This window comes from Grus americana, chromosome 5, assembly GCF_028858705.1.
Source record: "Grus americana isolate bGruAme1 chromosome 5, bGruAme1.mat, whole genome shotgun sequence".
Taxonomy (NCBI): Eukaryota; Metazoa; Chordata; class Aves; order Gruiformes; family Gruidae; genus Grus; species Grus americana.
The window spans coordinates 3,513,701-3,657,879 of NC_072856.1; the positions used below are offsets into that span (position 1 = coordinate 3,513,701).

The 144,179-nt window shown below is 41.4% G+C and overlaps 1 protein-coding gene across 7 annotated transcripts; it reads right to left on the reverse strand.

Moving 5' to 3' along the window:
* Positions 1-2,426: 2,426 nt before the first annotated feature.
* Positions 2,427-86,488, reverse strand: ANO1 (anoctamin 1). 7 transcript variants are annotated; one of them, XM_054827663.1, is made up of 27 exons: positions 86,129-86,488; positions 50,438-50,613; positions 46,432-46,758; positions 44,079-44,177; positions 42,350-42,501; positions 40,996-41,050; positions 38,070-38,121; positions 35,326-35,391; positions 34,772-34,827; positions 33,192-33,233; positions 29,275-29,339; positions 28,567-28,701; positions 27,064-27,224; positions 23,183-23,265; positions 21,348-21,359; positions 20,432-20,503; positions 17,223-17,297; positions 15,702-15,903; positions 14,867-14,978; positions 14,191-14,248; positions 13,981-14,081; positions 13,392-13,537; positions 11,181-11,333; positions 8,904-8,956; positions 7,028-7,212; positions 5,171-5,276; positions 2,427-4,165 (listed from the first exon to the last, which is right to left on the reverse strand). In XM_054827663.1, the coding sequence occupies exons 1-27, from the start codon at positions 86,184-86,186 to the stop codon at positions 3,905-3,907; spliced, it is 3,063 nt and encodes a 1,020-aa protein (XP_054683638.1). In that variant the 5' UTR covers positions 86,187-86,488; the 3' UTR covers positions 2,427-3,904. The 7 variants fall into 7 exon arrangements, with proteins under 7 accessions (XP_054683638.1, XP_054683644.1, XP_054683642.1 ...); XM_054827669.1 differs by lacking the exon at positions 86,129-86,488 and adding an exon at positions 80,552-80,570; XM_054827667.1 differs by lacking the exon at positions 86,129-86,488 and adding an exon at positions 79,768-80,505.
* Positions 86,489-144,179: the final 57,691 nt, after the last annotated feature.

The following is a 144,179-nucleotide window of genomic DNA, read 5'->3' on the forward strand; positions in this document are numbered from 1 at the left end:
TGGCTTTTTTTTTTCTTCCTTTCTTTTCTTTGATCAAAGCAGGGCTGAGAAACGGGGTTTTATACTTACAATTTTCTGGCAGAAGCGTGCCAAGAACAGGTTGAATGCACGTCGTGGAGATACTGTCAAATCAATGCAGAATTCAGCTGTATTTGTACAAATACAAATATTACTATCTTCCATCCAATCTGACCCGTATGGTAGCTGTGAGTCACGTGGAGGTATTTTCTGTTATTTCTGGGTCACTTCCAGATCCCTGCTTCTCTATCTTAACTTTGTTTCCCCCCCTTTTCCAGCAAATCCTTATTAGTGGAATCCTGCCCCAGATTTGCTGTTGGTAAAACCCAAACTTGTTTCTACTTGCATCACAAATACGAAAAAAAAAAAATCTTTCGTGAGAAGTGCCACAAGCGCAGTGCAAATCTCTTTTTGGAAGACATTATCTTATATCTAATGAGCTTGTATCCGTATTTTGTCTGTAAGAACGGACAAAGCCAAACCAGTTACCAACTAGGCAGTGATTTATCTGCTTCTGGTTTTCACACCCGTTATCTCGAAACAGAATTCCCATCTTCTAACTACATTTAATTAGAGCATTAACATTTTCTGGTTAGAAAGGGAGAATTGGTATGAAGCCTCATGCTTTGCCTTCTCACAGAACAGTTAAATGGGAGCAGGAGAAAAAACGGCAAGTCAAGTTCTGAGCCGAGCTTTGCTTGTACGGGTCCCGCAAGGCAATAAAACCACGATATACGCAGCGTAGCCCTTCTGCTTCCTGAGCTACTCCCCTTCAGAGCTGCATTCAGCAAGACGCAGTCGAAGGAATCCCCGAGTTTCATTCCTTTAGTTTTACCATTTCATTTTTTTCTTAATAATGAATACATTTTTCAATTGAAATGAACAAACCAAATAGCATTCTTCCTCGTTACGAGCCCCTTTCAGATGTCTTAGTGAAAGCTCTTACACCTTGTGTTCTGCTAAACGCCTAAGACTAAAGTCAGAAGAAAATGAAAGCTCCCAGGATAAGATCCACCACTGAATAGTCAGGGTCTACGGTGCACCCGTCTCCGTCTGTGCTAGAAGCCAAACCTCCCTTTGTGCTCGCAGAGACAGATGCGTCTTAGGTGGGACCCACTTCATCTCAGAGTGGGTATCTAAAGCAGCTAGAACACAAGATTTACCTTGGACACTGTTACAAGGATGTCCATGCATGAATGGCCATAAATGAAGTAGTCCATACCTGCAAACAAATCTCAGTTCTGGCCTCCGCTGTCTGAGTACACAAGGAGCACTGGAAAGGGCATCGCGCATCCAGTTTTCGGCAAACTGTAACAGGAATTATTGTATTTCTCAACTCTAACAGTACTCGTAGTTGCACACTTGGAGCATAAGGAGGATTGGGAACAGAACCTGTCCCACAGGAGAAACTCTTGCATATTTAAGTTTATTTCAAATAAATGTTCAAGGAAAAAAAAAACCCAAACTAAAACAGATTTAGTATATATTTGCTTTTCTTAAAAAATGATTCCATGAAAGAGTTTTATAGTTATCTAAGTAGTAATACAGTTTTTTTATATACAAAATTCCATTTCAAACAATTTACTGTACAAAAGAAAGTATAAGCAACTGTTACTATTTCATGATTTCAGCAAATAATGAACAATTCTGATAAGTATGTGTTCAGGATATAGTTCTACCATTTACAGGAATGTCAGTATTAAGTTGGGAATACTTTCACATAAGTATTTACAGATGAAATTCCCTTCGAGGAAGTTCCTTAAGATTTCTCTTCAGAATAGGTAGTTCATGTTTGGCTTCCTTCTGGATCTTTTGGGCTACCCAGGAATGAGAGGAAGAATACTTACTTTTTTCAACAAAATGTATGGACAGAATTCTGCTTGATTTATTCCCACTCACAGTCCTATTGCAGTCAGTGGGCCTGACCCGGTAAACACTTACTACCAGGTGTAAATGCGTATTGTGTGAATAAATCAGGCAGGATTGAGCCTGACAGTAGTAAGCTATCATAAGTTACGAATTTTAAAAATAGTGACATTCCTGCAAGTCAAAATACAACAGAAACAAGAGTTAACAAAATATAAGCCCTTTATTAATAAAAATCTTTGGTTGGATCCATATTTTAAATAAGCTTCAAGAATATTTGGTTAATACCATTTTCTTTCTTCCACATAATTTCTTTTCTGGTACCTTCTTTGGACAGACTACAGAAAAATATCAAGTTTATCACATACTTTAAAACAAATAAATATATCAAAAGCTAAATATGGCATTTTTTTTTAAGTTCTAGCATTAATTTTTAAATTAGTTTGGCAAAGAAAAAAGAAAAGGAAAAAAGAAATAACTAACTTCTCTTGAAAACAGTCCTTTGACGTTTGGTTTTGTAACAAACCATACAGTAGTTAGACTTTAAAGAAATCTTTCATTTTTATTTTATTTTTCAGTTTTATATTTGCAATGCAAGTGCCATGGACAAGACAAAGCAATAAGAGAAACGAGGGTAATTGCACCAATATTATTTGGAAGTGCAGTTTATCATTTGACAAAGCAAAACTAAAATGTACTATGTTTAAAAAGAGTGGTACTGATGGGTTTTAGCTAGGCATCGTAAGTAAGGGGTTTAGACTTCTACTTTAAGGAAGCTCCTTGTACAAAAAGATAGAGTATTTTAAGACAAAAGAAAAGTCCAGTAACTAACTGAAGGTCTGGTCCTGTAGCCCCAGTGCAGGCAAAACTTCCATCGAAGACAGTAAAGTGGGACACATTTTGGATTTACTCCTCCAGCACAACCTCTGGGAAAGGCCATTCGACAGCAGAAAGTCTGCTGTGAAAAACGGTTGCAGACTCCTTTCTCCTGCAGAGGATAGAGGGCTACAGAGAAGAACCTGGCTACGAAAGGGATGTGCTAAAACAAGAGGAAAAAGGGAATTTCCTCAGCAACAACGGTGTCCGAGTACTAGGCAGGGCAGTGTGAGTCACTGTAGCTCTACGTGTGCTCGTTAATTCAGGGCATTTAAGAAAATGCTCTCTGATCATCTACCTGCTGGCAGGATCTCCAAAACTGTGCTGCCGCTGCTTGGCCATGAGCGAGGAGCCGCTGGGGGACCACTCAAACCGAGCTGATGGGGCACTGAGGTAGCTTCATCCACATCAGTCCTTCACTGGTGAAAAAGAACTTTTCCAGATTTATTTTTCTGATGTTTCTGAAGAAGAGCAGTGCCCCGGTGAAGGTCTCGGGTACACAGCAGAATGCCACAAGTGCCCCACGCGCCTGTGTGACTCTAAAGCTCAGCGGGAGCTCTGCTTGTTTCAGACCTGCGGGTTCGCACACAGATGTCTGCCAGCAGAGCCAAACCCTCTCTTGGGCAGCAAGTCAGTCTGGTGGGCTTTACGTGGTTTCTCTCCTGCCAAAAGGAGTACTAGGGCACACTCTAAAGCTGATTTTGCATATACTTTACGGAGTTATCTCATGGACCTTCAAGCCTGGGGTTCCAAAAATATTTTAAATTAGTAGTATTACTATTACTTAAAATTTACCTTTATTTATTTAGTTAATTTATAGGCTAAGGTCAAATTCTCAGAGAATATCTCTATCAAGACATACTAAGTATCTGCATTTATTAATGCACACCAACGTCAACAGTGTTATCTATCGATGAAATATAAAAATTCCCTGCATTACTGCTTGTGCAAAAGAAAAAACAACATTATCAGAAATAGAATGTGGTCCTCCATATTTGTAAGAAGAGCGTTTCTCACAAAGATGGGAGCAAAATGGCAGCACATCCTTCAACATGCACCAGGTTGTCCATTAATCGAGTCCTGCCCTTTACGCAATGGCTTGTGTATCAGTGGAATGCCCCGACATCTTTAACTCCCTCCTCTTCTATACGTCGAGAGGATACGAATGGCAGGAGGACAAGCTCCCACTGTGGCTCCTGGAGAGTCTGGGGCTGTGATTGTTACAGTTTTCACCTTTTTTCTTGTCCTTGTCTTTCCAGGTTTCTAGCATTTGCAGCTTGCCTTGCTCTTCTCTCATGAAGACCTCCACCATGAGAACTTTCTCTTTATGAATCTGCTGACTAATGTCCTTGGGAATGTCTGGGATAATCCAGTCAACAAAGTCACTCATAAACATGACCAAGTTCTGAAAATGAAATTGTGAGAAAATGTCAGCAGGGTCAAATGAAAAGACGACCGGAGGGGCAGGGGCCGTTTTTGGTGTACTTGGGAAGAAGGAATGAAGAAAGGACAATATTTGAGTTGGGCTCAGCTGCATGTCGCAAGTCTGATACTGAGCCAAACTTACCTCAACTTCTTCCTCATGCCAGAAATAGGGAAAAATGGCAGGCACGGATCTCTGATTTATGTACAAATACTATCACAGCCACTTGGAAATTCGAAGGAATTGATAAATGCCTTACGAGTTTTACATCAGAAAGGTCGAAGCAAATAACGAGAGGTAAAATCATGGAAGTTGGTAAAATACATTCTGATGAAATGCTTCTGATTTTAAAACCTTGATTCAATGAAAATTAGGTCTTTCACAGAAAGATATATATTTTGTAAAAAAAAAAAAAAGGAATAAAAGTTTTGAAACAAGTTGTTTAGGTAAGACAGATTTAAAACACCTGTGTCACAATAACCAGCATCACTGTTGTGAGCAAATAATGTCATTTAGTGAAAAATGACAACATTTTGCCTCCTTGTTCAGATGCGAGTTAAACTCTAACTGGGAAAATTTTGGAAATTTCATATCTTGGTTAGGTCTAGAAATGATTTTGGATGAAGTTTATGCTGCTTTAGTGAATTTGTTGATGTCCTACTGGAGAAATTGGTGGGATGTAATTCGTACGAGCCCTGTGCTTTGCTGCTCACTAAGGTCATTAAGTTGCTTCTGCATCAAACCGGTTCCGGGAATCCCTGGGGATGAATTTTTCCACTGAGGATATATCTGGGCCTGGGTGGGTGGGAAGAAGAGGGTGACTGAGAATGGGCAAATTTCTTTGCTTTTCCACAAAACAGCTGAGAAAGAAGATATTTTCTTTGGCCTAGTAACTTATTTCCAAAGGTGGCTTGCCTTATGTAGCTGAAGAAATATGGTAATTTTTTTTTTTCCCCTCACATAAAAAGTGCCTGCAGTATAACCTACCTGGAAAACTATCACAAATGCTAATCTTGCTGCTAGGACAGCCCAGAAATCCTTTGAAATGTCATACTTGTTTTCGGACCAAGGGGGTTCTCGATAATCTTTGTATCTGCAAAACACGACTCGGTAAATCATTCAGGAATTTTAGCACCATGAGGAATTAATACCCAACAGTCGAACAGTAAAACGAACCACCTAAAAGCAAGTTCACTATTACAGCATGAATTAACCTCTCAGAAACAAGACACAGTAGAAAGCCTCCCACAGCCTTCAAGTTTTACTCAAAATTAAAGGTCTTCAATCTTAATAGCCTCTGATTAGTACTAGTATCAAACTACACAGCTCAGATAATTTATTTTCTTTTAAGATTGGTAAAAAACCCCGAAACGTATATTTTTCAGACTAATTTTAAAGAGAAAAATACTGATCTCAGATCCATAGAGTGTGTTATGCTGCATGATGTTCTCTTCGTTCATGGTTAGCAAAAGATTGCAGCTAAATTTTGCCATATAGAGAGAAGGTGAGAATTCTGCCTTAGCTGTGGCTTATAGAACAATCTACAAGCTAATCAACAATAACTTGTTAGAAAAATACATTAAATTTAAACCCCAGCATCTTGTCAATACTTGGAAAGAATTAGGGCACCATATTTTCAAATGAATTTAAAATCCCTCTAACTTGGAAGAAATGATGGGATGGGAAGAAGAAAGAGGCTGGGACTAGAAAGCAAAGAAACCTGGTATTTTTGTGTTGGACCACGACAGTAACACTTCTGTAAGTTCAGTGCTAAAAACACGTATGCCGACCTCAGTTATCCTGTGCCCAGAGATCACCAGGAGGAAACCACGAGATAGTAAAAGCAAGCTAAGCTCATATATATGCAATTTTGGTTGTTTTATTTTCCTTTAATCTCAGAGTGATTTGTCTGTTTAGCAGTCACTTCAGCAGATTAACTTGCGCTACTCAAATTTATAAAGAATATAAATTTAAAAAAAAAAACAAACCAAAAAAAGTGGTTTTTTGGTTTTTTTTTTTTCCTGGTCAGTTGGTGTAATATTTTAGTATATGTATACCAAAATCATCTTTCTTTTTTTCTCCCCTGGAATGTCTCTTCCTTCCTCGTTCTCCTCTTCCCCTTCTTACCCCCACCGTCCTCCTTTCAGTTTGGTCCAAGTGCTTTCACTGTTATATTTGGCTTTGGTCCCCAATTCTAAGCGTTAAAACATTTGTTTTGAAGATAATGCGTATCTAAGGAGGCCTAGGCAAAGCATGCATTTCAGCACTGACCTAGATTGCTTCACAAACTCAAATATGCAACAATAATTTTCCGTTAAAAATGGCAAGAATATGTAGAAATTTACAGGCAGGCAGATTTCCTGTACGATGACACATTAAGTAGGTCTTAAGTTCCAGTGCAGATAAGGATGCTATTCCTCTCATCAGGAATTGCAACAGAAACTGGACAAAAGAGAGAGGTGTACTGTGAAGCCATGGTCATTATATCAATAGCATGTGATACAAGAACATGACATCAGAGTAGCATCATTTTGTTCCCTTAAAGCATCATTACTGATCTCCTTTCCTGAAAAAGGGAACATGTAATAATAAAAATCTTTGCACGGAGAAACGCTGAATTTAACAACGCCAAAATAAGCAGTACTTCATATTGAGGTTTTGTGGTTGCTTAATATGTGAGCCGCAACGTTCAAGGCAGCGGATCCATCTGATATAAAAGGCTACCGAGGTGCTAAAAAGATATGGAAAATACAAGAGACCTGCCCCAGGAATGTAAAAATTTGTCCCATTCTCAGCCAGCTGCGAAGATACTTCAATAAAATGAGTTATCATTCAAGAGAGTACCTGCATATCTGAACCTCGTAGCCAAGATCCATGGGGTCGTTTGGAGCTGTTCCTGCTTGAAAATCGCTGACATTAAAAGAGGATAGCGTATGGTTCACGAAGCCATGCATGGTGCCATTCTCACTGTACATATACAGGTACACGAGGCGTGGAATGAAGTCGGATGTGAATGAGATCACAAATGCCTACGCCATAAGAGTAGAGAGTGAGCGCAACAGTCAGGCAGCGGTTAACTTCACAACATCCTCAAGCACGTCTCGCCCAAAGAACTCGCGCAACTCGGGGGCTGCTTCAGAAAACAAAGCGGGGAGACTGCAGCCCGTGGGCCCCTACAAATGGAGTATTCGCTGCGGCAGCGAGGTAGTATTTACTGCTTACTCTTCCGAGTTGCAGGATATTAGATGGAGTAGTTCCAGGCCGACTGAGATCTCTACGTGGGTAACAATTTGAACTCCCCAGAGAATGCAGTGGCCGTACCCCCCCAGCACCAGACCAAAGCAAAACCACGGCGCTGCTTCCCCGTGCCCCGGTCACAGCTTGGCTCCGATGCATTGGATAAGGTCCAATCGATTGATTTCCGAGTACTTTTCTATTCTGCAAACAACTGACAGTGAATTGACTCTTTAAATTCTCATCACGTTGCAAAAGGCCATTGATGGTATCTGGTTTTTAACTCCACCAAGATAAAAGGATGAGCAGACTGAGCCCAGTTTTATTTTTATGGTCACAAAAATTGCATTTCGTTTGGTGATTTAAAAAGGTTTTCTAAAAACATCATACAGAAAAATGCAAGACAGCCAATTGGGCTGAGTTCTTCATAACTTTAGCCCTTCTCATTTATCATTATTACGAAACATTCTCACGGGTATAAATCTCATGTACATGCGGAACACAGTACAAAATGTTTTACTTATTTTATGATAAAGAGGGGTAGTACATAGATGAAAGAGGGAAAAATAACACTGGAAAATGACGAAGGGAGACTACATGGAAGAAAACAGAAAAAAAAAGAGAGAGAAATTATTTCCAAAGGAAAAGAGGAGAAATGGCAAAGACTAATTAAGGCAGCATACCAAATAACCAAAAGAACGGTTTGGCCATAGCACAACGGACACTTGTGGACAAACCAAAGGGATTTCCTGTCTGGATAATGGTGAAAAAACTGTGTGGGCCCATGGACACATGGCTGAAAGCCCTACACGGCCCCTATTGTGCTGCATCGCAAACATGTTTTCAGCTTGTCATTCAGCTTTTTATTTTTTTTCATCTTTCCCCAGGTAGGGTGCAATGAAGGCGGTCATTGTGGATGTCTATTCATATAGAATATTAGATAAGTACGTAAATTAATGTATTAAGGCGTGCTAAAATTTTCTAAGGGCTGGGCCGTTCACTGCTGAAGTAAATAAAAATATTTTCATGGATTTTCAGAGTTATCTGAGTGAGAGCAATGCAGTTCGAGGCCAGATTTTCAAAGAGAGGGACACTGCGCTCTGATGAACTGAACTAATTCACACCCACTTGATTACCAGACTCTAAATAGGTTTTAGCACTGAAATTAAAAAAATACATCGTCTTAGTGATAGTATTTCAGAAGAGCAAAAGTAAGCAGCTCTGGTCTTATTTGTTTGAAGGGCAAAACTATTTTATCAAAACATACTGGAAAAATGCTGCAATGACCACTTACTATTTTATATTATTCTTACTACTATCACAGCTTTAAAATAAACACTGCATCTGATTCTCTAATATTTCAGAAAATTTCTAAATCATATACTTTCACTTGATTTCCAGGGATTTATGCTGAAATAAAACAAATGGAGCAGAATGGAAAAGCCAGCCTATTGAGTTAAAATTTGATTCATGCCAAATTACTTACATTTATGATGACAGCAAGCTTTCCAATACCTCTGAGGATATTATACCAGATTCCTAAGAAAGGAGAGAAACATGTAAATGCTGTTCCAGTCATTAAAATTAGATAAATTACATTGTTAGTTACTAGTGTTAGGAGCACTTATGACTGTAGCGAATTAGAGTTATAATTTGTTCTTTTTATTTAAAATATAAGAGATTAATGTAATGACCTGTGAGCAAAGGGAGCCCACCCCTGTCTTCCAAAGCTTTGTTTAGGCACGCCTTTTTTTTTTTCAGGTTTTAAGCTAAAAGCTGCTTTGAGGAAGAGGAAGGCAAGTGTGAGACAGAGCAATGCCGGCATAGGCAGAAAAGAAAAACATCATGAAATTTCATTCAAACTTCTCAAATGTTTGAGGAGAATAAGAAGGCTACAGATAGGGAGCTGGAACTTCCACAGACGTGGTGCAGAACATACTGATCTACCAGCTTTAAGGATCTACCTGATTCTGTTTCTACACCTCCTCATCACTATTGATCCTACCTCAGTTTCGAGAAAGCAAAGCTCCAGTGGAGCCACTCGATGGGATTTTTCCATTTGCATCTGGAAACCATATAGATACGGGTTTCCTCAGCATGGGCTCTGTCCATACAGAAGGTAATACCGACCAACCCCATACCGACTCAGGTTCAACCCTTCTGGATTTAGTCTGAGGATGATGCATGAAGTCCCACAGCTCTGCCCCTTCCCCATCTCCAGATCCTGTTCCTCATGGAAGGGCTTCTCTTAGCGTACGTGGTCGTGCACCCTCATGCCTGGCCTCTCTAACAATCTCCTGGTCATTAGTGACAGCTTGAAAATTTCTCCTTAGTTGAAGCACTCAAATTGCAAGATTCAGTCTTGATGGAAAAGTCCAGGGCTGCTACCAGATCTGTGTGGTTACAGCCCTGATGAGCCACTCTCCTACTCTGGGTCTGAAGAGGAAGGAAGGTGTAGGAGGCTTTACACAGGGTGACATCCCTGGGAGACACCTCCAGCCTGGCCGAATCCTTTGCTTGGTAACTAACTTGTACTTCATATAGCTTTGGTCTTCTGGCACAGCATACACAAGCCAGCCTGGACAGAGTACAGAAGTGGACTTCAGGAAAAGATATTAGAGTATCAGCAGAAGCAGAGATAGACCTCTGCTTGCTGCCAGCAGTTACCCACTGCCCTTAGCAGGTGGGACCTTCTCCCTTTCCTCGTGCTGCTGATGCTTGCCCTAAAAACTCATCTGGTTTGTCTGTGGCTATCTCACAATCTCTGACTTTGGGATGTCTCTGCAAGAAGTGAGGTTCTTTAACCCACAAGAGTGGGATTGAATTTCAATAAATTGTAAGTAACACCCTCTCAAAAATCCCCCAAAACCTCCAAAACCCCACCACAACCAAAAAAAAACCCCAACACTCCCCCCCAACATCTCCACCTTAGCCTGCAGCATCAAAGCAGCCAGCCACGAAACACCCCAAAAGCAATCTCGTGGTAAAGGCAATAGCATGACAAAACAGGACGTGTTCTTCAACTCTAGGATGATCCTAGGGCACAAGGATGAGCCCAAGGAAAAACTCAGCTTGCACAACCCCAGAATGAACACTGAGTTTGGTAACAGATCATAAACTTCTCCACTCTTGCTGACTGGCCCTGTAATATGAGCAATTATTTTAATGAACCTTTTAGTCGTAAGTAACCAACATTTGGGAGAAACGGGTTCCTCATTGCACACGCCCATCGCTGTTAGCCCCCCGGCAGGAAGGGGAGGACTGGTCTGTTGTCACCGTACAACCGCAGAGCCCAGCTCTGAGCTTTCAAGCTTCACCCTTCCGACACTCGTGCTGAGCAGGGACGAAGGGACACATTTACCCACAGACTTTTGAGTCCCCTCTCATTCCCACGTGTTTTTCTCCAGCCCAGTCCCAAGCTATTAAACACAGAAATTTTTGCTTCTGCAAGAAAACCGCATTGCCAGGAAGGACCGTTGAGGTGCAGAACCACGCGAGATATTTTGCTATTGTATTGATCATTTTGATTTGAAAAGTGATATTGTTTACATAATAAAATATTCATCTGAATTTAAAGCTCTGGTCTTTCCATTTTAGAATTAAAACCTCGATAAGTCATTACAGTTCACGGTTAAGCCACAGTCTAATGTTTTGAATTTTCCTATAAATATCTTCCTGTTAATGAAACTAACTCAACATAACAGTATCTTGCCATCAATCCAGGAGTAAACAGACAGGGATAACAACAGCAATGTGCACTTACCTATATCCTTTGCTCTGACTGCTACCGGTCTCCTCAGCTCAGTAACAAATTTTTTTGCATCTAGACGGATTTCAATGATATTGTTCAACAAAGCAAACAAAGGCGCCAGTGGGAAGGATGCAACGAACAAAGTTACAAACCCAAACTGAATAACTGAAAAGAAAAAGAAACCATTTCAATGGCTGCGGTCAGTATTTGTCAAATGCATGCATCACCACGTCAGTGCCATCCCCCCAAATTCTAACAAGACGACACGTGCTGGGAGACTAAATCACATTTTCTGCGTCAGGCACGGCTCGCCCGACCGCCGCTCCGTTCCGGCATTGAAGGGCCAGTTGCTCCTCTTGCGAAAGGCAAGGTGTGCTGGTTTGGGCTGGGATAGAGTTAATTTTCTTCACAGCAGCTAGTGTGGGGCTATGGTTTGGGTTTGTGCTGACAACAGTGTGGAGAACACAGAGATGTTTTTGTTACTGCTCAGCAGCACTTACACAGAGCCAAGGCCTTTTCTGCTCCTCACCCCACCCCACCAGCGAGGAGGCTGGGGGTGCACAAGGGTTGGGAGGGGACACAGCCGGGACAGCTGACCCCAGTGACCAGAGGATATGCCATACCACATGAGGTCATGCTCAGCATATAAAGCTGGGGGAAGGAGGAGGAAGGGGGGGACGTTCGGAGTGATGGCATTTGTCTTCCCGAGGCACCGTTACATGTGATGGAGCCCTGCTTTCCTGGGGATGGCTGAACACCTGCCTGCCCGTGGGAAGTGGGGAATGAATTCCTTGGTTTGCTTTGCTTGTGTGTGGCTTTCCCTGTTAAACTGCCTTTACCCCAACCCACGAGTTTTCTCCCTTCTACTCTTCTGATTCTCTCCCCCATCCCAGCGGGGGAAAGTGAGCGAGCGGCTGCGTGGTGCTTAGGGGTTAAACCACAACACAAGGCAAAGTAACCAGAAGGATGGGGAAGCTCCTAAAACAGTTTCTCTGTGGGCGAGGCTGGCACAGGAGTGCTCTGAAGGAGTGGGATTATGGCGGTGACTGTGTTAGCTCCACATAAACCTGCCGTGCTCCACCTGGCAGGTTTTCAGCCCTCACTAATCCCACTGCAAGCTTTCTCTTCTGAAGCGTAGAAACTTATGGGCTTTGAGAAGGACACGACTGATTCTCCGCCTTTACTGGGAATAACTTGCTTCCTTCAACCTGGGATCATATCAGCTTTTGTTTGATGAGAACATCACATTGACGTCATACTGTTAGTACTGGTACTGTTAGTGCCCCATCTTTCTCTTCCTCCCTTACTTCCAAATGCTGATCTCGGTAACTGCATCTTTTCTTATTTTTAGGAACTGACGGCATGACCTTGTAGTTTGTACCACTCAATTTCAATCGTTCGACTACGCCGCGCATCAAGGTCATCAGATATTCTAATTTGCTTCTGCATTTACTGGGCATGCCAGTTTTTGGTATTAGCATACGTCATTATCCTTTACCACTATTTTTGCTGAGTTATTCCTTAAAATACTAAATAAAGTTGCTCTTTTAAGACGGATCCTCCAGGAATGCCTGATTCTGTAGCAAACAGCATTATGTCAAACAGTTCTCAGCCTTTCCAAGATTGAAAATAGGAAAAGAAATGTAGTTGTACAGCCACAGCAATGTAGAGCCGATACCCGGTGCTTAAACTCCTTATCACTCACTCAACATAACACATTACTTGAGAAAAAAAAAATATATGTGATCTGTCAAGTACAACCTGGTCTACAGGCACACACCACTCTCAGAAGATTTAGTGCAGATTTCAGAAAACAGAAACAATCTGGTGTGAGAATACGCAATGGAAATTGTCAAATCTGAATTAAGTAACTTACATCCAATGTGGGGTGTACCTGATGATAAAACACGCCTCACAATCCCAAGTTTATGCCACTGAATCATTTGCATTTGAAACTTGACAGTGGCATGTGCCACGGCTTCAATGAAAATATTTAAGATATAATGCGAAAGTAAGGGCTCAGGAACAGCAGAGAGCACAGTTCATCCCTGAAGCAGCCAGTGGTTGGCTGAAATATGCTCCAGCCCCAGACTATACACTTGAATAATTAAATTATGCCTCATCTCCGCTGTCCACCGAATCTACAGTTCGAAAACCTCAGCTCTCCCTCCCAGTTAGTCAGAATAATTGTGGTTTAAGATGCCTTCTTGCCACCTCACTCACTCATTTCCATGTATTCAGGGGTAAGTCCAGCGAAAGGCTCCAGGTTGTAGTCCACTTCGTAACGCTGCTTTTTTTTCATGTGCTCTTCATGGTCTAAAGAACGCCGACGCTTTAATTTCATGTATCGTATAAATTTCTTCATTTTTCTGGGGGAAATGAAAATGTTAGCGTGCCATTCTGGTCAGAGTGCCCATTTCTCAGTTATTTTACATTAACAGACCCAATAAGGTCCATACCTATTTTCATAAAAACTGCGCAAGAGTCGCAATACTCTATCAGTATCAGGGATCAGCACATATAGGTACTGAACCCTGCTTTAATTGAATCGCGCGTTCAGTGTTACGTCTCCTGCTAACTAGCAGGAAAGCAATAGATTTTCTAACACTTTTCAAAGACGTCTGCATTGCTGGATGCAGTTCCAGTGAGGATGCAGGTATTTATTTGCAATACAGCAGACACAGGTTTACTGCAAAAATCTTGTAGGTAGCCTACGAGTTACGTACACGTCGAGGGGCAGCAGGTATAGTGTTATCGCACACACCGCAAAACGTGTTAAACCCCCCGCCCCCAAACAAAAGTCGCTACTTACGGGATGCCAATCTCAAATAAATTGTTCTGAATCAGCTGCTTGCCCAACATGATAATACTGAGCTGGATACACAACTCCATTAGGCAACCGCCTGGAGCACACTAGGGTGGGCAGAGGAAAGGTCAGTCAGAAGATCTGCCGCGTCCCTGGGGCAGGGGCAGACGGTGCTCCCACCCGAGGCGCTCACAGACAGGGTGAAAATGCAATTACCTCTTCCATTCGGAAAGAATGGAAAATGTAGACGTAGTCTCCTGGACGTCCAACAAATCTAGGGCACAACGGTTAGAATTATAAACTTCATATGTATTTTATACTTTTTAAACTTGATCCCTAAAGTCATTTATATCAAACTCTACGCCTTTGTGTGGGACCACCTAATGTTTCATCCTGAAAAAGTGAATAATTATCTTGGTTTGGTTTTAAAGAGTAAGTCCCGTTGATTAAACAATGCGGTAAAACTGCCAAGTCTTGTGCCCTACAATATTATGGGCGCATCCTGTCAGAAATTCCCTAAGGTAATCCTCATTTCTGTTGCGTTAGCCAGATCGTGCCACATGGAGTATTTATCGTAGCCTTGCGCTTCCATGCTGGTTGCAAGGAGAGAGCTGGTTTCTATGACGTAAAGAGCAGTAAATAGACAACGGCAAATAGCCTGACGGGGGATTGCGTCTGAACGTACAAAGTTATCTTAACAAAACGGCTGTAACAAATTTGAAACAGCGCAGTAAGGTCCCTGCTTTATCCCACGAGGCTGCAGAGGTTTTGGGTCAATACTGAGGAGTTTTTAAATCAGATTTACTTTATCGTCCACCTATGGCCTTAGTTCAGCTACAGGTGTCTCGTAAGCAACGAGCTGAAACCCTGAACAGCCTTTTGCGTTACTCACCGGCCTTTGAAGAAAGCAACGTAGAAAATGGGTGTGTAGGCATTGACAAATTTCAGCAGGAAAGCCTTAAAAATCAGTCGCTCTTCAAAATTCTTGTCGGTTTTTGGCACCTCTGGAACCAATGTGACATGGATAAGAAACGTTAAGGAATTATCCCACCTGGAACATCTCAAGATCTTCTAAATGTGGACTTTGGAAAACATCAGCCATCTTTTAAACAAAGAGGCATATATTTATAGCAGTATAAATATATTAAAGCAATACGGCCTCACTGAGGTCAGTGGTCAATCTGCTGAGGATCCCACCATTCAGATGTGTTACAACAGTCATTCCAATTTCATTCCACATCTGGCTGACCTCCATGACAATCATTTGCAGATGGACGAGAACTTATCTGAAAAGATTGCTGGACCTTTTGTCACTGATGCTTTTTTGGAAATGAGGCAAAAATTTTTGTTCTACCGTTTTTTTGCACTCAACAATTTTGCATTTCTCAAGATGTCTTATGCCAGCTAAAAAAATGGCAGAAAATGAAAAGAGTAATTGCGTGGTATAGAAAAGTGAAGCTCAGGATTAGGTATAAGAATTTCTGCTGTAACCCCGTCACCCATAACTGGATTAATGATTAGCATTCCCACTGCTAGAAGAAAAACTTTTAAAATAAAGCCAAATCCACGTGCGCTTTGATATTTGTAAGTACCTGGTTAGAATTTTAGCCACACATTTGAATTTCCTGGGTTTGCTCACCACTTTGAAGTTAATCACGAAAGCCAGCCAATTGGGTCCTCTCGTTTAAAATTGCCCTAGCAAACATCAGTTAAGGATTTAAACCTACCGATCTGAGTTAGCCACCTTGCGATGCAGCTGTATACTTCATCCAGGATGATGATGACGACCAAATTGATAATGACTGCGGTGGCAGTGACGGTGACCCTAACGCTTGACCGGCCCGAGGGAGTGGAACTGATTGCCAGCGCCGCTGCAGTCGAGATCCTGTATATGATGACTCCGAACACTATAGCGAAGGTCAGCCCAACCTGCAAGCAGGAATAGCACAGCCTCTTATGAAAGATTTAACTATAAATACTTCGCTCGGGACTTAGAAACGACGTTAAAAATGAGATCTCTGGGCCACATCCCAAGTGCACCCAATTATGCACGAAGGCGCCCAATCGCTTTGACGAACCGTGGGAAAAGATCCTCTTTTGCTAGTAATTTGATCATCACATGAAAAAATTGATATAATGGTGCCACTATCACTTGCAAAAGGCATTTTTTAAAGGCACCCAAATGTAAACTACTGTTCAAAATATCAGTGGGCTCCCTTTCAGCCCTAACGGCAGCAGCATATATACGTGGCATTTGCTTCATTATAAAAGGAAGCCAGGGTTGAAGCGGAGAGGAGTATTTCAGCTTAAGTCTCCACACGAGCCTTCAGATATCCTACTCAGGCTCGCTATGCTGTCATAATCCCAAACTGAAATTAAATCCGATTAAATCGATGCACTTCGATGTAATGTAAATGTGCACAAAATCTTACTCAATTTTTCACGGCGTAAATAGAGGAGTAATTTTAAAACGTGATTTTTATAAGGTGCTGATTCTTCAGCTGAGATTAGATTTACTGCATTTCCATTCTCTGAAAACACAAATATTTAAAAAAAAAAAAAGCCACCCCAAACCAGAATCCCTATCCCAAAAAACCCCCAAATGAACTGAGTTAGTCTGACGTATTCTACCTTTGGAAAGGGCTTAAGCTTGTTTATCCATCTGCCAATCTGTTCCATGTCTTGAATTATTATTATTTCCTTCAAAATTTATTTTAAATGCTGATGCTTTATCAGCAAATGGAGAAAGGCTGTTCTCATCATTATTTTACCTTTTTCTTGAATTAAGTGCTCTGTTTGCAATTCTCCTGTTAGATGATATATAACCACAAGTTTGACTGATTGATTGAAAATCCTTGCAATCAGGATTGCAACTGGCCACATCATTTCTTTCAAAAAAAGTCTGGTATAAAAATGAGGCCGTTCTCTGCTTCCCTGACTCTATCTACCTTTTAAGTTTCATCCTATCAATGGTGGTGGAAATTTCCATTTCCATGCCCTCATTTTTCCCCTACCCTAGTTAGGGTATTTCTTTACTGGAAAGAGACAGCAAAGTAGAAATTCAAGCTCTTGAAAAGATTTTAGGTTGTAAAACAATACAAAGCTTGAGTTTTTCCACTGGGAAAAAGCCATTGTGAACCACACCAACCTGATCAAGCCCGTCACGGTTTCACTAACATTTTCATCACTTCTGTTCTATTACAATGTCTCGGTAACATAAATTTCAGGTTTTGCCGGGTGATGCTTACCATGAAGATAATGCCAACAAAATTGGTTAAATAGGCTGGAAAACGATCCTTCCATGTCAGCTTTTCTTTGTCTGTCTAATGTTTGGGGAGAAAAAAAAGATACATTTACTAAAGATGGAGCGTGCGATTTTGCACGTGACAAAAACAGGGAGGGGGGAAAGTCTAGCAAATACACAACCAGTTAGAAGATGCAAAGACACAGTGTTTACAGCTACAATTCCACACAGGCAAATTGTTTACTCTGTATCTAGGCTCAAATTGGTCAAGCGCCTGCACTGTGAGTATAAATAAACCCGATTTTTCTGTATACTTTTTGAAGGAAAGATGCAAATAGGTTGTCATAAAGCACGAAAGTAAGATCTCTCTTACTGTTAAATATTTTCTTTTGCTTTCCCTAGAAAAATTCTCCTTCTCCCTTCTCCCTCCCCAGTGAATATTTGCAGCTTTGCGGTTGCACCAGTGGTTCCAGTGAAATACCGAGTAAGTATGCTACTCGGTAACTCCAAGACGAACACACAGTCGACAGGGAAGATCTTGTTTTGGCATGTGATAAGACTTGAAATTCCTTCAGTATGAGTGATTTTTAGCTACCTGACTATCCACGTGGTATTCGACGGACCACGCCGATAGGAGGTAAGATACGTATGTGTAATAACTCTTTATAGGATACCCTAAATCCAGTCAACCAGCCACTGCCTGAATTTGGCTATGAAAATTTCATTTAGAACAGTACTGCTCATCTAGAGTCCTTCATCAACTTCGATGCCGGGAATTGTTTCTAAACACCAGAAAATAAACAACAAAAGGAACATGACGGATGATGACGCACACTTTATAACGAACATAAAAATATTACTCAAATTCTGTTTTTATTACATGCACGTTGTCTCAGGGAAGCGCAAGCAACTCTTTCAAGGCATGGCCCATGCTCCACTGCAAAACGCAACGTCAGTCCGGGGAGGGCAATCTCCGATTAGCCATGCAGTGCCATTCCCAACGCATAGAAACAGCGTCCCAGAGAAGAAACAAGGGTCGGAGGGGGAAGAAACCCAGAACTGAACGTGAATATTAAACAAAGGTTCAACAGCCAAAACCAAATTGATTTGTGTCTTCCATAATTACTCATAATTTGAGTTTCTTCATAAGTTTGAATAAAAAGAACCAATTTCACCCCAGCCATGACTGTCTTAACTCTTTGTCTCCATTTGTTTGCTGTCTCTTCTGGAAAATACCGATGCTTCTGATGGCGGTCAAAGGAAACAAAAAAAGGATCGGGCAATATAGCATTACAAAGCACCGCTAAATTAATCTATATGCTCTCTACCGACCTAGTGTACATAGCAGTTTAGCCACAAGTGAATGCTCTATTAGTTTGCTTAAGGCTTTGTGTCTCAGCTTCAGACTAACAAAACACAACAACAGCAAAAGACAAACCTTTGCCCCAAATCCTGGGGTAGATCAAGCAATTCTGCAAAGGATATTCCCTTTTCAGTTTAGGATTGTGCCCCTCTTTTTCCTTTACGATGTATAAAGAATGTCCAAAAAAGTTTTTCCCTTTTTTTTTTTTTTTTTTAATTGGACTTCTCTTGAAAAAATATGGGCAATTTCTGGTTTAGTTTTAGGTGTTTTTTTCTTTAAGAAGATTTCCAAGTTGTCTTACAACTGTTGAATTTGAACTTTAACACTATAGATCCCAATGAAAGATAATTACCGAGTCTTTCAGAAAAAACTCCTTTTCTCACGTTTCCCAAATTAGTAACATCCAAATTGAACACAGCCCAAAAAGTTATAAATAGTCTGGTTACAAAAAAAAAAAAAAAAAAAAAATCCTCTCTTAATTGCTCAGCTTTCATACTCCGATATTTAGAGGCCACCGTTCATTAATTGTCTGATGACCCCACAGTCTTCCACCTTTAAGATCTGAATCCCTAATATACCCACAAGTACAGCGAGTGACGGGTTTTTAGCAGAATACAACGAAGTCTGTATTCCAAGACTGTTTATCCAGCTGGTAAGACGGCAGTAACCCCAATTCTTTTTCTTCTGCGTGGGATTTTAAAGCAGTGCTGCGAGTGAGGTATTGCACGTGATGCTGAACTGCTTACGCGCTGCATCCTATAGATTAACGGGAAGGTGCCACCGTCGGCTTTGTAGCATCTTTTAAGAGGGACCCAACGGTACTCAAGTATATGCACGTGGCAAAATCGGACACATGCGGTTTAATGCCAGTCCAATCTACGTACGCTGTCTCTTGAATAATTAATGTTAACGTGGTTATTGCCGTTGTATTTTCATAGAGTTTTCATAAAATTCCAATTTAGGGCATGGTTCCACGCTACTGTGCCACTGGCAACAGATACGAAAGAGGAATTTCTGCCGACAGATTTTGTTTACGCCGGAGCATTTACTTCCCTGCTTAAAAATACGGTCGTACAAACAGCCGGATTATCGCAGTTGGGGGGAAATAACCTCTGGCAGGGTGGAAATCAGCACGCGGGGGAGAAAAGGAGCTTTTTCAAATCGGCGTGCTGCTGACAGACAGTCACGGGGAAGGAATTAGAGCCTCTGGTGAAAGGGCGGGGAGGCTGCTCGGAGGGATTGCACCGTCCGTCGGCGAGATGCACGTGCCGCGGGGATGACGGGCAGCGCCTTTTTCCCGGTGATGGAAAGAGCAAGTTAAAGCAGAAGTGAGCGCTACCTTACTCAGTGGAATAAAATGGAAGTTACGTTTTTAAAAGGCAGCAAGGTATTATCAAAGCTGGAATTTGGCAGGGAAATTGGTGTTAGTACTCTTCATTAATGCTCTGGTAATATGTCTGTGAACAAAAAAAGTCTAGCAAGACAGAGGACCTCTCCTGAGAGGCTTTGGGTACCTGTAGTAGCACAGAGTCAGAAGTTTTGTTACAGTTTTCTCAACCTTGATTCGGAAGCTTAATGGGAGCGCCCCTTCGCTCAGCCTCAATTAGCTTCCCTAAGCCACACTCCTGTACCTAATTATTAGACATTTCTAGACTTAATGAGGTCTTGTGCACTGCCATAGCCCAAGTATCCCACGTATGCTAGGACCAAAGACATCTGGAATTTAAACCCCATGTGCAGTGGCTTTATTTTTTAATCTATTTCTTAGTCTTGGGTCAGTGCCTGCTGTAACAACCTTCTTTTTAGAAGTTTTTTTTAGTAAGTGAAACAAATGGGTATTTTTACCATACCTCTTTATGTTTGTGTTCTTTTCTCAGCGATTTTTCTAAAACTTTAGCTTCATATTCTGCTCTTGGATGATCCTGTGAAATAAGTCATATTTAATAAAAAGCAAAGTTATTTATTTTCTGTATTTCCTACATATGAACTATTTGCAGGTCGATTTCCTGATAATTTCCCTGTTTTCTCACTGAATTGTAATTTACTCGGCATGTCATTCATGTCAACTGATAGTTGGCTGGAATTAAAAAAAAAAGTTAAATCCCCTATCATTCGCAGTTCTACAGCAGCGAGTGCAGAATGCTCTGCACTCGCTATCAGCCAGCCACATGCAACGCTGGGTGGATGAAATGTAATACGTAAGAGCAGCCAGCACGACCTGCAGACAGCGCGGTTCGTACCGTGTGGCATTGTGCTCGGATTTTAATTACCTATCTTTTTGATAAACATTAGATTTTGCATGTCATTAACGGTTCAATTCAGCGATCCTCAGCTCGCGAGGGAAACAGTTATCTGCTGTCAGTATGCAAAATACTTGGCTTTGGGATCCCAGAAAATTGTCAGTCGGGGTCTTCCTCTAATTCTGTCGTGGCCAGCATCCACCGATTACCCGAGTGCATTGAAGGAGAGGGTGTAGGAGACAGCCAAAAGATTCAGAAAGATTCACGGATTCAGAATTCACGGTAATGACGCACTCACGAAAGATTCAGAAATCACAGTTATGCATCGGATGGGAAACAGAACGGAGTTGAAAAAAGTCTGAACGAGTGGAGAGGGGGAGGGTGTAAAGGCAAAGCAATCAGTGGAGGATCTAAAGAAAATCTGATGCTTGAAAAAAGAAGAGGTGGAGATCAAAAGATGGCATTCATCAGTAGACACGTAATAAAAAAGGTAGGAGCAATTAAAAAAAAAAAAAGTTTTCCAAACCTTGACTGCCTCCTTCAGGAAACCAGAAAAAAAATACAAAAAACAAGAAAAAACAAAACAAAAATTTGATTACTGAACTGTTGCAGATCATATTGGATATATATTTTTTAAATTACATGAAACAAACATAGGTACAGCGGGTGGCTAGACACTACCAGAGAAAACCAGTCTACTCATGTTCTACAACACTTACTAACATGACTGTAAGTACTGTATGGACTTGGTGTCCCTAAAAACACCAGAAGATGAGACACTTTGGGGTTTAGTATATCACCTGAAACCCCGATTCTTCAACATGATACTAGCTTACGTTTCACCCGAATCAGAAATGGGAGGGGATTAAATTCCAAACCCACGACTCTATTATCTAGCACCGGCCACACAAAACAAAGAATAAAATATTCTTTATTAACAGCTGCTGTTTTAGCTGTGTAAGAGCTCTGAACTCAGACATGAAGGGGACAGACATCGGAAAGATACAGTTAATCCTTTCTACTTTCATGTATGCTAACAACAAGTTACCAAAAATAAAAGAGCAGTACAGTATCCAGGAAATAAATCCCTATATTCTCTCCCCGTAAAATAGGTACGGGCTAGCAAAGCGCACGGCGTAGGGGCTGCTGGCACAGCGCGCCTAAATATATTGTGGAGGAGATAAACGTATTAAGAGGAGGTAATTCAAGCAGAAAGATTTTGGGGGTGAGGGGAACAATAACTGTGCCGGGCTCATCAAACTGCCTAGTGTTAAACCCAGGTTTTTGTCTCACGTGAGCAATATTTGCTGCGTATCTATTTAGAACATCTAGAGATACCACAAGGGCGGTCATGCTGCTTTTAATCATAACAACAGCAAAACAAAACAAAACAAAACAAAAAAAAAGCCGGCCGGCCAGCAAACAAAGCGACGAACGCCTGTACAACCCGCGGGTCCCAGCTCGGATCCGGCAGCGGGGTTTTCGGAGCACGGCTCGTCGCCTACGATGGGAAAAGGGAAGGGACCCGCGCGCCTCTGCCGCCTCCGAACCGGTGCGGGCCAGGGCTGCCGGGGCTGGGACTGTGTTATCATCTATCCAGGAAGGTGTTCTCCCTTTTCGTAAAGCGACAAAATGAAAAACAAAAAGGTGGGATACAGCTTCTCAGCTGGCTGAGGATTTTCTCTCTTTTCCTTCTAAAACTTCATTGATTTTAAGATGTTTTTTCATAAAGATTTGGCCCTTTTCCCCCTTCATGCTATTCGGCACGTTTAGTATAAACCTGGCTAGGGATATTTGGGGTTTTTTAGCAAATGAAAAACAAAAAAAAATATACACCTCCACATTTGTGTCCCTCCCATTGCCCCAAGCCCACATGTCTGGCAATATTTTCTTAGGTATTTTCCAAGTCAGGGCTTGATCCTCCATCGTTAAATTTAACAGGATTTTTTCAGTGCTTTTTTACAGTGCTGTAACTTTATCACCTTCGCTACATTCGTTTGTGATTTACAGCAGCGGGAGATGAATGAGGTCCTCGGTTGTTAGCACCCTGCCATCAGCCCAGGAGTAAGGTCTGAGCTGTATGTTCCATGCCTACGCTGCTAGGTGTGACCCGACTACACGCTTTAAAAAACCCCTACATTTTGTGGCTATACAATTATGTTTCTATGGCAACAAGACATACTAGTCATACCCTTGCTATAAAAAACCTCAAATAGTTCATGTAAAGGATTTTTCCTTTCTTCTAAATGACTGAACCGCCCCAAGAGCGGCTCCCCGTGACGCAACGTCTACGGGCTCGGGGCAAGGGGCTATCGGCAACACCGCAGGGAAAGTCAAAGAGTCAGAACTGCAGGGACCAACCTCCTCCTCTTCAAACCCAGTCAGGTCCCACCTGTAGTTGAGACGCATCTGTTTTCTCTTCCAGTGTTCCATAAAGGTGGCAGCTGAAAAAAAAAAAAAACCAAACCAGTTTAACAATTATTTTGATATTTTACCAAAAAAAAAAAAAACCCCAAAAAACCCAACCAAAATAAAACCCCAAAGCATCAGCCTCTGGGATTTGCCTTAAGAGGCGTGCTGGCCACGCTCCGCATCGCCTGACGGATGCCGCCCGGCTCTCGCCTCCAAAAAGTCTCAGCAGGTGCAATATCACAGCGTACACCCGGCCAGGGTAACTTCATTTTTGTTACTCTCTTATTCAACAGTAACGTCTACCTGGGAAATACTGATTAACAGTGCGAGGAGCCAACCTTTTTATCTAGGCAAGCTAAAAGAAAGGGCGTTTATTACAGCCACGGCTTCATGTAGACAGATGCTACAATTTTTTTTAAGGGGTGTAAGGAAGTCAGACACCCAAATTTATTTAAATATTTGCATGTGTGACTAATGATATTGTTGGTCTTCATCTGCATATAATTCCATCCGTAAGTCCAAACAAACCTGTATTTTATCTATACCAAATATGACAGATTTAACCAGCCTTGTACTGATGGGATAGTTATTCCCTCAAAGATATCAAGATAAAGCATTTTTATATTGCTATAATTACATCCATATAGTGGTCCTAATAGTATGGGTAGCTCTAGTGATCACACTCAAACCCAAATACCCGCGCCAGCGAGAAAGCTGCAGGTGGGCAGGCTGTTACAGAAGAAGCCTTTAAGGGCTTTTCTCATTAGAAACCCTGCCGTTTTCTTTGTGACGGAGAAGACTTACAGAAAAGAAACCTCATTAAAGCAATTCTTGAGTCCCAACAAACGATCCTGGTCTATATCAGTCTATCTGTCTCTGAGACCGAGCGAGTTCTCAGAGGACATATTTAGATGCTGGGAATACACCAGTGCTGTATAATAAATAAGTGATTATGAAAGAGGCAAGTCTACCAAGAAATGGTGTTCCCAGGGGAGTTTCCCGCAGTGAGTATTAACAGATGTGCTCAGAAACATTCATTTCCAGAAAAAAACGGAGGCAGGGAGAGGGTGAGGAAGTTGAATAGAGAGGAAAGGACACCCTGCTGACTGGAACCAGGCTGCGGTCACGACATTCATTCGCCTTCCAAGTAAAACGCTCACGTGCAAAACTTACAACTAAGCCCTTTTACAAGCCACAGGCTTCCTGTAAATCGGGATGGCCACAGCTGTATCTTAAGAGGGTCTGTGTCACGCTCCTGGCATTGCTTCCCCTCTCCTCGCCGCCGGCAGTTCTCGTGCCGGGGTCTGCAGCTTCCACGTACAGCGAGAGATACGGAAAATGAACGAGATGTCGTCTCTTAGTGCTACTAGAAAAATCTCTCCGTGGCGCTGACTTACAACAACGCAAAATGGAAAGACTGCGTCTGAAACACAGCCAGCTCATTGCAAAAGCCCTCGGCGAACGTGCCAGGTAGCGATGCACCGCCGCTTTGCCAAGCGCATCTGCATTTTCATATTTCATCTGGGCCCACAAACATAAGCTGGGCTTAAAAATTAGAAAAAGCTCACTGTCCAGATGCTCTTATCTGGATTCTCTGAGGTTTTTAATGTCGTTTAATACCAAACGGCACTGGGGCGCAGTCCATGTTTAATGCTGACCTTCTGACCAGTGCTATAGTTGTTGTAACGCTCGTGCGAGTGGAGTTCCCCGGGGTGTTACAATACCACAATATTGCTCACAATAATACCCCTGAACTTGGGCTAATTTTCTTGCTATGCTCAGGATGCCCTGCGTCACCGGACAAGGTTACTTGGGTCTCCTCTGCCTCAGCTCTTCAACCGTACACAAACCTAAAAAACTTCCCATTACACGCAGAGGTGTTCACAAATGGCACTGGAGAGTGTATGCATGCCTACATTTGGAGAAAGCCAATTTTTGTTGATTTTCCTTAAATAATAAAGTGCTCGTTTAATTTTTTTTTTAAAATCGTTTAGACAAATCCTTTAGAAATGAAATTTGCAATAATGCAAATTCAAAACTATGTAGAAAAAGTTCTAATTTTCTCAATTAAAAAAGACCTTTTTGAAACAACATTTATTTTATATGCTGTTGTACCACAGTAACGTTTTATGTTGACCCCAAAGAACTTGAGGAATTTCACATCCCACTCCAAAACTCTCTCAGATATTAAGCCTGACTCAGTAGAGAACACAGAAGCTGGCTTCTGTCAACCTGCCTTACTTTGCCCAAGAATGTAGAAAATGGATGGAGGGACCCATAGCTGTTTGCTAAGGAATGGGAGGCAAACAGAGTTACTTTTTGGGCAACAGAGCATTGTGTGCCAAGATCCACGCGGGGTTCAAAATAATGGTAAATGCGGGAGACCAAAACCGATCCTTGACTCGCCACGTGAGAGCATCAGGCTATTTAAAGTCTCTGACGCCGCATCCTGCTTTGGGGTATGTGACGTTTCTCCCTATATGCTACGGGGTGAGATGATCTGCAAAACAGTGATCCCTTCCCTCTGCTGCGAAGCTGGTCGAGTTCTACCTCCCCCCCACTTCCCAGCTTTCCCTCCAAACCTGCAGTGCTCCCGACTCCCCACTGCTCCCAAAATTCCTCTGCAGGACCGTCCTTATCCTATGGTACTTGATAATGAGCTCTTCGCTTTGCCTCTAAAACATAGTCATCTCAAATGGAGACCTTGGTCAAGAAGGCACTGCTGTAAATTGAAGTACGTCAGATTGCACTGAAATCAGTTCAGATGAACGTTAATGGAAAAGCGGTTCCCCACACACTAGCACAAATGAAAACGTGGGCTATGGTTTTAGGATTAGATGTAATCCAAACCAGGTTATTTGCTAACTCGCAGCAAGGCGTACAGGAGGGGCAAACGTCATCTCGTGCAGCTCTCACTGAGGCCGGGACTACATGGCTATCAAACTTCAAAGCTGGGGGGAATAACGCACGTTCCCCTGCTCTCCGTACAGGGCTCGGTTACAAACATGGGGTTTGGAGCCCATCAGCTCCCTTTTATCTGTACAGGCCCTCTTGGCCCGCAGCGAGGAGGATGGGAGGCTCCTCTCCTTCAGCACCCATGCCTGGTGCTCGGGTGCCCGAGCAAGGAGGTCCCCATCCCTCCTCCAGCAGGGAGGAGAAAAGCCCTCGATAACCATTCCTGAAGACACTCTCACAAAGATTTCACGAGAGGGTTAATATATTTAACCAAGTTCTACACACGTGCCAAGAAAGGTTAAGTGATGTGCTCAAAGTACAGGAGCCGTCAGCATCAGAAAAAATACCTATAACCCCACCGCTCCCGCTTCATGGCCTACACGCATGATGTCTGCCTGCTGATAAACTTAATTGCATCTCGGAGCACACTCAAGAATCAATCTTGGTTTGTCCTGAGACGCTAAAGGCCATTACACTTCCCTGCAGACCCCTCCTTGCGCCCCCAGAGTACATTAATACATTTCTTCTGTAATGTTCTAAAGTGGAAGCTGGCTCTGCAAATAGATTAGTGTGGTTTTTTGGCAAGCTATGCAATCCCATTAATGAAATTTTGACATACCACACAGCAGTTTTATGACAGATGCTTAACAATTTCATTTGATATTCATCTTGAGCAACTTTTTGAATTTTAGCCTTCAGTCCAGAATATAAATTTGGGGGTGACAGTTTCATGGGAATTAAAAAAAAAAAAAGAAAAGAAAAGTTCTTTATATAATTAACTGCCTGAGTATAAATGCACTGCTTTATCTCTTCTGTTTCTTCCTGTTGTATTTTAAATAATTAAAAACTTCACATGAAGGCATATATCTTCTTACCCCAGAGAGCCATGAAGACCGAGAAGAAGACAGTTGCAGGGTTATCGAACAGATGACTTGCGCGAGCAGTCGCACAAGCGGAGCTCATCTTCCAGTAGCTGCACGTTCTGTCACATAAGGGACACATGGTGATATTGTTTCTCTGGTCACACATTTCCATACTGCAACGAAGCAACAAGATAAGGAAAAAACAGGGTCAGTACGGCTCCATCTTCCATGCACCAATGATCTTTTCTCTGGTCTGCAGGACCATCGGATACTACCCTCGCAGTGCTTCCCAGCTCTTGCCCCCGCCAGCACCTCTGACCGTACCCTACGCCATCGTAGGGGCTGAAACCCTCACGCGAGGCTGCTGTCTCCCTCCATCCCCAGCCCTACTTCTATTCCAGGGCATAAGAGATAGCATCACGAGAGGCATTAAGGCTCTATGCTTTTTACTATAGGATCTTACAGTAAAAAAAAAAAAAAAAAATTAAAAATAAAATTTAAAAATCATTCTTGTTTTGAAATGACTACAGCAATAGATAAGGTACAAGGGAAGTGCTGAGTATCAAGAGACTGGAGTTCAACCAATTTATCTTCTACGCGCTCCATCTGTGAAATAGCAACAGTGACACTCAAACTTTTGACTTTCTTCAACTTTTGGAAGCAGTACAAAGCAATCTTCACGAACAAAAAAAAGAAAAATAATCTATTTTTCGATATCCGTTATCTGCTTTGTTATTCAGTGCTCACGCTTGTACAAACTATATAATTTTCATCTATAGCTGATGATGCATGCAGGGTCAATAATGCAAAATCATAGGGCTTTAAAAATATTATAATACAAAAATTATTAAAAAATTAAAAATAGTAGGACTTCAAGATTTTGTAATCTGACCACAATTGCTTATTTTAGGCATGTATATTCTTGATTCATCTTTATGTCACACAATGCCCTCCTCAGCACTTGACGATGGGAAGCACTAAAACCTATCATTAGCAGTATTTTGTTGGTTTGTTTTAACATAATGATCTGAGTTAGGGAAAAAAAAAACAAAACCTGAGCAACCAGCCAAGAATTAATTTTAGTACTTCAATGCAAACTCCACAAGTAATATTAACAATAAATGCTAACGATTTAAAGACGTGCTGCAGTTCTGCTGCTCGCTCTCAGCCTTTGGTACCGCTCCATCACTTACTGGAAGCAAAAATCAGTGGGACTGCAAGCTCTCCCATCCGTGCGGAGGTGGCTTCATTTTAAGCACAGCTTCCAAAAGACGAAGCGTGCGGGGTGTGAGAGCGGTGGGAGCACACCGTACCCCGGCCAGCACCAGTTGGCAGATGGACCTCGGGAAGCCGCGGCCAGCAAACACGGGTTGGGGTGTCGGGCTGCGGGTGGCACAGGGCGAGCACTAGAAACAGGGAGCCACAGTTTCAGCTGTGCTCGCCCTAGGTATTAGTGAGAAAACTTGGAGTTTCTAGCGGCCTCCAATAATAATCTATTTATTTATTTGTTTTTACCTTGGTATATTCTCATCCACAGTTGCGCAGCCATAGAGGAAAACGATAATCCCTACGATTGAAGCTGGAATAAGCATTTGTGTATAAACTCCCAGCCAGGCAAAATATAGCCCAATCTTCTCTCCAAAGTATTTTCTGAAATACATTAAAAAAAAGAAATGAGAGAGAGAAATGTTTCCTATTTCTTAAAATATAACATGGCTAAAATTACAAATCTCAGCTGGATTAAGCATGGAGAAAGTAAGATCTGATGACCTGTGGGAATTTTTTTCTTCTCAGAGCACTCTCTTTCTCATGATGCTTGGAGTTAATCCAGAGATACAGGCACCATGAAAGCAAGTCAGTCCAATTAGTAATTTTTTCCCCCGTGTTTCTGCTGTATAAATTGGTATCTTTGGATCTTCTGTGAGCTAATCCTCTTAAAAAAGCACCTAGCTTTCTCCAGAGACTCTCAGCTCTCACCACGACCAAACAAAATTCATTAAAAATACGTCCCCTGCAAGCTTTCACACTAGGTGGGATACATCAGCGTGTTTCTAAACCCACCAAAAACTCCTTTCCCCCCCGCCCCAGTGAACTACCCATTCTCCAGAGTCCCCCAGGGTGGCACCGAGGGCAGCGTCCACGCAGGGACGCTGTCACAAGCATCACTGTGCACAGCTTCAGCGCTGCCCTGTGGAAACACGACATTAGGGGCTGACGTCTTACCTCACCAGGTCAATTGGCTGATATTTGTAAAAGACTCCATAGCTCGCCCACTCCTCACACAGGAGCTGTAAAACAGAAAGGCAAGGCGAAAGCTAAAGCATCGCGTACACGAGTGTTTTCTCACAGAATCACAGAATAGTTTGGGTTGGAAGGGACCCTAAAGCCCATCCAGTTCCAACCCCTGCCATGGGCAGGGACACCCTCCACTAGCCCAGGTTGCCCAAAGCCCCATCCAACCTGGCCTTGAACACTGCCAGGGAGCCAGGGGCAGCCACAGCTTCTCTGGGCAACCTGTGCCAGGGCCTCAGCACCCTCACAGGGAAGAATCTCTTCCTAACATCTAATCTAACTCTCCCCTCCTGCAGCTTAAAGCCATTACCCCTTGGCCTGTCACTACATGCCCTTGTAAAAAGCTCTCCTTTGGTCCCAGCAAACTGCAGAGCTCACGTGGTGGATCCAGTCTCACCACTTTGTGGTTTCAACCCATATTCTGCCAAAACACACAGTTTGCATTAAGTATTAAAAGCAAATTTGATGATTAGGCATGCTATAATACAGTGATGAATTCTAGTACATTAAAAGGCTCTTCAGCAACGGGACTGATGGATAACTATAGCAGGGATGGAGAGAGTAGTCCCGATTTTATGATCCGTACGAGGTACCTAGCAGAACGGATGTGAAAGATGAATATGCTTTGCGTTAGAAGACAGAAAAAACTAGAATAAACTGGTTTGTTTTCACTACACTAATATTCAGGATCCATCAGGAGCAGCTGTGCAAAGGTGCCTTGAAGGCTGCATTTAAGAGTTTTTCAGCTTTCCACTAAAAGAACACAGTGATTTCCACTCATCCTTTTGGTTAGGATATGGGCCAAGGAAAGCAATGATCACCATTAGTAATTTATAAAATTGAATCCCTCACAAAAATAGGTTCCTCTGAGACCTTCAGCTTATCCTTTACTTCATAAAATATATTAATAGCACTTCTCAGATCTGTGGTGTTTTGTTTTTTTTTTTTTTCCTTAATTCAGCTAACAGAGAGAACAAGAAATCAGTGTGTGCACAAAAAAATACCGGAGAAGATGAAGGGTGCTCACTGGTCACCCAGGCATCACCTCCTTGTGGGACAAGGGGAAGAGAAGCTTTCCATCTGCTTGTGAAGTCAGGTCTCCCTTTATTGCTTCCCTCCCTGCTTCAACCCAGTGACATCAACTTGGTAGCAGGATGTTCCTGGACCAGCTACTGATATTTCAAGGAGATGCTTTGATGATCACTTCTGTTTGCATTAATTCATCTGGTAACATCATCTTTTTCCTTTTTTCCTCTTTTACTGCTCTCTCAAATGCAATAGCATGAACCGACTACTGCTGAAGTATTTATTTTCATCAAACACTGGGTAAAAAAGAAAAAAACCCAAAAAGGCAGAAAATTTCAGAGCTTGGTTACCCAAACCCTCACCAGCGGGTGAGGGCTGCACAACCAGCGCAGCCGTGGAAGAAACCGCAACGGGCAACCGAGACCTAAACCAGTTATCATCACAGGGAGGGCAACATTATTAATCTTGTTCGTAGAAGAACAGACCAAACAGGATGTTATTGCTTAAATCTGTAGGTTATTTTATCATGGGAACCGTGACGTGTGTCAGCCTCCTCCACTTCTCCAGTGAAGCGCGGCAAAGCGAGGCAGGGCAGACTAGCAGCCCCGCTGCCGCCCGTACCCGTTGTTCCTACTGCTCGCGTTGTATCACAGGGAAGTCACACAGGGAACAGCGTTTCTAGAGCAGTTCTGCAATTCTCTCGCCAAGTCCTTAACACAAACTTTCCAAGCTGAACTGCTGTACTTCTCGTGCGAACGGTTCAAGTCATTAAAAAAAAAATACAGCTTCTTTGCTTTTACGGAAATATGACGTCAAAAATGTAAGTGGACTGTGGATTTTCCCCTCTGCAACCCAAAATCATGAATCTTTATATTAGTTTCCTTACAATAGTAAGAGCAGAAACTGAAACCTAAAGGCAGGCCTGTATTAAACAGCGACATTCTTGCAAGTTTTTTTTTTTATTCTGCTTTAGGTTTCTATCAACCACATTTCCAAAAGTTTAAGGCCAGCTGCTTATGTCTGGGAAACAATTAATGACCCGGGACACCTCAACATCCATGTGCACTAAGACCCTTCCTTTTATACTTTTTTTACTTAATTTTTACAAGCTAAGCTTGTGCTAGAAATTAGATTCCCTTTCTGTGATCTAAGCTGGTCAGGGATATCAAAATACTAAGCTAAGGAGATTTTTGCATCCGTGCCATGTTTCAGTTTTGTACAGCGCTTCAAATTTGCGGTTAAAGTACAAATGAATTATCTCATTTATCCTGGCATTTATCAGCCTGATATTCAAAGCACAGCTTCAAAGACATCATTAGAGGAGATCAGGGCACTAGCCCTAAATATTTACTTCATTTCTATGCCTCAAATCTCTAATTTTGTTATTAAAAAAGGCACAAGCCTGGCCTAGCAATGGATTAGATTAAAGAAAGCTTCAAGAAACCAGAAGAGACATGCCAAAACACACCAAAAGATTATTTGAGGGAACTGGAAGGCAAAAGCCAAGGTAAACATTTCCAAACACAGAGTGAACTTACAAAATGAGTGAATTTGCAAGGTTTGAAAAGTTAGTAATAAAGATGATAATCCAGATGCTTTGAGAAAACATGGACTTTCATCCTATTTTTGGTTGAGCAATGCGTTGCTTAATAACGACACGACAGGTTAGTGGTATTTTTAACACAAATCAATAAAGGGAGAAAGTAACAGTCGCTGTCTTTTGATGAGCCATTTGCACCTCGAGGCCCATCAGATCTTTAATTTAGGGTACCTATTTTTATGTGACTAACTTGGAGGGCTTTAGATCTGCTTTTTCTACGACATGACCTGAGCCCATGCTGGTCCACAGCATTTCTTTGGAGACGAGACCACGAAACAAACCGGAAAGGCAAAATTTCAAGGCTGAAAGCCCCACTTACACGGCACCCAAATTTAGTAGCTCCTCCTGAGAGAACTGATTGTAACCTCTCTACTTCAGTTTTTGCCTGATACATGGAAAAGAAGCCTATCTTCTGCAGAGAAGTGTGATCCGGAGTATGTACTAATTGCGCTCTGACTTTACGAAATCAACATTTCTGCAAAGGGTGAAAAATTTGCTTTTCCTTATGAAAATTATTTCCTTAGAATAATTCCTACTTGCTCTACTACAACGAACAAATGTCTTTCGGTATAGAGGCAATAAAAACATAATTTAAACCACAGACTTACATGAAAAGTGATGCAATGCATCAAGTATACATCCACAGGGCAGTTTCGGGCTGAACAGCGCACATTAAAGCTTTGCTGAGAATGCCTCGTTTGTGAGAAATATTCAATCCGTAACTTTCCCAATAACTCTCATGCTTACGTTTTCAACTGTTTCCCTCCTACCTCCCCCCAAATCTGATCCTCACGCTCCAGATAAGCAGCACGTTAATTCAGCAGAGGTTGCAGTGCTGGGACCGGAGCTCGCCGTGGAGCGAGGCAGGATTTATGTCAGATACAGATACCAGAATATGACTGAGCAAATCGTCATCAGAGCTGGCCTGAAACTACATCAGCTGAGCTTTAGGAGGAGTTATATGTAAATGCTGTCAATACTTTTACCAACGTGGCAAGAAATGTATCGTTATCGAGCTGGGGAATTTATACATATCCATACTGCATTCCACATTCAGGCAAATTTAAACACTGGAGAGTACTACTGTGCTTCTGCTGCTTGGCATTTAGCGCCTTCTTGCAGTATGTTCTGTGAAATCTTGGCAAACGTCCAGATTCCAACAGGTGACTCTTCAGGCTGGGACACTTGGGAATATATTAAACCCCCCTTTACATCAACTTACTTTTCTGTCGTTAGGTTCAATGTTTTCACCTTCATAGTCACCCTTTAAAAAAAGAAAATCTGCGTCATTCAGTGAGTCGCGCCCAGAGCTGCTATGCATCTTGCATACCCATGTATCCCGCTCACTTAATGCATCAAAACCAGAAAAAGCAATCTGTAAAATAATGCTGTATTTTAAGAGTTCATTTGTCATAGCACACTTTGTCTTCTGTCGTCAGGCACATTAAGGAAGAGTAATAATGTCTGTCACTGGGGAAAAAGGAATGAATAAGTGATAAAGGTGGCCTAAAAATGTCAAGGGAAAGGATGCGGTATTGCCACGGTATTTGGGGTTCAGCTCAGTCCACTTGAAAGAGAAGAGACCAGCTGGAAGAGCTGATCCCTATCCAGACTCTCCAAACACTCAGGGCTGATTAGATTTGAAGTTTTCATTTGGAGCTATTTTTAAATACGATAAAGGAGTAAACTAAGACAATAAATAACTTATATACAAGACTATCAGTAGCTGTCTAAAGACGTAAGACAAGAACATGCAAAGAAGTTTATTTAACCTTTCTGGATTTCTAAGCAATATTGCTGTAGTTTAAGAGTGCCTGACGTGTACGATAAACATCAGGCAGAGAAAAAGGCTGTGCTGGTCTCAGTTACACCGAGATAAAACGCTCGTGGTCCCGTGTACAACCAGTGCGAGTGAGGGGAGCAGAAAACTAGGAAGACACACTTCATCTTCACATCCCAGACCGGAAAAGCAGCACCAGGCTCGACAGCCCTTGTACGCTCACACAGCCAGCACATCATGAGCAGCAAGACCGCCACGTCCCCTTGACATCTGTCAAGCCTTCCTGTAAGGGTCTAGAGCATGTGATTGTCAGTTCTAGTCGTACCTTGAACCTCTAAGTAAAAACGTCATCAGCGTTCAACCGCTGTGCACCTCTGGCAGGACGGGGATCCCCAGCTCGGGTACGAGTGCCACCAAAATTCCCTACCCCTCTCTAATCCTCTCCACGAACACTATAGTTGAACACACTCTTGACATCTTACTGAACTGCTCAAGAGATTTCATCGTAAGAAGGTCTGCAGTCACATCCAGTCCCACGAAATCTGTCGCTTCAAATTCTTGCTTATGGTTTTTCCTCCAATGGCAACCTACCGCATGGACAGACAGCTACTGACATCTCCGTACCTGCCAGGGGGATGCCAGGGAGATGTGGATGAGGGAACTAGCCACTTGGTGCTCCAGGAATAAATAGGTTTCCTAGCACTGATGCCAGGGACCTCGGGCGCAGAAGGTCAGAAAAATAACAGAGGCATTTCGTTTGACAAGCCACCAAAACAATTCTCCTAATGTTACGTTCAAACATCCCTTCTGATCACCCAAGGTAGAACAGAGGCGGGGAATTCATTAAAAGTGAGTAGAACGATGGAAACAACCTGCAGAAGTTACTGCAGTCGTGATACAAGCAAGCACGAAGTCAATATCTGAAACGCTCGTGTTTGGGATGATGCCATTAATACGTAACACGTTAAGGATTGCTTGGTGTCAGAGAGTAGACGTGTAAAATATATTCCAAGATCACTTACATCATGCAGAGGATATGCAGCACTGTAAACTCCATTGGCAAGCAGACTGGTGATCCCTTGAAAAATAAAGACATAATAGTTATTTACAATTTTGAGGTTAGACAGTCTCACTCTATCATCCTTCCTGGAGATTTCCCTCCAAATAACAGTCATTTGGTCAGATAATGATTTTTCTGCCATCTCATTCCTTTCCATGTAGTTTCATTTTTAATCATATAGGTTATTAAACATGACTCATTTTATGAAATGGAAAACTGCAGAGAGCAAGAGGAAGTCATATATATTTGAGAATCAAGAATTAGAAGCCAATGACTTGAAATTAGTCATTAAAATAAATTACATTTTCTGAAAAGTCAGTTTGATTTAAGGGCAAGCCTGCAGATTTGAAAGTGTGTAGCAGAAGGCTCGATCACAAGAAGAATATGGCTGGAATTGATGGCATACGGGAACACGCATACGCACGCATCATCCACACAAAGTTTTGAATTCAGATTTCAGATTGATTAGAGAAATTGTAGGGAAAGCCTTTGCAAAGACCTTGGCGTAATACTTACCATATTTACCACATTTTCGTCTTTTATTTAAAAGGGTAGTTTCCTTCTTTCTTCCCTCTCCTTTCCCTGTTTACACATCCGTTTATTAGTGACATGCATGAGGCTGAAAGCAATTAATGCTTCATCTACAAAATGTATGCGGCACAATGGACTTTGAGGAGTCCTGCCTTCCCAGGTGTGGTACTGCTCCTTCACTTGGGGCGGGGCGGGAGGAGTTAACGTGTAAGTTTGGAGGAGCACAATGGCGAGGGTCTCTTGGACACTGCAGCTCGCTGCACCATTCCCAAAGGTCACTTGGCCGGACCTGGACCTTTGAGGGGTGTAGCACATTACTTCTCTAAAGTTCCTGCTGCAGCTGCTGGCATTAATATAGCTACTTCCAATTATGGAGTATTACCCACGTCTGAAAGGTGTTGTGTTATCCGTGAAGATACATTTGGGGATTCAACGAACCAGTCTTGGGTGCTGAATCAGAGCTAAGTCAAGTACTTGTCTTTGTGCAAGGCTAAGCTGATTAATGGGAGTAAAAAAAAAAAAATTAAAAATCTGGTCACTGGCATCATGGAAAATTTAAAAGGACTTAGAAAAAGAAAAGAAAAATGATGTGCTACAGTGTGCTCCGTGTTGCCCATCAGTTCATCGCTAACAAAAGAGCATGGGACTGGATTTGAAGGAACAGCGACTATGAACCAGGAAACAGATCACTGTAGGTTCACCGAGACATTTTTGATTGTTCTTGAAATGAGAATTTTTCAAGTTCATTAACATTTTTGAGATACTAATCACCTGCTGGAGAAACTGCTCCAGGAGTGCTCAGTATCCTGCAGTATCATTAATTTTCAAAGTCCTATTTAAGATTATACAGCACTACGAATTGTCTGCAAATGTTTCCACACTTCTGGCAGAAACAACTAGAGAGCAGATAAATGATTTTTCTAGGGCTGCGCGACCGACCGAAGAGCTACAATAGTACCCTTCTACATATCAGTATTTAACAATGAAGACAGATTCACATTTTCACAAATTTACAAAATAAATGACAAAGACTGTTCACTGGACAGCTGCCTTTTTCCTGCTGGGCAGGAGTGTTGCAGCGTTATCTGTGTTTGTTCAAATCTGTTTGCAACCTTTGCTGGGTTGTAACCCAGCATTCCAGCACTGGAACACAAAGGACCCGATTGAGTTATGCTGAGTATAGCCACGGACGGGCTGGTCAAATGACATTTTTATTAGGTATGCTGTGTGACCTTGTCAGTCTCTGGAAGAAGAACAATGCAGGAATCCTAACACTTTATTTTCCTTTAGCCTCTGCCCTACTCAACTAATCTCTAATGTGTTTACCATCTCTGGACCAAGGGGGAAAAAAAAAAAAAAGAAAAAAAAAAAGATATCAAGTGAGTAACCAACTCCAAGGCAAGAATTCAAACTGAGCTGTATGACCTTCCCCTTTCAAGAGTGCAAAGACGTAATTTGCAATGAAAATGATCCAGCACCAGACTCGAAAAGGGTCCTGAATGTCACAGATTAATTTGAATTTCCCATGCTAGAGGGAAACAGTACTTCTGTTAATACTGGCTGAACACCAAAGTTTAGTGTATATAAGAACTCAACAATTGTACATTGTATGTTGTTACTTCAACAGAAAAGTCAAAGCATGAAAATCAGTTCTGGCATAAATATTCTTCTATTATTTGATGTATTTCTAAGCAGCTGATGGGTCAATATTGAACAGAACTACCTGTAATTCAGGTTTCCATTGTTTTATTTAACTGCTTGTAGGCAAATAAATGCTATAACAGATTCCAACAATTACCAAACATTTTCTCCCATGTTCATGCAGTTTTCTGATACAAATTTGTTTCTGTTGGTTGTCTGTTAGGAAGCGTGAATATGATGAAATTCAGCCGTCCACTTTATATAATCTCGTTTACCATTAACTATTTGTTAACTTTGGTCCCACAGTCAAGTACATACCTATATCTCACAACACGTGTAAAATAAAGTATATAACAGCCGAACAGGAAAAGTTGCCAACAAATCTTTAAGGTGACCTGATTTGCAATTCATGTTTACAAGTATTATGAATTTAGTTCTTAGAGCACAAGCCCTAAGGCTGAAATCCTAAAAGTCCTGGCCATGGCAGTACAAGCTTCACACCCACTGACTTGCAACAACTGTTCTGAGGGCAGAGAAGGGGGCCAGCTCTCAGTCCATGCCTTAGTCCTTGGCCGTTCCACCAGGTTAATCTCAGTTCCACTTAGGACAGTGTTTTGGGCAGTCCACTGGTTAAGACCATTTCACTCAAGTCACTGAAAAGCCATCCCAAGATAAAAATGTGATTTTACTGCTTAAAAGGAATGGACCAATCCACAGACTTTCACTGCAGTTACTGAAATTCATGGTAATACCCTCGTCTGCTTCAGTGAGTGTAAAACTGAACCAACGCAGAGCACGGATTATCCACTGGGTTATATCACCATCCAGTCCTGCTGCAAAGGAGCTCACATTTGCAGGGGCTATACGCTCACTTACCATTTAATTTAGAGTCAAGTCTATAAATTCACATTTGAAAAAATTCCAAACAGCCACATTAATTAAATTAGATTTCCAAATAAAACAATTATATCCATATACATCAAATTAGAGAGCAGGGGAGAAAACTAAACTCTGCAGACAGCTACAACTTGCAATCATTTTCAATATCAAAACCAATATCGATCTTAAAGCTAAATAAAGTTCCTTACCCATGCTATATTTTGCTTTGGTACATGTCGTTCTTTTCAATATTTCATAAACCTATGGAAGCAAAATAAAAGAAAGGAAAGGGTTACTTCAGATACTGCCAGCGAAAAGCACGATCTTTTTTGTGTGCAGCTCAAATATTGGCAAAACCAAGATGTCGATGAAGTCATCACTCTCTATTAAAAGTCATGGTATTCAGGAGAGCAGGGCTTAAAGATTTCCATGCTGAGTTATCTGTACAAGACAGAAAGGCTTAACTAAATAGCCAGCTACCAAGAGAATTGACTGGGGGAAGCAGGGCTACATCTAACTACTCACATAACAGAAATGCTATTTTCGCTGATGTGTGGACATCGATCAAAGATCAGAACCCCTCTTCTACCCGGACTAGGCGGTTTTGCTAGGCCAGCTCTTCCCTCGCCGCCGCCGGCGCAAGCTGGCTTCAGCCCAAGGACTTCAGCAGAGCTTCGGGCCGTTTATCAGAAACTGGACTAACGCAGGCTGACCTTAAAGTTTCTGAGCTTGCATGACCTCAGTGGCAAACCAGACGTATTTATTTTATGATTTATGGCATTTATTGTCAAATAACCTTTGCGCACCTCGGCACGCCGCCCCAGCGGTTAAGCTTTCGGCCGCTCCCGTGCGGCGACGCTCTCAGGCAAGGCAAGCGCCCGGCCGGCACGAGGCTGTCAGGGAAGAGGGTGGCACGGGAAAACCTCAAGCAAAGGCACCTGCGGCCCGCTGCCTGGCCCGTCTGGGGACTCGCAGACCGGTTCCCTGGGGATGCTCGCTAATCCGCGTGCCAACTCGGCCGGCGCTTGCCCAGTTCACGGAGGGAAGCGAGCGAGGGCATAGGAGGCAAGCCCCACAGCTCATCTGCCTGACGTTGTTTTGTAACTCCTGTGAGATAAAGGGCTGTCACAGAGAGATTTCCAGTTATATAATGTTGTGGGTTGGTTTTTTGTTTTGTTTTGTTTTTTTAAATAAGTAAAAGGCCTTTGGCTTAGTTTCTATTCATCAAAGACTTGCAGGGAGTGACTAGATTCCTGTTCATTTTGCAGTAGGCGGAAGGGTCAATATTTGCACTATGGTTCAAAAATACATATGAGAAAGGCGGGAGACAACTTTAAGAAACAAGAATATAAAGACAAATGCACGCGGGATAAAACGATGCTGGGAAACATTCAATATGTCTTTTACTACCAGGTGATTTACAGGGATGTCAAACAAAGCAACATACAACCAGCGTTATTGTTATTTGTCCAGTGTTCCTTGAGTGCTTTAAAAAACCCCCATCCCTCCTCTTCCTCCCAGCCTCTGCTACGAGCTCCTTTTGTTTCAGTCCATTTTTCAGTTAGTCTTGCTCACCCTCTTCTCCTATGGTGCCATTTTGTCTTGCAACCTTTCTCAGACAGCTGGTTGTCATGAATTTTAACTCTAAATTTGCTCCCTTAAGTTTCTTATCACTACTTACAAGTTTTTTGACTATATATCTAGACACAGAAAAGAGAGTCTATGAGCAAAAGCTATGGGGTTGTTTTGTTGTTTGGGTTTGGTTTTTTTTTTTCCAATCAAATGAAACTTTTTTTTGCAAATAAACCAATTCAATGTTTGTCTTTTTCTTTTCTGTTTCTGTGCTGCTGCATCTGCCTTCCCTGGTCAAACTCACCCAGCCCTGATAACCTGCGCTCACACCAAATCAGTGCACTTCACGCTATGGGGGAACTACGTCGTGGGGTCCACACACTGGAATTTCAAAGCAGGAAAGGGAAGTTAGATATCTTACACCCCTTATCACCGTAGCAATAAAAGGCAGCTATAATTGTGATATAAGCTCTTTTTGAAACCACTTAGCATCCAAAAGGCTAATGTTAAATATGAGATAAAAGCAGGCTCACAGTCGCATTCCAACGCACCGATTAGCAGCAGTGGACTGGGGCAAAGAGTCCACATTATACTTTGAAAAGTGTTGCAGCAAGCGCTGCTTGGCATGGTCCCTTCAACTGCCCTGGACGTCACACGAGCTGTCCTTTCCATGCCCCCCTCAGTGGCTACAAAGGAGGCTACACCTTCTCCTCCACTCTATTTTACGTTCCGTAAGTCACAGGGAAGTACTCAAATGTAGTTTGTGATATCGTAATTCCTGCATCAGGCTTTATTTCTGTAAGGGAACTGCAGAAGTTTAATTACGAGAGGAAAAGTCCCATGCTAGCTCCGAAGGAGGAGAGAGACCCTCCAACACGAAGGCAGGAATGGCTCAGCCCAGTGCCAGGACTATGCATGCGTACATTGTACCTGCTAGTGTAACAGGGGTGGACAGATGCATGAACTATCAGATCAAGATACAATTTTCTGTCCTTGTTGCATTTGTTTCATGTAAACTTTAACGTTAAACACAAATCATACATAATATTAAATAAAACTCATAAACCTCAACACTTTTAACACCGTTCTAGAGAATTGCCCCCAAAAACCTATAAATATTATTCCCTGTAAATACCTCGCTGTTTCACTGAAATTTGTTTTGGGAGGTTTCACAGCATTTTGTAAAAAGAGCAATGTACAGTTACGAAAAGGTAAACGGGACACAGGGGTGCAGGCAAGTGGCGGCAGAACCAGCGGCAGAATCCAAATCTATTCCTTTCTCATGACAGGTCTACTAAGAAACTACGTCCCAGATTCACCGCGAACTAGAAAGAAGATCCAAGTTATTTTCCAAAAGGCAGCAATGTGTTAGCATCAAAGGCTATTCAGCTAAAGCTGGAAATGCTTTCTTCATAATTTCAATAACTGATGTTACAGGCGATCCCTGGCATTCGGTTAAAAAAGGCAAACTTGCAACAGGCTTTGTACTAGAGCTGGCAAAGGGGCTGTTAACACCATGACTAAGGCACTATCCACCGTAAATTATTTATATATAGTACTTACTATAGTGCTTCTTGTTTTACTGTCAAAGAAGGAATCTCTGTCAGACAAATCAAATCTGTTAAAAGATTAGAAGGAAGCCCATTAGGTTAAAAAAAAAAAAAAAAAAAGCCAGTAATTTCCTGCTCTTGTTGACCCCTTCAATAGTTTCGTTTCTCCTGGGGATCTCTCATAGCTCACATTGAAGAATAGCTTGTAGAAACCTCGTTAAAAAGAAAGTCCATCCCAACTCTCATGTTTTAAAGAGGATGCTTATACATTTCACTGGTTTTATATATTTATAGGTTTTTCTGCACAAGAGAGACTTGATGCTCATTTCAGTTGAATTCCTGACCACTGCTGGCCTTAAATTTCTCCTAATAATCTTCACATTTTGTCTGTACCTTAAACCCTGCGAAGCCAGTCTTGCCTCCCTTATTCAGCAAAGACACAGGTGGTCTCACTGAAAAAAGCCACCGCTGCAAACAGGCACGTCCACGCCTAAGCTAAGGAGCATCTTTTGGGCTTTCTCCGAGCCACCAGGCTCCTTTGCTGCAGGAACATCCAACACGTACATAAATATATAACCACACTTCCTGCAAGCCCAAGAACGCGTCAAACGTCACACACATCGACTGGCCCAACTAACATACACAACTCCATCGGTGTTCCGCATCCCTTGATTAAAAACTGAAAGCCCTGTATGTACGGCGAAGGAATCCTGCCCTAGGACTGTTATTTGTTCCAGCTGGCACGTACATAAACACGGCCTTCAAAGCTTCTCCTCTGGGATGCTGGCCAAGGAAGAGCAGCAGCAAAGCAATCCAGGGCAGTCAGAACCTTGGCTGGGCCCCACCTGGTGATTTTTTCCTACACCCACGTTTACAGCTATTCTACTGATCTGAAATCGATGGCAAAGCTACCACGGACTTCGCAGCATTTCCAAAGTCTGGTTGGCAGTACGTGCGTGAGCTGCCCGTACCAGATGAATGGAATTATTCTGAAATTTATTAACCCACATCTCTGGCTCCAGATTTTACCGAGCATTTTATGTAACATGGAAAAGAGACTATTGTAAACCACATTGCAAATCTTGTTTGGCAGTCTAACGGCTGATGTGTATTGTTACATAGATACGTACCAGATACCACAATAGCAGCACAGAGATTTCACAGAGGGGCTCTACAAAGCCTCATTCCTCAACAGCGAGGGGAAAAACCCCCAAAACAGTAAATTTACTGCAAAAAGGAAATATTCCTTACAGTAGTCACTAACAAAGCGTTGGCGTTTGCTTTCCCTTTCACCTTCTGCTGCCTTAGCTACTACCAGGAAGGCTGGAGCCTGTTGACATGGACGTTTACCGAAAGCTTTCACTTACAGGTGCTGCTTCTCTCTGGAGAAGGGGTAGGAGAGGCGCTTCACCGTCTGAGGTTTGTGTTCTGCTACTTTTGGCTGGATGGGCTCTGTTATTTTTTGAATTACGGAGTTAATCTTTTTCAGAAGACCATGGGTCTGATTGATCTGATACATCTGAGTGGGCAAAGAGAAAAAAAAAAAAACAGTAAAACTGTATTGCTTTTAGGTTGTCCATAAGAAAGAGTGACTGTAAGGAACAGATCATCAATTAAATAAATACATGAGAAGAAATTATCGAGGAGTATTACCTTTTTGAAAACATTTAGAAACACATAGGTGGATGGGAAAGTAAAGCAAGGCGAGCAGAGGAAGCCTACTGCTTCTCCTCTGAGCCAACGCACGGCCCGTGTTTGGTTCCAAATAATCAGGCTGGGGTGTTCAGCGGAGAGATACTCGGCGCTGGCTCCTGAGACACCCGCTCCTCTAGCACTTACTATTTTCTTGGTGCAATGGGACAAAGAAATGAAGGAGCTACGGAGTCCCTGTGCAAAACAAAAGAAGCGGTCTCCTCTCCCAAGGAGCTTTACTGGGAATATTGTACAGGTTTCAGGAGCTTCCCTTCTTCCAGATAAAGGAACCAAAATATCTTGAATCCTCTGCTGCAGTTCTGTAGCACTACCAGGAGGAATTGTGTTAGCAGGTCACAAAAGAGGATTATTAGCTTTCTTCTCTGAGCCACAAAAACTATCTGCAGATCCAGGGCTGGTCTCCCACCGCAGGAAGATGCTCGGCTGGAAATAAGGCTTTAGGGGTCTGAGGGTGTTCTCGGGCACATGGCTTCTCCTGGGCAATGCCTGCAGGCTGACCTATCCTCTTTCGCACACACACACAAAAAACCCCCACAAAATGCCAACCCTAACTTTGCTTTTGTGGCAAAGCAGCTTCAACCATGGGATCACAACAGACTTTTTTTTATCTAGTTGTGCTTCTGATTAAAATCGGTGGTAAGTGAGGCAATAATGGGGATTAATATGAAATCCAAACCAAAAGTGTGGGTTTAGTGTTGTAATAAATGATGCTGGGCTTTGAGACTGTCTCTTGCTCCATTATAGACTTCCCTCTGCAGTCTGGGACATGCACTTAGTATGTGTTTAAATATTAATCCATCTCTAAGCTATGCTCACTGAACAGGTAGCTATCTATCACAGATGATTTAGAATTGATGAAAATATGCTGTCATCTCTTTAATGATATTTCAAATATTCTGAAAGGTAATTTATTTTGTGGTAGAGTAGTTCCAACTCCTGCAAGTATGACTAATGATGTATACGAAGAGTCACTAAACCCAGCGAGACTACTGCACACGAGTTGTTACTCTTATGTTCATTTTTTAGCAGGCTGGCATTTCGAGTGAGAAAAAATCCTCCAAAACACACACAGAAATTTCACCATCGATTGCAACCTCTTCTTTTAAAACACGCTGAGAGGATGAGGCATTGTATGAAATCACTTGCATCGGGTACAGATAGCGGTAGCAGCTGGGAATTCTTGATTTCTATTCCTCCTTCCAGTTATTCTTTCTGCTGTCCTAAGCAAGCATGTTTGTGGCTCTCATTTGTTGTACGGATTAGTTAACTATTTTAAAAATGCTTGTGGGAAGAAAAGTCTACGTTTGTAAAGTGCTCAGAGCTGAGCACATGTTTAAACTATGCCTTCCAGAGGAGGAAAAAAAAAAGAAAATCAGGACTCACCTTTTTTGTGGGCATCTTGAGCTTAAGAAATTCTGCCTCTCGACACAATACATTCCACGGTGCGTGTATTTTTACAAATCCAACCCCATGGATTTTAGTCTTTAAAAAAAGGCAAGAGAAAAGGTTAATAACATGAGGAAATTAAGTATATTTCCTCTTGTGTTTCATACATATTTAAGGAACAGCCTATTGCTGCCAACACGCTAAATCTCAGTTGAGACAGCTAGTTTCCAACAACAGGACAATCACTGAACACCTCTCTGTGCTGAGCTGCTATAAAACGTGACTCAAAAATGCTATTGTCTTCCAGAACAATTACCACAAGGTTAAACAGATAAAAATTGTTTGGGAAATAAAAGCTAATGACTACGGACACAAATACAGACTAAGCCAGTTACATTTGAAGCGCAGGCATCCAGCCAAACGGTACGATTTTGCGAGTGCGTCGTAATTAATGGAGCCGAGAGAGTCCCTGCTGCCTCCTAAGAGCTGCTCAGTATCTCCAAGGACCAGAACTGCACTAAGAAAGAAGCAGCCTCAGACACAAATGTGAATATCTACATTAAAACACTACGCATTTTAATTAGGAAAACTGCTAGGAAGAATTCAACAAAACAAAAGAAAAAACCCGAAGATAAATGTTAACGATAATACTAGGGGTGTGCTTGCATCCCACCGGCTCTCTGAGCTCCGTTCTAGATGGCCGGACACGGGGGTTTGCTCCTGGCCTCCCCCATACACCCGTATTTACTCCCACCATCGGGGTAACATTACACCAACGGAGTAAGCATTTCAAATGATATCAAACTAGCAGGCATTCAGCAAACAGAAGAGAAAGAAACTTTAACGAATCTTTCTAATCTTGCTGCTGTATCAACTCGGGCAGTTATTATAATAACTAGCTTTCGCTCAGCTATATTCCACGCTGGCTTTCTAGAAACCCGTTACTCAGAGGACGTAAATAACTGCCAGCCTTCCCATGAGGCATGACTTCCAAACCACCTTTGAATTTAATTCATTGAAGAGAGTTTAAGTGACTTAGTAAACATCATCTGTTTAAGAAACCTTTGCTCTTTTTGCAATTAGCACGGTCTCCAACGCAGCTTCGTGGCACGCTTTTCAAGCCCAAGCGGTTGCAGGTTTTTCTCCCTACGCCGATGTGCTGGATATGGAAACTGATGTAAAATCCCTGCGGCTTCCTTTCATCTCTATACATTCCTGATCTGGTTTGGTATCTTGCACTGAAAGGACAGGGTTCTCTCTCTTTTACGGTGTCCTGGCTTGAACCCTGAGCCCTTCTCCATCATTTGAAATCGTGTTACATGTCATAGGTGGGGACCTCCCCTCTAGCAAAGGATTTAAATATCTACAACTTGGCAGAGGCAGGCTTCAGTTCACTACAACAACTTGCAAGTTTGACTGAAAGCAAGTATTATTTTCACATGGGGGACAGAGAAGTGAAAGGGGTTTTTCACATTATACCATGCAAAATATATATTTTTAATATATATATATATCATGCCTGTAATTTGTGAACAGTAGTGGCAGATTTATTTTTTAACACTCTGATCACAGGTCTAGACGTTTAATCTCAACTTTTAGATCCTCTAAATAAAACCATCATAAATGTTTACTGTCACAGGAGTTTCAGGCATATTGGTTGGATCGGTTAATTGTGACAGCCCTCTTTGAAATTAATATGGCTGTGGCTATTTCTACTAATCACACACTGGCAGTACTTCACACACATCATTTTTTATATAGTCTAATGGTCTTTTAATAGAATATATTGTTTTCAGGGTAGGTGAAAGGCGTTACAAGCTGTACTGTTCATATCTAAGAATGGAAAGAGCAAACTGTACTACAGACCCACGTGCTCAAACACGTACCAGAACCTCCTGAACAAACTTAATTCTCTTTAAGTCTATACTGAGGCATAAAAATGTCATTGTCTGTATAGGTATTTTTCATCAGAACTGGAATTACCAGTGGATCCCAACCACAGCACACTGTAAACCCACCAAACTGGGATTAGCGTTCAGAACAATTTAAGCCTCGCTTCTAGATACGGCAACACGTCAACAAGCTGTGTTGCAATAGTGGATGTGCCACGAGTCTTGGCCAAGACAAGTAAGAAACTTCACCTCATGGGGCATTAACAACACCGCGGCCCATTCCTAATTAATTAAATTGGTGAGTGAGGATGGCGCTGCCAGAACCGAAGTCAAATCCTGGAAGAGTTGAGCTTGTGTAACCTTGATCAGAGCCAGGTTCACAGGAACAGCTCAGCACCTCCCAGGATTCGACCACCAGCGATCGCCCTTATCTCTAACCATTTGAAACAGCTCCTTACGTCCTCATCGCGTTCCAGTTCCAGACCGGCCTCCACAAGGTTCCCTTCGTACTCCTCCCTGCGAAACCTCTTGTCGTCTTCGTGGTAATCCACGTGAGGTTCGCCTTCCCCCATCTCCAGCTGGACTCCCCTCCCGGGAAGCGGCTGATCCTGCTTGGCGCTTCGGGCACTTGAATCATTATGATGAACTCTCCTGGTGAGCGTCTTCCCTGCTGAGGACTTCTTGTAGTGATAAACTAGTATGTAGTCTACTTTTCTCTTGCCGTCTCTGAAGTAGAGTCCATATTTGCAGTCAGCATCTGGATTTTTGGATAGGGAATTTAATAACTGGAAGCAGGGAATGGGGGTGTGGAGAGAAGGGGAGAAGAGAATAATAATGAGTATACACGCCAACACGGACGCCAGACAGACCATATCCTTGTATCAAGGACTCCTTCTCGCCTGGAGCACACAATGACCCATCTTCAAACAGCATACGGGAGGAGCCCCCCCACGCTACTTACTCAAAACAATTTTGCAAGTTAACACCTGCAATTTTACTGATAGCCAGCTGGGATTTTATTGGCCAGAAATAAATAGCTAAAATGACTGGGATTGAATCTAATTACCAGCACACTAGCTCATAAGTCAGCTATTTGGTGGATTTGGTTTTCTCCTTTGGGGGTTAATCGCCACTAAGATCATCTGTCCTTTGCCACCCAAGACATCTGCGTTTCAATTCTGACAAATAGATTAATATCATGTGCAAACACTTCTCACTTCTCTTATCTATCGCTGCAAGTTTGTATCATCTGAGAAAGAGATCATCTCAGATACAGACTGAAGGGAGCCAGCTGGTCATGAAGCGCGGCCAAAAATGCAGATGGACCGTAGCCAGGGAAGTGGGTTCACTGCTTACTGAGTTCATCGCTGTTTTTCCCCACTTATAAAAGCTGTGTCGCTTCGCAATCTGATGGTGGCAAAAGCTTTATTCCCGCTTCGAATTAACACTGTGTAAGTGTTGCAAGATGCAAGAAATGTAAATCTTAAAACACAATTCCATTTCCGAGCATTTATCTGAAATACTGCACGGGGCAACTGTAGAAACATACCAAAGTACTAATAATTATTCATTTCTACTTTCGGTAGCACTTCTCATGCACAATTCACAATTCTATCCTTGGAGATGCACAGACCATTCAAAAAAAAAAGTGAAAATTCACTAATAACTTGCATTTGTTTTTACAAAAAACGCTCATCACAGGTGTGGCTTTTCAGGGACATTTCTGGCTTTTAATTTTACAGAAGAATGTTAAGCCTCCACGTAGGGAGAAGGACTTCTGTGACAAATGATAGCAACTGGCCATCAGTTGCAAATCATATAGGTCAAAATCCATTTGGGATGTGTACATCTTCTGCTTGTTTCATACACAAACCCATGAATTTAAGTTATTTTGCAAACAGTTGTCTCTGAGACAGTCCAATTTTTAAACTCCAGATGAAAAGAGCAACCTCTGAGCTTACTGTACGGTAAATATATCACAGCCAACATAGCTAAAACTTCAGCGAAACCCACCCAGTGTTAAACAAATTTGCATACTTCTCTGAACATCGCTTTGGGGAGGGGAGGTCCCAGCTACCGTAACAATAAATTAATGCCTTTAAGGGACAGTGTGTTCGTCCCTTTTTGCCTCGGGGAGATTTTTACTCAGACGACAAATTCAAGCAGCCAACCCCACCCCATCATCCTGAGTTTGGAGGGAGGAAGAAGCGCACTGAAGAGTTAATTAGACAAGTGAAATCAGATGAGCGCGTAGCATTAACACACAGCAAAGAGGACCAGCAGACAGCAAGAAGCCCGAGATGCCAGACAGTACATGGAGCACCCATCTGCCGAAGCGGGGATGCCTGAACGTGCATTGCTTTCCAAAGCCTGACTTGACCATGTCTGCCCAGGGCCAGCTTGGCTGCAGGTCCCCAGCTCCTCAGTCCCGTGCAGCTTTGCTCCATGCCTGCCTTTGCTATCTGTTCCTCTCGCCTTTTCCTTCAGGATCCCATCTCTCTTCTTCATTTAACCTAAACCCTTTGCTCCAAATACATAAATATGTAATAAAATAATATGGCATTTGCTGTAGTTCACTCTTTGTCCTGTTCCCTCTTTCCCATGCTCCATGTCTGTCTTATTTAGCCATGACAATATGTCTTATTTAGCCATGACAATAACACATTCTTCAGGGCACAGGCTGCTCATGTTTGTGCCCTATCTACATATTCCTATTTAGTTCTTAGGCATAACTCCAATATAGAAGGCCATTAATAACTATTACTTTCTGATTGCTTCGTGTTTAATGGCATGCATGTGGAAATTCAGAACACTTTCCTAAAAGAAGCTGACAGTCTGCTGGTGGCCAGCAACTCAGTGATGCACACTTCTATAGAAACAAAGTATTAAGAAATAGTAACTAACTGGATTTTCAGGATATAATGCCTCTTCAAAGTAAACAGTTGTTGTAAACAAGATACAGGAATACTGGGATTTCTTTTAAGATAACTAATTGTATTTAATTATTAAAGATGTGTTGATCTTATTGATTAAACATCAATTTCTGAAAAGCTGGGCAGAACTGAGAGATGTTCAGGTAAGTGCAGGGAGATTAAAGAGGCAAAAGACTCAGAGGCCAACCACTTCCTAGCCTCACTGGGCTGACTTTATGAGGGACAGCAATTAGCTGGTCTGTTCTGGAGACTAATAAAGAAAGGAAACGGGCAGGACCGAAGAGGGCACATGAAGATGACAGCAGTGAGCGCGCCAGATGTTTCTAACTGCTTGGGGAGCTCAGGAGAGATCCATACATCCTGGCCACAGCTCCTCTTCTCCCGGAGCACGCCGTGGGTAGAGAAAAGCGGCACTGAAAATCCCTGGTTTCTCTGTCTCTTTGAGCTACTGCCACGGGGAAGGGAATAGGTCACACTGCAGAAACTGAATGAGAGCTTCTTCCCATTTCTTCAAACTTTCCTGTTGAAAAGCTCACTCTCTGATAATTTAGGAGAAGGTGCTGCACTGTGGATACTACAGCCTCAATAAATTTATTTAATATATGAGAATATATCCCACTGTGAAAGGGATGCAGCCAAAAGACTCAAAGAAGCCCGTTGGTCCCGTTTTAAAGAAAGAAACGGTTAGATTCTTTTAAGGATGTAGTATCAATGCTGGACGGTACTCAGGCCACATCCTTTCTTGCAGTGCTCCTACGCTGAAATCGAGCTCAAGCTGTGTTGACTTAGACCATGTAAGGTTCACGTCCCTTCGGTTGAAAATGAGACATAGGAAAGACATTTCAGTTTTACCACAGCAGGAGGGATGTTTACACTCTGACAGAATTATTCCTCCACGCTCCATCCTAATTAAGCACAAGCACAATGAATCAAGTATTGCTTTTCCTGGTACGTCTTTCTCCAGCGAGATCTGTTATACAGCTCCACCTCAATTCCTTCACCTGAATAAACTCCTTTTTATGTGTTTATGACATAACCAAGTCCTAATCCTATTGGGTATTCATGTTACTAACTTTCTTTAACATCGGTGTTAAAGAATTTAACCAAGGCACAATTAATGACAGTGGGAATCTAACCTCTGTTGAGCGCTACAGAATATTAGTTTAACGTTACCTATGTTAACAATAGCTTTCGCATGAAATTTTAGACATTTTTTTCTGCTCTACTCTATATGGACAAAGAGATTTGAAGGTTGCCACAGCCTCATTGCCAGATTGATTACTCTGAGAATAGCCAACCCCTTTTTACGCTACAGGTTAAACAAGGATCCGTTGCTTCCCTTCTTCACATCAAAGAACAAACCCCACTGAACTAGCATGTGGTGTGGCTGGTGGCCATCTCCTCAGCACCTCTGAGAAAGGGAAGGAGAGGATTTCACAGCATCCTGGGCATGGAAAGAAGGAGAAATAAGCTAAGGGGTAAAGCACAATACGCCAGATTCCCAGACACATCTGGCAAGTCCTTTACTCACTGTACTCTCATGCTGGTCATATCCTATATCCTCAATAGCTCGGATGTTGATAATGTGGATCCCCTTCTCCTCAGCAGGTAGACAGGAGTATTTCTTGTTCACCCTCATTCCTCTCTCCGGAGCCTCGTTGAGATCTTCTGGCAGAAAATCCACCCCATGAAACTCACTGTCTGTGTCTGAAAAGAAAAGGAACAATTTCATCAAGACACTTTAATCCCAACACTTGCTCCTCCCAGAGCCACCCAAAAGCTGAAACGTATCCTGTTCCTGCCTCCTTCTGCCAATGAGCCCTTGTGCAGGGCTCCCACCCTCCTCCGTACCTCCCTTCTCAGCTTTCCTGCAGCCCTCTTCAGCCCTACCTAGGTCTCCTCCTCCTCCAGAGGAGTGTTCAGTTAACTTCTTTTCTGCGCTGCTGTCTCAGGATGTGTTTACTGTATGGTCTCATAGAATGATTGTATTTCTTGGCAAGAGAAGGAAAAAATGGGAGGAAAGAGAAAAATAGTCTGAGAATTAGCTGGTGACAATAGGTGGCATGGGTTTTTCCCCTTCTCGGTAGGCATCTTCTCCTTCATCAAGCACTTGTTCATGCTGAAAAACTAAGCAGTGGGTTTCCCCTCAAGTACCTATATACTGCATCTGAGGTACTGAACCATTCTTATTTACATAGTCTTGAAAATCTGAGGTTTTCTCCCTCTCAACCTGCCAGACACCCATACCGTTTCCACTTATTACTTAACTACATAGATGGGCTAAAGGATTTCCTGTAAAAATTTCACTACAAACTGAGCAACCAGATAACTGATAAAATGTAAATTAGTGTTTGTGTATGTGCATTTATGCAAGCAATAGAAGGCAAAGTTTTCCAAGATTTGATTCAATATTGAAGTAAAATACTGCAGCATTATGCCCTTTTTTTAAACCACATGGGAGTAGGATTTGCTTGTCTAAAGAGTGAAGATAAAGCAAGAATTTTAGAATTTAGCCTTGAATGGATACTAAATTAACTCCCCCCCCCCCAAAACAAACAAACAACAAAACCACGCAGAGGAGCACGCTCTAATATCAGCTATATTACAACAGTCTGTTGCTGCAACTAGTTCAACACTCTTTCTCTGGAGCAGACAGCAGTAGATAGCAGCAGAAATGGTACAGAATTAGCCCCTTAGGAAAAATACTTCCCTCCTACCTAGAGCTGCCACTAAGCTTATGATGAGGTGAGGACAGATACCGCATTTTAATTAGCTATGTCTTAGCCTAAGAGCATATTATTCCTCTTCACCAAACTACCTGTCTGGATTTGGTTGAACTTCAGGGATGACGTGGAAGGAAGAGACAGGGAAAATCACATTCTCCAACAAGTTGGCAGATGATGTAAAACTGAAGAACACAGTTGATGAGCTGGAGGGTAAGGTTGCCACTTCGAGGGGTCTCAATAGGCTGCAAAAATGGGCTGAAAGCCGCCTCATGAAACTCAACAAGTCCCGCCCTTGGACAGAATAGTCCCAAGCACAAGCACAAACTGGGCATGCACCAGATAGAAAGTAGCTCTGGACAGGTTCACAGTGATCGTCTTCAGTGGTGAAGGACAGCTGTGTACTGGACTTCATTAGTAAGAAAGCCAAGACAGTAGGTCTAGGGAAGTGATTTTCTCCTCTATTTGACACTTGTCAGACCACAGCTAGAATGCTGTGCCCAGTTTTGGCTCCTCAGCACAAGGAGGACATTGACAAACTTGAGCAAGTCTGGTGGAGGACCATCAAGATGGTCAGGGGGCTTGAGTGTGTGAGGAGAGGCTGCGACACCCGTACTTATGCAGCCCAAAGAAGAGAAAGCAAACGATGGAGTCTCACCATTCCTGCCTTCAACTACCTGCTGAGTAGGTACAGACACAGCAGAGCCAGATTCTTCTCACAGGTGCACAGCAAAAGGATGGGAGGCTACAGACACAAGTTGCAACAAGGGAAATTATGACCAGACATTAAAAAAAAAAAAAGAAAAAATCTTAATTGTTTAACAACAAGGGTGATCGCATAATGAGGAAAGGGCCCAGAGAAACTGCAAGTCTCCATTCATCCCTGGAGAGCGTCAGAGCTCAACTGCACATGGCCCCAAGCAACTTGACCCGACTTTAATGTTGGGAGGGCACTGCATGAACCGGTCCAGGTTCTTCACGGTGACACGCAGGAGTTAGCGTGGACAACAACTTGCAGCAGCAGAGGAAGAAGGTGCAGCCAAAGCCTTGGCAAATTTCTTGAGCTCATCAGGGTAAAATAAACATTATTATGTTTATGTATGAAAGCCATGCTTCTCTGGAACTCACAAACACCATGAGTTTGTGGGTCTTCGTTTCAGTTCCTTTATCTGGGAAACCTACTGCCCCAAGGCACTCTCTGCAAGCTGCCCGCTTTCCTAGGAACTGCGGCACTCATTAACGCCATCACCTTTGCATAAAATCCGGGCAGCGATTATTGTTCATATTTCACACACACAGCACGTAACGCCCACATCTCTGTGGATCCGTGCTGCCGTTCTTGGCTTTTCTTTAAAATTCTCAAATAGTTACCTCAGAAAAGATGCCACACTTGCGATCTTGGGCAGTGTTCTCAAACTCAGTAAATCACTCGAATAACAATTTGTAACAGTTGAAGCAGCTTTTTACGGGGTAATATACAGATGCAGCCAAAAATCAGCTAATGGGAGCGACTAGCGCGTTTGTAACAATTCCCTACACATATACGCTCTCTTCTTCCCAACGTAGGCATGCATACACACACACTCCCTGAACACATGGGAATGGATACAAAATGGGATCAGCTGCAGAATCCTATAGCTGTAAAATACTCATATAACAATACAACAACTCTTGGAAGTCCATAAGCATAACAACCTGTGTTTTTCTTTGGAAGAATGCCTGAAACAACTTTGTAGAAACAATAGCTTAAGTGCTGTAAAAGTCCTCCCTCCTTTCTCCTCCTTTCACACACGTATGAAATAAAACCTAGTTACTTCAGATTACAGAGGATATTAGAAGAGAAGTACCTTTCAGTGACTATGAATCTGAATATTCTGTATATCTCATAAAGGACCTGTCAACTGAAAAGTGCTAGTTTAGAAATTGCAATTAGGATGGAATACGTTTAGAGCAGAAAATCACAAGCTTGGTTGAGTCCAAATGAGCTCCCTGCGCTCTGGAGCTGCACTTCTGAGCAGCATTTGTTAAGTCCACGGTACAGAGCGAGGAGACCTGCTCGAATGATTCAGTGCTACTGTGCAAGCCCCAACAATCACCCATCCGCAAGCATATATTTACATTTCTGTTTACGCATCAGTAGCCTGGCAATATCGGAAAGAACAAATACTTTAGGTAGGCAATGAGTCATACAATTTTGGTTTATTATGACTACTGGAAAAGATGGGAAATGTGAGAACTTTATTGATACAATCTTAATTACAACAAGTTTGATTTCTGTACTTAAAGATGATGTCAGGATTTAATACTAAGTAAAGCCATCCAAACCACTTTGGTAATTACAAACGCAGAGGCATTATATCTAGTTCACTTATGCTGATTTGGCAGAGGTCAAAGCATTCTGTTGCAGTACACAAAACATCTTTTTATATGGAATAGAGTATTTGAAAGACTCAAAACCATCAATCTCTATTTTGTGTTAATTCTATTAAACAAGGACAACAATTTAATCTCAAAATAAATTCACGTTCAGAATTATTTATGGCGAGATAGTAGATGTAATACGAAGAGCATAAAGCACGTTAACGTCCTAATTCAGCTAGAGTCACATCTTAACCTCTTTGTTGGGAGCCGAAAGAGGAGAGTATTGTGAAAATTGCTAGCTTTGCTGCCTTCAAACACTGACTAACTCACTCTCTTCTACTTACTAACCAGAAAACACGACAGCAAAGACTTGAAGAAGTGCTCAACGTATTTCAACACAGCCGTATAACCAATCAGCCCTTTCTCCTCCGTATCCAGAGCTGATGTTGTTCAGAAACCCATGGATTTCGAGACAGCAGAAGCTCCTAATATTCCTGGAACATAGACTCAGACCCACCTGATGCTTCTTTTACACTTTATTATGTATTGCTTTGTCATTTCCCAATACTTGCTACGAATTGCAGAACACCCTGCCAAGTATTCAATATATAAGGATACGCTTAAAGCATTCCTCGCCTGTCTCAAAACTTCCACATTCTGTAAGAGTGCAGAACGCTGAAAAGCATTCGATATCAATTTCAATCCCATCCATGAACCAGGTTTGAGAAATGATTTGGTGAACATCAGACGTGTATAGAATTTCTACCTTCCTTAGCACAGGCGCTGCCAGGTAATTACCATATTTACTGTTAATAACCCTGTATTTTTCATGGCTGGTATAAAAGAACAGGCTTTTAGGCAGGACTTGTGATTAGGACCAGCTCCATAGGGTATGTGACCATGCACATATGTTACCAGCTATGCCTTTTGTTGTTAGAGTGAGGTAACATGGGAGAGCCAAAAAAACCAAAAGACGACATAGAAACAGATGTTGGCAGCAGCTCTCGAGCTACCTTTCTGCTCTCTGTGGGAGTTTTCCCAGAGATCCTGGGATGCTGTGGATTACGCTGAGCCACCAGCTGCAAATCAGAGCATGAAGATGCTACGACGACCTTGCGAACTGCAGTAAAGGCAGCGATATCTTAGCCATTATGAAATGATTTCTCTGTCAGATGCATCAGGTACAATGAGTTCTGTGCCATTGCCAGTACAAAGTAAGCAAGCATTACGTTCATCTGAAGTAGATAAACTTCTATTAATCACAGAGATGAGAGCATGAGGACAGAAACTGGTGAATGAAAAAGATCAGAAGAGACAAGTGCATTGAACAGCGAGGAGGGTCTGTGCATGTCTTGTGTCTTCTCCCCCTGAATCTCCAAGGAGTCTCTCGCTCTGAACAATATGGGAAACAAGATTAAATTCATTAAAAAAAAATCCCTCAAACTTGCCAACATCTGCTCCTTTGTTCAAACTTCAGTTGCAGCTGTAAAAGTTCTCAAACTCTTCTTGCAAAAGTTAACACTAACTCATTAACGATACATTTTCCACCACAGAAATCTGGCACGTTATGCTGCAACCTTTACTCCTTTAGACAATGCTTCTTCATTGGACTTTGGTGACCAGGTGAATCAGAACTGAAAATCTGCTCTAGAAATGGGTGTATTTTCTCCATTACTAGCCTCAGACTTGGTCAACCAGCTTATTAATATTATAGCCACAATCACGTATAATCGCTGAATATTCTCAGGCAAAGAAATAATTTTCTCATTAACAGAAACGGAAAATTGCATTCACACAATGCAGTTTTTACAGAAACATCCTGCGCTAGTTCCAAAACGAGCATCACCAAGTCAGCATGAGTATATATAAACAAGCAAACAACTACTTCACCGCTCAGCCTGAAACCAGTAACTTCGCTGAAGCTGCTCCTCTCACCTCCGCTCCTTTTCTTTTTTAGGGAGTACGTTTAGGAAAGTCGCTAGAACAAAAAGTCATAAAGACATTTAAGTTAGCTGTCCCAGTTGTTCTCGACGAGGAAGAAGGAGAAGTTACAAGACCATATGATTTAAGGCTTTTAAATGTCCACGTTCTTATCTTTTTGCCTTATATAAACTGTGATAGAATTCGGAATGAAAAATTAAGAATCACACAGGATGAGTTCCCTGAGTGAATCTTTTGAAAGGAGCCAAAACACCAGTTCTTCAGAAAAGCTTCTGAGATACTAGTGTATGGGGTTTAGATTCCTCAAACTGAAGCCATTTCTTTCATTTGAATTAACAAGTAGAATTGCTGTGCGCAGGTCCCAGAACCGGCAATGACCCTGCTGCAATAGGGAGGAAGCATATTAAGGAAGTCGTGCACACACACACAAATGTACGTTAAAAAAAATACACACACACGTGCATATAAATATAGGTTGTATATTTTCTTTATACTATGCTCTTTCTGCAGAGGAAATGCTAGTGTATGCAATATGTTGGATATTTTTTTTTTATTTGGGTTATTTTTAAAAAACTTTGATAGATACTGAGAGAAAAACCCCTTAGTGTGTTTTTACTGACTATATATTGCCCCCTAGCAGCAGAATCCTCCTTCAGCACATTCTTACCCATTTCTTAACTTCCTGTATCTTCCAAATTCAAAGCTACAGGTTAATCCTTGGGCTGGGAAGGAGAAACGAAAATAATTCTCACAAGCAACTCACCTATCACTTCCTCCTCTTCTTTGTTTGTTTTTTTGTTTGGGTTTTTTTTTTTCCTCCTGATATATTAAAAGTTTATCAGATTTGGAGCCCAAAATCCCTGCTTCGTCCTCGGGAAAATAAGGCGAGGCAAATGTCAAGGAAGCCTCGGTATGCCACCCCACCAGCGCGTCTCATTCCTGACCTATGGGTCATTCCTCCTGGCCCGCGAAGCTCTGCCGTGGGGCCGCCAGCGAGGATACCCACCGCTGGCAAAGAGGGGAGTTCTTTTTTGGGATGCTGACACCTGTTTACGAGGCGCTGGCCTGAGACCAACAGCCCGGTCAGGAACCACAGTGCTCTCCAAGGAGCACTCGTACATGTCCTGAACTTTTGTTCTGTTCAAAGTCCAGAAGTTAAGCACTGATTAGATCCACATCTGCAACAATTTGATTTAATTTTTCCTTGGCCTCTCCAGTTGCGAACAGCCAGATGTTGCCTCCAGCAGCAACGCTTCTGGAGATGCAGGAGGTTGCACTAATACCACTGACTGGCCTGGCAGGTAAAGGGCTGCTGGAAAAGGCAAGGACCTACCCCCGGGCAAGATTAATGCTGTCAGGGATGCCGACACCTCCCGTCCAGCCGCCTGCAGAGAGGTGACTCCCTGCCCCGTTGATCTCCTGTAGCACCGTGCTAAGTAGGACACCCTGGAACTCACCCATCTCCTTTGCTTTTGCATTTATTTTAGAACTTGGCTGGAGCCTAGGTCTGTACAGGGTATTACCTTAATGAAGCAAACAGGAGGTTATGATCCAATCCATTAAAAAAAAAGAAAAAGATCGAACAGCGAAATAAAACTTGGATTCCGGAGACATTTTCCTTTAGAGATTAGAAATATTTTTAAAGCAGGACAATCTTAATATAGCCGATGCTGACAACTTTGTTAGCACTTTGCATTACGCTGAATGGCGGAGTCCATTCAGAGACTTTGTGTTCAGTATTTGGGAGTCTGAAAACCAACTCCTGTCACACGGGTGGAGAAAATTGAGCTCCTGGCAGGATTATTTGAATCATCAACTTGCTTAACTATATTTCTCAGTACTGACTTAGCAACGGTGGGTCTCTAGAGTGGGGCTGCAGCTTTCCTGGAAGGCTGTCTACAGCTTTAAAGTTATTGATCTATTATTATCAGCAACATGTTAAAAGAAGCTTAGAAGGACACACAACTATGACATCATTTCTATTTCTGCCCTTCTATTTTTGTTTTTAAAGATTAATTTACTGTTTGCGGTATGCAGCCCTAGGCTTGAACACATCTAATCTGATACAACCCTTGGGAAATGTGAAATCTAAAAATGAAGAGCAAATTACCTAAAAACCAAAATGATAGTAAAATGAACATTTTGCTTGAAAGTTTGGGTTGAAAATTGGCATTTTCAACAGCACATAAAGGACCAGCAAATATAAATTCTACCACAACAAGACTCATATTGCCCGTATATTTAGACCCTGGAAAATCCCACATTTTATAAAAAACACACAAAGCCTCCTCCACCCACCCCCAAGACAAATTGCACTTCCCCCTCAACCCCCCCTCCCCACCTACCAGGAACTGTTTAGTCGTTTACATTTTATATTAGTTTGAATGAGAGCAGAAGCACTGGCGTGATTCGCCGAAATGCATCAGGACTAAAGGCTGTAACCCTCCTTCTCAGGTGAGTTACTGCTGACATCCCAAAGCATACCGATGACTTTCTTGAATGCTCTCTGGAATGTCATGTCCCGAGTTATATGTATCGTGAGAACAAGAGGATGGACTAGATACGGAAGATCCACTGAATCCATGCTCTGCAAATCCTGCTAGCGAAGGGTTATGATGCTCGTTGGTTTTGTATGCATGTTCCGAGGGAAGGCAGTTTTTACAAATGGGACCAGTTAAAGTGAAAGGAAAAAAAATACTAGAGATTATGGGGAGAGAATTGGTATGTACTGGGACAACGTATACCTAAACTCTCACAGCAGCTTTTAAAGATATCTAAAGACATTGAAATATTAAGTATATTTTCCTTTACCAAGCTATTACAAATAGCTCCTTATACCAACCATGTGAAAATGAGGATCCAAAGGTTATCAGGATTTTTTTACTATTAAAATACCAGTCACGGACTGCAACCTGGGGCTGAGCCCATAGCGTATACTCACTGGCAAAGCTGCTCTTGATCCAAGAGATTTCCCATTTAAAGTCCTAATCTTGAAACATTTGCACTCCTGTTTAGATTTCGTCAGTCACAAGGGTATTCAGACTGCATAGACTTAGGCATGGAAGTCTCAGATGGTTTTGCTAACCTGATAAAGGTAGTTTTGACTACAATCACCGTATTCAGTAACCGCAGCTCTTCTACGTTTGCGCTGAAAGAGCCAGTCACTCTGGGTGGGGTCGGGTATTGTATGGCAGAGCTCCACCTTATATATGTTCTTTGGGTGTGCCAAAGCAGGTGGAGCTGATTTGATACCGAGATGGTGGTAGGCAACATTCATCTGAGGTCCCAGTGCAGCCTCTAGCACTGTGCTATATGAGAAAAACAAAACTAAAATCCTGCACTCAGCAAAAGCTTGGTTCTAGCGAGATGTCGTGGTTTAACCCCAGCCGGCAGCTATCCGGTGGGATGGTGGGGAGAATCAGAAGAGTAGAAGGGAGAAAACTCATGGGTTGGGATAAAGGCAGTTTAACAGAGAAAGCAGAAGCTGTGCACACAAGCAAAGCAAACCAAGGAATTCATTCCCCACTTCCCACGGGCAGGCAGGTGTTCAGCCATCCCCAGGAAAGCAGGGCTCCCTCACGCGTAACGGTTACTCAGGAAGACAAATGCCATCACTCTGAACGTCCCCCCCTTCCTCCTCCTTCCCCCAGCTTTATATGCTGAGCATGACACCATATGGTATGGAATATCCCTTTGGTCAGTTGAGGTCAGCTGTCCCGGCTGTGTCCCCTCCCAACCCTTGTGCACCCCCAGCCTCCTCACTGGTGGGGTGGGGTGAGGAGCAGAAAATGCCCTGACCCTGCTCAGCAGTAACAAAAACAGCCCTGGGTTCTTACTGTTTTCAGCACACATCCAAACCATAGCCCCACACTAGCTGCTGTGACGAAAATTAACTCTATCCCAGCCCAAACCAGACAAGTTTTCTTCACACCCCGGCAGTTTTAACTTGGACGCAGAGCAACATCGTTGTATGACAATAAACTGCTAAGTTTCACTGGCAATTGAAACAATCTCTCTCTCTCCCTGAGCAAGTGAACGCAAAATCAATGAAGGGAAAAAACTCTATTGACTCTTGTCTATCCGTGAGAACAGCATTCCCTGCGTTCCCCAGCCTCAATGAACTAAGTTGAGGCATACCAAAGGCAGAAGACCTAAGAAGCGACTATGCAACCAGGCAGTCTCCTCCTTGTTTTTAAGGAAGAGGTGCGATCCAACTGCCACAAAGAGTCTGATGCTCCGAGGTGCCACGTGCTGGCCAGCTTGCTTGCCCTATGCCAGAGGATGCAGGAAGACATGCTATAGGAAAATACGATACTCCTGCTCAGGATTCCTGGTGGTCCTATCTTGGCTGGCAAAATTCTTGGAGCAGAAAATTAATCCATCAGCACAGCCAGCTTTCCTTCAGTGCCGGCAAGAGGAAGGATTGGGCCAGTGCCTTGGTAAGGCATTTTGAGACCCCCAGATGAAAGACACACTTGAAATGTTTGAGCGGAGATAGATATTCTTTGTAGTTTGGCCCTCGGCAGGGAAGCTGATAATGACAGCAGCGCTGAGCTCAGGCTCACCAAGTCTCTTCCTTAATGAGCTTTACAATCTTTACTATCTGGTACATCTTCATATCAAAGGGGCAATCAAGACCCAGTCTAAGTGCAAACTGCTGCCCTGCAGGTTTTGTAACAGGGGACAGACCTATGAAAAAGCCTGGACTATCCAAAGGCACACCAGTCAATCCACGTTTACTACCCAAGACCGAAGGAGAGGAAATGGCCATGAAATCGCTGTCGACTGTAAAATGGAAAGCAGCAGAGCATGGAGGGCTCTGCAGGTGCTGCAGGTGTTCAAAGGCAAAATCTCTATCCAGATTTCCAGGTTTCATTCCTAACTTGCTCTTGTTTGTTCTGCAGCAGTACTTTTCCAAAAGGAGCTCAGAATCCATACCAAAGGTATGGCCCTCAAAGAAGAAGATTTCTGCATGAAGGCATTCATGTCCACAGCCAGCATGTAGGCACTTAACACCCCCTACCTCCCCCCCAAAAAACCTCCAAACCCAATGAGTTCATATCGTGGGCACCTAAGATAGATATATTTTCAAAGATCATTGTGTTCAACCTGTGCATAAACAAGGATGTCTTGGCAAAATCAAAGAGATGTCCTCAAAAAAAAAAAAAAAATTTTCTAATCATTAAGATGATCATACATGACACTAATGCACTAATGAAACCAGAAATAATAAAATACTGGACTACAGTTGCCCTATATCTCAACAAGTGTGAGCTAGATATCAAAAGGGAGAGCTCCTTCTGTCTTATTCATTATTCTTTGAGAAATCATCCCCAGAACTACAAGCATCAGCAGGTGAGCATACATCTTCCTATGACATACTCTCTCTTTGGTATTAGACATAAATCCTCCTCCCTTGAGGAAACAACTCTGAGCACCATAAACATATGACCCACCAAAACAAAAACTAGAAATGATAGTTTCAAACAGTATGTCTCTATCGTAGCCAAATATTCTGTTAATTCCAAAATTGTAGCTGTTCCATTATGGTCCAGCAAGTGAATGGTATCAGTCGCTCCTGGACTGGACAATGCAAGGCTCCACCAAAAAATGTTTTAGGGTTTGTTTGGGGTTTGTTTTTTTTTTTTGTTTTGTTTTGTTTTTAAATTATTTCTACAGCTCTGAGACTTTAGCAAAATATAACCATGCATGAAGCAGACCAAAATGGATCTCACCCACGTGTCCGGTGATGGTCTGCCTGAAGATACCCTGGGTAAGAAAGGAAACTGCAGCGCCTGCCAAGAGCAAGCGTTTGACATCAATGCAGATAGAGAGAAAACATCATTTGTTTTCATATTTCCTGAGAAAGACACTGAAGTTTTTGTAACCATGTTATTTATAGAGGGCCAAGGTTTCATCCTAGAATTTAGGAGAGGAATTTATTTTCCTCTAAAGTGTGATTAAGTTTATAAGCTTAAGACAAGGTTTTATTGTGTTTTTCTGTTTTGGTTAGCAGAATAATATTTCACACGCTGTCTTCTTTTTTTTTTGAAAAAGGAAAATGTTCCGTTCATTTATCTGGTAAATGTTTATCAGTTCGGTGAAAAAAACCCTAAACAATGGAAGAAAATGGAATTAAATTTTAATATATTGCTTATCTTCAAGCACAGAAACATTTAGAAAAACAATACTCTGCATGAAAAAAAAAAAATTCTTGTTTTACCAAAACATTGAGAAAAGTAATTTCTTTGGATACTGTCCTTCAGTATATCTGCTATTCCATAAACTTTTTCAAAATATATTGCAAACTGCTATTTGCAAACTTTATCGCTTTTTAATAACACATACTCTATGTTAGTTGGTTTGTTCAACCAGTTTACGAAACACGTGGTGGATATTTGCCAGCTAGGTTTCTAGTCTCATGAATAGTGTCTAAATTTTTTAATTTTTTAAAAAATATTCAAGCTCTTCAGTAATTACCTTGAAGTGATTGCTTTCAAACCTGCAATAAATTTTTTGCTGCTTAAGAGAAAGCAAATTTCTCCTCCCTGACCACAGTTATGGTGTCGGTACTGGCATTTAAAGGAATAGAGGGCAACTAGGCAAATAAAAATTAAGGTGGCACAATTCTGACTGATTTCAAATCTAATGGAGATAGCTTGCTAGTAACGCCCTTGAACTGTTTGCTCTACTAACCTTTGGGATGTCTGGAACCCATAGCTGTTGCTATTTTTTATTATGACTGGCCATGTATCAGAGATATTCCATGAAGCGATGTGGTAGAGCAACAGTGGTTACAGTGGAACAGGTGTCATTACGCTGGATCAGCTATTGCACGATGCCTTAATTTGAGAGACATGCAATATTTAAAATATTTGAACCAGTTGCAGTGGTTGAAAAAAAAAATTGCTAGGGGTGTAAATTTTTATTTCCATAGTCACTCTCCAGCCCAACTGCAGATCAAGGCACCTTCCACTAGCTGCTTGGTAAAGACGTACAGAGTGGCAGGCATCTCACCTGGCTCAACGGCACCAGGGCATTGCCCACAGCCAGCCCCCGAGCCAAGGCACACGTGTGGCCCCCTTCACCTCCTTCGCACGATAAAAACCTTGTGAAAAATAAGACGACCTTCCAAGCGATGTAAATTTGTTTCTTGCCAATATAAGAGCCATGGAGGAGCAGCAGCAGATCTGCTTGGGATAAAATGTGCGTGCAGTCGAATTCCCTGGCTTTATAGACTGGAAGAGACCAGATACTGAGGAAGGGGGGAGGTGTGCAAATTGGTGAGGGACCTGGTTAGGGAAAGCTATGTCAGACCTCCTCTCTGAGGAACAGCTTCCATCCCAGCAGCTCCTCTGGCAGTGGTGAAGAGCGCAGGATGCAGTATAGGCATTTTGCACGCCACCAATACATACAGAAAGGATATTAGTGCCCCCAAGCAGTGGATAATGACTGCAGCTCCATCAATAACTACACGTACTTACATGAAGAAATATTTCAACGATTCAACGCATGTAATGTTTCTGAATCTATTTATTTTCTTACCTAATTGTAACGAGTCTTTTTTTTTGTTTATATGAAACTAAGTTCCTGATAACTTTTGTCTCTAACTATATTCCTTCAGGAAGTATTTATAACTCAGATCAACAGTTTATATTTCTTATTCCTTCCCTACCTGTGGGCTGGTTCTTGCCTGTGAAGCCCTCCTGACCGAAGGCAGGAAGGACAGTGAATGCCATCACAGCTCCAGACAAAGCAGTCCAACAAGATGCTTCAAGGAAACTTCAGAGAACAGAGAAAGTCTTCTTGATTAATGTCCCACAACAGTACATCACAAAATTTAATTTTGTGGAAGGCTGGATGCTCTAATGGTACTGAAAATTGGAGCGAGTATAGCATAGGTATGACTTGACCCAGCCCAAAGCTTTTGGAGTGCCAGTTCTCACAGGAGAAAATATCTACAGACCAACGCTGTACGTATTTCACCCCTGAACATGATGTTCCAGCAGAAAAAAAATACCTCATCGCACCTACTCCAGCCTGCGTAACAATTCCTGCAGCACCCTATCGGGATCTCCCTGGACAAGAAAACATCGAGTGCTTTCTCTGCTAATCTTTCCACTCGCTAATCAGCCCTCAGGCTCTTAGAAGGGACTCAGCCTGTGACCTTTTAAACAAGATTTAAGAAGCCAAGCACCAAAATCAGTCAACTGTAGAAAAATATGTATCTGAAATGCTATTTTTCATAGTAAAACAATTACTTGCTGGTTTGACAGAAAGGGACACATCTTGCTAATCTTGAGGCTTTTTAGCACTTGTATCCTGTTTGGCTTCTCTTCTCATGCCTATTTATTTGGGAAATTTATGGTGCGATTCCCAGAAGTTTGGATGGCGTATCGCTTACCCACTTCAATAAACAATCTGGAGTACTGTTTAAATATGGAAACGCTTAGCAGCAGCACAATTAAAGTGAATGGTTGTGCTGCCGCTATGCCTTAGGAAACGTACACCTTCAGGAAAAAAAAGAGGGGGAAAAAGGGATTTTCTTATGTATTTATCTTTCATTAATCCATCCACATCACTGGGGTACAACACACAGCTGTAAGAATTACAAATTGCAAACTATCGATTCAGTTCAGCAGATAACAATTTCCACCCAGCAATGACCTTATAAAGCTCTGCCCTTCTGAACGGAGCCTTGTGGCTTCATCATTGGGAACCAAACGAGGTACACTGGTTGCATCCTCATGGGTTGCAGTCCTCATGGGTGCAACGGCTGGCAGTTTAAGCTGGGATGCCAAGCTTCTGCAATCCTAAAATGGATCAATATCCCCACCACCGGCCTAAGGTCCTTTCTGCCCTTGAGCTGGAGTCTCCTTCTTCTGGTTTGGGGAAGAATACTTATTGGTTTTACCATTTACTGACAGTTCTGCCTTCTCCTTACTTTGTAGGTACCAAAGACAAGGCTGTTTCTGCTCAGGTCCTGGTGACAATAGATTTCTCAAACTTTTCAGAGTATGTGAAATATAGCCACATAGAACGTGGTAAGCCACACCTGACCAAACGTTTCTTCAGTTTTCTAAATCTCACCTCTTGCCTAAACTCCTGTAAAAATACCTTCTCTCAGAAACTCAACTTGCTGTGCGCAATGAGGATGTGTGACTCACTCTACCAAAAGAGGTGAGAATGATTAGCTGGGAATCTTCTGAGCCTTTATACTACTGCCTCATGACGCTCACCTCCAAAAAACCAGCTGAGATTTTTCTTGCTCAATCTCTAGAAAACCTCACCTGGTACATCAGCTCCTTTCTCACGTGTCAGTTAAGGGACAATCTTGTAAACCTCTTCTTCCTTGTAAATCAAGCAGAAATTGGTTTTACTATAGGTAACAACTTGAAGCTGCTGGATTGCCCGAGCCCCCTCATGATGGTGTAAGAAACTGCTAACACAACACTCCTCTGCTCCCACAGCCACCTTCGTCTTGCTCTTGGGAGACACGTTCTGTTGAGCAGTTCTAGTCACTACTGGTAGGAGAGGTACTCGCAGAGCAGAATAGCATGTATTTACACAGTTTCAAACCAACTTGCAGCTAGCACCTTCTGCTCAAACTGCACACCCACTGCCTGTCCACCCTGTGCCCAAAAGCAACAGGACTTCTCGATTTCAAGGAACACCCACAAAAATATCTTTCCTATGACTGTAACTCCTTTACAAGCCCATCAGGGCTCTCAGTTCAGTGGAACGTGGTTTCTGCTCAAACACAGGCTGTTCCTAATCTTCTCCAGAGGTATCACATGGTAGCTCTGTCTAGCATTGCAGGATACTTCAGGATTCCTTCCTTATGTGTCAGTTATCGCAGTACAACTATCCCTCTGCGAGACATAGCTCAGGAAAAGGCAAATGACAATTTAGGGTACCTCAAGCAAGGTACTTCCAGTAAAGAAGAAAGAGCAACAGCAGTGTTCCTCTGAGTGCCTGCAGCACTCATCATCCCCTATTTCAGAAACATGAACTCAAATTTAAACAGTTGCAAAAGGACCGAGGGGGTGGTGGCAGTGATGGACAGAGCTTGTCTTTCTAGAAGACGATAAAAGCATTTGAGTGTGTTAAGCTAGAAAACTACCCCTTCACTACCCTCTTCCCCCCTTCCCAGTCAGGTCATCAAGAAGCCAAAGAGCAATGAAGAAGAAATAAAGCGCACATGTGACTACATTAATGTTTAAAACACTCAAAGATAATCATTAGGGATGAGGCTCCAGATTAGAGGCATGAGGTTCATAGCAGAGCAATGGAGGCAAAAAGAAGAAAATAAATAAATAAATAAAAAATCAAACTATTTTTATAATGGTACTTGAGAAATTTATGAATGGGATTCTGTGATGTGGTTGCCCGAAATAGCAGAGATTTGGACATGATGACCCAGGAGTTCCTGAAAGCAGCTGGCACGGAGGCCATGCACGCATGGAGGGTTTCCCACTATTTCCCTTCCCCTCCTGTAACATGGACTTTTCCCTTCGTGTCACAAGCAAATTTCAGCATTAACACAAGGCACCTCAGAACAGGACAAGGATAATGAATATTCCCCCCAAAACAACAATTCTGCCTAGAAACCCAAACAGAAGTTTGCAAACCCCGTTGGCCAAATGCCTCTCTTCCACTACTTTCTTCCAAGACATATTTTCTTCCCGTGGACTTCTTTTAATTTTTGATGTTCTCCTCTCAGCTTTAGGCTGATACGATACACACTTTTCTTTCAAAAAGATACTTGAAACTGGATAAGGTACTCCAGGTCAGGCTTTTCCAGCCCTGAGCAGAATTACGACATTGCGTAAGCCAACATGTTCCCTACTACATAAGATATTGTGGATTTATGCTTAGTTTATGACTCCCAGACCCTTTTCTGAGGAACTGCTATTTAACTAGCTAATCATTCCTACCCAGATCAAGTATTTTGCACTTGTCTGGTTCTCATCCCAAGCCATGGGAGCACATCCTTTCCCAGGAAGATCAGCAACAACAAGTCTGATTTAACAATGTGAGATTTAAGGCTCCTAGTACCAGATCCAAAACTCCACAGCCACATAACACAAAATGCTGAAGGGTAAAACCACTCACTTTATTGGTTCAAGTTTCACAGAATTTTTGGTGGGGCAGTTTGGCATCAGCAGGCTTTATTTTAGATCTATGATCAACTGTCCTGCCACAGCCAACCTAAAGCTGACGTAGAGAACAGAGCTACCGTTAACTCATTTGGGTGCTTCAAGGAATTTGATAGAAATGCAAACCATATGTGCCCATCCTCAAAGAAAATCAAACCAGTACTTTTGAGTGACCCGATAGTACACAGATCTGATATATAAAATTGTGGAATCGGGGCAAAAGTTTGGTTTTGACATAGTAAAACTTAGCTTCATAAATAACTGGATGAGATTCTTCTCTGTAAACATGAGAGCACGTCTGATGCAAGACCAGAAAGAGAACTTAGGGTAACACATACACTAATTATACTGAAAAACAATCAGTGCTCCAGAACAGATAATAATGAGAAATGAACACTAAAGGAAACTTTGATGTACTTCTTAGATAACTCTGGTACTTTAAAACTGGATTCAGTTCAAACATGTAAAACATCTCAGCCCGAGATCTACATTTCAGATTGAGAATGTGTTGATGCACAACTAGATTTTAAAATAAATACATGGTGGAGCAGAACACAAACATGGATAAAAAAACCCCCCAAAACAAAACAGCCCTCTCCAGTTAAAACTCCCCTGTTCAAACAGCTTTTAAACCACTTCTTCACACAAGCTAAATCCAAATGCAAAATTTTACTGAAGTCCCTGCTAATAATTCAGTTTGCAGCCTGGATTGGCCAAGATGCATGTTGACTCAGTGCAATTTGAGTCATGGGTACAACTTGGGTCAGCCTGCTAACTCCTGCTCTGATCACTTGACTACAAGGCCTTCTTTATAAAGAAACTTTATAAAGAAAATAAGTCAGTACAACACTAAGGGCAAAGCACGTCAATCCTGATTGAGGAAAACACAAACCTGTGCATCTTTAAGCAGGCCATTTGTCTTGCTGATGCTAAGCGAAGATCTCTCAGGCTAGACAGGTCTGGTTCATCACTGACTAACTCGCAGGACCAAGTTGAAAAGGTATTTCTAAAAGCATCAGTGTTCCAGTAGCGACAAGGATGAGGAATAACAGCACAAAGCAAAAGGACAGAAATCTGGAGTCATTCAAGCTTCCCTAAACATGCCATTTTTTCTTACACTCCCATATAGGAGTAAAATATTTTTCTGTAACACCCTTCACCAGAAAGTTACCGGAGACAAAACCAAAAAGACATCTTAAGTTTTTTCTAAGACCACAACTGAATGAAATAAATGAACCCAAAAGCCACCACAGGGAGGAAAAAAAAAAAAAAATAAAAAGCCAACAGCAACAGCCCTCAATCCCTCCATTTACACAACAAATACTGTCCATGTGAGACACTTCATTTTCACTCTCTGCAGCCAAGCCATGGGAGGCGGAATTTCTCACTATCATGATGTGACTTTGATGTCAGGTGTCACAAAAACCCCCATATGATAATCTTCAATATACCACAAAAATTCTGAAAATGGTATTAGAACACAAAATAATTTTCCCCCACATTTCCCATCTACATTTCCTGTATTCTTAAGTTGCAAATTCCTATGAAAGCCCCAGCTGGGGGCACAAAGAGCACAACTGGAACACGTCCATGAGCACCACAAAAAATTAACATAAATTTTTAAAACACCCTATATGTAAATTACAAAATGGCGTGCGCTGCCAGTATTACCCTTCATGAACAATACGCGCCAGCGCCTGTTGGACTGTTTATGAAATTCGCCATTAAACACTTCAGAGCATGGAGAAGAGTCCATCTTGCTCGCCCATCGCCAAGAGTGGTTTTAATTACATTGCTGAAGGGAGACTAAGCGAGTACGTAACAGCTCTGGGGACGAGCGTATCGTATGAGCAGACCCAATCTTTTGAATGGGATTACCCACGTGCCCTCAGTCATATACATGCTCTGGGAAGCACAGCTTTTCAAACTTCAGCAAATTAACCCGCGGCTCTCATTAACGCAGCCAACCTTACGGACATTTGAAACGAGGGCACGGAGTGGGGGCATCCAAGGGGAGACGGGGCGCTCTCAGTTGCAAGTATGCATGGGCTTACTGCCACCAAAATGTCCCTACACGTTTCCATCATGTTATTTGCAAAACAGCTGCTGCCCACTGGCACTGCCCAAGTGTTTAATTACGTGGAGTAAGCGTTGCAAGCCCGCTGCTGCTCCTGCCTGCACGTTGAGCGTCAGCATGGCCACCAAGACGGGCACCCTCTTGCCCCAGGTGACAGGACGCAGACCACGGCAGTCACCTGCAAGGTGGGTCCTTCATGCACCTACACAACTTATTTACTGCTGGAGCCCATCCCTTCACCTCAGTGAAGCTTTGGTGCCTATCTTCCAACGCAACGTTTCTGAAGCCACCCAGACAAGTAGCGTATGAAATTTGAACGCATACCACTACGAACATTGGTTTAACATGCCCTTTCCTTAAGAGGCAAAGGAATCATCTCTCGTTTTATTTTCAGGGTGCAATAGCAGCTGGTACCAAGGAAAACAGAGGTGGAAATACTTTTCTAAAGCCCTTTCCAAAACATTTGCATCTACATGCTGGATGACAGACCATGTCCACACAGTACGTGATGCTGGGACCAGAGCAGGGTTTTTGCATTTCAGGAGTCAGGAGCCAAACATTTCAACCGGTCAGGAGTCAAACATTTTCCAGTGATGGGGCAGCCTGCATTTCTTTCAATTAATTACCTGCCTACTGGAGCTGAGCTACAGCAAGTGGGAAAACACCAATATTAGGGCTTAGAAATCCTACAGTTCATAACCATTACGGTCCAAATTAATTATTGGAACGCATAAATCTGGTGAGACAGCATGCATCTTCCCCTCTTCCCTAACAAAGGCTTCCCACATCCCATGCTGCAAACTCCCAGGCAGCAATTCCCGCTCACACTGCGGTTTTAAAGAAAAGAAATAATATCAGAGTGCCTCCTATGTTTATAATTATAGCTTTAATAACATTCCACCTCCCTTCTAATTTTTCTTTCAGTCTCCCTTTTTGGTCTGTTCTCAGTGACAGTCTCTCACAGACATTTCCAAACTGTAATGCATACTTTGGTGACTATCAGTTTCATTTACTCCACACAGATTTTTACTTGATGGTTGCCTGCCCCCAGAAAAATAAAACCTAACAGTCTACAAGTTATTCCCTCATAAAGCATTAGAAAGAAAGTTTAAAGGAGAAGTTTCTCTTCAGTGCTCTCAGACCGGTTCAGTACATAGCAGCAGGTTTTAGACATACATGTACACACCCATCTGTTTACTTTCATCTGGACTTTTTGATTGGGTTTAAGTTTTACATGCATCGAGTAAGGAATGACAGGATCATAATTTTAAGCTGTAAGATTATTGCATAAGTTAGGGTGGAAAGAAATGATGCTACCAAGTCCAAGGAAAGGTGAAGGCTGCATGTAGCAGACTGAGAAATGATTGAGTGTTTAGGCAAGAGAATGGTGAGAATGGAGCAAAATCTCCTGATGAGCTAAAGCTGGTACGGCAGTAAGATCCCTGCTTCTAAAACCACAGACAACGGAAAGCAAAACACTTTATTGATGCGAGGGCTCAGAAATGCTACAGTTACAACCCTCATAGTCCAAGTTCATAATTTTACTGTACAAATTCAGTGAGATAAGACAGATCTTCTCCTCTTTTTTTAACAAAGAGTTCCTTGATCCTATGCTGCACACTCCCGCTGCTGTAAAACGCCACTAAAATACAGAAAACACAAAGCGAAACACTTGTTCACGCAAACTTTGGCCAACTCGCGCTCTAAGACACCAACCAATGCAAAGAGCTTATGGATTCAAGAAGGGCTATGATGTGTGTTTTACAAAAACAGTCTTTCAAACAACACTTAACCAACCAACCTGGAACTCGGATGTTTTGAAACCTGAAAGAAAATTCTTCAGGGGCAAATTTTCCTCTGTTTGGACTAAGACTCCTTGCCCCCTTCTTGGAGGACGCTGTGGGACATGCCTGGTGGCAGACTGTGGCTGGGGGAGCTCCAGCCTACGGGAACACGCCGGTTTCCCACGGCAAATTCCTGTGCCCTTCAAACGGGTGAGTAAATATTCCAATGCCTCATCTATTGATCGTGCCACAGATGTATAACAAATCAGTCTGTGTACGACAGGAAGCTAGAAAAGACAGAGCATCACCCAAATTTATCCACTTTCAAGAGCTTTAAAAAAAATCCCCTTCCTCCCAGGTGCAGCCTCTCTGGACAGCCCTTATGCTCCCACATTGGTCCCAAGAGGACTCTTAGGTTTCTTCAGGTCCTGAATCCTCCATCCCAAACAAGCCAGCCCCAGAAGGCAGCGAGCCACTGCTGCCGCCGCACAGCTGCCTGGCTCTGCCTCTGACTCACCGCTCCTCCCCGCCGCCCTCTGACCGTGGGAAGCCGTGGGAGACGAGGGCACTCAGCGCCTCTCGGGGTGCTCAGCCTTGGGATGTATTCGGTGCTGTGAGAGCGCAGCTGGACGCAGAGAGACAGCAAAGCACCGGCTGCTGGCATCAGGCATGCTCTGGCAGTGGTGAACAAACAAATCGTTTCTTTTTTGGAGACCTTGATGTTTAAATCTCCTTTTGGTCACAAGTACCGTTCAGATAACCTATGTTTTTAGACATCCGATCCACCGTTGAACGATCGTACGGTTTGGGAGTCTGCTCAGTCATGCCAGGGAAGTCTTGGGGCTTGCAGGGACCTGAAGGCTGTGAGTGACCTCAACCAGCACCGCTCTGCGCAGGAGTACTCACCAACACTCTCAAGTGCTCATCTGACCAAAGAACAACATCCATCCAGAAAGAAAAAGAAAAGACAAAAAGGAAAAAAAGCTGTATTCTTCCACATGAACCTCGGGGACAACTTAGGAGTACCATCTCTTTCCTGCAGACAGAGACCTAGTAGCCCCCGAGCTCCTGGAGCTCCCTCCCGGCTCCCGGGACGCAGCACGTGGCGGAGGGATGGGAGCAGAGGACATGTCTCCCACAGCCAAGGAACTGACACTCTGACAGCATCCAGCTGCTCTCTGCACCCATTGCTTCCTTCCCAAATACAACCAGCTACTCACCCCAAATCCCCAAACTTAACAAAGAACTGGGGCATGATTTTTTTTTTTTTTGGTACGAAAAAGGGAAAGTATCCAAAAGAAAAAAAAAAAAAAAAAGAGAAAGAAAGAGAACAGACACAAAATTAAACAATCTACCTTAAAATAAACCCTGCAGTATTATCTGTCTCTTGTCAAAAGTTATTAGGGAATAAAAGTGACAGACTGTCTACTAAGATACATCCCATGTCCAAGTGACATACCCAGAACTTGTCAAAGATTTCCCTTTGTTGATGTGTCTGCTTATCCTTAGTGCCAATACATGTTACATTGCTGTATATTCTCGCACGGTGGAAGCACTTGATTTACTTGTTGAAGGGAAAGAACGCTTTTTTCCTCACCTAATTTTACTCTTCGGATGAGACAGGTCTTTGTCTGTTCCTCACATAAAACAGATAAGTCCTCGACTAAAACCAGACTCCATGTAATTATTTTTCCTTAAAAATAAAGTCAATAAAACTGGCAAACGTGAACAAAAAAGGAACTGATCTATCAAAGAACTGCAAACGTATTTTCCTACGTTGCACATTCTTCACATTAAGAAATTACTACTGGTCAATATTAAAACCAGACAAATTAAGTGGTGCTTTGCTGAAAGAGAGGATAAAACAACTCATGTGGACAAGTTACAGGAATGGATAAACGAGACGTTGCCTCAGTCCAGACAGCAATTAGCTTTTGGGAACTTGATGTCTGCTCTCCAGCCTTCGCCGAATGTTGCAAGTAGGACCTGTATACGACATATCAAATCAAAACTGAAAAAAACAGAGTTGGCCAACTTTGGGGGTTGTTTGAAAACTGGACTTCAACCACAGCTTTGATGTGGTTGTGGACTGGGTACATTCCCAGGAAGTTTTAATTCTCATTAAAGCTGCAGAAGGGTGGCGCAAGGACACTGCGAGAGTTCAGGAGAACAGTTCTGTCGGGGGGGGTAACATGGAAAGGGTTTTCTATGTGGTGGCAACATACAGTACAACCAAAAACATTCAAAGAGATTAAAAAAAAATTTGCAGTTCAATATCTGGGGTTTTTTTCTTAGAAGAAACTTTAAACAGAAATTAAACCAAGCAAATGAAGTGAGCTACAGCTATTGAAATAGAAAGCATACGGATAACGGGAAGGAGAAAAGAGCAAGAGAAATGCTTCACATTGAAAGGTGCACCCCGAGGGTGCAATTACACAAGAGTTTAAGTGAATCTAAGCAAGTGCAAGTTGTGTGTCTGAAACCTGTTGACACCCTATCAGCTTGACACATGGAGAGAGAGATCTTATCCGTTTAACCTTAGTAAGAGCAGATTAAGCACATTTCCTTTTGTTTCTTCATCTGTTTGTTGATGGGGAACATTTGAAACTCTCTTTTCCAAACTGCAAATATCTACTTTTATTTTTATTTAACTTCATGCAACTTGAGCCGTGTGAAGGTAACTTGACAAGAGCAAAGCATTCCTTACTCAATGCTGCAACAAATCCATAGCCTGGGGTACGGGGACACCCTGCCTTCCTAGGCTGCTCCTCAGAGTATCCCATCACCAACACCAACATTGCTTCAGAGGACTTTATCATCCAGTTCTAGAGTTGTTATTGAGTCAACCAGAAGAGAAAAGTGCCTTCGGATTACGAAGAAAAAAATCTGTGGCCTTCCCGAAGGTAGTGCAGGAGGTAGTTCACAGCTGAACCCTAACAAACCCCACGGTCATGGAGAGTTTCAACTTTTAATATGGTTTAGATTAAAATCCTATCTGTCTCCACAACTTTGATGAAATTTTTGTTTTCTGCGTCAAGGCCGAAAGCAATGAACTAAAACAAAGAACTTGACACGTACGGTCTCCAATATGCAAACAACTGACTGTTTCCATAGAAAATTAGAGAACAGAGAAACTGAAGTAACTCTAAAAAAATGAATTCCTAATTTTGTAATAAAGGCCACATGGTCCGCTCAAGCGAGCGCAGAACTGGAGAGGCATAACTGATCAGTTTTAACCAAACATCACTACCGATTTCATATGTGACCACACGGGTTCTTCATCTCAGGACACATCCCTGTGTCTCGGTCAATGGGAACTGCAGGGCTCACCTTCTTTCTTAGCAGAGCATTTCTGGAATTAGTTATTGAGCACTTAATCAAATCAGTGAATGAACTTACTCCGAAGTAGGAGTTCCTGAAAAATACCAAGGAAAAACAACCCCGTTGTCCGAATTTTTGTGGTTCGATTTGAATCTCTTATCCGTACTCACTGGAACAGTTTTGGTCTGGGTTGCACAGAAACTTGTTTTGTACACCAAAGTTGAATACAGTTCAACAAAGCAGAAAATTAATAGAAATGGCATTTGGAAGTTCAATATTTCAAACACCTTTTGTGAGATTTTATCACCCGTTGCATCAGACTCCAGATTCTTCCCTAATTTGGGAATAAACCGATATTCTGAATCCCATCTTACAAACACCACAAACCCAAAGTCGACCTTGCCTCCGCTGGCCATCACTATTAGCAAAAAGTCCCTGAACAATAATGCCGGCACTGGAAGTTCATGCAAGCAATAGTACTTGCAAAGGTTTCGGATGCGAGCTGAAAACTCAGTTCGTTAAGAATATTTTATTGTGGAAAAGGATGTGGAAACAGAAAATAAGTTAAAATGATAAAGAGACCTGAATAGAAAACCCAGGGTTATAAATGGAACAGTTGCTGTAAGCAGATAGTTCTGCACATCCACATCTGTTCCAGTTCAAAGCAGTTCATGTGAACCAGGGGCAGAAACTATTTTTCCCTTTAGCTTCACTGCTGCGAACCTATCTGCATTCAGGCCAGGGCAGAGAGCAGGATAAGGGAGAAATCACCATGGGTGTACTGGTCCAACCCAAATTTCAGCGCGCTGGAGCTGCCACTGACATCTCTTCTTGCCTTTCCCCACTCCCCCCCGTATTAAAACACATTTAGAAGTGAGCAGCAACATTTGTAAATACTTACGGCAATTAAAGTTGTTTTTGGTTTTGCTAAAACCAAGGCATCCGTAGTTTAACAAAAACTCTGGGTTTGTTCCTTTACTCACAGATAGTTTCTGTTTCACAACTGTCCCTTCTGGGGCCACTTTGATGATAACGTGGGAAAAGCAGGCAGAACAGCCAAACAGGGAAATAAATATATAAAAATAACGAGACTGCTCCAGGACTCATTCAGGTTCCAGAAGAGCTCAAATTTCCTGCCTGTGGATAGCTGAAACACTTTCCCTGCCCAGTTTGGCCTCTGCTTCTGTAATATCCTCTTTTCCTCCCCCTTCTGAATCTTCAAAATAATAATTTAAAAAAGGGGTAAAAAAGAAAGCTAGAAAAAGGACGTGGTGCAAAGAAACAAGAAAGAGCAACTTGGTAAAGGCTAAAAGCTGAAATTAGCTCCCTGTTTTGGCCTGACAGCAATACCAAACTGCAGAGGAGGGACAGTCCCCTGTAATAACCTGATTATGAGAAATCATTATTTTCTGTCTTACTTTATTAAACGACAGCACATATACACCCGTCATGCAGTGCATGAGATTTAAATGTTTGTAGGTTGGGTTTTTTTCCCAACATTAGGTTGTTCATGTTGATGTTGAAATATGTTTGCTAGGGTCCCTGATTTTATTCGCCGCCTGCAAAACGTGAAAGCTTCCCGCAACCGAGTCTCTGCAGGCAACTCCCGCTATTGACAGACAACGTGCTCGAGTCAGTCAATTCAGAGTAATTGCTGGACTGAAATCAATTGCAGGCTCCCAGGAACTGCTTTGTCTGGATTTTACTTTAAAGATTTAGTGCCATGCCTGGTGAGATGCTGAACTCCTCAACTACCATTAGACATGAGCTGCGCTTTCAAAATTAAGATGGACGGCAAAATCTCCGCTGAATTCCAGAGCGGAGTTCGTGAGAAGCTACCTGAAATGCAAAGATCCTCCATTTCAACTAAACAGTTCTTAAAACCTCTTAAATAGATGCACCAATAAAGGATCGGGACAGGATTGTGAAATACTGTTAATGTTTGGTGGAGAAAACACCGCGTAGGGCGGGAAGCGTGCTGCAAATTTCCCTTGGAAAGACAGAGACACGGAAGCAGTCGGGACACACGGGAGGGTCTCGCGCTCGGTTGCCCACTTCCCACCAAAACCAGGGCTATTTGTATGCTTAAGTGCTTTACTGGATGAGGGCCAGAGGGCACAGCAAATTGCAGGATACAGCCCCGATGAGCTATTTTGAGAAAAATATATTGAAGAGAAGGAGAAAAAGGGAAAGCTTTCATTAATTTATTTTATCAAGACAAAAAAGATCTTGTTTTAGAAACAAGGATCCGGCTCTTTTAATTGAAAGCTTGTTAGGAAGATGGTACAAGGAGAAAGTTTAAAAATTAAATTCATTCATCTGCCATTTAGAAACTGTTAGCTTTAAAAGGCTTAGATTTGATTTATATGCCTCTGGTATGTAACAGAAGGTTTAAGATCTAAACCAAAACCTGTTTCTGCTCTTCCATTGGTAATTAGTACGCAGACTTTGTTTTTTATTATCCCATTAGTCAGTTATATTGTCAGATGGACTTAAATGGTTAAGATTAATTAAAATTACTTTATAGCAACACGCACAAGAGAAGTCTTTACAGCAGCGTAAGAACGGTACCGGCGAGCACCATTTCTTTCGCAGGCGATGACCTGTCATTACTCATAGTCTGTTTGAGAGACCAGATTAATTCTCAAATGAAAGTGATCAGCTGCAATTTTAAAAAAATAAGCTATTTCATTTAGGCCAGATTTTCCAGTGTGATGACACTCAGCAGTCCCCTGCAAAGTAAACAGCAGAGTGAATAAGCACAGCCTGATAGTCTAAGTCCGATTCTTAACTAAGGAGCACCTCGAACAATTTAGGCTGTTTGATTTGGGGCAGATACACGCTGCTCTGCTTCTTCCACCCTCACCTAGACAATGCACATGGTTGTATCCTGGACAAGTATTATCTTCTCTCAGCTGAATCCATTTCAAGTGAACTGAAACAACAATTCTTGTTTTCTGTTACCTGTCAAGCCCATAAATTCAACATATCCACTCTTGCCACATAACAGAAGTTCTGTGACAGCAAACGGATGCGATGCAGGAGGAGTTGATGGGCCCTCCTGATGGCTCACCAAAGTTCACGAAGCCCTTTAAGATCAGTGGGGTAAAGAAAGAGCTTGCACTTTTAAAGCATGCACAAAAGGGCTGGGACATGAGTCCTGTGTTCAGCTTTTGCCTCCCGACCTGGCTTCCACATGAGCTAAAGGAGGATCTCCTGCATGTCCTCAAGTACAACTGTTCAGAAACAGGATCTGTTCCTATTCTGAGAGCCCGAACATCATCTTACATCTCAGGGCACACGGAGTAAAATATTTCTACAAAGTGATTGAATTAGAAATACAAATCAGGAGCATAGCAATAATTGCCTGTTAGCTGAAGTATGTCCTCACAATGTACCTTAGGCTGTTCTCTTGTGCCTTTTAGCTGGTCTCAGATGTCTGCCAAATGGATTATTGACAGGAACTCTAAAGATGAAGTAGCATTTTAAATCTATGTCCCTCCCAATGTCAACACTAAACCCTAGAAGACTGTTCCCAGACAAATTCATGGAGGCTGCAAACACAACCCTACTGGTACAATGCCGATACCCATATCCCCCAAAACCCGCCACCTCACGACACGTTAAATTTTAGTAAGCAATCACCACAGAAAGGAGACCATTTCCTAAAAATCCCAATAACATTAATTTATTTTCAGAGCTATTTAGTTTTGGACTAAATAATGTCCCTACTTACAGAAGACTTTCATTTAACTCAAAGGAACTGCAAACACGGATCCGGGCGAGAAGGTTATTGTTTTTTGAAGCTTTGATTCCTTTTAATTAACTCGACATTTAGAAGTGAAGCACACTAAACTTTTGCAATACCCTACACAGCAGCTCTCGGAGAAGCAGCCGCTTTCACCAGGCAATCCAACAGCAAGAACAGCTGAGGACGAAGCTAAATAAGCACGGTTACTAATGAGAAGAGAAAGAAGGGAAGGAAGCAAAGCTACTCATAAAAAGCAAAACAGACGTGGTGCACGTGAAAATGTAAAAAATGCATGTATTGGCAAGATCAGAAAAGATACATGGATAGAGTGTGTGTGCGTGGAGCGAAATCTTGTGTTATCTTCCACTACATGCAAGGTCAAGTGATATATCCCGATATACGGCACAAACTTTTAGTAGAGCTGAACTGAATGGATTTAATCATTTGAAAATAAAGTTAAGGATTACTCAATTCACATCCTCTACACGTTCAGTCATGCTGATAAAAGAACATTGAATATGTTGACACTCACTCTGCATTATTCTGTTTGTCCCACAGGACACAAAATAAGTCCTATTAGCCATCCCTGAATACACAGGATGTGTATACACAGAGCTGCAGACAGCACAAATTCGTACTGTCCAGTGTACCTTGTAAGGTGTCTTTCCTATTTAATATACATTATAACACACAGATGTGCTGCTTAGCAACAAGGAGAGGTACTCCCAAGATATGTCCTGGGAACAAAAATGATGCTCAGTATGTTGTAGGTTAGATGATTACTTCACATTTCTAATGAGTAAACAAAATTATAACCTGTTCTGCTACCATTGTACAGAGCGGCCTTAAATTTTAGTAAGCAATCGCCACAGAAAGGAGACCATTTCCTAAAAATCCCAATAACATTAATTTATTTTCAGATCTATTTGTTGGAGCACACTATCAGCAGCATGATGAATTGACTATATGCCCTAGAAGACTAAATTTGTTAAAGCATGTTGCTTGACCTGATTAAATGAAAGTAACTGTTACTTTGGATGTTGGTCTGATCAACCTTAGAGGTAGCGCGAGAGGAATTATTAACTGCAATCTCACTCGGGTTTTATTATTTTAGTGATAAACTAACCTTAAAAATCCACTCCTTTTTTTTAATTTATGTTTTAACTCTTTGCACAGAGCTGCAAGGCCTTACCACCTCGGAAGAAGACGCGGAAAGCAGCAGCAGGCAGCCTTTCACTTCCGTGCTGCCTACTTCATGTGTGAGACCCCAGAGCCAGCCCTTTCCCTCGACGAGCCCCGGGCTGCAACTCCGACACCTGGCTAAAAACCTGGAAAAAGCCTGGCTCCACATCCTTACTCTGTGACTCAGGCTCATTTCTGTTTATATTCCTGCAGAACGACGATGACTAGTAGCTATACAGATAAATAAAGTATATTAAGTCACAGGAAGTAAAAAGGGAAAACCATTAATTTATTTTTAGAAACCTGTTCTTGCCATTCATCAGAAAAAGAACAGTCAAAAGTATGCAGCAAGATACAAGCATCTGGACGAGGTTTGCTGACCACATACCAACATTCAGACTACACACAGAGAACCATTTTCCTTCTTTAGACCAGTCTCAGACTCAGTGCCAGGAGCACAGGATACGGACAATAACGTAGTAGTTTCCACTAGCGAGCCTCGGGAAAGGGTGCTTTCACCACACATGCTACAGCTGCTTCAACGTGGTCTGCTTAGTCTTACCCCGTCAGTGGTCCTACAGCTGATACCTCCCTTCAGATACATCGTGGCACCAGCCGGTACATCCCAAACTGTTTTACACACGCCTTCCATCAACGGCATCCGTAACCAGGTTAAACACAAGAGGAAAGGTCTCGAGGTCTAGATCAGGTTCTTCATATAAATAGACTGTGTCAATGCTAACCAAAACCAAATAGGTGATTTAATATGGAGCTGGATGCTCAAGTCCCAAAAACATAGCAGCAAATGCAGTACGCCCACACAACCCTTCTTTCTTGCTGGGTTGCCAAAATAGCATCCATCCATCAGAAGACGACCTTTTCAGGACAACAGTGCTGCAAAACACTGTGATGAATTTAATGGTATTTGCATAAAAGCTTCCATCTTTTGCAGTCTGCAGTAGATTTCTTCTGGGCAATCATACCACAAGCATAAAGTCATACCATATTTGGAATCTTTGCCTGCCAAAATCCGGGAAGAATTGCAAAGCACGTTCATTGACATATCTTGCGGTACATCGTCAGCCAAGATGCTATAGTACAAACGATCAGACATAAATACAGAACAGGTTTTTCTTTGACTCTTAATGCTGTGCTGGACACGTTTCTGCCACTTCTCTTACTTCAAAGCAGTAAAAAACTGAAACTTTAAGTGATGCTTAGGCCTGAAACTTCCACTTTGGCTCTTGTTCTTCTTCTGAAGAACAATTATAAAACTCCCACGGTATCAGGTTAAAAAAAAAGAGTTTTAAAATGTATTCAGAGGACTTTGCGTTCATTACTCTTACCTCTATGAGGCCGCTGAAGTCAGTATCTGCTCACTTTTCCTATTCGCTTTTTAAAAAGGTGTCCTGGATCTGCACTGGAAATGTAATTTAGTTGCCAACCTTTTCCCTTTTTTACAAACCAAGTGCTGTGAAATCTCTCTCTCCCTGGACCAATTTTTTCTTAGTGAACCTTACTTATCAACACACAAATCCCTATTGCATATTCCAAGTTTGTTCTGCAAGCAGGACATCAGCTGACGTCAATGAAGATGTACAAGAGGCGACAAATATTTGCAATGTGTTTAGAAAACAAATTTTTTTTCTCATTTTAGTACATACACATCAAATTTCTCTGTACACAGGATACAAATAGAGGGAGAGGTAAGACAGTAGGACTGGGAGCCAGGAACACATAACTTGTTATCACTGATGTCATGACGTAAGTTAAATAATTTATAAAATATAAAAAGAGCAGTTAATGCCTGCAGAATATTTAGCCTTTTTGTAAAAGATTTCAGATTTTGAAAATCCCTCGGAGCACTTACAGTCGTGTGCAAAAAGTCACAGGTGTTTGAGTCAGTTGTTTAAAAAAAAACAAAAAAAGTTCTATTTTTCAGAGCTGCAGTCTGAAAGGACATTTCAGTGATTATATATATTACTAATACACCACTCGTAGGAATAAGAATGTACACACAGGTCCCAGCACAGATACAGAGCTGCCAAGAATAAATCAGATATGCAGATAAGTTAAGCAGGCAAAGATACTAAAGAAGAATGGCATTGGATCTGGCGTAACTACTATCTTTTTATCAGTTCAAATCTGGAAATAGTTTCTGTCCTGGCTGGAAGGACAGACTGCCAGTAGAAGGTTCAAAGATGCGAACTGTGGGAGTCCGAAGAAGAGAGAAAACACTGGCATGTGGGCCAGGCGCAGAGGAGAGGCAGCACCGCTCTGGGGACAAGACACTGGAAGCAACAAAGCGAGCTGAAAGGGCAGAACACGCGGTGCAGCACAAAGAAACAGAACAAATGAGACGCGAGGACGTACGCAGGGACACGGGTCGGCTGTCTGCAGATAAAGGCTAAAGGATACAGGGAGGTTAGGGGGCAGGGAGAAGGGCTGGCCCTCCCACCAGGATGTAGTACTACTTTCAGAAATAGAGGCACGAGGGATACAAATCAAAGGCTAAACCAAATAAATAAAAACCTATTTCCCTTGAGGGCATGTGGGCTAGCCTACAAAGCTGCGGCGGTGACTAATGCAACCCAGCACGAGGAGCATCGCTTCCTGCGCGTTCAGAGCCTCCCAAGCAAGGCAGCCATTGCGGTTGTTTCTAAAAGGCCTATATTTACCATAAATTACCTTGCAGCGACAACGGAGGCACCACTATCTTTTTGCTGGAAAAAAGTTGTGCGCTGTTACTCACATTACTCCGTTACATTACTCAGATCTAAGAGTCGGCACACGATGACTTAACACCACTGAAAATAATACCGTGACAGGGTCCCCGCAAGGCATGTAGGCTGCCAACTCCTGAAAACTGGTCATTTCTAAAACCCCTCTTGGAGTTCGTACCCATGACAGAACTGCGAGTCCTGCCACAATCTCAAGTTTGGCAGCAAACACGGGTGAGGTCGGGAAGGTGAGTATTCCCATACCGGCACACGTTGTCCCCAGATAAACTGCTTTTGTAGTCTCTGGAAGTAAGCAGAACTATTTCATGCCACTGTCGTTAACTTGGCTTGTATAATAAAATATGAGGACGCGTGCAGAAGAAGTTTTTCAGAATCCCTGGAAACGCTTGCGAGAAATAAAAGAAGCGGTGGCTTCTGTTCGTGGAGCTCATCAGTCTAATGGTTTACCTATACGGTGACCCAACAACTCTATATGAAATGAACGTTTGATAGCTTAAGTACTTCAAACTCCCCATCATCTTGCCGAAGGACAATGCCAAGGACTTGGGACAGGTCATCCTCTGAAGCCTGCTCCCTGAGATCTCCTCCCTGGGCTGACTGCCCTCTGCAGCAAAGATAGATATAGCAGAGGATTCAGCCTTTTGACGGTGCAGTGCAAAGATTTACAAGTTACCTTGATAATACAGAGCAGGGTACCGAGCTCTGTGCAGAGGGTAACGGGATCTCTTTCCCGAGAAGTCGCAAACCTTGCTGTACAGCGCACTACAGCCATATATTGAGCGCTATACTCTCCGTGAGAACAGCTTCTCCCTCCTTTGCCTCCTGGAGAAGTCTCTGGTCAGCAGTGTAATCAGAGGGTGGCTCGCTGAGGACCCAGCTCTGTAAGATGCCAAGCACGCCCCAGCGAGTGCTGAGTAGCCCCACTAAAATGGGAGGGGGATGAGCAAACTTAGCATTCGTCAGCCTTTCACACAGTAAAGTCCTGAAGCTTGTCATGCCCGTTACAGTCCCTTCCTTTCTTCCTTTTCCCCAAAGTGATCCTAATTTAAAGCAAGCTTTATTTTCCAACCACAGCACGTCCCCAAGCATTTCCTTTTCTCAAAATCGCCAGAATCCAAAGGGTGTAATTAAAGTCAAAAGGGACATTTTTCCCTTCCTGATGCCAATAAATACTGCTACTTCCCAGGGTTACTCTCCTGCCTTCTGTTTTGGCATGCTACTTCTACCCCATATTTCATGTCATACCCGCACAACCGCAGCGTGCAGCCAGAGCTACACGTACCTTACGAGCGCATCCGCCACATCTGGCTCCGCAATGCCCCATTTCCCACCACCTCAACGCTCTGTAAGAGCTCTCGGTGACTGACAAACCGCCCCGCTTGCTGTCAGCCTCGTACAGGACAAGGCACGCTTCCCGCCACTATTACAGCGGACCGAGGCACGAGCCTGCAGTCCAGCACAAAGTCACAGCTGCGGCTGCATATGTGCTCATTTACAGAAATTAATAAGATATTACTACAAATTAAAACATTAAGTTAATGATGTGCATGACTGCAAGTTACAGAGCTGGAAAAGAAGTCCTAATTAAATCAATACAGTTATTAGTCCCTTGTCATCTCTGATTAATTATTAGCTTAATATGCTTCATCATTTTCACTGTTAATGGAAATAGCTGCAGTGCTACCATGGGAAGCAGGGTAAGACATATGAGAAACCTACGGAGCTGTGCTGGAAGTCCCAGCTCCGGATTAAAAAATGTAAGAAAAAGGGGAAAACATTTCATTTTCTGGGGTGATAGTCTGATGACATTTAAGTCAGTGACAAAAAATTCTCATGGTTTTCAGCGGGGTCAGATGTTTACTCAGAGATCTTTTGATTGCTGAAATCTAGGGCGTAAAGACTTGACTCCTAATCCTGTGCTTAGTCCTGAGCACTCCTCCCAGTGCCTCTAAGCCTTTCTCTGAAGTGACAGGATATCACCGCGGTCCTTTCAGAAGCCAACAAGCCAGTACCTCTCCCCAGAGCCCACCCCAATTCCAACCCCCGCCCCATCTTCATTAGATGCACTCGTTACCCCAGAACACAAAGAAGGAATTGGCATAAAACGAGCAGGCAGCGATCAGCTGCGATGTCTGGGTCCTGAGGGCACAGATGTAGCTGAGGACACCTGTCCTTTCATGCCACCGAAAGAGCCAAAAATAATGTACTGAGGTCACTTTTTTCCTTCCTAGCGAAAAGTAAAATCGTACTTTGGATGTAGGCAACTGATAGTATTTGCCCAGAGCTAAGGGGAACATAGGCTCCCCTTCGTTTTCCTGTCTTCTATCATCCTCTCACTGACCCCAGCTTTTCCCTAACTCCTTGTAACAAGCAAGTTTGATTAGCTGTCTGCAGGAGGGTCTTTCTGAGTATAAAGACCATGTAAAACTATCAAGGATAGGTCTCTACAGGTCTCTCCAGCAAGAAATACAAAAGTTACCAGAGAATTGGATAGGATTTGGACTGCAATACATGGTTCCGCTATGTAATTAGACAGGAGTTTCATCTTCTAAACGGCTTTTACAAACAAGCTTGTTTGGATAGGTTATCAATAGAAATACAAACACGCGCTTCCGAGAACAAAACTGCCCCCTGAACTCATTAATGAAGCTGGTACACAATGTTCATGCTGCTAATGGGTGATTCAGTAAATTAAATAGAGAATGTCACTGTAAAACATTATGTAAAGTTCCTCAGAAATAAAGAGCCACTCAAACAATTTCTCAGGACTCTCACCCTATCACTGATTACCTCATGATAAATTGCCACCTGCTCCATGAGTAATGGTAGAGCTTTCTAGTGCCATTTTATCATTTAGTCCTCTTACCGAGCTCTCTGTTAATGTACTGCAGTAACACTTCAGCTTCCCATGCTTTACTTGCTTTCCATTTCAGTTTTGAAAAGTTGGAGCTCCTTCTTACTTTAATAGATAAGTTAACGTGGGACAATCAGTGGCATACAGAAACCCCGTCCCTGGTATTTAGATATAAAGCCCAGCTGTTTCGTGTCAGACATTAAAGAAATAGTTTTCTTTTCATTCTGAGCACGCTGGCTAGCCTACGGTTTGATGAGCGTACAGCATTTCTTTCAGAAATGGGCTGAACTCCAGTGAAATATTTGGCCATTTAATGAGTAGACTCTAGGATAACGGTTTTTGTGGGAATCCAGAAAGAGGGAGTAAAGAAAAGGGCTCCCCATGCTATTCTTAGCTGCAAACAGTTAGATTTGGAATTTTGATTGTAAAGCATGGAATTTATAAATGGTGCCATGCTAAATTTACTTCATTTGTATACAATTCAGCTGGATAATCAAGTGTGTTCCAGTATGTTCCTGGTTAGCATCTCAGTTCTAGTTTTATTGTCTCTAAACTGGTAGAAAAATGCGTTCAGTAAATAGTGCTTGTAAAATCTGTGTTCCAATGCGTGAGCGTAAAGGTTTTATATACACAGTGTGCGTGCGTGAAGATTTTATATACATGCATATGTGGGTGCACATGCATGCACACAGACACTGAGCTGTGATTTATTTCTAGAGGGAAGCCAAGGAAATTCCCACCCCCTACCATTTAAACGATCTGCTCTTTGGCTCTAAACCTTCTGTAACTTCTCAGCCAAGGAATGTATTTTCCCCTTCCAATATATATAATTTATTTTGCTGCACACATTAGTTAATGATACAGAGATACATGATTTAGCCGGTTCTGTAAAAACATTACTGACAATCCGAGACGGACCCATCTCATTTTGTAAGACCTTTTTTTTTTCCGCTCATCTTCCACAGTGCAGTGTGAATTATCAGCAATCATCAACTCAAAGATTTATCCCACATACTTTATACTCCAGCAATTTTTCATAATTAGATTGTCTTCCCGGGGTTAGACAAGCTTTTAATTACTCTATTAATGTAGGTAAAAGGACTTTACACTATTTTACGGTTGGGGGGGGGAAGGGAAGACAGCTATTTTATTTCACTAGTACTTTGCGGAGATTATTCCTGGATTTTTAAAAATAGTCGACGGAATGCTAATTAATAAATCCCTTACCGGGGCGGGGGGCCGAGGCGAGCGGCCGTCCGCAGAGCCCGCGTCCCAGCCGGGAAAGAGCGCACCCCAGCCCCGCACCTTCCCCGCCGCCGATGACTTACGTGGTCCCCAGGGCGCCGCGGCCGGCAGCCTGCGCAGGTGGATCTCATCCTTATCCATCTCCTAGCCGAGCCCCGCAGCCCGGCTGCCACTTGGTACCAAACTGAACTTGCCAGGATCCCTCCTCCTCTTCCTCCTCCCTTTCCCTTTCCCCCCCCTCCCTTGTCTTTTTTCGGGGAGGGCGCGTTCATCCAGCGAGCGGCACCGCGCAGCGCCCCGCCGCCCCCCGGCCAGACTTTAAATAAGGGCGCCGGGCGGCGGCCCGGCCCGCCGGGAGCGCGGCCCTCCGCGGGGAGCCGGCCCTCCAAGTGACGCCTCCGCCGCCGCCGTTCTCTTCCCCGCCCGCTCGCCGGGCAGCGCCGAGCGTTTCCCCGCCGCCCCCGCGTACGCTGCGCGGAGCTCCGCGCCTACCTGCGGCGGCAGCGGGCTGCCCTGACCTTGGGCGCGGAGCGACGGGCGCCGGAGCGACGGCGGCAGCTGCTGCTGGCGGGCGGGGGCAGCGCGGCCGCGAAAGGTCAGCGCGCCCTGCGCGCCCGCGGCCCGGCGGCGGGGGAGGCCGCGGAGCGACCCGGGGCGGGGGGGGGGGCGGAATGGAACGGACACCGTCGCCGAGGTTCGCTGGAGCTGAGCCCCCGGCAGTCCCTGAAATTGAGGGGATTTAACCGTTGCCCCGCTCCGTTTCTAGTTTTTGTGGATGTTAAAAGCTGCCACACCTTTAGTTTAACGAAAATAAAAGGAAAAAAAAAAAGAAATAGCGCGTCTTGGTCTGCTACCAAAGTGAAGCTGTCATTTGTGGCTGCCGGCGATAACTCTCCCCTCATCCAAAGTACAGCAGAACCTCTCCCCAGCTCAGCTCCCCTTGTCTTTCCCACTGCCCCACCCGTGACGACTTTACCTCCATCCACGCGGAACAGCCAGGGCCCCCTTTCCCAGGGAGGCTGTGCCTGCCCCAGGCAGCCGGCTGCCTCCTCTCCCCAGCACTGGTCCATGAGGGATGCTCTAAATGTCATGGTATACACACACAAACTCGGGCCCTCACAGAATACCACCAGGTTACCTTTTTATTACTTTTTAGGAATTTGAAGTGTAAAATAGCTGCCACTCGCTTTTTACACCTCCAGCTGGAGGGCTATGGTATTTGCACAGGATTTTTAACAGCATTCCAGGCTTATTCATCTCCATGGACTTAAAGTCCTCTTCAGTGCCCCACAGGGATTCCCTGGTCTTCTCCAAACCTGCTGCCTGACCCCACGCTGTGCTGCAGAACCCAACTTTGGCAAAACCAACACAGATTTATCCACACCATTCTCTGACTGCTTTCTCTTTTTTTAATCTGAGACAAGCACTTAACCCTCAAAAACGCATTCAAAGACAGAAGCGTGCAAGGGCTCTGTCAGAAGGAAACAAGCTCAGCAGGCTTCCTGACTTCTGGCAGGCAGCCCCCAAGTACCCCCCACAATCGCCATAGGTGGGCAAGCTCCTCGTGCTGCCGTGCTCCCGCTGCACCCAGGCCCTTCCCGGTCCCCTAGCACCCACAAAAGGGACATTGCTGAGCATCATCTTGCTGGTGGTACTCACCCCCAGGCTACAACGAAGCTGTGCTGAGCCACAGCCAGTTGGCCTGGGGGGCCAAGCCACCTCCTCTCCCCTTGCTGAGAAAACAGGGTGCCCAGCACCCCTGGGGAGGTAACACGGGGCACGCTGGCTCCCCACAGCATGACAGCGAGTGGACACTGCTCCAGCTTAGATCATGGTACTAACTCCACTCTCAGCTCTCCTTTGTTACCAAAAAGATAGCGGGTTGCAGCTCAGATAGCTCTGGGGGGACTGTATTTTTAAAATTGTAAAAGCATCTTTCCTGGTTTGGTTGGAGATTTGACACAAGGGATTGAAAACAAGTTGTGATAAATATATAAACAAGGGAATTTACGTGTATAGACTTTTCTTTTATGGAATGTAAACCTTAGAGGCTTTGAAACTGAATCGGGAAGCTTTTAGGCTACATTTTGTATCTTTTTGCTCCTTTTTAACTTCTGTGCTTTTTTGAGACAGTCTGGTTTCGTTTATTATTAGCAGAAGAACAGGCAAGTAGATTGTGTTGAACTGAAGCCTCACTTACCAGCTTGCTTAACCAGGGATCAAAGGTACTTGGGAGCATGCGCTTTTTCCTTTGCCTAAAATTAATTTATTTTGGATAGAGATTTGCGACAGAACCAAATGTGGGCACAAGACCAACATATATATTTGTTTTATGAATGTGAAACACAAAAAAATCTGGAAATAATGCTGGATTCCAGTATCCTATCTCGTAATGACCACAAGCTCCATGAGCAACTGCTGAGTACAGCTGGAGTAGGAACCCAGCCTGGACACGCGCACAGGGCAGGCACAGTGTGCACCTTCAAAGGGCTACCTTTTCTGCAGGTAATTCTCTACTGAAAGGCCAGCCGGAGGCAGGCTGGCTGATCGATGACATCATTTTGTAACAAGCTTTAGGAAGTTTTAGTCTGACAAACAGAATTTCAAAAATTAAGCTTGTATTCTAGCCCCACACATGGAAAAAAATAAAAATAAAGCTAACATTACCGCCTCATTCCAGGTGTTTAAGTGTTAACAGGCAATCATTTTTAGTGTCCTGAAAATTAAAATACATTAATTGCCTAGTATTATTTTAGAAGGTCCTGGCCTGACACGGCCCAGATTTGAGTGGAAATGGAAAAAAATCTTGGTGTGCTGTGGAAGCTGCGCTCCACCCAGTAGTACTGAGAGGCAGGACAACAAGTTTCCTTCCCATTCCCCTAGATGAGCTCTAGCAGATCCTTTAGCTGCTCTGGAGAAGCCCATCGTTGCAAAAAGCTATAAAGATAATGGGAAAAAATCACGCCTCTGGGCAGAGGCTGCCTGACCTCCATCACTCTGTACTCCTTCCACACACTATTTAATTTAGCAGGGAAAATTCCCTGGGCTCCTCCCTGTGCGTGCGCATGGACTTTGTAATTAGACTAACATCAAAGGCTGGACCACTCTTGCACCTGAAGTGACAGAACTGAGTAGTGGGACTGCTCAGAGTTTGACCGCGCACGAGAGTGGAGGAAATATGATTTGTCTTTTCAAGAGCCCCATGAGCTAAAATAGTCTGTTGAGCTGATAGGAAACAGAGACTCCAGCTACAGTTTTCTTCCTTAGTGTGTGATAAAGCCAGTGTGCCATCTCAACACATACTTGTGAGAAGAATGGTAAAGGGACAGAGAATCTACTGTCTATGCAATAAAACAAAAATGCTTTCTTAACAATTAGGAAGGAGACAGTGCTGCTTGGCATCCACACCTATAGTAAGTGCACTTGCTGGGAATATTTATAGTCTGCTCCTGCAAAATGTCCTGTGTACCTTTATAACAATAATAATGCAGTTCTCAGCTCTTGTGATTTGGAGCCGAGCAAAGGCTCCGGGTATTCGGGCTACTCATGCTCTGGGGAAATGCCCGTGCGTAACACCAGCCCCACCATCCCAAATGGTAAAACAAACCGACCAGCCCACCAACCTCGCAGTTGCCTCTGAACTATTTTTATGAAGTCTTTTACACTTTTGAGGGGCACACAGTGAAGGCAGGGAAACACTCCAGCTCTCCTTTCGGCTGGGGCATCCGGAGATAAGAGCCCATATCCCTGGCAGCCACCCGAAATGGCGTGAACGCAATCACATGATGGTGAAACAAACCCTGGCCGTGGCTACGGCAGCAGCGTACCCCCTGCCTCCTCGCCTTCGGCACTACACGCAACATACTCCCTGGCTGTCATTGACATAGACGCAAAAAAAGTTCATGGATATGTTGTATATGACGTAGAGAATCAGGTTCCAGAGAGCCCTAAAATCGCAGGCAATGCGGGAAAAATAAACAGGGAATGATAAGTCACAATACAAAAACTAAGGCATACCCAGAGAAATTAGCAGGTGACAAGATTAAGATAATCAGGAAAAGATTTTTTTTTCCCACATAATATACTGAAACCATAAGATTATTATGCAAATTATTATATAATAGTAAATATAACAAAATTATGGCTACAGAGCATCATAACATTTTCATGCAATACAAGTGAAGTCAGAAGCATAGATTTTTTTTTTAAAAAGGGATGAGAAACATTTTTGAAAAAATAAGTCCAATAGTGTCTACTGTACAAAGTAGCCTGGCTATAATTCTCAGCTCAGTAAGCTCTTAAGCCTCTGGTTGTTGGAAAGGCATTTGTGGGGAAGGATGTTCTGTTTCTTATCTCCTTTCCTTGCTACTTACCACTGACAGACACTGGGTCCTGGGCTAGATGGACCTCAGAGTATGGCAAGGCTTTTGGCGATATAACACTTAGCATTTATATAGAGCCCGTGTACCTAAAGCACAGAATATTTCATTTGTTATGAACTCATTTAGGTCAAGCATAGTTCTCTGTTGGAATTAAGCAGATACTGCTAAAAACATTATTTTGTCAATGCCCCAATCTTGCAAGTGTTTCTGTGCATGCTTATATTAAATATTACTTCTGTGAACAGTCTCTCCTTTTTTGTGTGTGTGTGTTTTAACATTTTGCCAAAGTAGAGTGAGAAAAATATTACTGTTTGTAAATAGTAATGTCTAGTATACCAAGCTGAAGGCAGTTTAAGGACTGAATCAAACAATATCTATAGTGAAAAGCATCCACTACTTTGCAGGTCTTTGCCTGTGCCAATGGCAGAAGCAAGTTGGGGGTCACCACACATACCCTAAATTAAGAATAAATATTTAGGATGACTGATTTTCACAAGTTTAGACAATGTAAGAGAAGTTAAAAATGAAGTTCTGCATAAGAGCAGAAAAAATTAGAAGACAAAACCTCCTGCTTCTGCATGTGTGAAGACTATTCCCTTTCTCACGTCCCCATGAAATGCTTTCAGTAGTTACCGTTAGCCACTATGGATACGCACAGGGTTTTCCCATTAATGTTGCTGAAGTTTCCAAGTGTCATTTTACAAAAGTTAGAGGAACCTCCCACATCTTCCCTCTGCAATTTACAGTTGGAAGTAACACCACCCAAGAGCCCAGCCAGGACTTTGAAATTAAATTAGAAGATGCTGTAAACTGCGTTCACAGGAACAGCAAGAGAGAAGATTTGACTCGGACCATGTGAGTCACAGTTGGTCTCCGATTCTTCCCTTGCTACTGATGGAAGGAAATTATGACAGCCACGGCTAGCCCAGCTGCGCTGGCCAGAGGGGTGGGGGAGTGAAACTGAGCCCACTCCAGTTTTTTTTAACCCTCTGTCTCTGGATCCAGTCCCCCTCTCTATCCCAAAGCAGATTCAACTAGACCCAAGCTACTGCTGATCCGAGTTTTCCTGACTCATTTTTACAAGATTGCCATCATCAGTTTCAAGCTTCTGTAGGAATCCGGTGCTGTGCTTAAAGTTATCCTTGCACTTCAAAAACTTTTTCCTAATCTCAATCCCTTCTTGCTATAGGGCAAGTCCATTGGTCCATGGCCATTTCCATTAGCAATGAAAGCGTACGTTCCCTTCTCTTTGATCTGTGTGGCTAACAGTTAGCAGCAGCTATTGCTTACCTTCTTGAACTGAAGCTTCAGGTAACCAGGACAGGAAAAATAAGAACAGTTTTCTTGTTTTTCTTTTTTTCATGGCGTACAGTCCAAAGCAAAATCAGTCTGCAGTGCTTCCATGTGCAAGCTGCAGCTGCATGCTGTGACCTGCCTCTGTATCTTTGGTCTTAAGCAATGAAGTTTAAAAAAAGAAAATTGCTTACCAGAAGAGACACTTATAGCTTTACTGCCACTTGAATCACACAGAGGAAAAAAGACTAAAGTATTTACTTGTGACTCAGCTTGCCACTCTGCATTTATAGGAGCCATCATCTCCCTTGACACACATTTAGTCCAGGTGTTTACTGCAACTTCTTTTTTGAACCTGCAATTGTTGCACCATTTATAATGGAAGCAGCAAAGCCTTTTCTTATACGATACAAAGAGGCACTAACAGTGACTCAAACTAATACCCTTTAAGTGGCTTGAATACTGGAAGACTGTAGCCCACATGCTACAGCCATCTACAGGAGATCTACAAGGCAAAGAGGCAGCAGAAATAGCATCCCGCACAAACTGGCAGCCCACTAAGAGGCAAGTTTTTAACACTTCAGTAACAGTTATGGGGGTTTTGCCATGAGCACCAATTGTTTTCACATGCCAGGACCTAAATACTTTCATATCCTCATTAGTTATCAGCAGATATGCCACTCAAACAGCTCAAGATTTGATATTCACTGGAGATTAGACTCTGACAAGCCCAGAAATTCAACAGCACCTGCAGAAGGATCTGCTGGTACTTCTAGCCCCTCCATGCAGCCACCTGCCCCCCAGGATAACAGCAATCACACCTACAGCCCCAAACCATGGTATTGCACCCCCTGGCCATCCCCCTCCTAGGCAGCCAGGGGCTCAGCCTGACCTCCCTTTCCTACACCCAGCCCGAGTGCCACAAACAAAGCAGCCAAAAGCCTTTTTATTCCCTGGTGACTGCCCAGGGATCCCTCCCTTCCCACAGCTCCCATCTCCCTGCAGGACACTCAGGTGTTCCCAGTTGGCAGCCTGGCCACAGCTGGGAAGATGCCGAGGCCTCTGTTAACTCTGTGCAGGCTGCTGCCATCTCTGATGTACGCGATGCTGTCACAACTGCACTTTATACAGTGGTAGCTGACAAGTTAAGACCATTATATTACCAAAAAAAAGTAGCAAGTTAGGACTTGCGTAAATGAGTGAAGACCTGAAGTTCTAACAACCAGACTGCAGTATAGCAGTGAGAACCTGTTGCATTAATATTTGGATAATATTACAAATGATCAGATGTCTGCTTTTTCAGAATTTAAGTACTATAGTCCAAGTCTCAATGGTCTACATACAGCAATTATTTCCCAGGTAACATACAAATATTCTAAGATCTTTCCATGGACATGAGACATTAGCAATGAAATTACACATACGACTATCACTAATTATAGGTTTAAATTCTATACTTACATATATTCACTTACAACTGCTGGTAGCAGGTGTTTGCTAGTTTTTTGGTGTGTTTGCGGTTGTTTTTCTTTTTAAACTGGTTACATTATCTATTTTAATATCCACAATTTATCTCCAAGGTGTTTGTGGTTTAAACATGTGAATCATGAATTCAGTCAGGACCTCTGTGAAGACTCCCTGGAAATAAGGGAACAATGAACTGAGAATCCAGCCCAGAGCTGTGAGTCAATAGCAAGTTCAGAGAGATTCACCAATATTTTCCAAAACACAAATATCCAAGGACCTGCATGAGACACTTTGGGGATGATGAGCTAGTTAAAGAAACAGTTGTGTTCACTTTTCCAGCCTCAAACCTCTGTGTTTCTGCAGGACAGGTGTTGAAAGAAATATAGACAATTTTGAAGGAGAATGTTTTAATGTGCAGTCATCCCTCTGGGACAGGGTATGCAGATCTTAGCAAGATAGAGCATCACCTGCAATAGATGAGTGCTGGTCCTGGTAATCAGGTATGGTTGTATCCTCATGTACCTGTTTTCAAATATCAAATGGATCCAAGACAGAATACAGAGATTTTTACATTGTGCTTTGAATCTATATAAATAAAATAATGCAGCAGTGATTGTTTCCTGGTCAGGTTGAACACCATGTACTTTCCAGCAATGCATCTGTAAATATAACTAGCTTGTCTATATCCACCTGGGTAATTAAGAGTAACGAAGCCATGTCAGTCGTTATTGTCCACAAATGCACCGGCAAAATGCATCACTTACAGCACGTAGCACACACTGGTGTTTTAAAAGCAAGTGACTGGCAGTGGGTCGGGTGTGTTCCCACAGCCCAGTTCTCTGCTTTCATCAAAGCATCACCCGTGTAAGTCAGGGTGGGAAGTCAGGCAAAGCAGGAAGGGGTGACAAAACCAAGGTGACGCAAAAGCCTATAACTGTGGGCTAGGTCGACTGATAAGAGGAGAGGGCTTGGCAAAAAGGGATAAAAATGTTCGATAAAAAAGCTTTGTAAACTCACAGCCTTTTATTCGCTGTGAGTAAGCCAAGGTAGGACTTCTCCAATTAGCTGTTGCAGCATGTCAGGGTAGGTGTGACATCCAGGCCATTTCTTCAGCTTTAATGTCACCTTCTCCACCTAATCTTAATAAATCTCTTTAATTGCACCACTTGGGAGTTAATCTGTCATTTGAGAATTTTTTTGTAGCTCACCCTCGAGACTGTCAAACAGACATCTATCTGCAAGAAAAGAAGAAAGGGTGGTTCACTACTACTTATGTCAGGACTGCGATCCAAGAGGTACCAGATTAAGGAGTTTTCTTTCAGAAGTGAGCTGCCTTTCAGGCATTGAATCACAGCAGCCTCTTGCTGACGACAGATAAAAACTGAATTTGAGGGGTTTTAGGAAGTTCTGTGTGTATTGTTTATGTAGATAAAAGCAGGAAATAGATACTTCCACACAAATTTCTGGTGATTCATATTCTTCTTAAAATCAGCTCTTGAATATTCCCTTTCAAAACATAGGACCTTCAACAGCTCTTAAAATCTGCTGGATTCTTGTATTGTGCTGGGATGGTTGCCACCCACCCAGCCCATGTCTGGTCACTGCTCTTCTAACAACTTCATGCCACAGTCTGGTAGTTCTTTTTCAGCTGCTGGGTTGCTTTGTCCTATGTTCCTAAGTCGCAGCAGACATGATGGATGCAATTTTCTGCCATTAACCAGGACCACAGCAAAATATGTGCTTGGCAACATGTCTGGTGAGCCAAATCCATCTGTGTTCGTTCTGGGACTGAAACCCATGCTTTTTTTCCCATTCTGTGTTGCTGCACAAGAATAAGGGAGGGATCTGGTCATCAGTTACCGCGTATGTAACTTTTCTTCTTTGACCTATTTTATCAGCTATTCTAATGATAAATCAAAATCAAGAGACTTATACTCAGTTCTTTTATCTTAACAGCTGGTTGAATTCCCATGGGAAGATGCCAACACATATACCGAAGATGAAGATATCAACAGCTATGAAGTGATGTACTCAGCACAAGGTCTGAAAGGGGAACAGTGACACAGTGAGAGAACTTCCGGCAGCTAATTGTGGTCCAACTCCTTCTTCACACGTATAACCTGCACACCCAACAACCCTCACACCTTAAAATGATGGTACCTGAAACCAAATCCTTAGATACTTTTCACCATCAGATAATAATTAGTTATTGATTATATGCATGAGAACAATAACTTGAACAGAATAAAGAGAAGAAATCTTAATGTTATTTTTGAATATTTGTTTAAATACTTTAAAAAATACAGTTACTACAAACTTCTAAATGTCTTTATCAGTGGTTTTGGTTACATCTGGAAATATGCAAAAAACCAATTCTGACAAATTACAAACTAAAAATCTGGTTTCAATTCTTAAAAAAGCTTTTAAAAATCTTGTTTTCTTCTGCCCTAATTTTCATACCTTTATCCGATATAGCTATTTAAGTTCTCCATGAATCTTGTGCCTTAAAAGACTCACAGATGCAATGGATCTTTATCATGTTCTTTTAAACACAAGGGGGCACCAACAAGCTAGTGGAGCAAGAGAGAAACTGTTCACGTAGAGTAAATCAGAAAAAAACTGTTACAACTCTTGATATTCTTCTCAAGTGAGACGGATTTTGAAAATAAAGGAAAGCAATGCAATGCTTTATCATTCCTTCATCTGAAATGACTGGGAAAGTAATCCCTGGCATGTGCATATTATGCTGCCTCATTTCTTTTACTACTAGAATTTGGATTATTTCTGACCGCAGATGGTTCTCTCAGAAGGTGGAATCTTGTCTCCTTGGTTTTGCAAAAAGGAAATCCAGCTTCTAAGTTAAAAAAATACCAAATACCCCCCAAAATGCAAAGTTAAGCCAAAGGACCGTTGGCTTTTTTTTTTTAACATAGAAATACCAGTCATGTTTGTGTTACTTGAATTTCCAGTCCCTTTTCGATTTCTTTGTATTTCCCTGATAAAGCTGACTAAAAAGGAAGTCTTGAAATATAAATTAAGATACATGAGTTCTTAATGTAGCATTGAAATATGGGCATCTGCACATACAAATAAGTGGAATTTGCAGTGGGTGAGCATGAGACCCAACACCATGTAAATCCTGAGAGCAGAGCTGTGGTGGGATGGAAGGGCAATCTAAGCTCTGCTTGCTCACCTTTCTAACTGCTGAAATTCTGCCTTGCTTTTCTAGTCCCATTGCAAGATCCTGTGTCAGGTTGTGAGTTTACATGTGCAAAAGATCTGTTGCTGTTCGTTTTCCCACTGTTGCTCATAGAGGATAGCTAGATTCAAAGGAACATGATGGTTTTGTGCAATGAATGAAAGCAAGTCACTTTGGGGACTTCAGTGAATGGTTTTGACAGAGTACTTTCCTTTCTAACTTTTCCATTTTTCTTTTCTTTGACTTCAGGCACTGCGGGTTTCCTCCCTGGGTTTTTCCTGCTTTCTGAGGTGCACTCTCATTCTTCCTGGATTTTTTATGTTCTTCTAATTCTCAGGGTAATTATCCATCTAGCCCTTCCCTCTTCCCAGCCTAAGCAAACATTGGTAGACTAGTTTTCAAAGGAATTAACACTTTCCAGGTGAACTTGAGGTCTCAAAGCAGACTCCCCCTAACTGAGAGCTCACGTAGGTGGGACCCTTAAGTCAGCAGATAAAAATCACAGGGAAGAAATCAGTTTTTTCCAAGGACTGAACTATTTTCACTCATTTAAAATCACAGCTGAGCCCTGCACAATGCTGTATGGAGTTAAAATGGCTTAGCAATGTAGTCATACCATACACAGGACGATTATACCATTCATATGATGATGATCCAAGTACGAAAGTTTCAAGCTTCTATTATTCTGCTTGGGAAAATGGTTCTACAATGACATAGATCTTACTGTTAAGATTTTCCTGATAATTTACCATGTTTGGACCTGCACAGAGATGCTTTTCCCATTCTCTATGTTCATACAGGTTATGAACTGCCTGTTCACTGTTGTGTTCATCTGTCTGCCACATTTAGGAAGGATTTATTAGCGGATTTCAAATCCTGAAACCTGCAGATGGGGTAACCTCTGCTATCAAAAAGCGGAAGGTCTCTGGGAAGGTTGGGGAGACGAGGAGCAGGGCACTGCTGGATTAGAAGTCCCTCTGCATTAATTGCATGCAAGTATAACCTTGACTGCCATGTCATCACAGCTGTTAAGTTTCTTTGCTCAGATACTCTCCAATTTGTCAACATGAGAATATAACTGCTTGTAGCCATGAAAATCTTGTTTCTTATTTTTTACCTATTTCACATAGGTAGAACTGCTAATTAATGGTTTCCAGATTGAGAAAATTCTTTTGACTTTGTAAATATATATGTGTTGAAGATGTAATGTATTCTTTTAATTCTTCGTAAACTCAGAAGTATCCCATGACTTAAAAATGGTTTTGTGGATAAAACACAGAAGACCGAGTCAAGAGATGTGACTCCTTTTCACACCATTAACTACCTTGCTTGTGAATATGAGTCAGCTAACTTGTCTATGCTTTAGTTCTCATGTGTAAATGTTTACCTTGTACATTACTGACAACAGGCCTGGTTACTAGGGGAAAAAAAAGACCATCGCTCCTGCAAACTTGAGACCGAAGCCTGGCTTTTCCAACCTTAGCAACAGTGGCTTCCAACTGCACTTACCAGCCCTTGAAATCAGGGAAGTCTCTGGCTTAATAAAGTTTGTAGGTGCGTGAGAGGGGCTGCTTCTTCAGTCATTTAATCTTAAATAGTTGGTGGGATGGAGTTGGTGAGGATAGCAGGTCAGTTTAGGACTGTCCAGCTATTGCCTAAACCAGATTTTTTCCCCCTTTCTTTTTACTTAATTCCAAAAATACTAGTGGTTTTGCTTGCATTATGCCACGTGTCTCTAACTGTGTTTATGACACAGGTATTTTGTGTGTGTGTGTGTGTGTGTGTGTGTGTGTGTGTGTGTGTTGGTAGCAGTGTTAATTCCTGCACTTGGAAAAGCTCGACTTTTGCTTGTGCTGAACTGCAGAAGATCACTTCAAGCAGAACTGTTCCTGTCTTATGCTGCTGGGACACTTGACAGTCAGCTCATTCACTACAATTGCCAACTGAACATCATCACCTGATGCTTTTGTTCAGGGCTTCAGTAATCAATATTCGCTGACATCCTCCTGTTTTGCTTACTTTTCGTGAGTTGTTATTTCTGCAGTTGTTTTCATGTTTACCTCCCCTTTTTCCCTTAGATAAATACATTTGACTCTTTTTGCCTTCCTTTCATTTATGTTCTTTCCCTCTTTTATCTACAGATATTTTACATGTGTGCCCTATACTTCTGGGATGCCTTTGATAGATGCCTTACATTAAACATGACTGTAGCATCCATCTCTGCAGTGTTCCAAACAATATACAATACAAGTGACAACACCAGAGAAGCTAGCCAAGGACACCAGAGCAATCTCTATCATTGCAAAAACTGTCCTGGAATTTTTAACATTCACATAAAACATCTGTTTCTCCTCCATGCATGGTACTTAATATATGTTCGTCAGACATATGAATCAACTCTTTGGGGATTTGGATAGATTGTTCGAGGGAAGCAAGGTAGTCCATACACGATAATGAGATTATACAGTGATTATGGTTCCACATGAATAAATTTTGGTAGCAATACTGGCTTAATCCATCCCTCTGCCTGTACATGCCAGGCCTTTTATTGCTGCACTCCCTCCTTCCTCTGCACTATGGCTCTGGAAACATATGATGAGAAACTACTCAGGCAACTTAGCTGAAGGGGAGGGAGGAAAAAAAAAAAAAAGTTTTGTTTTGTTTTCTGTTGAATCAGCTCCTCAAAGCATTTCACAACATGACAGCACACATGCTGGTGATGGTCCAGAGCAGGAGGCAGCTCTGAAAAGGTGAAAGAGGTAAGGGCTACTTATCCTAAATAACCATGCTGCTGAATGTGACACTAGAGCCTGAATTGGAATCGGTCATAGAAAAGTTAGAAAATGAATACTGAAACTTCTAACATCATGGATGTCAAGTCTGATAAAGTGTCATTTCAAGCAGCAATGCAATCTTCCTGAACTTTATTTCACTCACTATGTCAGCTATGGTGTATAATGTTTCAATCAACCTGAAATAAAGTGTTCTTTCCAAAGCATGGAACTTTCCTGCAGACAGGAAATTCTCTTACTTAACCAACCAAGTGGAAATAAAGTCAAATGATGAATACAACCTGTTTTTCTTGCTGTTACATTTAAATTTCCACCCAAGACAATTGAAAAAATAGAAGGAAGCTCTTGACATGATAAAGATAATGCTGCCAAAACAACGTACCTTAACCTTTCCAAACTCAAAAACTCAAAGTAAAGCTTTCCAGCCACAGTGCTCTTTCTTACCTCTGCTGTGCAGGTTTGCTGCAGATTTCCCCTTTGTTTTGCACACCGAATTTGTACTGATGACAAAAGGAACTTTGATCTGCAAAGCTGAATTTTATTCATGAGCTCTAGAGCTGTACTTTAAAAGGAATTAGTGTTTCCTGAATGTGTTTTATACGTGCAAAACTCAAAAGCAGTTAGAAATCTCAGATATACTAGATAATAAAATATACCAGGGAATCAGAAAATATAACTAACCTGAATAGAGAAATGCACAGAGCTCAGGTAACTCATACACATCCATACATTCATCCCTTCTCCCCACTTTCTACCCTTTGTATCTGACACCCATGCACAGAAGTCCATTTGCAGTGACAGAGGTAATAGTCGCCTCCTCTTCAAGTGGCTCTGCTTCAGTGGCACGCCATGCTACAAACAAAACGAAGTAGTGATAAACACGTACTCCTTGCCTTAAAACAACCTGGCTGTGAAAAAAGGGAGGTGGCGGAGGTTTCAGCATTCTGAGAGTGCGTAGCTTTGCTGTCGTTGAACATCAAACACTCAGCTGATGAGAAAAACCTGATCTGGCAGAACTTACCAGCACCACCTTCAGCACTGCAAAGCTTTAAAAACTACAGTGCCTCCTGTGATTTTTGTCAGGATTGAGGAAGACACCCTTTCTTTCATCCTGAATGCACTTCATTGCCCTCGGTTCTGGGCGTGAAAACCCACTGACTTACATTTTCTGGTCAGAACATAATGCAAACTAGTAGCAGGGAATAAAATCCTCAGGATGTGTTTCATCTGCTTTGGCTTGAGTCTGATGCCAAGAAAACCTCCAGCAAGATGAAGGGGTAATCAGCACCGGATAGGACTGGCATCACAACCAGGAGAGCCCGAGATAGCTCTGTTAAATAGCTGCTGGATTTGCAGGGTAAGAAAAACATAGGAAAGAAAAATAATGAGGACTACATGGTCTGAATCTGTCTCCTTGCACTGGTGTAATCAAAAGCAACTCTGGTTAAGTCAATAAAGTTACAGTGGTAAGTGGGAATAGTAACAAATGTTTAGTCATTAAAGAAATTTAGGATGATGTCAGACAATATAAAGTTTTGATAAGAGGCTAAAGCAGTAGTTTGAGAGTCATCTAGTGTAAGGCTTAAGTATTTATACATATTTTATTAGCATTCATTTTATAATTACCGAAATGATATTGTGCCAGATGTATATGTATGAATACCACCAGATTCACTACAGCACCAACTTTATTTAAGTGATAAATATTGGCATGTTTGCCTTAGAAAATGATCTCTTTTGCTCAGGCGTCTTTAATTAGTTCCGCTTTCTGTCATTCTCTGGAATTGATTTTAACATGTTTACTCTTTCTGAACTGTGTGTACAATCCTTGCAAAAATGCCAGAACTTGGGTGATATGTTGTTCAGCTCTGAAGCTTTGTTAAAGTGTTTTGAAAAGTGAAAAATGGAGGTTTCTAGAAATCTGCCAGAGAATTGTAGCCAGGGTTGGGTTGGTTTTTTTTTTAGAAGTTGAAGAAACTTGGAAATGGGCAGGAAAAGTTTAAATGTGTTTTCTTTAACAGTTTGAAACATCGTATTTCATGTTGCTATTATAAACAGTGAAATGCCCTATTCCCTTATTTGGTTAAAAAAGCAGACAAGCTATATGCAGTGGGTATTCTGCCTTAAAGACCTTTTTTTACAACAATTATTAATTACAGTGCACGATAGTTGGCATACCATATTGGTGCTACTGAGCTGAGAAGCCAAATATTGAAAGTTTCTGTTTGAAGGCTCAGTTCATAACCCCTCTGTTTGGATTAAGAGCAGAATGTTTGTGTGAATTTTTTTGCAAAAAGTTGAGCTTCCAATGTTTAATGGAAGTGGTATTATAACACAGGCCATGTCTCCAAAGTCATCTGAAAATGAACAGCAAAACAGTTTTAAATGCAAACATACATTTCATAAACTTTGGTTTATTTCACTTTTTTTTTTTTTTAATGAGGAGATGAATTTTATAGCTGACAAAGTAGAAATTAGACAGTATTATGTTCAAGAAGCATTCCATCCTGAGGTTTTTTGAGCTTCGTAACCTATTTATCTTAGATTACGCAATATTCAGTGACTGGAAGTCTAGTCTGTGTAAGAATTTTCACATTGCTCTGCATCCCATTTCCCAGGTTAGTTATCTGTTGCGATCTATGCCTAAACATAGATGTAGCATTTAAAAACTCTATCCTGGTCTACAGTGTTCTGACATGAATCACCACAGAACTTCCCAACACGTTAATGGCATTTATTCAAGAGGAAGAAGTTGATCTCGCAAGACACAAGTCAATGCTTGCCCGTGTGTTGGGTGGCAAGTCTGGTTTCTAGAAGTATTAAATTACAAAAAAGTATGACTATATGAATGCATCATAAATGTTTTAAATGTAAAAGTGGAATAAAAGAGACAATTGTGGAAGATTAAGGAGAGAGAATTTACCCAGTAAGACTTTGCTCATCCAGGCTCCATATAAAGCACAGTGTTTGAGGTGCTGTAAAAATGCACCAGCATGATACTCACTGGAGTTTTACAGCACAAACTGGGGGATCTCCACCTGTACAAATGCACTGTGAAAAAGAAGGTTCACAATCTTCAGACCCCTGCACTAAGGCACTGGCATCTGAGCTTTACTCCCTTTTGTCCCCTCACAGATGATCTGGGATCACACCAACTACCGTATAGAGAGTAGCCATTCTGGCACGCTCTGACCAAGTGAAAGACTGCTTCTTCCATTGAAACTCACAGGTACTTTGCTGGTTTGGGTATAGGATCAAGTCTGCCAAGATGTTGTTAATACCCGACATGGATTTACCTGGCTCTGTAAGTGCCTGTGTAACTACCAGGCAAGTAATTCAAGATTGTTATGAAAAACAGCAACAACCTTAAAAGGGAAATAGAAATATTTTTTATTTTTTTGAATTTTTTAAATTTGGCATTTTTTTTCCAAATTCAATTACATTAACAAAGGGAGTTCAATGATTTTAACTTGCTTTAATTGTTCTTACCTACTTATAGGCATGAGAAAACACGTCTATAACATAAACCTCCAGATTACCTGTCTATTAGTATGAATTTGAACTCTACATGACGAGCTAAATGCAAGCACTAAAGAGTGGTTTGGTTTCATTTCAGAAAGCATTTCAGTTTCAGTATTCTGAAAATAATGGTCACTAAAATGTAATTATTTAATGTGGTGATGTGTAGTACAGGAGCTAATCTCATCCTTGCCAAAGTCTAACACAAAAGACAGCAGGTATATTTGAATTCAGTGGCAAAACCTGAAGTGTGGGAGCATTTTCCTCTAGGATTTGTGCTCATTTCATTGTAAGATTCAATCCAAATTGCCTATCCAAGGCCCTTGCAATCTCTGGCTTGCTGACTGCCAAATCTGAACAACCAATAAAACTAAAATATGGAGCTAGAATCTGTCCGTACATTGCACGTAATTGGCAAAATGGTCTATTATATGAGTACACTTCACATTAATAGAGTTCCAGGGGTTAATGAGATTAAGAAATATCACTGAAGGCATTGGGCAAACTGGCAAATCTGTTTCTCATGAGGGTGTGCAATTAGAAATGAATCCAGTCTCATTCTTAGATCTCAGACTGAGATTGCAAGGTCTGCAGAGGAAGGGAAAAAATATGTAACAATCCACCCAATGCAATATGAGCTGTTACAGTCATGTAGCTGAAGAAAATTGTAATTGAAATTTAGTGGAGTGACTAAAGCTTTCTAGACACAAAACTAAGGTACCCCAAAACTCACAATATACACTCAGAATTAAATCCACACATTGGGGCTGCTTTCCAAGGTAGTATTTGCTGAACACCTGCCTCTAAGTCTCATTATGCAAAATCCAAAGCCCATAAAATAGAAATATAATCAGGTTAAGCAGATAGCTCTTTTCTTTGCTTCTCTTGACTTGGATTATATATCTCCAGCAAGATGGTCTTAAAATTTTAATATACACAACAACTGTTTCAGAATTAGTAGAGAAGGGAATAGCTGAATGGAAAGAAAATGTTATCAAGTGAGCGGAGCTAACAAAGACAATTCTGAATCAGTTTTGTCAGCAGTGTTTGTGGCTTCTGAGAATCTGAAGGGTCTTGTTTCTGGGATGTCAAGTCACAGCGGGGGAGTTGCCGAAAATAAAACATAATTTAAGAATAAATATAAATCCTATCTAGTTTAGAAGAACTCGTCATAGGGTAACAGTTTCCCACAGGCTTGAATACAGTTAGGGAAATGGTCCTTCTAAGGACATTTCCGTTCTGGAGGAATCCCCCTTCAAAACTTCAACATGTTATTACAGAGTCACTATCTCCAGCTGCCAAAAAGAGTCCTATGAGAAAATGACTACTCTGACATTTCCTTCTGAGGTCTCTTCTTTCTCATTTTCCTTCTGGAGAGCTTCTGCCTGGGAGTGTGAGTCAGTGACAATAATGGGATTCAGCACATCACAGACTCTGATCTAGTGTGTAGAAATACATCTTCCCAGTGGGAGAAGAGTGTACAGTGGAGTATGTTTTATAATATACACACATGCTCACCGACATGCATATAAAGGCATACAGAGCTATAAATGTGAATTAGAGAAAGTTCAACATCCATGACATGTTCCCTACACTTTGTTTGGAAGATTGTGATGTTTAGGATGGTCACCAGTTCCTTTGGAAATCATCAGGAGCTGGGGTGACATGCAAAGAAACTTTGCTGTCTATGTAGGTGAATTTTACCCTCATTTGTAGAGAGCTCCACCACACCACAGGAAGACCTCCTGCCAAAGATTTTTTGTATGTTATTCACAGAAGTTGATATGTAGAAGTTGTTCTTGAGAGTCCATGAGCATTTCTAACGTCAGTGCATGCTATAGGCTTGACTGACCAATTGCAAGACCTTTAACCAAGGGCATTAAAGTATTGCTTATTTGTTTTCGTAAGTTCTATCAACATAATATGTGCTGTGCTTTAAAAATACCTGGGTTGCAGGAAAAAGTGCACGTGAAGGACTTGCATTACAGTATAATTAGGTCTGAATTCAAGTAATTGAATTTATATGAATTAGTTCTAAAATATGATCACTATTTAGAATGAAACTGTAAGAAACCTGACCTTTTTTGCACACAGGCTACTCAAGATTCTTATGCTTGTCTCAAAGTGCTAGTCCATGGGAGTTTCCATGTCTTGATTCTCAAAGGAATCCTAAAAGTACAGCAAAAGTTGCAGGAAAAAGGAGAGCAGGGTAGTACTCAGAGGACCCGGTTTCTCTTGTTCACGTAATGTATGACCTTTGGTATCTCTCTGTGCCTATATCTTTTTCTGTTCTTGGTCTGCTTAGGTTGTACCTTCTTAGAAACACTAATTGTATTTGGCCATTTTCATTACTTTATTTCAATAAAGCTATCATTAATTTAAAAAATAAGGAGCTGTGGGACTAATAGGAGCTTTGGACCAGGATTCAGTAAAACTGAGTTAACTTCTCAGATCCAGCAGAGAGTTCCTATGTGAATTTAAATGAGTCTTTCCCTGTGCTTCTATTCCTTATCTGTAAAATAAAGTAGTTTTGCTTCCTTTCTGTGTCTGGTCTATTTGTATTATAATTCTGTAGTGCATGGACCTCTTCCAAAACATACGTATCTACATACAGCACCAAGCCCAATGGGACCTCCACCAATGTCTCTAGCGTAAGATGGTATTACATCTACTGATTCAGATCAAGTTTTGCCTGGTGTTGAAGAGCTACCATATATGCCACAATGATTCACACGTTTTTTCCCAAGCCTGGAAGTCAAATCAGCTTTAGAATTCAAACCCAAATTCAGATTATTTGTGAGGTTCACCAACTCTTCTAAACTTTTTGTAAGCCTGGCTCTTTAGGTAGTGAGAAAATGTAAATCTAGATAAGCTTAATCTATTTTTACATTTTGCTATCAGAACTTTACGCAGCTCAGATTTTCACATCAATTGCAGATAAAATAAAAAATCTGAATTCCCTACTGAAGTTAAAATATATTAGTGTTGTCAGAACTGTTGCCCAAGTATGGATTCCTCTATTTAGTCCTTGTTGTTCAATCTTAAAGTTGGCACCATCGTTGTTATAAATGTACCAATCTAGGCAGAAGGAGATGCTGGCATTGTGTCCTTTTTTAAGTCATCCCATAGATACAGAAGTATTTACCCCACAGTTGATCCTATTGCTCATAAGCAGAACTTGGGATTCAAGAACTCTAATAGCAAACTGCTATACAGGAAAATTAAGTTTGAAAATTTGATGGCAGTTATTGTTCCCTCTTCTCCATATTTACTGTGCCTTAGAAATTACCCTTCTCTTCCCACTGCAGAGAGACCTCCTTTTAAGTGTGTTTCCCTAAGGAAATGAGAATGTGTATCTACTTAATTTAAAAAGACTGCAATATAACTGTGTTTTGGAAATTTTTTAATCTGATGATGAGCTGCAGTTCTTCTCACTATGCTGCAGACACCATACCAAAACAAACAAGGTATTTGGTAACACTCTCTGCTCTCCAAGTGAATTTGCACTCCTCAGAGGACTAGTGCACTAAAGTAGAAGGCATAAACATAGGCTAGAGACATCTTTGGTGAGAGTCTATGGATTTCAGCTGAGTCACACCAGGGATAAACATACTGGGGCAAATTCAACTCCTTTCCTTTCTGTGGGCAGTTCAGTTACTAACTAGAGGTGCCAAGTGACTTCTGAGAGGCGACAAGACATGACACTTGGACCACATGTGCCGGCAGGAGGGGATGTTTGTTTTACTTATTTCACAAACAAACAGCTCTACATTATCATTTTCACTCTTTACGGTAAATAACTGTTCCAAAATGCAGAGAGTAAAAAAAGAAATCTGTATTTTCAGACAGCTGTCCTTAAACCCAGCCTAGCATCCCTTCTGCTCACTGGATTCTTACCTTATCTTCTGCCTTGCTACTGTGAACTGCAGCCAACTTCACATTCAGTAGGAAAAAACAAGGAATTCTTGGGTTTGGGTTTTGTTTGGTTTTTTGTTTGTTTGTTTGTTTGTTTTAAATAAGGCCTGCTATTAAAATGGAAATTTTCTAGGACGATAAATAAAACATTTCTAGTGTGGCAAAGTGAATATGCCCTCTTTCAGCTGACCAGATCATTTTCAGAAAGGATTAACACATTCTCCACTACAAAAAGGTTTGGTCAGGTCTGAGCTTCATTTTTTATTGGAATAGCAATTGGTATCACCAGAAACTGGGACATCTGTTTTAGCCCGTTAGAGAAATGAGGGACTTTACTGTCTGCTTCAGCATGATCAAGATTTCACACAGTTTAAACCAAAATAAAAGTGCTGAGCCAGATTGGTAGAAGGAGAATATTGGGTAAACAGGGCTGGAAGCTGGTATATAGCAATGGTTGAGAGCAGATAAATGGTAAACAGCTGAAATGCACCTATATTTATGTTAATCTTAGTTCCCTGAAGATGACAGGGAGTTTTTCCTTAAAATAAAAGGCAGGGCTTGACCAGTTGGGAGTAGGACCAGCTTAGTAGATGCATTGTGGCTGATCTAGAGGAGTGGATATCTTTCATATCACAAAGTGAAATACACAGACCTTGGTTCAATCATTGCCAAGTATTAAATCTCCTTAAAAATTACTTCCTATTACCTTTCTCTAAACTTCACGTGACAATTTGACAAGGAGCTGAAGAAAAAGTAAGGATGAGTACATTAAAGAGATTAAACTGGAGAAGAAACATACCTATGGCTAAGTTTATTGGAAAAGATTCAGCTAGCTTATTAAATACTCCAAAGGATTCCCTGTGCTGAGTTGCATGAGGAGTTTTGCTGGGAAGTGTTTTAAGCCAATAATCCTTGGAAAGACTTTTTGAAAGCTGAGTGTTAAAGCTGGTATGGCACTAATAACTGGGTGGTTGGTTGAAAAGCATACAACAGCAGAAACAGCAGCCAGAAGGATCTGGATTTACTTTGTGACACGGTTACTTGTAAAGCAAGGTATATACCATGTCTCCTCTCTCTATGTATATATCGGTAATAATATGCATCAATGTCACCCCACCGTCTGCTGGGCAAATAAATTGCATTAGGCAACATTGAGTAGGAGCTCTTTTTCATTATATATTTTTATATAGAGAGAGAAGGGTAAAGAAAAGAAAACTTTATCTGAATTACAGGTCAGAAGAGCTGAAAAAAACCCCAAGTTATTCCTCTATTTTCTATTGCTTACATGATGAAAAATAGGCCATTTATTTAAAAGAAATGAGAGATATTATGTGGGAATTAACAGTGATATTAAATATTTAGACTCCCTGAAAATAATATTCAGTGTGATGTTATTATTGCTTCACTTTAATCCTTCAAAATACATTCTATTCTCAAGCTCCTCAAATTAAATGATTTTATTAAAAACCTTTAGGCTTAGAAAATCATAGTTCTTTATAAATTCTCGGCTAAAAAAAGTTATATGCTGTGTGAACTATGCCACAATAAGAGTGTACACTGTTGTCGTGTATTATTCAAACTTCGTTACAAATGTGAACTGATTCTCCATCTGAATTATAATACAAAGTCTTTTTTTATACTTGATTTCCCTGCCTGTGATACAATCCTTTTGCTTCAAGACAGCAGTATGCATACTTTATCCCACCCTGCTACCACTCCACTACTATTTTAGACAATGTGAATAGCAAAAAAATATGTTTGTATACCTTTGGGTACATCACAGGTCCATCTTTATTCCTGTGCATGTTTTAAAATAAACACTTCATATTTAACTTTTTTTAAAAATAGCTCTAGTAACTAGAGCTATTACATGCATGTAATATGTTACTAATTCTTGAAATAAGTAAAACAAATTCAGTTCTGATAAAGAATACTTCCAGCTTATCTTTCTGTTATAGGTAGCGTTCTTTTAAGCATAAAATATTTGCCCTAAGTTGCCAGCTTTTCTGTAAAACTTATTTTTGATTTGGGGCTGTCTCTAGGCACTATGACAGTTCAAATGGTATTTAATCACTATTATTTGTAAGTATTCTGAAATATGTTTCAGAATGGCTCCTGTAGCACGGAGTGTAATAGAATAATGCAAATTTAAGGGAAATGCTTATCTTTTACAAAGAGAAAACGGGTAAACTGTGCCTTTTCAAAGCTTCCTATAGGCTGAACTAGTATATTGAATCAGATCGTCTTACTGAATGTGTGCTGCGCACAGCTGCCCACACATGTGCATGTCTGAGTACTCCTGCCTTTGTGAGACCAAATCCTGGCACTTCCAGGTGCTCACAAGTTCCCATCCTAAATATTCTTTTAAAGTGGTTTTCCTTTGATGAAATAATAATTAACCTCTTTTTCATCCTTAACTTTATTTTAACAACACCTCCTAGGTCACTGTTGACAAGCAGAGCTACTGGAAGCTCTCTTATGGTATGGAAGGACTGTGGCTGTGCTATGGAGAAGCACTCCATGGTCTGGAAACCTCTGGGTGCACCCAGCCATGGCTCCAGCCCCACAGGAGGACACGCAGGCTGATGGCATCAATCTCTTTAGCAGCTGGGAACTGATATTGCAATGAAGAAAGCAAGCAGCAGATGATCAGATAAGAGTTTCCAAAGATAAGGAGCATGTGTTACGGGAAGAAGGTACTCTTGTACCTACTCAAGGTATCATCCACAGCCCAGCTTGGCACAAACTTCATCCCTATTTGATCAAGTTTCAAAATCCCACCAGGCTTGGCGCTGTTTTCTTCAGGGCCTGCTGCTGATTTTATTAAAGGCAAGGAGAAGGTGGTTTTTCAAGAATGGGCAGAACACCCCAACTATTTTGCAATGTTCTCCTTTCATTTCTGAAGCATGTCCTGTGCAGTGGCCTTAAAACCCAGGTAATTCTGATTCACCAATCAATATTAGTCATATAATACCAACACATGGGAATAATTTTCTACACCTGACATTAACTGAAAAGCATTTAGGACATATATTTGGGATATGGAGTCATGAAATTTTTCCTTGCTTATTGCTCCATAATTAAAAAAAAAAAAAGTGTCTGACACTAAAATCCTATGAAGATGTCTAATTCCTTTTCATAATTGGCTTTGTATAAAGAGCAACTATAATGAGTCCATCGTGCTATTGCTCAAAGTTAAATCCAGTGCTGGATAAAACCAGATTTACCACAGGTTCCATTTTGATTATCTCAGAAAAATACTTTCTTTCATCCTTTCCATTTTCCTGATTCTGCACAAAAATTGTCATCAAAAAACACATGAGTAATGAATCAAACTTAAACAGATTTAGCATCATTCACTTCATACTTGTTTGAATAACTTTGCCTTGGAATTCACACTGCAGATCTCATGAGACCTTTCCATCATATTGACATTTCTTCACCCAGCTGGGTCAGAAACACGGCACTAAATGTTCTTGTGCTACTTAGAGCCTTCGCCAACACCAAGCAATGCACAGGCATGCAAACAATTAACACAAAGTTAAAGGCTTGCTGAGCTCCACAAAAATTAAGTACATTCAGTTAAAGTTTGGGCCACAATTTATGTCATATCCACTTAACTGAAGACTAACATAGCTGTCTTCAGTAACGAGGGACAATAGCCATAATTTGGAGGCCTTTACTTAGCTTTCATTCAGTCCCTTGTTCAAACTGTTGTAAACAAAGAGCAAAGTAATGAACAGAAATGAGTGAGGAATTAAAAGGATTATTTAGAATAACACCTAAATAAGTAGCAAAATCCACAATTACTTTTTATCTTACATATATGTAAGCATGCCAACAGACATTATATGCCTTTCAATATTGCTAGTATTTCCAGATGAACATTTCACCACTAATATTGGGGGGTTTTAACTTTCTATAATGACCTACTTGAATTCTAAGGCAATAAGTTCAGGCAACTTTCTGTTTATAGAAAATTCATTTTCTGGTTGTGACTCTTCAATGCTTGAACACAGCACAGCAAAGTTGTGGCTTGCCTAGAGTTAAGCTAGACTGAAGTGATTTGCTGCAGATTAATAAAAAAACCTTGGGAACTTCAAAGACAACTCAAGAGGAAATTATATATCTCAAAGGGAAAACAACTTCTTTTCATTCTAAGTATTCTAATAATGTTAAATTCTATCACAGGTTCTTTTAAGATGTCAGATACATAGGGGTCCGCAAAAGTTTTTGCAATTATTAACTTCAGCACTTTGCTGTCTATGCTCATCTCTATCAAGTATGTCATAACTGATAACCATCGGTTAAACAGAGATGTCAGTTTAACGGTGCCTTTTCTAAATATTATTTTGATGACGAATATGATTTATTTCTAACTTTTTAAGTGTTTTTCTTGTTTCTGAATTGGAAAATGCTTTCTACAGGTATGTTTGCAATATGTTCTCTAGCACTAAATTCAATTAAGCATAGGTTTACTTACTACTGTAATCACTGCAGAAAAAATGAAAGTGTTTCTTGCCTGGATACTAACAGCAGAATACAGCAATTTAGATGAACACTGCTCTGGGGCTGGGAGTTTTTTTGATTGCTCCAAAGGAATCTGTTGAGAAAACAGGATATTATTTGCATAATGTATCAAAATGACTGTTGGTTTTCCTTTATGAAGGCACAACAAACTTCCTGACACAGATAATATCCTAGCAACTCTTTGTGGTAACTGAGACACCATTGCAGCAACAGAAATATTTACAGTATGTTTTTATGGCACATTAAGTCTCAGCTATTTAAAAAGCTGGAGGAATTGTTCTGTATTTCTCAAAATGGAAGCTAAGAGCAAGCCCTTAAAACTACACATACTTTAGAATCCAATTGTTTCTTTTTATGTTAGATGCAGGGTGAATTTGGAGGAATATTTTTAAGAGACATGATATTTCCTGTCATTATGTATTGGTCAGCGTTTTTAATAAATTTTCAGCAATGTTGTAGTTTTTTGTTAGGAAAAGATTAGAGAGGTTAGAGAAAGACTAGCAATGTGGCAAAGGTCAATGTTTGCTAAGTAAATTATGTCATCAATATATAAGAAAAATAAAATATCAACAGAAAGCTGGCATAAGACGTCATTGAGCTGACAGGGGAAAAAAATCCTTATTTTAATATCCAAATATTCAAATTTCAATTTACCCCAAACCTGATTTATTTATGGATTTATTTAAGAATAACATAGCATCTTATTCATAGTGTATATATACATTTTATCACATAGTCTTAATTTATATGCAGGTTTAATTTTGAAATTTGCTATACTGTAGAAACTTTGCATGAAGGCGAAACTCTTAAACTAACGACTAAAGAAGTACGATAGTGAAAGGGCAGTTGCTGAACTGCCTTTAGACTCTGGGGTTGGTTACTCATATGTCCCGTTCCATTACAGTCAATGAGACTTCATGGGTGAGGAACTTCCTGAGGCCCCTTCCTGCAGAAGTATTTGCTGAAGAAGGATGATTAGGTAAATGTGTAAGTATCTCCTGAATAACATTTGTTCATACATATGATGAAATCTCTTCCATGATGTCTTGCCATAGAAAGTGAGTATGTAACCAGTTTAAAGCTGCATTAAATGGGTATGTAAAACCAGTTTGAAATTCAAGGATCCACCTACATGTCACGAATACACTTTTCTTTAGGTCCAGATATGGGTACTTCATTGTTTTTCTTGTGTTTCAAAGCTGATCAGAAAAATAAAACATAAAGGGAGAAGTGCAGCCCCATTATCTGTGAATGAGGTCTCACACATTTCACTGACTATAAATAGGGTATTTCTAAGACCCGATGATATCTCTTTGGAGAACACCACATTAAGAATCCAGCATGGCAAACATTTATATATTTGTGCTTTTACAGCATTTTCATTGAATTAGTTTATTTATTCATTTGCTTAATGACCCAAGTCAGGAAAACATGTGTTCAAAGTACCCTGTCATCATTTTCTTAACCTTAAACATATGTCAGGTCGCCATGAAGGTGACCAATCCATTAGGTCACTTTGAAAACTGTAACTATTGAACAATTAAAAGAAGTGGGATGTAGTTGTGAAGAGTGATATAACATAACCCTCCATTCCTTGAGACACAAAAGTCAAGAGTGGGCAAGTCAGCTTGTGATTTTTAGCAAATGGAAAATAAAGCTCAGCATGCTTAGCTACCACTATAACCAGGATCTGTAAGAATTTTGCAAAGTTTTCTGTGAACACAGGAATCTGTGTGGAGTTCTGCTTAATTTGTTTCATTAACTTAGTCAGGAAATATGATATAGTACTTAGGAACGTAAACACTCTGACTTATGAGTTTGTTGCTATACAAGTAAAGGGCTCTTTTCTCAAAGTCATGGCAGACATGAGCATACACAAAGATATTCCGCATAGCAGAGAAGGCCACCCACAATGTTATGTGAATTTAATTTTTGATTCACATTCCTCTTCTCCCATAAAAGCCAAGGTGGGCCATAGCTGTTTTCCCATAAAGTGCTGAGAACGCTCAATCCGAGTCATTAGGGCCTTGAACACAGAATATACCCCCCCACATCCCCCCACACCCCCGATAAGATCCTCTTTTTGTACATACAACAGAGTAGCAAATTCCCCAGAGGAAACACTCAGACTGAGGGAAGCGTTGCAAGGGCGTTATCCTTCTGCATTTTAAAAGAAATTTCCTGGCTGCCATCAGACCTGGTTCCTAATGCCAACCAAAGGACCAGCCACAAGAGATGCCACTGCTGGAGAAAAAGCATTTTGGTTCTTGGCACCTGTTTTATAGCTTCTAAGCATGCACCGTGGGTGGTCGGAGCCATTGGTTTCCCTTCTGCAGCCGACAAGAGACAGCAAGGGAGATAACAGCAAGGGAAAAAAGAGAGAGAGAGTCACAGAATGGAAGCTCTAATCTGAGACATGTGGAGCCAGATTCTCTGGAGATATAAAATAGCTTGTCTCTGGTTATGTCAATTTATGATTTTGATGTCTTGTAAAAGTGCATTTTATGTCAGAAAGAATGAAGGAGCAAAATTAACCCCTGAAAGCAAATTTCTATTGAGTACATTCTTCATCTTCCACTTCCACTTTAGGACAAGCTAAAAACAAATAAAGACTAGCATTGGTATATTTTCTAAACATCAGCTAATAATCTGTCCCTGCTCATTTATTATTTGTTGTTGTACTTCTCTGAAATTCAAACGGACACTTCTGCTTTGTGTGATCAGCAAGTGGCAGTTCTGGGGTATACGGAGTCAGTAACCTTTGTGTCTGAGTACTTTTTATATATGCAAAGCAGTTTCTGGCATTCCAAATATGTGTATACATATTCATTGTCAGATCATTTCTTTTTCAAATTACTACTGGCTTCTAAGAAAAATCCCAGGAGAGGGCTTGCTATAATTCTCTGCAAATATCATTGTTTTAGGAAGATGAAATTGCAAACTTCTTCCTCTCTTGCAAGAAGTTGGAAACAACTTAAGCTCAGCAGATCTGTCTTAATTCTGTCTACATTTTTTCCCAAAAGCAAAGAGAAAGCTTTCCCTTATAATCTTGACAACGTTGGCACTTGATTTGAAGCAGACAGCAAATATACAGATAAATTTTGCAATTTATTGGAGGCAAAACAAATTTCTCTGTTCCCCAATTTCTTTATTGGAAAAAAAAAAAGAGCACTTTCAGGACAAGCCTGTGCTTCTAAAGGAAGGTGTGAATTCAGCATAGACAGATGTATCCACACTGGCTTTAATCTGTCTAACATGGATGATAGTGGGCGGAAGTGGAGATTAACATGTTGCCCAGAGAGGTTTTTAAGACCCAGCTGGATAAAGCCTTGAGCAACCAAGTCGACCTCATAGCTTGACCCTGTTTTGAGCAGGAGCTTGGATGGGAGATCTCCTGGGGTCCCTTCCAGCCTGAATTATCCTGTGGCCCCACGGTCCCATGTGGGGGCACTGACAGCAGCACAGACAACAGCACACCTGCCTACCCAGAGCTGCTGATACGGCCATTGCTCCCTTTTTGTCTTCTACAAAACGGTTGACACCATCAGCAGTCCCTGCTCACTGACTAATGATATTAAGGGTTACCCCTCCACTGTCCTCTTTTGCTTTTCCCAGTGGCACCTGTGGAGATGAAAGCCTTTGACTCTTTTCTGTCCTACCTGTGGGACATCTTGAGAGTCCCAGGGGAGTGAACCAGGGTCAGTCCTGACCATCCAGGGCTCTGCAAACTTTCTGGGGGCACCCCCCCACTCAGTCTGGGCAACCCACACCCTGTAGTGCACTAAAGCTTCCCAAAACACTCTCGAGGCCAATGTCCCATGAGATGTACTGCTATTCCTAACACGTTTCTTCAGAAACTCCAGCCCTGTCAAGACCTGTGGTCCTCTTATTTTTCGTGCAATGTTCAGGAGCACGAGCCAGCAGGGTGCAACCTGCACTTGGAGATGGCAGTGGGGCAACAGTGTGGAGCAATCAGGAATTCTTTACGCTGTGTTTGCAGGAAAACATTTTTGGAAAGGCCGCGCTTAACAGCCACATCTCTGCGGAGTTCACTGACCAGAGGGGCCAAGCAGCAGATGGAAACCAAATGCAGCAAATCCCTCCCTTGAGGGACACAGATGACCCCAGCTTTGCTGGGCTTCTGCCTTGAAAGGAGCAGAGCTACACGGGACGATGCAGATGGTGGGCCTGGGAGTCAAGCGTGTGGTGTGCAAGTTCAAAGAACCTTATCCAGCAGCAGCCTCATGGGCCTGCAAGTACTTGACTGCTGTGTGCCGCACTGCAGAGCCCGGGAAGCAGCCTCAGGCAGCTTCGAAGGGCAAAGCCTGGTCACTCCTGGGTCAGGAGGGAATGGGCGGGGAGCCCAGAAATAGATGTCCTACTGTCCACAGGCCATGAAGTCCTTTTCTATCCAAAAGTTTGCCGCTGAAGCACTGGCTATCTCATTCTGGGAGACAGCTTGTTTACTCCAGTGATCTCAAGTGATGGACATCCAGCCGAGAGTGGTTTGAGCTCTCTGGCAGCAATGTGGAACCAATGAATCTGACGCTGTCCCAAGCAGCAAACTCCATCCATTTCTGGGAAGAAAAAGACGATACTACAAATCACTCATCTCATCAAATACTGCGTCAGTTTGTCCCTCACAGGAGGAATGTGGAAACAAACTACTAAAACAAAAATCACCAGCTACTTGCTACCTTGATTTTGACAGAAACTGTGACCAAAATTCCAGATCTTGGGCAGACATTTATCACTCTGACTTACTGAGGACAAGGACTTGATTCAGTTGCTCACACACCCATGTCTCATCCCATTTACCCACCTCAGCCTAGCTAAGATATTCACGTGCTAGAAGACTTACAGAACACCCCTGGAGCTCCAGGTGGAGACCAGGCAGGATACTTTAGAGCATCTCAGATGGTACTAGATGACTGCAGGCATTGAGATCTATGTCTCTGCATTGACCTTCACTCTCAGAACTAAAAAAACCCACCCTGTCAGACAGCACACAGTGATGGGCACCATATGGGAGCACAGACAGAGAGGTGGATCCCTCTCTGTGTGTATATAATTTTTCTGAGGCATGCTTATGATCAAGTCCAAACTTCTCCTTATCATCACCTTGTTAGAGCAACTGTTCATTTACTATAGCAAGATCTGAAGTTTGCCTGTGTAACATGAAGTTGGCTTCCTACGGGAACTTGTGTGATCTCCAGGAGTTAACATCCTGAGGCTGAATTAGTTTTAGCACCTCTTTATTGGGTGGGTAAATATTTACATCAAATTGTCCAGAGTTTAGCATAACAACTTCAATTCTTCCTGGCAAGAAAGCCAGCACAGGTCACTTTGTCAATGACAAGGCTTCTAAATAATTAAACAACACTCACTGGCCACTAATTTATATGCATTATAACTCAGACTTAAGAACCTAAATAGACCAATAGAATAAACTTCACGGACACTAAACACTTATTTGCTGTGACACAGTTTACATTCAGGACTACAGAAAGCAGTAAATCAAAGGCGGACTTTAGAAGAGGAAGAAGAGAAAACAGTCTTCCTTCTCCCAATATTAATACTTAATATCCTTTCAGACATACGCAATATTTGATGCAATTGCTAGAAATGCATTTAGTATGGAAATTTTAGATAAGGATTTGAATGAGTCAAATAATGCATGTTTCTGAAAAATACATCTTCAACTTTCTTTTAAAGTACCCGAAGTGTACACAGAAGTACACTAATGTTTTTTCCAGATATAATGCACCCTTTAGAGCTCCCTCCCATGAGCATGCGCTGAGCTTCTGTGTAAGGACTGCAGCACATGGACCCTGGGCTTTTAAAATCTTCTTGCCCTGGAGATGTCACAGTCTAGGCTCAGTTCCCTGGCAAGTGTCTGTCACATTTACAGCACACTGTGACCTGATAGCCCAGTTGCTTTTGATCAGCACTAAACCTAGTCCTGGGCACACTTCTGTTCCTTACTAACATGAGAAATACACTTGATATGCTCTTGTTGTCTTCTTGCAGCCCTTACTCTGGGCTTAGCTCAGAGGCTTAAAAAAACTTGTTGAACACATTCTGCAGCAAAGGATAATTTGATTTACCAATACTCATGCTTCTAATTTCTGTTTTTGTGGAAAGAGGACATGGAAAATATCTTCAGTATTGTCAAGCAAGCCTGATGACAGCTGGTCTACTGTCCTGATAGCCTGATGTTACGTTATATTCCAGTAACAGATGTAGACATCAGGCAAATCTAGCAGTCAAGCCTCAGCTGGTGACCAACAAGTGGAAGTCCAGATTTCTGCCTGTGTTTGTGAAAAGGATAGCAGCTGTGCATGTACATACCTACAATAACAGTCGCACACAAAATCACGTCCCAACAATGCATAAACCAGAGTGAAAATAAAGGAAAAAATCACAGTGGCAACAAACTAGAAAATGAGCCAAAAATGTTATAACTGCTTTTTCTGGCACTGTGACAGGGCCTACTGTGAGATTCTAGTGCCTGGTGTGAAAAGAAGCAAAAGAAGGTGCATAAAAACATATTAGAAGTGGTCGCTCATGGGGCAGAAAATTAATATCACAAAATTATTTCAAGCAGTGTTATGATTTCTTCTCTGTTTGCAGGAAATAAGAGGATACAGAATACAAAGAACAGTATATCAAAAGGGCTCTCTCCACAAAACTAGGATAGAACAATCCTATCTGGATAAGCAAAAAGTTTGGGGTTTGTTTTGTAAAACTAATTGTGGCTGTTGAAAACAGTGAAGCTGAACAGGCAAGAAGTACACCTACAATTCCAGGGGTCGTTAATCTCTGCCACGGGGAAAAAAATAAATCCATTTCTGTTAATGTTCTTGGGTTTTAGTCCCTGGTGCTCCAATTTTGTAACCATTTTTATTTTTTATTATATGATTTTAATCAAATAATTTTAAATTATGTAATTTATAACTGTAACATGTATAGAAAAATAATTTCCTATTCCTTTTTCTCCATGCAGTAATATTCAAATCAATGTATGAGTTTCTTTTTGCTTTGAACCTGGTACTCCTGTGTTTCACAAGATGTTTTATTTCAGAAAAACGATCATGAAGAAGATAAATGACATTCTTCATTGCTTTTGTATTTCCTTAGTTGTTGTATCTTTTACTCCTTTTGGCAACAAATCAAAACCATGAAAGGGGCCTTCCAGTTACAAGCAGAGGGTTTTATATATATATACATGCCTTATCACATCATTAAATCTATTGTGGTAGTGATTTCTCAGCTTTTCTTGGCTGTTCTTTCAGCAATTTTTGAATTTTCCCAAACATAACAAGGTACAATTAGTGCTAGTACTCAACCATTATCTACATTTTTCAAATGGGAAGTCTTTGATACATTTCACAGTACAGGAAATCTGTCAATTAATAAAGTCAGCTAAAAATGTAGAAATTATTCTTAGTTCTAAATGTTATTTTTTTACATCTTGTTTGGCACTGTGTAAATGTATCGCTTAAGGTTGTGGCATATTTTCTTTTTGGACATCTAAGAACTGAAGGCACAAGCCCAGCTGGATTTCTCATGGCAGCAGACTTGTCAGTAGATGTTTATATTTAATCCCTCTCAAGGCATTGAGAGATACCTCGATGCCTTTCAGGGCAGATGCAGTGGTGCTTCTTTTTAATGCCAGAGGAATTTTCACTGTCATAAATAAGAGACTGTATCTCCCACACTGAAAATGAAATATATTTGCAAACAAGCGCTATCAGATCGGATGTATTAAGAGGCAGTCTCTTCATTAGCCCCATGGGTGTCAGCATATGCGGTGCTCTATCACACAAACCAAGGCTCCAGCAAGTCGTGTTGCCTCCTACCGAGCGCTGCTCTTGCTCACTGCTTCCCATATTAGGCAGAGCAGCCATGATAAACGGTCCTGCTCTTGAACTATTCTTGTAAAGACAATGTCCTGACGTTTTTTAAGATCTGTATTGCTACTGGATTTGTGTACTTCTGTTTATATACATTTTAGATTCAAAGGTCTCCCCTGTGCTGGAATACATCCAGTCTCACAAGCGAGGTCACATTAGGGATAGTTTTCTTTTACAGCTTCTTGGGGAAAGGCGTTTTCTGCATTTTCTGTGCTTGTAGACCTGGGCTACTGGGAGAGGAATCTTTGATGGGGGCTACTAGATGTTATAAGCATGCAAATAGGAGTAAATAATTTGGAACCCAGGGCATATTACGGTGTAAGACCATGTATTCATCTAATACTTTCCCATATTGGGAGCTGCAGTGGTAGGAAGTCACTCTTTTACCCCATCCCGTTGTGCCACACAGTCCAAAAAGCCTGCATCTGGCAGGGTCCTTGTAATCTAAATATAAAAGACAATACTAAAATACTGACCATTCGGTGTGAAAATGGAGAAATAGAGGGCCAGTACCAGTCATCAGGTCCTGATTCCAACTCTCACACACCCTAACATGTTTAGGCTTTGCAAGTGATGTGAAAAATAAGGGCAACAAATTGACATTGAGATGTCTACAGTATCGAGAACAAAGCCAGCAGCACCCCACTAATTTGGAGGGTGGAAGTAGGATCTTCTCGGACATGCTGAAAGATTGATTGGAGGTACAGGAGGAGGAACAGAATAAAAAAAAAATTTCACTGGTAAAAGCTAAAGGAGGACAAGATTTCAAGAGCAATACTAATCACATCAGTGATTAAGGAAAAGAAATAAATGCTAGAAATAATTATTAACTATGGTAAAATCATTACAAACATTGCACAGCACTGGAACTGTCTTCTGATCTTTGATAATCCAGGTGATGATTCCCCAAGAAAATGGTTCTTATAGCTACCAGTCTATTCAGGTGATTGAAGCACTGGTTTAGGTTTTCCCTATAACAACAGATACCACTACACTCAGGTCAAATATCTGTATTCTGCTGCAAAGGCCCAAACTTGGGGTTTTTTTTTTTAAAAAAAGAAAAAAGAAAAGAAAACACAGTACCACAATCGTCTGATTTCAGAACTTGGACCTCAGGCCTGAATGTCCTGCAGCTCTGCAGCCAGCTGAGGAAGGAGAGCACTGGGAATGTGCTGACACTGTGCTGGAGACTAAGTTAGAGACCTTATGGGAACAAAGAAATTGCAAACTCACTAGAAAATGCTGTCCCCCAAAGTTATATCAACTGATGTTGAGCCATGGGTATTTTATTCTCTCTAATAAAATTATGGTTGTGAAGGGACAGCTTTGCTAAGTTAGTATCATAAACAGTCCACACAAACTGAGCCTATGAATTTTTCCAGGGAATTGAATTCCCACTAAAGAAATCTCTCTTGAAGCTGCTAATTTCCCATATGAACTGGGCATAACTGTGGCAATCATTTTCTTTCTTCTGCTAAGGAAACTAAAGTCACTGAAACAACTAAAGGACCTATTCTGCTAATAGGTTAGCATTTATATAGGGTGTCCTTGCAATTTAATTCTCAAAACAAGTTCACTAGTCAATGAAAATGTTGATAACACTCTTTGGAATATGAATCATACATTTTTCTTTTCCTCTGTGGTGTTGCATTTAGTGAAATTATATGTGCAGAAAATAAATGTATCTTCTCAAGAGGGAGGGTATATGAAAGTGCGGGAGCTGGTTTCATCTGTATTGGACTGGAGACAGAGTAGGAGCTGTTGCCTCCCCACTGACATTGCTGGGAAGGGCACTTCTGCGTGTATCTTACAAACAGTAGCCATGGCTGCACAGCCCCTGGCTGGATCAAACATTCAGCTACCCAAATGCCCAGCACCCTGCCCAACCTCAGAACAATATTATTGGCAAAAAGGCTGCATTCCTTTTTTTTTTTTTTTTTTTTTTTTAATAAGGTCATATACTTGTTAGCTTTTGAAATTTTGAAGTACAGTCTGGAGTGAGAGGAAGTAAAAGAAAAGAAACATATGACTCCCAGTGCTGCCAGGTACAGCAATACAAGAGGCTTAAATATGGCTTTCCTTATTACTTCTTTTCTATTCATTGCCTTTGGAAATGAGGCCAATCACTCTAGAATTTGAGGAGCAGCTTCTGAGTACACTTTAAAATGCTGCACAATCGAAACATAGCTACATTGAATACCTGCGTGTATCCAAACGAGATGTCTTACATTAAAATAATATGATCTCTACAGTGTAAAAACAAGTGCTTTGATTGTACCATTTTAATTCAGAGTGGTGTTTTTCAGCCCTCCTGTTTAATGACTTTGTAATAGCCTGGGGTAGATCACATTACTGCTAGATTTTTTCTGGTGCTAACTCACATTTTACTTTGCTCAATTTTTCCTGGCCAAACCAGCTTGCACTTTAATATATTTAGTGTTTGAAAGGTAGCTTAATAAACACCAGCCTGGAATAACTTAAACTATTATTTCTAAGACCTTCAGATTTGTCACTGAAAGTCAAAGCCATAGAGTGACCATGTCCCAAACAGCTTTAAAGCTAAAACAAAAGTAATAATACAAATACGTATGTCAAGAACTTGTGTTTTTTTAACATTCCTTTATCCATCCCACACACATTTCTTTCTGTTCCAGCCATGCTCCTCTGTAACATTCTCCCAACTTTTACGTAAATCAAGTAATTACAGTTTCTGCCTTTGATGGGATTGCTCCTGTACCTCAGGTTACTACATGCTTATCTCTTAGTGGTTTGAATTAATTGCATGTGAACACGTCAATCCAGAAAGCTGTTCTAAAAATGTGTGTTGTTTAATGATGGTATTACAGAATCAGACCAAGAGCAGAACTGTATGAAAACTGGAATAATTTCCTAGATGAAAGTAAAGGTCACATGGAAATGCTTGACAAATGTGTTCTTCTTAAAGCACTTTTTGATGAAGGAAATTTAAGACTCCTGAAACGCACCTGAAACTCAGCCCAAAGAACACCGAAGAACATTGTCAGGCACACAGCTTCAGTGACAGAAAAAACCAGGCTGGGGCTCAAAGGAAGCAAGTGTCTCTCGTGTATCTCAAGCCTAGGAATTCATAAAAAATATTGGATTAAAAATAGCTGTTCTCAGAGACACATGCCTCAAATCTCAACATAAAGAATATCTGGTGATGAAAAAATCAGAGATAGACATCAGGTATTTTGCCTTCCGCTTATGCAATTGCCACACAAGGAAGAAGTCTGTGATCTTGCAAAAGTTCCTCTACTTTTCTATGACTCTGCAACTTTCTTTCATGACGATGAAGAAATTAGTTTGATAACACGCAGACTAATGAGACTGCAACAAATGCGCTGACAATGAACATTTCTCAAATGTCATGTGCCATAAAAGAGAGAGTGCCTTATTTTAACAATTCCTTTGCAAAGGAAATGGGTGAAGACCCAAAAGGCCTGGCATGATATTTACTGGCCTATGAGGCAATCTGAAAATACATGAGTAGAAACAGAATATTGTATTCTATTGTTATTTCCAGTAGGTCATATAAACCACAATTGAAATTTTCCAAAACAAAGAGGGCAATAACCCTCTTCTTGACTTTCCTATCACTGAAATAAGCAGATTTCAGCTGTTCTCAGCTTCACCAGGCTGAACTGAAATAGAACAGTCCCATCTGTAATTATAAATTCATAAATCACTCATCCAAATTGTGTATTTTTTGTAATTCAAGGTAGGCAGGATGTGTTATACTAACTTACAAATCCAATCCATGACCTCCTGTGTTTTGAGAACAGTGCCAAAGATGGAGCTGGAAAGTGAGTGTCTCGATGTTATAAGACACACAGAGAATTTGTGAAATACAGTTTGGAAAGCATTGCAGAGTGGCAGCCATGCACAGGAAATTTGATATGTAGCAGATTTAGAACAGTTATAAGGAACAACTTCCTTTATGATGACGTCTAGGAAGTCATTTATCATCTCACAGAGGAGTCTGGCACCTTAAAGTGTTTATCTAAGGAAAGGAAATGAACCTCTGTCATCTAATAGTAACAGTATTTGATCCATTTCACAAAGAAGTACACTGGTCAAAGGAATTTTAAATAATCCTCGACTCCAGCATTTGGCTATACCTGCTTCTTGTCTCCAGGAAGCTCTCAATCCATTACTTTCCCGGTGTTTTCCTTTCTTTTCAATCCTTTCCTTATTTAGACAATCTCTGGGTTTGAAGATTATCCAAGATTTATTCCTTTTCAGATTAAATTTACAAATACATCCAGTTACATTGAATAAAATAGCTGGTGTACTTTAAACATACCAAAAATTTAGTTTCCAGGAAGCAAACTAAGTTGGATTCACTAAATCTTGTTGAAGTCTATCCTGCAGACTACGATGCAAGGCAGCCACAGGGACTACCATGGTTAGTGCCTGATGCAAAGTCCATTAAAGTCTTCCCGCAGTCTTCAGTGGGCTTTGATTAAGGCCTTATCATTGCTATGATAATACACTCCTTAACCTCAAGATTGTACACTCCAAAGATCATTTACAAGTCTTGGAAGCAGCAAGGAACGTTGTATGAACAGTGCAATACTGCACTAACTCACAGCCTTAGCAGCTTCTTTGCCAATGCATTTATTTACAAATAATTTGGAGTGCAAGGGGATGCAGTTAACTGTGAATTCCTAAAACAATTTGGCATCAGTACTTTTTATTTTCAGGCTCCTTGAGAACAGATCTGTACTACAGAACAACAAGTTCATCAGCCCTAAGTGAACTAATTACTGTCAAAAGACTCTGCTTCCACAGGTGCAGTATCTGTAGCTGCTCTTGCAATACTTGCCCAAGAAGCAGGTTGTCAATCCACCAAAAGCCCTATAATACACTTTTCACAGCATGAATAATGTTTTTCAAAACAAAATAGGCAAATAAGAATGCATCGTGGTGCTACACAGAGCAGGAGCGTCAGTATACCAGTTCATGAGCATAACTTGCTCTTCAGGTCACAGATTGGACTTGCTACAGGTTCAGTAACTAGCTACAGAGAAGTCTTGAAATGGCCGTGGTGGGGATGAACCTTTGGGTGGGAAGATAATTGAAATCTTTACTGGAAGAAGTGTGCTTTAAGGAGGAATTATTTTTTTTAATGAGCAGAGAATAAACAGGGAAACCTGGAAGAACGACATGTTGACAAAAAGGAGAACAGAATGGGAACAGGTTTGATGGGAAGTATAAAATGAAGTGAAAATAGCAAGAAAGCTCATGAGGAGAAATGAGAGCCAGAATGCACAAAATAGTAGATTTATTGGTCCTTTGAGGTTAAAATTTATTTGTGAGGGCTGAGAAATCCAAGGAGGAATCTGAATAAGACACTGAGAACAGCAAGAAATTATGACTCTCTACCATTGTATTAGGGATGGATGAGAAAGTAAGTAAGAAAGAGATCTGGGAAAAGGCAGCTCCACATGGCAGATTTCACAAATAAGCTGGAGGGCAGAGGAGAGAGTTCTAAGTCTTGTTTGCTAAGTCTTGATAGTGACAGCTTTAACATGGAAAAGGAGCAGTCTAATGCAACCCCAGATCTGCTGTCCTGAGTTTCCAATCCATGAGGGTAAAACTAAAAGAGAAGTGTGAAATTTGGTTTCTCACAGAATATTTGCACTTTTTACAGCTTCACCTGCACAAAACAACTGGATGACTGTAGAATGGATAACAGGACAAGTGCAAAAGAGGTCACAAGGAAACACTCAGGCATGGCTCAAGGTGATCCGTACTGAAAGTTGTAGTTGCTTTCCAAAAAGAATGAAATAAAAAAAAAGGAAACTGAAAAATTGGCACTGGTCTGGGGTCCAGGCAAGAAAGCAGAAGAAATAAGAGTTGTAGGGAGACCAGGGGACACGATTGCTTTCTCGGGGGGGGGAAGAAATTCTGTGCAGTGGAAAAAGAATTGAGCAAAAGTTATTGTCAAACATCAGCTTCTGGCCACCAGGGTCTATGGAAATGGCTGATTCTTCATGGCTTGCTTGGAGATTATTGTTTTCTAGTGCAGCAGACACAGAGTATTCCTGTGAAGTGACTGATAATAACTGAAACAGGTTGAATTTGTAGTTTTGGGACAATATTGATTGCCTTCTCAGGTAATGCGGGTGAAGCCTAGATCCTCCATGTTTCCCTTTCCCTAGGGAACCACTGCATCCAAGTGTTTTCCTTAAAAAATAAAAATAAATAAATAAAAAAGAAGAAATGTCCTCAGTTGTCTTTCTCTCTTTCCCCCTTTACTTAAGTCTCTGTTTCCACAGTGTGTCATGGTTCATCATGACCACCACTGCATGATCCCTTCGAGTTTGCCACCTTTACAAATCTGCTGAGTTCAAAGCTTGTGATACTTTTAAAATCATGGCTAGTTCTGACTGCATGGTTCAGCAGTTCCCTCTCCGCTTTTCCTGCCGCTCTTGGCTGCCCCACGGGATTTACACCTCTTGGACTCTTTGCCTTCCCTTGCAGCATAGGTAGGTGCTGGGACAGTCTTCGATGCTTTGTTCTTGGTGTTAAGTAGCTACTCCATGTGTTCCTGTACAACGGGCTTACGGGGCTTGTTCTGGCAAATTCCACTACATATTCACTGCCTTTTTCCTCTCTTATCTGTTATGGGACATTGCAGTTGCTGTTATCTGCCTTCCGCCTCCCCCTAGCTTTCAAATAATGAGTTTATGAAGAATGTAATTATCTGCCTGAGTATCTCTCCCTCTGTCCATAACCCATTTGAATCACTCAATAAAAGCTGTGTAAACATTTTTAGGAACTGCCAAAGGAAGTAAAAAAAAAAGGACCTCCTTCCCTGTCCCCCAGTCTTAGAAAGAAGCTCACCAGACTGTGACAGGTTTTAACTATCAACATTTTTTATATGCTTCTCCCTTAATTTGGAGAGAGTGCTATCTAAATCCAGCAAAGCGACAAATGAGTTCAAATTCCTCTCTGACGTAACTCGTTCTCTTCTCTAAATTTCAGTGGGTTTGCACCGAGAGCTAATTTGGCTGAGGTTCTCCTACCTGACTGAACTGTCCTCCTTTGGCCTTGTCTTTGTTTAGAACAACAAATCAGAGACAGGAGTTAAACAGTTGCACACATTGCTGAACAAGAAAAACGTGCTGAGTCCAACAAGCCTTTTACGTTTATCTCTTCTCCATGTTCCTGCTGTACCACTAAATCCTTAAATCCACTCTCTCAATTAAAAAACCTCTGTCTTCCCCACAAGTCATCAAACTCTTTTTTCTTTAATGACTTTACTTGGCAAATTATTCCGTGTTTACTACCTCACTGAAATCTCAGAGTTTGAATTCCCAATCTGGCCTTAATTTTCCGTCTTCATTCTGCTGTGCCATTCTCACTTTAGATTCTTGTTCAGTTTTAAAACTGTCCTTTACACATTTTCAGTACTTCTAGAATTAAACCTCTTTCTTTCAATGAATTTGTCTTCTTCGAATAAATAATTTGATCCCTTCCCCCTTTTCACTTTTCTTCTTTTCCCCCAGTAGAGCCTGGCTTATGTTTCAGAAGGTTTTTGCTGATTTATAGCAAGAATTCCTGAGAAAGGCTGACTCCTATTTAGCTGTGTGAAATTAATGCTATGGCCAGGCTGTATATTGTCATCATGTAAGTCTACATAGACCCTGAATAATGCTTCTGAAATAAAAGGAAATAGATTTTAAATTATGTATCTCACATTATACCTTTCAAACAGGGAGTTTTATATAATTTCAGAGGAAAAGAAGCCAACTTCTTGAGTAGTCTTGATGAAGTTCTTATTGTAACACTTTCATCATCTAGGAAAATCCATTCAGCCCACTAAATTGTCTCAGCTAACACTCTCTTTAGCAAAACTCTCTCCTTGCCTCATTTTTCTCTTCTTCACTGACCTTAGCCTGGCTGAAGTGAAGAGTTCACCAAATCAATGCAGGACTGCGTGGTGTTGAGGTCCTGGAGAGAGAGTCTCCAAAGACAGACCTTTGTTTAAGCTGGACAACTTATGGCTGGTCAGAGAGTAAGACAATGAGGAATGGTTGAATTCTTCCTCTCCTTTTCAATGATCAACACTCAGGATGTGAAGCAGCATGTAGTTTGCAGAGTTAGAGCACAGTCAGACAGTTTTATCTTCATTATTAAAGATCTTGCAGTTATATTCAGCATTTACAGCCTGTGGGATGTCCTGGCAGCCTCTACCAAGGCTGTGCAATATATAATAAAGCAGATATGCTTTACCTCATGGAGAATAGAAGTTTATGTCATGTGGCCTTATACACGTTTGTATTCAAATGTCAGATTTTCCTGCTGTTTAATCCTTCTTTAATGTTCCCAGAAGACTGGCTTAGAGTTGTGCAGTACCATGACCTTTAGATGTCTTAAGACCTGTCCTGAAGAAGCAATTGATGGCAATTTACTACAAATCCCAGTCAGTCCAAGGGCTAAATGTAATTTTCTTTGTGCAAAACGTTCTCTGTTCCAATTAATCTTTGGTATAAATCCATCAAATTTTGTATCATTTCTATTATGCAAGTCTGTGACTATAGTAGAAGTGGGCTTCTTGTCTGCTTCAAGGATAGTATTTTATGCAATTTTGTCATTTGAATGGAGTCAGTAAATAAAATCATTTGCTATCACTTCAGTGTGTCAGACTTTCAATACATTAATCCAAAAATTTCAAATCTTTTAAAATCTTGTACCATCCACCAACATTTCAATGCTTCCAATTTTAGTGTCTGCCAGCTTTGATTGTTGACGCTCTCCCATCACGATCATTTCTACTATACTCATCATTCGGTCCTCAAGCATAAGGGGTTAGAGAATATCTAAAAATATAATGAAGGATATCATTAATTTCAGTTACTTCCCTGGAAACGCAGACACTGCATATTCTGTTCAGACATTTGACCACTGCAGACCATTCAGCCTTTCCACAATTGCTTCCTCTTGCCACCAAGCAAAGTGTCACTCCTACTTGGGAGCACAGGGAGTCTGATGCAGCTGTCCCAGAGCCCTTCGCACACTTTCTGCTCTCTAATATCAAAAGCTAAATACTAGTAAGATAATTCTGTCATTGCCTGGTAGTGACTGAGAAAATTATTTCCTTAATGTTTTGGTTCCTCATCTACTTTCTGCCTGCTCTGTATCTATAAATAGGTTTAGTGTCATTTGAGCAGGGAACTACAGCTTCATGCTCAAGGTTTATTTCTGTTCCTCTAATCAACTGGTAATGGACTATGTTGTAACATTCCTCTCTATCAAAAGAAGTAGTCGGCATTTACTTTTGCTCCAGAGCCTGAAGACATCCTAACTGCTTCAGAAAAGAATTAACAAACCCATTGCCGGAGAATATATAATCTGCCATCGCCAGATTAAAGGGTATGTAATAGCACAGAGTAGGTGAGCAATAGAAAATAAAGAAAATGTTTAAACATAAAAAGATCAAAGCCAAGAAGAGGATAATGTGTTTCCTGAGCAAAGCCATGACCCAATGTCACTGAAGCTGTCTGAATGAACAATTAGTCACATTCATTTCTTATTGGTTTATTTAAAAAAAGATGTACTTCTGAATATTTGCCTGTACCATTATCATTGTTTCTTGTGTGCTTACCAAGGCAGGAAATAACTTTGAAGAGTTTGGAAAGCAGTAAAGGAGATAGCTTTGTCCAAAATTAATTTTCCTAATGAGAAGGACAAGGCATGAGGAAGAGTGGAGCTGCTTACAAATGAAGTATAGAACTGTATCAAGGACACCCAGTGGTGCCCCTTGCTGAGTACCCTACGCAAGATCACTAGAATGAGATTTAACAGTAGCTGGGATTTCTTCTTATTGTTTTCTCCTTATTTACAGAAGTTTACTTGAAAGCATTTTTAAAAATCTTTCCAGTTCACCAATGTCCTCCTGCAATCAAATTGTTTGAGGTCAGAATTTTCCCTATGTAACACTGTGCTATCTCTGTAGATGATTGACACCGAGCAAGACTGCATAGCCTTGGCACAAGGGCCAGGGCAGCACTGCTGCATTATTTGTAGGAACACGGCTCCTTCATTTCCTCATGCTGAGAAAAGGTTGGGAATAACGATCCAGCAAGGCCTCAGTCCTCTCACAACCTCTCTAATCTACAGCATATTTAAAGATCAGACCACCTTCAAAGAATCACTTGACTTTATCTCTCCTAGTGTCTGTTCACACTGTCCTGGCCAAACTATTTTACTGCATTTTATCTGCAAACTCACTGTGACTCATCCTGAATGCGGACACCCCCTCCTACTGCCGATCATCTGTCATCTTTCTGGTTCAGCTCTGTTTCTGTTGCTATTACTGTAATTGCAATGGCATTTGCTGTAGTTAAAGATGAAATACAGCTTCCCACAGTAACCTTCAGTTCTCAGAATTTCTTATGCATGTTTTATTGAGGATTTTTAGGTCTGGCATTAGTTCCCTGTCCATGTTACTCAAGGTGAATATCTGTGGTTTGATATCTGAAAAAGGGATAACCTATGGTATTGCCATTTTCATCTGAGAATGTTCAAAATCAGGTCCTGAAAGGAGGCTACTTAATAATTATCAATTTCTAAATGTTTAGTGTTGTGAGTTTTTCTCAAGTGTTTGATCATTTTTCACTAGCTACTTTTTTCCTGCAGCATACCTTACAGACCCATTTGCTAATGATTTATTTGGCACAGCCTGCTTAACTCCATATCAAAAAACGTACAAGTTAGTTAGTCATGGCCTATGCGGGGAGAAAGCCACCTGGATGATAACGTTGTAGCAGAGCCTTAGGAGCAAGAGACACCCGAAATGCTGTAACTGCCTAGCCACATCAGTTGGAATTGGTCTCTTGCTGTCTAGAGGACCAAACACCTCTAAGTTGAGTCTGCTTTGTGAAGAAGAGTATCATGTACCTAGAGAATAGCAAGAAGTATCCACCCAATGAGGAAAAAATACCTGTAATACTGAAAATAAACAGTTTGCCATACTTGTAACGCCAAGGTGGGAGAGCCTATGTAATGTGTTATTAACTCTGGAAGGGGAGTGAGTTTATTATTAGTTTGCAGATACAAATTTTGTAAATTCTCCCTGAGGACAGGAAAACGAGACAGACAACGCTCAGACAGACAACCCCTCTAATTAGGATTTATTGAAAATCTAGGAACTAAGAACTGCATTTTCTGTGTTCACAAGATAGAAAGGTTCATGTGGCATTTACTGTTTGTCAGTAAGAAATTAAGTGAACCAAGGCCAAGATTCAGTAAAGCACGTAAGACATTGCTTAACTCTATCCTTAAGCACCAAAGCTTTTCAGAGCATGCCTTCTTTAGCCCCACGCTAAGTCCTATTGCCCTCAGTTTCACATAGGCATAAGACTTTTGTTGACTCTCTGTGAAAAGTAATGCCAAAATATACAGTCCAGAACAATTCAGAGGCAAGATATTTTTAAAGTAGCTAATAAGCTTCCGCATTGTCTTTCTACACAGTCATAGTATCGGAATCTGCCTTTCAACAGGTAAATAATGTTTTGACATTATTTTTTCACTGCAAATCTTATCTGCAATGACAAATTAAGCCAAAAGGAAAAGAAGTAAATGTAACTTTTCTGTTTCAATTAAGATTTCATGTTCTACTAGAGTGAATCTTGCCAAGAGGTGTCAAGCTCCATCTACTGGCTATTAAACTGAACTTGTAACTCAGCATGCTGATACATGAATAAGTAGATTCATTGTCTTTGTAGAATTTCAGTCCAGTTCCATTATGCTCTAAGTTAATCCATCTTATTTAAATATTAGCTGTATTTGCAAACTATTATATGACATTTGCTGAGTTATGTGAGCATAGGAGAAAAGACTTTCATAACTACTGCATAAGATGTTAGGCTGTGCATAAACACCGATTGCCATACAGCTAAACCAGAAAAGATTCTAGTGCTCTGTTTCTTATGGTACTCACATCACAAAGACAGATTTCCACAAGGCTTTGACCTGCCTAGTTCATACTTAATTCAGCCACTGAAAACACCCTTTAGTGGTATCAAGGGAGGACCAAAATGTACCTATACCTGCAAATACTTATCTAAATGATTAAAGAGGGAGGGGATATCTCCCTTCAACTGCCGTAATGTGAGGGAGCAGGGCACAACAGCCACAGCTGAGGAAACGCCTGCATAAATAGAGACAGTCTCATCCTCTGACCAAGCAGACAAAGGGAATTTGTTTTCCACCAGCATTTGTTGTCTCAAACACATAAATTCTATATGCCTTTTCATTTACACTCTGCCTGTTTTCAAATATAAAATCTCAGGGACTGGAAATAAACGCAACGATCATTTTGAAGAAAGGCAAGGGCTACTTGTACCTGCAGGTTTTTTATGTCAAGTGGGACTTTTCATAAACGAAAGATAACAGTATATCAGGCTGAAGTCATACTAACTAAATGGACACCATTTCAGTTGTATGCATTTATGATAAAATAAAATCAGTCAAATAAGAGAACAGCAAGGCTTGTGTAATAGGCATCATGCAAATTCAAATTACCTTCAAGATACTGAAGATATTCAAGGCTTGAAGAAGTGTGTTCCTCCTTGAATCGTGTAAAATAAGTATCATAGATTTTCAATCTCATTGAGGCAAAAAAGAAAAAGAGTGAGAAAGAGAGGGAACAGCCCTGCCAGGAATCTGGTGTTCAGAAAATTCAACAATCAGAAAAGGCTATGATTAGTGTTAATAGAACATAACATCCCATCCGTTTCATGTTTATTTACTTTTGAGGGAACATTCTTGCCTTAAATTGCATCCTGTTTCAAAAAAAGTTGCTATGCTGAAGTCTTACATTTACCAAGATTAAGAAAGTAGGTCGACAAAGTCCCATTAATCTGCATCATGTGTCAGCTGAGTGGATGTGCAAGCTCCAGTTGCGACTGGGACTTCCTCCCTGCTCATCTGTCCCAGATACTGCCTTGTTCCCTCTCTGCTAGAGCACTTGGCAAATCTCGTCCTGCACGAAGCTGGAAATCTAAGTCCTTTCCCCATTTTCCTGTGGTTTGCACTGTTGACCATCATCTTCACCCTCCAGTGTTCTCCCCTTAGCTTTTATGATTCTGCCCTCTCCTGGCTAGTCTCCCTCCTTGTTAAATGTTTCCTCCTTCCTGATGCAAGAGTCAAGGGGAATCTCACAAAGATCAGCTCTTGACCCATCTTTCCCCACTTTATATTTATGTATCTAAATATGTGTAGTTATTAGAAAAGCGTCCAAGTCATCATGCCTGAAAAATGCTGGTGACTACATAAGTAATGTATCCACTGTTTTTCAATCAGCTTTATTCTCTGGGGAATCCCATTCCAAAGCATGGGGTCATCCACAATATCTTCCCTATTTTCTTTTCTCAATCTTAGGAACAGCAGCAATGTAATTTCTCTTGCTGAGGACAACACACTGAGCATTATTTTTGACTTTGACCTTTTCATGGTGTCTAAAAGCCCCGTACTGATGCAGCTCAGAAACCAAAATCCTTTAACTGAGAGTTACATCTGGAATCTATTCACCTTAAATTTCCAATCTAACCAGCCCAAAAAGTTACGTCCAGAGGGCAAGCTAGGTCCTTGGTAGCTGAACTTCCCAGGGCAGGTTCTTTGCTTTGACACCTTTCTGAACTGAGATGAATCACCCATGTATATTTTGAAATCTCACAGTCATTTCAAATGCTGATATTTTTCTGTAATTTTCAGATTTTAAATGGACTTTAGTCTTTTTAAGTAATAAAATATTAGCAGTCAAAACAATGGTCAAAATAATTGTCAGCCCTTTTCAGTGCTGAAGGACAGGTTACCCATAAAGGCAAACTTTATCAGGAGTTTTATAACACTGTCAATGGGAAGATTAATAAAAGTACTAAGTGAAAATACTATGAAACATCATCAGATTTTTTTTTGGGGGGGCTATATTTCTGTTTATCTTTTGTTTTAGACATTTCAACAAAAATCCAGTAATGATTAAACCTATTTTGGCTAGCTCTGCTCTTGGCAGATGCTATCCTGTCACCTTTTATCTGTTCCAAAATCCTTGGCAAAGTCATAAGCCTGGACTTGCTCATGTCACTCCCTGGATATCCTTACTCTTCCTCCTCACTCAGTCTAGCTCAAAATCTCTGTTTTTGAAGTGACACCAGAGCTTCTTACTGAGCATACCAACTCTTCTCAGACTAGCTGCGGAGCTGTGTTTTACAGATACGTCCTTGACTGTTGTAAATGAAATTGTCCCATACATTTTTATAATTTCTATTTTTACACAATTGTTCCTTACTCTTTGGAGATTTCCACAGATATCCCCTCCTCCAGGGCCATTCTAGGCCATAAAACATTTAAGACAAACTTGAATTGTGATTAGGCTTTTTACATAACTTTGTCATTGTTATTTGACAGATACATTACCCAGTGGATACATTTTCTGGTGGAAAGCTGGAGTATAAGATATCTTCTGTTTGGGATGGATTTGTGTGGGGTTTTTTTCATTTATGTAGCACATATAGACAATACTATCCCTACACTAATGGTCTTTCAGTGAGGATTGAAATAATTTGGTAAAAATAAATGTTCACCAAAATTTAGTATCGGTAGTCTTGTTTCTATGAAGAGGTCCATCCCGAATGATGACTCTACCTATACAAAGCAGCCCTGAAATCAGTGCTCTGAGACTACTGCGAGAAGGGAGTCCACCCTGGAATAAGACTCTTTTTTTGTAAACAGATTGATAACTAACTGAGAATAAAACCTAACTTCTAAATGAGTTGCCCTATCTCCTGACTCTAGCTCTTGAAAGAGCACAATGAATGGATGGAGAAAACAAGTGAAATGGATTTCCACAGAAATCAAATTCTGGATATCTGCATTTAGCTGAGAAAGCTGTTGTTTTTAGAGGCCGTGAAAGCGGGAAACCTTTCCAGCAAGTCAAGTGGGAAATACAAAGACTTAAAATAAAATGTCTGTCTCAAGCTACACAGTTTTCCTGCCCCAAGTCCCTGATTCACACTTCAGGTTCCTGTTTTAGATACATGTAGGCAAAATCCTCTTCTGAAAAAAATGGCACAGAACAGCTTAACAAACAGAAATTGTAAAATTTCAGATGAAATCTAGAGAGTAGACTCCAGGTATAAGCAATTCAAAAAGCTGGCGTTAGATGCAAATGCAGAAGAGCAATTCATTATATCATAGCTTTAAGTCTTAGAAAATGGCTAACTCTTGATGAAAAAGTTAGTATAGCTTTATATATCAGTTTTACACTCCAGCCCTTTACTTTTTTTTCTTGTTCGACTGTGGAGTATTACCTTATCCACTTTCATTAATGTCATGGATTTATCTGATGTATAAAGGATTTACCTGTTGCAGCCTCTGACTGCCTCAAGCATCCTGGAAGACATGTAGGCATTTATTCAGCTGTGGATATGAACATAATCTCATTCAAGAAAATAGGACTAACCAACTGGGACTCTTCAGTTTAATACTGAGATCCTTAAATAGTCAGAATGTGAAATAAGCTAAATAAAAGAGGCATATTTTGGTAGTTTCATAATATTGAAACAGTATTCCAGTCATTTTTCTCAGAGTGCTCACTGGGAAATGTTGGTATTTCCAATCACATAATCTGTCTTTGCTAAGAGCAAAATTCTCCTTCAGTATTTCCTGGAGCAGCCTAAGGCACTGATAAGTTCAGAATAAGAGAGCTAATAAGTCAAATATGGGGAGCAACGGTGCTCTAGTATCTAAACGACTTTATGCTCTTTATTTTGCTTTGCCAGCTTGTCATGAGCAGACATTTTTCTTCAGAGCAATCTGGATGAGACAGAGGCAGAAATATTTGGAGAATCTGGGCCTAAAGTCATCTGATAAGGCAGCAGACCATTTGCCTCCAGAAGACTGGGGACAACGTCCCATTATTTCTGAAGTGTAAGATGACACTTAGCTGGGGAAAACTCACTCCTCTCCTGCCACTCAAACACAGCGGAATAGTACAGAATCGCAGTACTTTGTCTTCACAACTCCCGTCTATGCAAGTGGACATCTAGCCTGAATAGGGACTTCAATAATATTTTGATGAACCCTGACATCTCATCAAAATAGATACGGTGTGATGAGAGAAAAATGCAATGGTCAAAATATTTTGTTGTTCTTAATATGTTATCATCTGTTTGTTCCTGTTGTCATTCTTTCCCTTGAAAAACAAGGATTTTAACAACTGTATTTAATACAGTCATATATAACAGGGCTTACTACAGAGAGGATTTTACCATACATTTTGCTGTACTAGTTGGTGATGCAGATTTTAAATCTACAGAGTGTTCTGCTGGGTATATTTTAACTTTTACTCTGCAATTGCCTCAACAGTTTTCTCTTTTGCCCTGACATCTTTCCCTTCCCATCCTATCCTGAGCATTGCTACGAAGCACTCTCTCTCCATCCCATTGTTTTGACCATGGCCCTCCTCTCTTTTAACAATTCCGTTTCTCTGCTGTATCAAACAAAAAAGACTTGTCTTCACCTTGAAACCCTTTCAGAATCCCACCTTGCTGATCCCTGTTCACTTTTGAAATACAAGTAGGCAAAAGCAACCTCATGGACATTTTGAGACTAAAAAAATTAATTTTCTTCTGAACTGGAATGAAGTAGAATATGTTGATGCATTCTCTCTCTTCAGCTTTTTCACACTTTCTGACCAAACACTCTGACCAAACTTTCCCTGGGAAATTTCACTAGATTTTTTTTTTATTCTGATATGAAATGTTTGACTCCAGTTAAGAAAACATACTTTAATGGAAACGCATTTGACTGAAACTGTTCCAAAGCATCAGCTCTAATCACCTCTGACTTTTAATCAACCCACAATATCAGCATCCCACTGTAAACTTATTACATTTCCAAAATTTAGTCTGTCCTGCTTCTTCCCATGCTGTTGTTTAAACACTTACAAAGCTACTTCATTCTCCTCCTTCTAATCTCTCCCTTGAAATGAAGGAGACTTACAAAAAACTGGATTCTGGTTGGGCCACTTACCACCTTTTTAGTCTGTGCTTTTATTGCCCTTACTACGACAGGTTTCTCATTCTAGTCTCTATAGTATCATGACCACAGTCACAATTACCTTTATAAAATACTTTTACCTAAAGGGCAGTCAGGTTGTGAAGGATGCTGTAGAGAAAAATTAACAATTCTGAAGAAAGTAATGCAGCAAAATAAATTTGCAAGTTAACTTATTGGAAAATACCTTTGAGTGAAGCAGAAACTTTAATATCAGCAGAAACTTTCTCTAGAAGAAATTTCTCAGGACCAGGATGGAATTTCTGATTACAAAGATAGGAGTCTATCTGATCAGAACACTGGTGGTAGGTTTGTACTCGTACAATTTCAGTTCCCCATATGGCCTAATTTGGAAAAGCAAATGCCCTGGAAAATAGGCTTATGTTGTTCTGGGTTTCTTTGTTGCTCCCTTAAAAATAATTATTTGGGATCTGGTTTCCTTCTAGGCCAAACACAAACCTTACCATGAAACTGCAATATCTTTCAAAGAATGAGAAACAGGATTGGTTTTATGCACATTCAATCGCAAACATCCAAACACGGTTTTGCAGGGCACATGATTCTGAATTGATTCTAAGCCCCAAACACAAATATTTTGTAGTTGGTCAAACCTTGGCCAGCTGTTTCCTGGGGTCCTACTGTGCACTGAAATAGTCATGATTACCAGTGAGGCACGTATTGGTGATCCGTGATTGTATCCCATTGATTTTCTGTTCTCCGCACAGAAGTGCCATTTTACGACCCCCCTTACAATCCGAATGTGAATTGATGCACGTGTACGTTGTAGTAGACAATATAATGAACTGCAGAAACGTTTCATTATTCCTAACATGGATGCAAAATCATGTCACATGTACCTGCAAAATGTCTTTTATGTAGTCATAGAAAATTAGCTTGTTAATCTATAACACTAATTGGGTGTGTTTGTACACAGATGCATGAAGGATTTGAAATCTAGGCCAAAGACAACACAAACAGAAAGTTATTCATATCGCAATTTATGTTTAAATTCTCTGATCCCTTCCTGCTTTAGTCCCCTGAAAATCCCAGTGTATTTTTTGCACCTGTCCAGCCCCAATTTATTATTAATCACAGGTGGATGATGAAAAGTCCTGAGTTACACCTGCATTCCAAAGGAAAAAAGGAAATTTGAGAGATGTGAACATCCAACAGGGAAATCAGTTTCCTCTGACTGCAACAAGCTCCACTAATTGTAATAAAAATTAGGTTTTTGTTCAGAAGATTTTTTCATCATTTTTTCAATCATTGCTTTTTTTTTTCAAATAAAATATGACTAGTTGTCAAATGCTAATTTTCTAACAAGAAACAAATATTTTTATTCCAAATCAATATTTCAAAGTGAAAGACCATTTTTGTGTAATTTTTTTTTTTAGTTTATGAACTGAAAATTTATGTTGAAGTGTTGGTTTGAAACAGCACATGAAAATACTCAAATTAATTGTTTCTACATTTCAGTTGAGAAAACTTTCTGATTTCTGTTCTAGCTAAAGATTAAGTCGGTTTTGGACCGATGGCTTTTTTATGAGACAAAATTATCTGTCTCTAAGAGATATTCATAAATATATAGGAAAAAGAGATAATAAAGGAATAGGCTCATTTTCTAATGATTTGAAAACTTGCTAAAAATCAGTTATTGTGGTGACAAACTTTCCAGCCACTGCGATACCTCTTTCTGTTTAATCTCGAGTAAGACTCTTTCAAAATGCTTCTCCATAACTTGTTTTGTATTCTGTGCACAGAAGATGGATACGGTACAATCATTACTGTCAACACAAAAATTACTGTCTGCGGAAAACTTTGTCACTATGAATTCAGTCTTTAGCAAAAGCTTTCTTCTTGGTACCCAGATTCTTCCCGCTGTCACCAGATGGCAGCCTTGACATATTTCAGTGAAATGTAGATTTTTACGTGGAGTTAATGTTGGCCTTCGTGAATACTTTCCTTTTGAGGTGATTTCTTTTCTATACACAGCCTTCCTGACTATATCTCCATCTCACTGTTCTGCAGTGATTTCTAGGTGAACCCAATCCGCAGATGGCCAGCCTCAGGTCAGCTCGTTCTGCTGCCTATAGCACTTTAAATTGACATCTCTACTCCTTCATCGCTAAAAACACTGGGCTAAGTCAGAAGCTAGGATGATTCAGTATATTTCTTTGGTCCAAGTGAAGGCCAAGAATGGAGAATTCATTAGATAAATCCTGGAGACCTTACTCAGGACTCTACAACCTCTTTTCTGTGCTCATACGCAGAGAAGTTTGTGTGCTGTGGTTGCAGCTGCGTGTGCCTGTGTGTGCAAAGGAACCAAGTTGCAGGAGCACTACTGTGCTGCTCCTTCCTCCCCTGTGCCTCGCCTGGCAGGATGAATTTGGTGAGGAAAGAAAGGCTTCTCTCTCCTGGTCCTCCTCATGCATGTGAACATGTGCCTGAGTTACCAATCCTTCTTACTGTTTTCTTCTACGTGGTTTAAAGGCTGCCAAAGGCTCTTTGCAGCTTCAGCAGAGGAGGCTGACAGGAGCCTTCCAGCACCCATGGGAGATGAGGTACAAGATACCTATGGATTCAGGACGATGTCTTCACCCTTGTAGGTGACCTTGTTTTCAGATGCCAGCCAGATGAAGCTTCCTCCATTTAACCCATGTCAGAAATAGCAGCTTCCCAAGGCAATGGGAATTTGGGCTACAGAAAGCTTGAATAAGCAAACATATTGAGATCGGGCATACAGAAGTTAAGCCCAAAAGCAGTACTCCAAATTCCCTTCACCTGATGGTATTGTCCTCTGTTGCCTGGCATTTAATGAGGGAAAGGAAGCCACAGGGCATTGGGCTTCCCATTAAGACGTACATAAGCTACAAAATGTTGGGAAATCAGAGAGTTTGTTGGTGATTAAGAGCTAAGGAGTGACAGCTCAGTGAAAGGAAATGCATGATGTGCTCAGAAAAAGCAGGATTTCACTCTGTTGGTGTTGTTATAACCTACCTAGTGAATAAATTGTAAGGAAAAAAAGCCCCAAACAAATGCTGCTGTGGAGAAAAGGGAATGGTTGGAAATAAAATAAAATAAAAAAAATACACAAGGGTCAGGACTGTCTTCTAAGCAGCATGGACAAGGATGATTACCGAGCAAGGCAGAGCTGAGGTCGCCCTGGGGCTGGAACAGCCCTACTTTTCGTTTTGGGAATGTGAGCAGCCGGCCTCAGCCTCAGGAGATGAGGAAGCGTAGCAGGGGGCAACAGCCCTCCCAGGGCCGCCTGCAAGGCACTGTTGGGGGGAACTGGGGTCCACCGGCTGCGGGCTGCTCCAAGGATGGCCGTTCAGCGCCAGGCAGCCAGGGAGTTTGATATACATACACTGCAAGATGACTCCAGCGTCATAAGTAAACAATACTCAGCTATACAAGGATTGTGAGACTGCATTCTTAGCTGTCTTCTGTCCAAGTTTTGTCCAGTTTTATATGAAAATGCCAATATATTCAGAACAAAATAATGTTAAGCATTTACTGAATGGCTTGTTTTTCAAAAGAGCTGGATATCCATCGGCTTTCTTGTAGTCAGTGAAAAAATAAAAAAAATAAAATTTGCTTTAAAAATTCATTCGTTTAAAACATGGGTTAAACTGTTGGAGATCTTATCCTTACTTTTTAAACAAAGCAAAGGAAGCATTAGGTATACCAGCTGTGTTCCCATTCTCTGCTACCATGCCACCACGGTCATGTTACTTCCAAAAAGAGAATGAGGTAGATCTGAAATGAAATTAGGGACTCAAATACCTATGAACTTTCTAGAAGAAGCAAGAATCTAAATTCAAATTTTGGAGCTAGTTTCATAACACTGGGGCAAATCTATCCGCTTGTCAGGAATATACTTAAACTTTGAGGGTTTCTGGTACTGTGAGCCATGGTCTGAGTTTGGTGCTTGAGCCATCTTTCATTTACTGTTACCAGATATTTACAGGAGGAAATTTCCCCCACCCCAAGTGCCCTACACCTTTGGATTAGAAGACAGAGGCTCACAGGGAATGCTACATTGCACGAGTGTGTGAGGTGAGCAATAGTAGTAAAGCCCTCACTAAGCAGTTGCCTTTGTTAAAAGCCTTCAGTTCATGAAGGTCCAGGATGTGTCTGCAGGATCTCTGTTTTAAAACTTCTCATCCTGAAGACCTCTGTGCAGCCAAACACATTTTTTTCTAGTCCTGAAGTTTATGTACAAATCAGTTTCAGACGCAACTCAGTTTTACTTTGAAGATACCAAATCAACCCTTGGAGATCTTGGATCCTAGTTCTGGAGAATATATCCAAAGGAACATCTTCTGAGCTAAAGATTATTCCTAGATACTTAGGGGTGATGCATTTGGGATAGCTAATTGTAAGATCTGAAACCTGTAATGAGCTCCAGATACTCACACAGATGGTACTCCAGGAATATTGTCTTAATTTTCTTTCTCATTTCCTTCCTCTTTAATAAGATGTTCCTATAATTAAACTAGCCTAAGGCTTGATTCAGCGGGTAATAACTCATGCTGAGGTTCAGTGAGAGCCTGAAGCTAAATATGCTTAGATATGAATAATACACAGTTATTTTCCCCCTGCTGTTTTTACTGCCATATCCCTTGGCTTGTTTGAAATGAGTAAGCGAACACAGAACTTGTGAAGCCAACAACATTGTCTTCTGCCAAGGGAAGCACTTTCCCTGCCTCCACCCCGCCCATCTCTACAAGCCTGAGGTCAGACAGCCTCTGCCCTGGCCAGGATGGCTTTCATGGCAGAGATGGTCCTTACCGGAGCCTGCACAGCACCTGAAGGCGTTGCTACATCCAGAAGGGAGACTAATCCTCCAAGCATGTACACTCACAGCTAACAGTAAGCATGTGAATAGCACATTCATGTATTTCAAGTCATACACATGCACACACAGTTGCAAGGATGGGTCCCTAATTGGAGTTTGCAGCCAGCTGTCCACAATTAATGAAGAGGGCTCATTAGTTGGCATGGAAACCAGCTCTGCACATGAGCCAACTTAAGAGCAGGCAGAACTCTCGCTGCTGAAATCATAGGGAGGTAAAAAGGTTTTCAAGGGTTTTTCCCTTGTTTTGTCAGATTCAAAAAAACAGGAGTGTACAGAGCCCAAATTGTTCATCAGATGAATTGCTTATCAATTAAGAAAACCTCTGAATGCAGAAACTTTAAGGATGTCATAATTCCTCTGATTTAAAATTATTGTCCCCTTCCACCCCAAAAAAATCTTTAAAATCCTTTGGTTCCCCACTTCTGTGGCAAGCTAACACCCTAGTCATATTCTGGAGTCTGTTTATGAGATCCTCAGGTAACCCTGAAACCTGGCTTATCACCCAGGCACCTGGCAGAGAAACAAACAGCAAGTCAGGCATTGACCAAAACTGCCAAACTGCAATTATTGTGTGATGAAAAAATCTAGCAACAAAAATCTAGCTGATATATTAGGAACCTATAACTGGAGATAGAGATATGGATGTTGTTTAGTGGTTTTTATTGCTCAGGACTTTATATTCTTAAATCATTATGCAGTCGTTGATACAGTAACATGTTTATTCTCGGTTGATGCATGCATAAATGACGTCAACCCATGGCATTTATAAACATGCCTTGTTTAGTCTTGGCTTTTATCCCACCATAAAAGTGAGCAATTAATAAATAAAAGAAGAAAACTGGCCTCACAAAGGACAGGCTTCCAAAATCAATATGCTGGAGGTTTTTTTTCTCTGGTTTGAATACCAGGGCTTCAGAGACTTACAAATACTTTTAAAGCTTGTACACTGGGAATCAACAGAGCCTGCCCACTTGAGCCCGGGATTAAGCATGCGAATTGATCCCGACACTCTGTCATCGGTACCCAGAGCTCAGCTCCAACTGGGCCTGCCACACACAGCAGTTGTGGGTTCACGCCACCCCTTCTAAAGATAGCAAAGTACAGCCAAGGAGTCTTTGCTCTTGTTTCAGGCTCATTAGATGAGTGATGACAGGTTATAGTAGCGGTCCCTTGTGGCCAGACAACAAGCAAGGCCCCCAACTGCTGCTGTCCACTACAATTGCAGTTGAATTTAGCCAGCTGTTGTAACAACCACTGTGGCATAAGAAACAGACCTCCCTGCACTCTGGTTTAATGAGCTTTGCGCATTTTATGCAAGTTCCCCTGCAAGACGCTGTTCAACCGTGAGGCTTTGTGCTACTGCTGAAGCATATGGCTATATCCTCTCACTTCTTATGTTGGCCTTCATATTCGCAGAAACACTTTCCTCTTAGCTGCTTCCTGTCTTTCAGTCTTCTGAGCCTGAACTAAACCGAATATTTGCAGGGAAAGAGAAAGCACCTCACCCCCTCTGTTTCTCTCCAGACTGACTGATCAGGTTTATGCTCTTTATTTTAAGAAAGGGGTGGAGGGAAATACCAACAGTGGGATTTCGTTTTCACAGCCTACTTCGTATATAACAAAGATTCAATATCAATGTGCATCCTGAGTTCATTTTTGCAAAGTAAGCAGTGGATTTTGTTTTTGTTGGGAATAATTGAAAATATTTTTCCTCTTTGACCCTTTGAGGAAAATAAGCAGATATTTGTAAGAAATGTGCCCCTGACCCCAGAATTCTGGCTAAAACTGTTTTCCTTGTTTCTCTTCTTTGCCTGAAGAAGATGTAAAAACCCTCATTCTCTCTCCCTTGTTTTAAAACATTCCAATCTTGAGTATTTGAACCTGAGAGATGCATACTCATCCAAGACAGAGTATTTTCTAATTAGAAGTTTAATGTTGGTGTCTTTTAAATATCAAACCCATTATATGGTTACCTCAGCCAAATCTCTGATATGATCTTCATGTGTTCATCTAGTGTCATTGGCTGTAATCTTATCTAAACTAAGTTAAATTCACAGAACTTCCAGTTTCACAGCCCTCCCCTGCACTCACACTATTTTCTGAATTACTGGAAGGTACCTAACTTCATGAGTCAAAACTCACTAATCTGGAGAAGCATTGCAGCAGTCCCGATGCTCTGATATTCTGAACAGTCGTCTTCACAGTAGATTTTTGAAGGATATTGGCACACGCAATTGATTGGGTTGCATTTGCATTATATAGTGTTTAAGAGGAGGAAAACCTTGTAGGCTTTGTTATTTGCCAATGTGCCAATAAATTCATGACCTCTGTTTCCATTTAATTTGCCAGTGGTAGGTATAAATACATATCTACCACCCAGTACGCAGCCTTATTTTCCAAATTTGTATTAGCAGTAAAAACTAGAAAAAGACTTCTTGACTAATTTCCACTCTACAAAAAATTCTTGGAATATGTGGGAAAGATTTTGTTTCTGTTCTGTAGATGTGTTGATTCATTGCTTTAAACATTTTCTAGTAAAACATCACATATTATTTGATGCAGATGAAGGCAAGGCAGAGAGCCAGGCATGGGGCACAGTTTGAGAACATGATGAGGCCTTTGTGGTTCTCTAAGTCATGTTTTAAAATAAATTGCCACAATAACAATGCTGTATTGAGATATTCCAACTGTTTTCTTATTTCAGTCACTTGCTTTTAGCTCTCAGAGAGATGAGGGTCTTCCTTCTTCCTTCTAGAGATATTATGATCCATGAAATATCAAGAATAACTGAACAAAGTACTGATCTAAATCCAAACAGAAAAGAGCCTTGTGAAAAACTCCATCACAATTCTATGTGGCAGTGAGAGATTTGTTCTCATAATGGCTCTGAGTTAATACATTCTGAGTAACGTAACACGTTGTCACATTACTAGTTATTACTAATTTTGTCCTAATTATGAAAGTACTTCTATCTTTCAATGAAAAGCTATTCAGTGATCATTTGAAGCCTTGATTTAATTTTCATGTTTTTCTCAGCCACGTTGCCTTCTTGTAAAGAAGATCTGATGCCTTGGTTGTCCTTGTTTACTGTGAATATTAAAACATGCAACCTTGGCACATAATGCATAGTCCGTATTTGTAATATACACTAGGGAATGAATTCTAACTCTAG

What these genes read in the sequence shown, in the direction of transcription:
- ANO1 (XM_054827663.1), bottom strand. Translation starts at nt 86,186, where the DNA reads ATGGATAAGGATGAGATCCACCTGCGCAGGCTGCCGGCCGCGGCGCCC. An exon ending in CGCGGCGCCCTGGGGACCAC is followed by an intron (nt 50,614 to 86,128) that starts GTAAGTCATCGG and finishes TTTTCTTTTCAG; the next exon opens with ACACAGACAGTGAGTTTCAT. An exon ending in AAGGTGGCTAACTCAGATCG is followed by an intron (nt 14,979 to 15,701) that starts GTAGGTTTAAAT and finishes CATTGGTTCCAG; the next exon opens with AGGTGCCAAAAACCGACAAG.